The 140383-nt window shown below is 54.0% G+C and overlaps 3 protein-coding genes across 5 annotated transcripts; 1 reads left to right on the forward strand and 2 right to left on the reverse strand.

The window, feature by feature from the left end:
- Positions 1-13840: 13840 nt before the first annotated feature.
- Positions 13841-30506, reverse strand: IFT27 (intraflagellar transport 27). 2 transcript variants are annotated; one of them, XM_008144678.3, is made up of 7 exons: positions 30161-30506; positions 24392-24471; positions 24073-24132; positions 22929-22988; positions 20969-21086; positions 19858-19967; positions 13841-14051 (listed from the first exon to the last, which is right to left on the reverse strand). In XM_008144678.3, exons 1-7 carry the CDS (start codon positions 30192-30194, stop codon positions 13953-13955), a joined length of 561 nt encoding a protein of 186 aa, XP_008142900.1. In that variant the 5' UTR covers positions 30195-30506; the 3' UTR covers positions 13841-13952. The 2 variants fall into 2 exon arrangements, with proteins under 2 accessions (XP_008142900.1, XP_054575459.1); XM_054719484.1 differs by lacking the exon at positions 30161-30506 and adding an exon at positions 29611-29662.
- Positions 30507-46591: 16085 nt separating this feature from the next.
- On the reverse strand, positions 46592-64574 carry PVALB (parvalbumin). 2 transcript variants are annotated; one of them, XM_008144676.3, is made up of 5 exons: positions 64551-64574; positions 62139-62206; positions 60352-60484; positions 58996-59105; positions 46592-46802 (listed from the first exon to the last, which is right to left on the reverse strand). In XM_008144676.3, exons 2-5 carry the CDS (start codon positions 62197-62199, stop codon positions 46774-46776), a joined length of 333 nt encoding a protein of 110 aa, XP_008142898.1. In that variant the 5' UTR covers positions 62200-62206; positions 64551-64574; the 3' UTR covers positions 46592-46773. The 2 variants fall into 2 exon arrangements, with proteins under 2 accessions (XP_008142898.1, XP_028005875.1); XM_028150074.2 differs by lacking the exon at positions 64551-64574 and adding an exon at positions 62679-62728.
- A 34859-nt stretch (positions 64575-99433) lies between these two features.
- NCF4 (neutrophil cytosolic factor 4) lies at positions 99434-118327 on the forward strand. Its single transcript, XM_008144675.3, has 10 exons — positions 99434-99582; positions 105560-105644; positions 106006-106159; positions 108273-108343; positions 111205-111332; positions 111986-112043; positions 112662-112760; positions 115397-115527; positions 115797-115862; positions 117045-118327. The coding sequence occupies exons 1-10, from the start codon at positions 99551-99553 to the stop codon at positions 117238-117240; spliced, it is 1020 nt and encodes a 339-aa protein (XP_008142897.1). The 5' UTR covers positions 99434-99550; the 3' UTR covers positions 117241-118327.
- The last annotated feature ends 22056 nt before the right edge of the window (positions 118328-140383 follow it).

Consider the following 140383-nt stretch of genomic DNA (forward strand, 5'->3'; position numbering starts at 1 on the left):
TTTTGTCTTGTTTTGATGTCTGTCTCCCTCTTAGAATGTGAGCTTTGTGAGGACAAACACCTTGTCTGCTCTGCCCACCATCATGTCCCCACCGCCAGCACAGAGCCTGGCACAGAAAGGGCACTCGACACTTTTGAAGGAATGATGGTCCCTGCTGCTCCCTGGAGGCCAGAAACGGCTTGTTTCGGTCCAGGAGGAGTCTGTGGCTGCCGTTGTTAACCAGCAGTACTCGTAGAGCTGTTTTCACATCTCAGATCTCATTGAGCCCTCATGACATCTGAGCCTCAGTTTCTTCATTGGTAAGCTGGGACTACCTGGGGCTCCCCTGCAGCCCGGAAGGTTCGCTGTGATAGGTATGAAAGTGCATGGCGTAGTGAAGGTATCTAAAACATGCCGTTTCCTCCCCATGTTACTAATGTCCTTGCTTTCCCCGTGGGTAATGTCTCTCCCATGGTGGAGATAAGGATGCTGAGGACCAGAGAAGTTAAGCAGTTGGCCTGGGAACACAGCAGCAGCACTGAGCACAATGTGGGTTCTGTGCATTGTGTGAGGTCGGGCTGGCCATCGGGGAGGGGTCCCGGGATCCTTTCTGAAGACGTGCCCAGAAAGGACCCACACCTGCTCACAGGCCCCAGGGAGGAGCACAAGGAGCCACTCTTCGCAGGGTCCTCTGGTTCCCGAAGAGCAGCCCGCCCATCTCCGCCCTCCAGGTCCCCACCTCACAGCTTGCCCGAGATGGCACTGTGGCCACCTCCACAGAGCCGGCCCCGATGAGGTTCTCCTCTCACGGGGACCCCTGGGACACTGCTCAGAAACTGACCTATATTAGTCGAAAGTGCTATTCGTCGCCATGGTCCCTCCCACCCAGCTCGCAACCCCACCCTGCATAGACACCTCCCTCCATCCAAGGACGTTGTAAAAATAAAATGATCACAACCTGGCCCTCTGGGACCGCAGCTTTGCAGCGTGTCCTGCTCCGAGGAGCCTTTCACAACCCAGTTTGAGGAAGAGAAAAGGCAGGGAGGAGGTGGCGAGGGGGAGAGGGTGAGGCAGATACTCACAGATTTAAGGGGCGGGTGGATGAGATGAGGAAGGTGAGGGAGGAAGGGGCCAGGAAACAGAGACCAGAACAGGGACGAGGAGAAAAGTTAGCAGAAAGAGATTCAGGGGAGAGTACACGGTGGAAGGGACTAAATTCTCAGAGGAACAAGTGGAAGCCTCAGAGAGAACAGTAAGCGGATGGGAGTGGAGAACCAACAGGAGTCCTGGCCGAAAGCTGGTGAAAGGGGAAGGACCGGGTGAAGGGGGCAGAAGAAATGAAAAGCAGATCGTTGAAAATAGAAACAGAGAATGTGGAATAGGAAACCAAACTTGAAGGCTGGGGGGTTGGGAAGGAAGGGTTGGTTGGCAAGTCAGAAAGCAAGTTCAGGCAGGCTGGGGGTGGGGTGGTGGTGGTGGTGGTGGTGGGGTAGCTGGGGACCTTGGGCAGCGACTGGACAGCCTCTGAGAGCTGGACGGCGCTGTAGCCGCAGACCAGGCGTGTCCAACCTACCGAGCCTGGCTCCTCTGCAGGGCCTCTCCCCGTCTTCACGCCGGCCCCATCCTGCCAGCGCCCCCCTGGCAGTCCTGAAGCTGGTTGCTCAAGAGCAAACTGCCCCTGAGGCCCAGGCCAAATCCACTGAGTCGATTGCTCTCTTCTTCAACCTTCATGCAGAGGATCTGGGGCAGCCACAGGTTCTGTTGGGCATTTGCAGTCTCTCTGGGGTCCATCCTGAAGTTTGCCTTTGAATGTGCATTAAAACACGCAGTGCACTCAGAATTACCATCATTCCTTTCCCCCTTCCTTCAGTTCTCACCAGTCAACAAGTATTAATTGAGCACCTACTATTAAAATGCAGCGCCAGGCCTCTGCAGTGAACAAGACACACAAAGTCCTGCCTCGTGGCACTTGTAGTTCCTTCTCCCCCGGCCCCCTCCCATCTTTGCCTCCTCCCTTCTTTTTGTTCTCATTCTCTTATTCACCCCTAGGTGCATCGGCTGTTTTTGCTGCTTTGCAAACAGTTCCAAATTTAGGGAAGGGCCAAACAACAATAACCACTTATTATTGTTATGATGTCTCATGGTTCTGGGGGTAACTGGGCTCAGCGTGGTCGTCCCCACCCGGGGCCTCATGGGTCACAGTTAGATGGCTGCTGGCGTCCTTTTGAAGGCTTCCCTGGCATGTCTGGTGGCTGTGACCTCTTCTGGAGCTGGCAGTCAGTGTGCCTACATGTGGCCTCTCCATCTGGGTGGGCTTCCTCACAGCATGGTGACTGAGTTCGGAGAGGCTGTTTTGCCTTCTATGACCTGTCTTCAGGGGTCACTTCAAGTCACTTCCATTGTACTCCATTGGCAATCGTGTTACAGTCTAAGACTATTGGGTGCAAGTAGGGATATGTCTCCTTAGGCAGAGTTCCCTGGGTAGAACTCCTTGAGAACCACTCCTCTCAGTAGGAAGATCTGTGAGTTGAAGAAACAAGTTCCTCGTCCTCCCTCCCCACCCCTACCCAGGAAACAATGGTGGGACAGGCACAGAATAACCACCGTAGACACTCCCACTAAAGGGGGAGATGTGGAAGGCACATAGCAGTCACTGGTCCATAGCAATTCTGAAATCCACGTGGGCACATGTGGCCCATTCCTTGATTAGTAATCAGTTCTGCCCTCTGGGGTTTTGGTTCTTTCTTCTGAGTCACCCTGGTATTTCCATAATAAATGACCAGTGTTTGCAGCTGAGTAATTTTCTTAGCCTTCTTCCTGCCCACCGACATTTGAGGGTCCAAAGGGCTCTCTTTTCATTTGGTGCTCTCTCTGACACTTCATTCATAGCCAGAACAATTCCTTTAAAAGTTTTGTGGGTTTCTTATGAATCGATTTTTAATTCATTCCATTTTACAAATATAGCCCCATAAATCTTTTTTTTTTTTACCTTGGGTTCCTGGCAAGGCTGTTCTTCAATTTTTTTCAAAGAGCAATGGTTTAAAAGGATGGGTTTTCAGCACATGCTTTGAAGACCCTCATAAGGCCTTTGTCTGTCTGAGAGGGTCCATGGGGCACTTTAAATCTTTCTGAGGTCTTAACAAAAGGCTTTGTGGTAACACTCTTAGATTCATCTTTAAGCCATTTGACAGTGGCCCTGGTTCTGACCTATCTTTGCTTGAAAGTCAATTCTTCTTTTGAGAATTGTCACGTGGGTGGAGAGGAATGAGAAAAGTTTCACACCCCGCAAACCTTGGCTCCTTTATATTTAATAGTTTGGCTTCTCTCCTTGACAGAGGCAGGATTTGCACCCAAAGCCACCTGTTCTCAAGGCCTGCCCTCTTGCTGAGGGACGCTGTTGCCTCTCCGCATGGTGGAGTGATCGAGTGACCAGGGATGTCAGTAAGTCCTTCAGTAAGGGTGGGTTCACACAGGGGGGAGAAGGGAGGGTATTCCCAGCAGGGGAACCATGTGGATAAATGAACAGGAATGGAGGGACAGGCACAGTGTGTTAGAGGATAGCATGGCACCTGAGACCCTTCTGTCCCTCTCACCTTTGCCTTCTTCTTCATACATCCAGTTCCTACTGCCACTTCCCTGTGGCCACTTTTTCTGCCCCTTCGTAGCATAAGCCCTACTATGTCCTCCATTCTTCGTTTCACTCTTCAACCCACTGGCTCACAGGGGTCCCATCTTCCCTATGAATGCCCTTCCCCATCTTGCCCACCTGGAGAGTGACTGACGTACTTGTCAAGGCCCAAGATGAAATGTTCCCTGCGTCCTCAGCGAGCTTGAAGTCCAGCAGGAGGGACCCAGAATGAGCAGAGAATCACAAACAATTGTGCCAGTAAATTTGAAGTGACAATGATGATTAAATCCTCTGAAGGAAAGGGGCAGGGTAGGTGCTGTGAGCACATCTGAGAGAGAGATGATCTAACCCAGTGGTTCAGAGAAGGCTGCCTGAGGAGGTGACATTTGGGCAGAGACCTGAAGCACACCCAGATATGAGCCAGGTGGAAGAAGGATGAGCAGAGAAGAGTGTACCAGCAGGGGAACAGCCTGGGTTAAGGCCTGGGGTCGGAGAGAGCATACTGTCAATCATGTTGACAAATAATGACATTATTATTATTATCATTATTATTAAACTAGAGGCCTGGTGCATGAAATTTGTGCACGGGGGGAGGGTGTCCCTCAGCCCGGCCTGCACCCTCTCCAATCTGGGACCCCTTGGGGATGTCCGACTGCTGGTTTAGGCGCGATCCCACAGGCAGTTGGACCAGGGATCGGGCCTAAACCGGCAGTCGGACATTCCTCTCACAATCCGGGACTGCTGGCTCCTAACCGCTCGCCTGCCTGCCTGCCTGATTGCCCCTAACTGCTTCTGCCTGCCAGCCTGATCGCCCCCTAACCACTCCCCTGCTGACCTGATTGACGCCTAACTGCTCCCCTGCCGGTCCGATCGCCCCCAACTGCCCTCCCCTGCTGGCCTGATCTCGCCCCCAACTGCCCTCCCCTGAGGGCCTGTTCGCCCCCAACTGCCCTCTCCTGCCAGCCTGGTCACCCCTAACTGCCCTCCCTTGCAGGCCTGGTCACCCCCACCTGCCCTCTCCTGCTGGCCTGATCACCCACAACTGCCCTCCCCTGCCAGCCATCTTGTGGTGGCCATCTTGTGGCAGCCATCTTGTGACAACACAAGGGCAGTCATCTTGTGATAATGTCGCATGACACCACCTAGGCTTTTATTATATAGGATTATCAGCACACATTTCAGTGGCTTTCCTCCCTTGCAGTCTCACTTCCCTGTGCTTCTGGGATCACCTACAAATAACCACCAGTGCCTGCACATTTGTCTCAGGGTAACCAGTAACCAGAACTAAGATACTATTAACTATCCCATTTAATAGATGAGGAAACAGGCACAGAAGAGTTAAGTAAACACAGAATTGAAAGTCTTGGAAACCGAAGCACCAACAGTGTGTGTGTGTGTGTGTGTGTGTGTGTGTGTGTGTGTGTGATGGACAACATGAGGCTGCTGAGGTGTGTGCAGGCCAGGACAAGGATTTAGGGTATAGGAGGCCTTTGAAGGGCTTTATGCATAGGAGGTGACATTCTGACTGATGTTGGGACAGTGTCACCATGGTGACTGAGGCAAACCTGGATTAGAGGGACTCAAGCAGATGCAAGGGATGGTTGGGGGCTTTGGGTATCATTTGGGGGGGCCCTGGGGACCCATGAGGCAGGGGCACTGAGTTCACTCATGGGTCCCGGGAGCTCTGGGTGGCACCAGGAAGGCCAGGGAGTACCTGGGCATCAGAGGGGCTCCGTTCCCTGCACCGGCCCGCAGTGCTCATGTCTCAAAGGGGAGCACACATGTGATGCCTCTTCTCCTCCCCATCTCAGCCCCTTTTCCACCCTTTTTGATCACAGCGTTCTCCCTGGGACCTCTGTCAGGGAGGGTCTGTGCCTGCAGCCCTGCACCCCTGCTGCCTAGCAGCTCTGGCAGCTGCTATGGGAAGGCCAGCCAGGCCTCCTTACCATGCAGGTCCTGGGGGCCCGCACATGACTGGCCGGGTGCCGCTGTTTCTGCCCCAGTGCCCTGTGCGGCCCTCCCACCTGAGCAGATGGTCTTGGAAGCCAGTGCAGTCTGGACGAGGTCAGGAGGGTCTGCAGGCTCCACTGTCTCCTCCTCTGCCTCTGCTGAGCTTGCTGCCCTTGTCGCTGGTCTGGAGGGGCCCCGCACAGCATGGCCAGATGTGACCTGGAGTGACCCAGGCATCCAGTAGTGCTGGGTGTGCGAGATGGGGATCCCAGGAGCTCTGGTGTGTCTAAAGTGGGACTGGAGGGTGCGAGGGGGCAGGGAGGACTGTGGGCTACCCTGCAGATGCCCCTGATTGCACAGTGGCCCCTCACTGGGTGGCTTGTGGTGGTGGCTGGGCCCCCAAAGGAGGACGTTAAGGGACTCATATTTGCTGAGGGCTCACCATGGTCTGGCCCTCAGTAAATGTTACCTTGGACTATTACCTGCCACTCCTCACCCCATCACAACCCCTACCTCCACCTTTCCTGGGATTCTTTCTCCAACCCCCAAAGTTCAGTGTTTAAGACACGGGTTTTCCCTGCTCGCACTGCAGGACAGCTGTGTCCCTGCAGGTCTGTCCTTAAACATTCCCAGCCATGGGTCCTTCCTGCACACCTGCTTCTCACTTGGACCTAAAGAGCACAGGTTCTGTGTGGGTTCTACATCCTGACTAAACTTGAATAATCGGCTTCACCTCTCTGAGCCCCCGTTTTCACATCTGTAAAATGGGTAAAATCCTGGGCACTTGGGTGGCTTGCATATCTTGGCTATTATAAATAACACTCCATCAAAGATAGGAGAATCACCGGGTTACCAAGCAGTTCCATTTTTTTTTTTTTTTTTGAAGGCCCTCCATACTGTTGAAAACTTTCTTTAACAGTAGCAAGAACCCACCATGGCCTGGATCCTGTGTGCTCCCAATTTAAACACTGCCTTACAGAGGACACAGCCCCTCAAGAAGCTCTGGACTCAGCACCAGGGACTCGTCGAGGTCCTGTGTGGCCCCAGCCAATGCTTACGGCTGGCATGCCTTTGTCACCTGGAGAATGGGCAGCTTTGGTACTTGGACCAGTTCTTTGAGCTCTTGTGCTCAACATATGATGTCACGGTGCCAACTGGAGAGAGCGCGTCAAAGGCCAGCAAACCATGGTGCTGCCACCTGCGGCGTGAACCTAACCGGAGCCAGGCTGCAGCAGCCAGCACCCGCCTGTGCTCACTTCCGTGTGCAGGGCCAGGCCCCACGTGTATCTTCATCTTAAACTTATTTGATTGATTGATTGATTTTACAGAGAGGGGGGAAGGGGGAGAGAGAGAGAAGGAGAGAAACATCGATTTGTTGTTCCACTTATTTATGCATTCATTGGTTGCTTCTTATGTGTGCCCTGACTGGGGATTGAACCAGCAACCTTGACATATCGGGACGACACTCTAACCAACTGAGCTACGTGGCCAGGGTTATATCTTAATTTTATCTGCTCTTCGCAAGCCTGAAATAAATGTTAGTTTTTAAACTACAGCAATAAACAAATAGATAAAATGAAGCAGCAGCAAGGTATATGCCCACCCCGTGTCGCAGGTGGGTCTTTCCCCCGCCCCCCTCCCCCATCCTTAGTCAGTGCAAGAACGGAGGGCCCCTGGCCTTTGGTGGCGGAGATCCCCACCCAAGTCGAATTCTCTAACGTTCAGAATAGGCCCTGGGTTGTGAGCGCAGAGGATGGAGCGCTCTCCGGGGATTTCAGGAAAACAGACCAGCTCCCAGCACAGCTGGGCTGCGGCGTTTTTGCCTGCCTTCCGCCACGGCAGCCTGCGCCTCTGGAAAGGCAGCTCCTAATTGGAATGGATCGAAGCGTCTTTGCTCCAGCTTTGTTCTCGGTCTCCATTGAATCGTTGCTTTAAGACTTAATCTGGTGCAGTCACTGCTGGGCTGGGAGCCTCGGCTCTCTGAGCTCCTCCGGGCTGGTGGTGGCTGGCACCCAGGGGTGGGGAGGGGGCCACACAGGGAGTGGGTGGTGCCACACTGCACCCTCTCACTCCAGGCCTCCTTTCCTTTTCTCTTTTTCTCCCCACCTGCTTTCTCTTCCTTTAATCTCCCTTCATTAACCACCCAAGGCTGTCCAGGGTGCCTGTCCCTGCTGGTGGGAGTATAAATTGGTACAATTGCTCTGGAGGGCAATTTGTCAAATGCTATTAAAAGCCTTAAAGAGGTGCATAGGTTTTGACCGTGAAAGTTCCCTTCTAGGAATTGGTCCTGGAGACATAATTGGACAGGGGTCCACAGGGCTGTGCAGGGGAGGCGGCCCTCAGTGCTTTCGCCAGTGACAGCGTGGAAACGGGTGTCCGTCTACAGCGGGGCCATTAAAAATGATTGTGTGATAAACCAGCGGGAAAAGAGCCTTGGAGAGCTACGGGGAAATTTGAACCTTGACGCAGTGTTAGATGCTCCTAATGAATTACTGTTAATTTTGATCTGGTGTGATAACGGCCTTGCGGTTGGTTTAGACTCTAAAGCAACTTTAGAGCAAGCATGTCAAACTCGCGGCCCTCGGGCCACATGCCTCATTTATTTGGCCCGTGTTAGCCTTTGAGTTTGACATGTTTGGTTTAGAGACACTTTGGTATTGGTTTAAACTGTTAAAACAGTAACAGTAACGGAAGGGGATAGGATAAAGTAAGCGTGGCAAAATCTTGCAAGTTCTGGCTAATGGGTACATTAGTGTCTATTTTGGGGTATGTTTAAAATTCTTTATGGTTTAAAAAGAAATAAAATAATAATATAAAACTGGATTTCTTGACCTGAAATGATGTTCACAAGATAAGTGAAAATAGCATACATGGCACTACGAAAGGTACAAAATGTTATATGCAGAGGGAAAGGATGGAGGTGCATATACTAGGATGCTATTGGCTACTTCTGGGCGGTAGGATTTGAATAATTTCTATTTTCTTCTTTATACTTTTCAATAGTTCTTGACTTTTTTTTTCTTGAAATAAGCATACATTCCTTTTAGGCTCATAAAAAGCCATAGTTATTGAAGAAAATTTGGAAATCACCTACGATGCATTAGACCAGGGGTCCTCAAACTTTTTAAACAGGGGGTCAGTCCACTGTCCCTCAGACGGTTGGAGGGCCGGACTATAGTTTAAAAAAAACTATGAACAAATTCCTATGCACACTGCACATATCTTATTTTGAAGTAAAAAAACAAAACGGCAAAAACAGACGCATGTGGCCCGCGGGCCGTAGTTTGAGGACACCTGCATCAGCCTGTGCCTGGTGAAAGAGGTCTCACACCTCGGAATCCACACACAGTAACTGGTAAGGTTGAGGCTGTTATGCCCACTGGATAAATGGAGAAGCCGAGCATCAGAGACGGTGGGTGACGTGCCTGCGGACACACGGCTGTGATGCTAACTCCACTAAAACCCCAGCTGCTTCTCAGGGACTTCCGAGGAGCATCAGCTGTGGTCCCTGCCCTCTGGGAACCCACACTGTCCTTGCTCTCCTGGTCTCCTGCCCCTATGCTCAATCTGCATCATCCCTTCTGCCCCTAGAACCAGTTACATAATGGCTTTGGCAAAAAACACACTTTTTCTTCACATCACAGGTAAAAGTCGGACACCATCCGGTCGATATTTTCTCCTAATGAGCCTTCCCAGTCTTCTTGCCTTTTTAGCATGGGAACGAGCTCTCTGCTGCTGTCCCCTTCATATTTATCTGCTCTGTTTACTGGCAGAGAGGAAGGCGAACGGGCATTGTGTACATAAATATCACAGAATCCACAGAGGGCTGCAGCCGAGTTCTTAATCCTGGCTCCATCACTAACAATTTGCAACCTAAAGAAGTCACTCTCTCTGGCTCGCTTGTCTCTAAAGTACATAAAAGATAACACATTAAAAAATCAATCGGTGTTCTGCGGAAAAGGGGCAAGAAAACTCTAAGTTGGCTTAAAAGACCTTTCCTGAGATTTTGCTAATGTTGGAGATGGATGAAAACCTGTCGCCACCTCCCTCCCATAGCTCTTTGCTGAACTGGGATGTCTTACCTGGTCTCCTTGCCTCCAGGCACTTCCTCTCCCACTCCGTCCTCCAGTTCCCCCTAGGCCCAGGTTGATCTTCCTAAAGCAGAAATCCTGGTGAGTCACTTCTGTTAAAACCCTATTGGCTCCTCACTCCCTCTGGAAAGAGTCCAACTCCTCTGCTCTGTGTGATAACAGCTCCATGCTTTTGCTTTGTCCTTCCCTCCTCGCTCCTCACCCCACACTGCATGCATAGTTCCCCAAGCCGGCCCTCAGCTTCATGCCTCAGGGCCTTTGCACATGCTCTTTCCTTGGTGGGGAATGCCCTTCCCCCACTAGCATAAGGAATTTTCCTGCAAGGCCCTTGGAAACCCTCCCTGCCCACCAGACTTGAGCTCCTCGAGGGCACAGCATCAGTCATCCCTCAGATCAGCAGGGCCCTGCACAGAGACGGACACAAGAATGGGGCACACGGGTGCAAAACCAAAGGCTTCTCTCTGCACCTCCAGGATGGCCAACTCGGCCAACAGATTTGGGTCAGGGTAACACGCAGGTCCCATCTTGGGCTCAGTTGAATCTGTGCTTACTGACACCCCAGTTTGGGACAGGACATTTTTAGTTTTCAATATTCCATTTAAAAAACACAACATTTTAGCACCGAGATGAATGTATTTTATCACAGGCATGACGCAGGTTGCCTCCTGCCCCCGAGCCTCCTTGCAGAAGACGGTCTAACTGTGCACCTTCCCAGCCGTGGGAATCTCCAGGGCTGGCTCTCAGGGCAGGAAGAGTCATGGTGAACCACTGGGTCTGGGACAACATCGGGGGCTGCTCCTGCACCATCCACCTCTGAACAGGGACCCCAACAAAGGAAAGTGCCCGAGTGTCACAGAGGATTCGTGTTGGAACTGAGGAACCGGTGTACATCTCTGAACACCCTCTCCAAAAGCGCCCGCCTGCTGTGTCCCCTCCCACTCTGGGCTTCCCTGTGCTCCTGGTGGCTGAACCAGAGCAGTGTCAGCAGGCAGCCAAGGACAAGCAGAAGGGTCAGCCTCAGGAGCCAGGGAGCGGCCACTCCCCTGGAGGGAAGGAAACCCCGAGGGCAGTGAGCAGAGCTTCCCCTCAGTCCTGAAGGAGACAGTAGCTCTCGGTTGTGGCTGCGGCAGCGGGGAGACCCTGGCTGGGGTGCTCTCTGGGTTCCGCTGGGTGGTAGAGTCGTGTTGGCCCAGCTTTCTCCTCCATGGATCGTAGGAGATTCTAGGGCAGGTCCTGAGTCCCACCAAATCCGAACCCCCCGAAGTCCATACACACAGTCCATGCACATCTGAGTCCCGGTGCTGGGAGCCGCTGTCATGGCCCACCTCTGAGGGCCGATGAGCCAACCATGCCCAGCGCGTGCCAGTCACTCTGCTGTCTCAAATCTTAAATGTCACTTTCTCAGAGAGGTCTTTCCTGAGCTCTTTAGGGAAGTGCAGTTTTGGGGGGAAGTAAGGTGATTAATAACCATTTTCTGTTTCCAAAATTGTGCCGGGCACTACCAGGACATAAAAGCTACGATGTCTGGCATCCTGTAGCCTTTGAAATAGAATCCATTCCTTCCAGTATGGCCCTGCCCACCTCCCCTCCTCCTGCCCTCCCCCCACAGACGCCATCTCTGCTGAGTTGCAGTTCCTTAGCTCTCCAAGCTTGTTCACGCCTCAGGGCCTTTGCACTGGCTGTCCTTGCTGCTGGATGTCCCCCAGATGGCCACGTGGCTGTCAGACCTTCCTTCCAATGTCACTCCTCAGAGTTTTGCCTGCTCACCCAACCCACAAAGCACCCATCACAGGTCCATTTTGTTGCCTATACAGCACTTGGCACGGTCTGAAATCCTCTCCATCATTTCGTTATTATAGAACCAATTTATTGGGGAATCTGGACTCAGTAGGCCCCAAGCCTAGACCATCTTACTTTTCCTAGTTGTTTCATTCCATCACACCCAGCCGAGTCCCTCTTCTTGCTGGGCCCTCACGACAGGCTACTCTGAACCCATTTCGGGCACTTTTCTTTGTTAAAGCTCAGATCAGGCCAGCTCAGAGCTCCCAGGCGTGGCTCAAAGCTCCTCTCTAGAAGTGGGGAAGGGAGCAGGGGTGTCCTCTCTGTGGGTGCCTCCCCACTGGGCATTGCTGTTCCCCTGCTGTGGTCTCCCTGGAGATGGGGGTGCCTGGCTGCTTTGGGGCTGAGACTCCTGCGTGGCTGGCATTTCCCAGGGAGTGGACAGCTGCACCCCCAGCCCTGCCAGCAGGACAGCGCCTGACCTTCCCGGGGGAGCAGCTCCCTTTGCCCAGGGCCTGTCTGAAGAGCCCAGTGACTCCCTGTCCTGTGGCTCCCTATGAGGTGGGGAACCTGCTCTCCCTGCTGCTGGTGCAGGCTTCTCCCCACTGAGTCCCCCCAATTCCCAGGGCTGCATGCCAAGCTCCCCCAAGGACACCCTCACACCCTGTGCCTGCAGTTGGCACCAGGTTCCTGCAGCTCAGCGAGCATCCAGCTGGGGCACGAGGTGCCAGCCTCCTCCTCTTGGCAGCAGCCTCTCTCAGGCGTCTCGGGGGACCTCCTTTGCTGGGTTCTGGGGGTGGGGCAGGAGCGGGCGTGGTTCCCACTCCCCAGCACCATGTCTACCCTCGCTCCCTCTTGGCCACTCAGTATTCTTACATGAACAGGGAACTGCCAGGAGCGAGGGGTTGGGGTTCTGGGGCAGGGACAATTCTGCCCCCTCCTATTAGGCCACAGGCACGCTGCCTGGCCCCCACCTTTTGTGGTCTCTTTAGGGAGAGGGTTACTTAGCATCCCTCTCTCCACAGCTGTGGTTCCCAGTAACCAATTCTGGGGCAACTGGAAGTGGGTCCCCCCGCCCTCCCCCAGGTCTCCTTGGGTTTTGGTAGGTCTTCCCTTCTGGAACACGTGATGAGACTGGCAGCGTGGCATGGCTAGTGCCTAGAAGAACGCCCGGCATGGCTGGCCCTCAGCTTCCTTCTGAGAGAATGACTCAGTAGGAGGATTGCTGTGGCTGCAAGGACTTCACGGAGAAGTGACCAGAAGAGGAAGGCGGATGGTGGGGGCCTGACGTGGGTGACACCACGGGCTGATGTCTTTCACCCGTCCTCTCACTGACCGCAATGACCTTGAAGGGCCGCCTAATCACCACCCTTTGCAGATGAAAGACCTCCACCTTCTCCAGGCCTGGCCATCTTGGGCGGAGGCAGAAGAGGGGGAGGGGCTGAGAGCTGGGCTCTGGCGCCCGTGTCCTGGCTCTGCCACTCCTTGGCTAAGTCACTGAGTTCTCTGACTCTGGTTCATCTGGAAGGTGGGGTAAGACTCGGCTTAAAGATTAAATTAGCTAATACCTGTAATGTGCTGAGCTCATGTAGACAAGACAGGCCATCAACTAGCCGGAGCCATTTCCATCACCATCATTGGGGCAAAAACCGGGTCTGTCTACCCCCACAGCTGGCACTTCTGCACCGTGCCCCCCACTCCCACAAGGCTAGGGGCCTGGGGACTGAGGGTGAAAGGAGCCGAGACCCTCGGGGGAGGGTGACCGCCAGAGGCAGCCTTGAATGCCAAACCTCGGCCTGCAGCCTGATGTAAAGGTGACGAGGAACTGCGTGGGTCTTTAATCAGAGGAGTGAAAGCGGTGTTTTAGGGAGATTAATCTGGCAGCGGAGACGGGATGGAAAACAGTCGAGCTCAGTACAGAGAATTATGACTGCTGCCCGGCTCCGAGAGGCAGGCCATTAAAGGAAAGTGGCCTGGTTCTTGGCTCCCGGGGCCCAGGGTTCCCGGCAGCTGGGAAGAGCTGGCCCTTAAGAGGGGAGGCACCCAGGGCGGCCGGCAGAGGGCACTGTTCTGCCGGTGATAGTGGCCCCTGCGCGGGAGCCCAGGCCTCTGGACGGGGAACAGGCAGCAAAGCCCCGTGTGTCAGACTCAGGAGGGGGCCCTCAGCCCCCTGGCAAGTTCCACGCAGAGCATCTCAACTGCAGCAAATTGTAAGCAGTCCCAGCACGATGTGGGGCTGCTCTCCGGGAAAGGCCCTTGGGGAAGGTGGGACCACCCACCCCCACAGTGCCAGCCCCCATAGGAGGCCCGCCAGGCCCCCGCCTGGCTCCCAGGCTGCTCTGGAACCAGCAGCCAAAGTGCAAAATGGCACCAGGCCTGCCCTGGCCAAGAGCGGAAGGAGCTGCTGCTTGTACATTTTCTCATTTTATTTGAAGCTGTCACAACAGGTGAAGTGCCGAGGCAATGCCATCTTCTCTCGTCTTCCACGGGGCCGGGGCCACTGCACACGCCCGCAGCACCCAGCCTCACGCCAGCGCGTGGAAAACCTCCAGCTTCTCCCGGTACAGCTGGTGGAACTGCCGGGCCAGGCACTGGAAGGGGGCCTCGTAGTTTTCCATCTCCTTCTGTGGAGACAGGTTGAGGAGGGTCGTGCTGTGTGCGGCATTAGAGCCGGCATGCACTCTTACTTCGTGTCAGGGCCACGCACACTTGCCTCACTTCGCCTTCACACCACCTGGGGAGGCTGCTTTACCAGAAGGAAACCGTGCCGAGGAGAATAAGTAACTGGCCCAAAGCCACACACCTGTCAGGGGCGGAGCTGGGTTTGAACCTGGGTCTGCGTCTACAGAGCCCGGCCTTTCAGCCACTCTCACTCCATGAGCCAGGGAGTTAAAGGAGACTTCTTTGGCTTTGACCGAGGCCCCAGAGGCCACACAGAATACAGACAGCAAGGACCCCACACCCTCAAGGGAAGGCAGACACGATGGGCCCTCCCACCTCCAGATCAGGGTTGCGCTGTGGCATTTCCCTCCCCGCCCCCGGGGGGGGGGGGGGCAGGTTCCCAGAGAAAGCCTGAGGCGGGGCTTAGGCCGTGCTGGACCCGGCTGGGGAAGAATGAAGGTGTGACTGGGGCTGGCTATTGTGGTGGCCAAGCCAGGGAGGGCTCAGTGGGATGGCAGCCCTGCCTCTGTGCACCTGAGGCCACAGCCGCCCTTCCCTGGACCAGCAGCCGGTGGGCGGGCCAAGCAGGAGCGCCAGCCAGGAGCTGCCTCAGCAGGACTCTGCGGGGACCACATCCAGGAGGGTGGTCCCAACAAGAACAGCCAGCCAGGAACCGGGAGGACCAGGAACCGCCAGACCTGAGGCTGCAGGAGGGGGAGGAGGTAGCCCAGCCTGCAGGGGTATCACCTGCCAGAGCGAGGCTGCAGGTGAGAGCTCCACGGGTGGGGGCAGGGAAGGCCCATCTCTAAGTGCTCACAGGGCATCCGGCTGAGACACCTGGCAAGTCCTGAGGGGCCACAGGAGGCGGCAATAGAGACCCCAAGCCCCTCATTCCTCTCTCCCCTTTCCCTGCAGCTGCAGGCTGCGAGCTGAGCTGGGGAGAGCGCAGGCACAGAAACGCAGCAGGTGAGAGACGGCGGGGTGGGGGGGGGGGGGGGGAAGGGGGTGCTGATGTTAGATCAAATCAGGAATTCTGATAGTCACCGAGGACGTCATCCTAGTAACTGAAATGATATTTTTGTGATTAACGGTGTCCAAAGGACTTTCTCTCACTCTGTGTGCATACACATATTTAAATTTTTAAATTAAATTTATTCAAACTGAAAACAAACAACTAGTTCACCCATTTCTCCCGCCTCTACCTCTGGCAACCACCAATCTGTTCTTGGTATCTATGAGCTTGTTGGTATTTTTTTTTTTTTAATGATTTCACATATTAGACCATACGGCATTTGTCTTTCTCTGACTTATTTCACTTAGCGCAGTGGTCGGCAAACTGCGGCTCGCGAGCCACATGTGGCTCTTTGGTCCCTTGAGTGTGGCTCTTCCACAAAATACCATGGCCTGGGCGAGTCTATTTTGAAGAAGTGGCGTTAGAAGAAGTTTAAGTTTAAAAAATTTGGCTCTCAAAAGAAATTTCAATTGTTGTACTGATATTTGGCTCTTTTGACTAATGAGTTTGCCGACCACTGACTTAGCGTAATGCTCTCAAATTTCATCCATGTTGTTGCAAATGACAGGACTTCCTTCTTTTTTATGGCTGGATAATACTCCATTGCATATACACTGAGTGGCCAGATTATTAAGATCTCTGAACGAATAATAATCTGGCCACTCAGTGTATATCCTATATAATAAAAGGCTAATATGCAAACTGTCCCCTTGACCAGGAGTTTGACCAGCAGGCAGGCCGGCCAACCACCCATGTCTCCTCCTCCTGGCCAGGCTGGCCAGATCCTACCCATGCACGAATTCATGCATCGGGCCTCTAATATATATATATATACTGAGTGGCCAGATTATTATGCATTCAGAGATCATAATAATCTGGCCACTCAGTGTATATGTGCCACAATTTCTTTATCCATTCATCCATCGATGGATACTTAGGTGATTTCCACATCTTGGCTACTGTGAATAATGCTGCAATGAACATGGGGATGAAGATATCTTTTCAAGTTAGTGTTTCCTTTTTCTTTGAATAAATATCCAGAAGTGGGATTGCTGGGTCATACGGCAGTTCTAGTTTTAATTTTTGAGGAAACTCCATATTGCTCGCCATAGTGGCTATACCTTGTGTGCATCTTTTAAAATTTTTTTAAAGAAATAAGCAGGCAGCAGAAAGAACTCACGACTTTCAAGGCAGCAGCTCAGCTAAGAACACACAAGAACCAGTTTTCAAACGATCCCTGGCAGCTGGCAAAAGTGCAGCCTCCGTAAGAGGCAATGAACTATCCCCAGTGAACGGCAGAGTTTCCAAACCAAAGGATGTTACAGAGTCACCAAGCTCAGTGTCTCACAGCCGGCAGCCTGGGCCTGGGTGCAGTGGCCCGGCTGGTGTGAGCTGAGCCCCACTGGGAACTCAGGCTCCCCAGTCGGAGAAGAACAGTCTGTCTGCCCCGCCAGCTGGGTGGCCGAAACGCACAAAGGAACCAGTTCTGGTGGAGACAGTTACCTGGACTTTCTAGCAAAGGGAGTCCCAGGTGGAGGAAACAAGCTGCCCAGAGGAGACAGGCGGCAGAGAGTGCAGAGAGGGATCAGGAGGCTGGCGGTTTGTAGCGGGGGAGCATCCGCACTAAGCTCGTGACTGCTGAGGACAGAGGCCGCACCCTCCAGCTGGACAAGAGCACTAACCGTTACACCTGCTGGGCACCTTTGGTTGTGCGGAGCATAAACTCCTCGGCAATGCGAATGTCAAACAGAAAGACTGGACCCCTGTTTTACACCGTTCACAAACATTAACTCAACATGGATTCAAAACCTGAACTTAAGACCTGAAACCAGAAAACTCCCAGAAGAAAACATTGGGAAAAAGCTCCTTGACATGGATCTTGGCAATGATTTTATGGGAATGACACCAAACGCAGAAGTAAAAGCAAAAATCAACAAGTAGGACTGCATTAAAGTAAAAAGCTTCTGCAAGAGAAACCATCAACAAAAAGAAAAGGTAACCCACGGAATGGGAGAAAATATTTGCAAACCACACATCTGCGAAGGAGTTAATATCCAAAATATACAACTCAGACAACTCAATAGCAAAAACACAAATAATCTGCAAAAGACCTGAGTAGACATTTTTTCAAAGAAAATATTCAAATGGCCAACAGGCATATGAAAAGGAGCTCAACATCACTAATCATCAGGGGATGCAATCAAAACCACAGTGACTTCTCACCTCGCCTGTTAGAAGCTCACCAAAAGGACAAGAAGTAACCAGTGTTGTGGAGGATGTGGAGAAAGGGGAGCCCTTGTGGCTGTTGGTGGGACTGCAAACTGGGGCAGTCACTGTGGAAATCAGCACTGCGCTAAGTGAAATAAGCCAGAGGACGGCAAATACCATATGATCTCACGTGTGTGGAACCTACAAAAACAGACCTCACAGAAACAGCGCCGATTGGTGGTTGCCAGTAGCTGCGGGGGTAGGAGGTGGGTGATATGGGTGCAGGTGGTCAGAGGGTATCTGCTTCCAGTTTTAAGATGAGTAAGTTTTGCCCCGGCTGGTGTGGCTCAGTGGATTGAGCGTTGTCCCAAGCACCAAGAGGTCATGGGTTCTGTTCCCAGTCAGGGCACATGCCCAGGGTGTGGGCTCCATACCCAGTAGGGGGCGTGCAGGAGACAGCCAATTGATGTTTCTCTCTCATATCTATGTTTCTATCTTTCTCCCTTCCCCTTCCTTTCTCTCTAAAAAAATCAAAACATTAAAAAAAAAGATGAGTAAGTTCTGGGGATGGGATTAAAAATAACAAAGGAAAGCCAAGCAAACACGTAGGCCCGCCGTCAGGTTTGCCAGACGATTGCGCTGCATTAAGGAGAGAGGAGATGGGCTTGGCGTCAAGACTTGCCTGTGCCTCCGAGTTGTTATATTTCCTGTTTAATTACAGCTTCCTTAACCGAGCTGCCTCAGGGGGGACTAGTTAACTCGAACAGTTAATACCAAGTGCTAAACTGCAGCCTCTGCAGGCACAATTTATACCCACCGTGTCCACAGAGCGGCAACAAACACCGGGCAGAGTTTAAACCACCGCCCAGTGGCCCCTGGGGTTCATTTCTGAGTTCCATCAAGAGTTCCGGGGAGTATGGGATATTGGGGTGAGGAGGCAGTTTCACAAATGGGAATGTTGGAAGGGGAACACTCAAGTGTTGTTGGCTGTGGGCAGTACGGCTCACTGCTTTGCTCAAAGGCGCACTGTGTAAAAACCCGTCTACACAGGAAAAGCTTGCTACTTTGAGCTTCGTTAATTTAGCATTTGTGATGACTGGGCCGGAGGCAAGAGTGGCATTGATGTTTGTACCGCCTAAGAATTAAAGGATTTAGTAGGTAATATAGTATAAATAAGATGCCGAGGGAAATATTTACACGTTAGAAAAGCTCCCGTGCACGGAGGGTTTGCTGAGCACCAGACTCGGTCTAAGTGTTCTATGTTCGCCATCTGACTCCATTCTCACGCCTGCTACTCAACGTGGGGCATGGCTTATTATCCCCACCTGACAGGAGAGGAGCCCGAGGCACCGATAGGTTAAGTAACATGCCGACGACCCACGGCTAGTCCTGCACTCACCATGGGAGCTCAGAGCCAACTGCCTTTACTCGCTAAGCGCTCCTTAACACGTTAAGTGCCCAGCCTGCTTTGTCTTCCAGATGGAAAGTATAGTGTCCATCACCGGGGACTGACATGGGGCTTAACGTGTTAAGGAAGCACGCCTTTGTGGGGGCGGGGAGGGTGTGTGTTAAAGTTCCCATCCACATGCCACTGGACAGCATCGGTCTGCCAAGTTTCATAGGTGCAACAGAAGTGCCCGTGGCTTAAGTACATTTTAAGTAAAAACAACCTCCAGGCTATTTATTAATTAGCCCACTGACTTTTGGAGCCAAAGAATCTGGTACGTAGGCCACATGGCCGGGGTGAGGTCCATGTTACCACCACCATGTGCCAGGCCTACAGGTCTGCCCAGCGACCCCTGCGAGGGCGGCTGCTGGCTCTGTAGAAAAGTGCCACACAAGCACGTCTGATTGATACAACCTGGGTCACACGCCTGCACCCTAGTCACAGGGAGGTTGGGACCTCAAACTCCCAACACAGGAAGGGGGTTTGCTAGCACCAAACAGCTAAATCCTGAAGTGTGTGTACGGAGGGTGCGGTAACAAATCACTGGGACTGTCCCCCTTCTGAGGGCTCCTGCTGACCCTCCTGGGGGGCAGTCTGTGGCTTGGAGTCACCGGGGGGCTGCAGTAGGTGGGACAGGGAGCACTTATGGGAGTCAGATACTATGGATCCGAAGGCTGACTCCACCCTCTACTAGTCACGTGACCTTGGACAAGTCACTTCACCTCCTCGACATGGAAGTAGGAACTGGGGGACCAGCCCCTGGCGCACGGGGCTGAACGGGAGCTATGAAGTAATGTTCCGACACACGTAACTCACAACATCTCGTGCAAACGTCAAGCATCACTGTAACTGAACACAATCGGCTTGTCTTCTTCACTAATTGAGACAACTCTTCCGGGGCTGGCTGGCTAATCCGCTTTATTGAAATGCACGAGGGACTCTTGCTACACCGAGAAATGACCTTGGGCTCAGAATGTAAACACCAGTTCCTAATTCCGCTGTGCATATGGTGGAGTAACAACTCCATGCAGTGAGGTCACACGAAAACCCGCTTCCAGCAGAGGCCCGCTCCCCACTGGCTACTGAGCACGTGGATACTTACCACGGATGTCTCAAAACATTCCAGGCCTTGGCCCAGCGCCCACGCCTGGGCCTGCGCGGCTTCCACTGCTCGTCTGCTGGCCAGGTCCGTCTTGTTGCCCACTAACACACCTGCTCAAAAGAAACAACCACCGCATCGCATTTCACTGGCAGCCTGGGAGCAGCTGGAGGGAAAAGAGCAAGCAGACGGACTTCAGGGGCGCAAAAGATCGCCTGAGAGGTGCCTGAGCAAGACAGGGACCCCAAGATGTTGACCCTAAGGTAAGGTGACCAGATCGTCCCGCTTTTGGCGGGACAGTCCCGCTTTCTAACAATTTGTCCCGCGTCCCGGGACAAATTGAGCATTTCTACAACAATGCTGAATCTTTCTAAAAATCAGGACTTTTTTTAAAACGCCGCGGGATGTGGGACAAATTGTTAAAAATCGGGACTGTCCAGCCAAAAGCGGGACGATCTGGTCACCTTACCTAAGGCCACAGCAGGGCGGGCTCTGCTTTTCACACAGTTTCTGCTCGGCCCTTTTTCTAGACTCCTGTGGACCTGTCTGCCTTGTCCCCTTAAGGCTGCAGTGCCTGGAAGGCGAGGGCCGAATTTATGCGAGCATTTGCGATAAATTCCTAGCTCATGGAGCAAACTTTAAAAATGGTCATTAATACTAATCTAAGGACTGGGCTCAGAGTCAGGGATTCGGAGGTAATTTAGTTCTGTCCCCAGCTGCATCCGCTGCAGCTAATTTTTGAGCCTGTCTCTGGAGATCGTTTTTCCTGGTCTATAATGAGGAGGATGTGTTGATCTCACATAAGGATGAAAAATAAATTGATTTAAAGCATTCAGAAGTGACAGCAGGGCCTGCATGTTTACTCGTGCCCCACACACAGGAGACAATGAGTTCTTCCTGGGCTGGTTTTCCAGAAGTGACACCTCACCTTCCTGCCACAGCCCCTTCCCCTTTGCTGCCGGAGTCTCCCCAACCCTGCATGGTGGGTGTCATCGTGCCCGTGTGCACCCTCAGACTCAAAGCCCAGAGCACCCCTCCGCACACCCACAGCCAGGTCCGCAGTGGCCTGTGCTCTGGAGAACATTGTGAGTAAACCCGATGCCGCAGCTCCTACCGGGGAGGGAGGTGCCTGGCAGCTGTGACCGCGCCTTCTCCAGCCACTTGCTGCAGTTGAGGAAGGACTGCTCACTGGTCACGTCGTAGACGAGGCACAGGACGTTGGGACTCTCCCACTGGGCAAGAGGGACAGGACGGGACATGTCAGTAGCGGTGACAGTGACTTCTAGGCTGGCAGAGATTTGGCCCGTTTTCTGGGGAGGGACATGTGGCCGAAGGGAAATGACAAACTGTAAAGGGGATGTGAGTCAGACAACTGAGCCACAGAAGAAACCAGTTTGCTCAAAGGAATGAATGGGAGGCGGGGCCCGTGGGCGGGTGGGGAAGGTGCAGCGATGAAGTCCAGGGTGTGAGTTTGCATCAGTGCCAGGCTCTCCGCCGGGTGCTCTCAGCGTCCCTGCTGTGAGGGTGACTGCCTTGCCCAGCTCAGAGCAGGACTGCAGCTTTCCTCCACCGGGAGGCGCTTCGCCGGCCACTGGCCTCAGGGACTCATTCCCGCTCGTCCTGACGGATGGCCCACTATTGCGCCGGCTGCTCTGCAGGCCCAGCGAGCATCCCTTCTCCCACCAGCCAGTCACCAACGTGGTCTGCTTGCGTCTCCTTCCTAAGGGCTGCCTTTTCACAGTGCTTCTCCTGCAGTGCGTCAGCCCTCATCCCGCCCGACCACTGGCGGGGTCACTGAACCGGCTAAGTCTCAGGACGGTCACCTTCCGGGGCTGCTCAGATCCGGGGGCACCCTGCTGCTCGGCACAGGGCGGTAGGATTGCCCTGCTCAGGCTGTGATGCATATGACTGTGGCCACACCCTGGTCCCTGGGGACCCCTACCTTGCGCAGTGAAAGCCTGGTTTATTTCTGGGGTGTTGGGACCTCCCAGGGTGTAAGGGAGAACCCTTTTTGCCCCAGTTTTCCTTGGAAGATCAGCCCAGAGTCGCTCTGGAGGGCTCACCTCCCTACCGGCTAGGCCTCCAGGGGGGAGCACTAAACCGGTGATCCCCTCACACCTGCACTCCACAGACTAACTCAGGAACTCGCATTCAGCCCCGGCCCCCATGAGCATGCAGGGGCACCTTCTTCCTCCAGGCCTCAGCCAGGGGCCCAGGGCAGTCCCAGGATGGAGCTGGAGCAGGGAGCCTGGAGTCAGGGTGTGCGCTGCTAGTGGCCCTGACCTCCAGGCACGTCCTCCCTCTGCCGGGGAAGGGCAGCACCCAGGGCCAGGCCGTGCACACAGTAGGTCGGCATGTGGTGATCATGAACTGATGGGTGAAGCCAGTCCTGTGTGAACTCACCATCATTAGATCTGTTTTGCTAAGACAATAACCCAAAAGGGGGCAGGAAACAGTTTCCATTAAAATGGAGTCGTTCTTGGGAAGGCAGGGAGGGCTCTGGGGAGCGTAACCCTTCTAATTAGCTCGCTGGCCCAGATCAGCGGAGCTGCTGCCTGGGAAGGAACAGCAGGCTGGACCTGAGAGGACGGCTGGATGCACTTGGGAGCCCTGGGCAGCGGGGCACACCCCAGGCCGAGCCCAGGGGGCCAGGGTGTGGGCCCGGAAGGTGAGCCTCAGGATGGGGCCTCTGGTGCACACCGCACCCCCCCCCCCCCACCACCCAGGGAAGGAATGTGTGCTCCTGTTCTGGGAGGCGGAGCAGGGCTGAGGGGACACCATCAGGAGGCAGCTGCTCCAAAGGGAGGCCCCGGAGGGGCGGCTCGAGGACTGAGCCACACAGCTCGGGCGCATTTGGGGCCCAGCCACTCAGAGCTGGGGGCTAGGGGACAGCAGGTGCACGAGCCACCCCTATTTGCCAGGCCACAGGCCCAAGGCTGGGACAGAGCCCTCACAGAAGGTGACCACGACAGCTTCTCTCGGCAGCCAGAGTCAGCGACCTTTCGGGGAGAGGGGCGTAAGGGGGGACCTTGGGCGGGGGGTGGCGTTAGGAAGTGAAACCGCAGGCTACTTGCCAATTTATCCAGCATTTCCGAAAACAGCTCCTTGCCAGCGGAGTCAAAAATGAAGAGCTCCTAGAATCAGAAAGGCGCGTCCCAAGAGTGTCTACCATGGACGGGGGTGGGGCGGGGAGGGGGCAATGGCTACAAGCCAGCGGCACTGCCCTCAGCTCAGTGCCGACCTGGCTGCGGGGTGAGGTGCACGCGCAGGGGCACACACACTCACAGAGGCCGCACCCCCGCCCTGGGGCATGAGGACGGCGATGGGAAGGGGAACCAGCCCCAGGACCTGCGCGGCGGGCCGTTTCCCACACAGCCAGCACTTTCTGCGAGGCTCACCTCTGCTAACCTCGAGTGCAAAACTACCAGGAACAAGCTGACTTCCCACCTGGCAGAACAGAATGCTAAGCAGGCTGACAAGTGCTCTGCCTTCCAAAAGGTCATTCTGCACTTTGTTAACCAAATTGATTTTCAAATCTTAAAACCATTCTTTCTAAAGGAGGTCACTGAGTAGGCCTGGGAAGGCGCGGAAAGTAGGACAGTCTCATCTCTCGGATGGCTCAGGTGTGGTTCTGACGACGACACAAGAGGACCCCTCCTGGCCCCGCCCAGACCTCAGCCAGCCTATGGGAGACCCCCTCCCCAACGCTGTTGCCCAGAAAGTCCCCCTCAACTTCCCCCTTCAGCTCCCTCCGGGCACCGGGTACGCCTGGCTGGCTTCCGACCCCCGCACATGCTGTCCGAGTATCAGAGCTGCCACCTGAGTCGCACGTCGGTGACCTGAGCACTCCCCACTGTGTCGGGGGAGTTACAATGGTTTGGCTCATGGACCTCTTTAAGAATCTGGTGACTCTCAAACCCCCTCCCAGGGAAGCACATATGTACAAACAGCACCTTGCAATTACATTTTAGGTGTGGATTCCCACGGAGGGAGGCAGGTTGAGAATCTTGATAGGTCAGTTGTGAGGGCAAGGCCCATATTTCAGTCTTTCTTCCTCTCCCTCGAATGCTTTCCTGTCCCACAATGCTGTCCCCAAACGCTCAACGCGTCCAGGACAAGTCCTTGCACTCCGTCTCTCACAGGGAGGATGACGGTGACCCCGGGCCCTGGGCCCAGAACAGGGGCACTGAGCTCCCTCGGGTTGAGGGCACCACTCACCACACTGTCCCCCGTGTCAGGAACTGGCAGCGTCTTCACCACCAAATCCACCCCGGTTGTCTGCCAAGGAAAACCAAGAACACGAGTGTCAGGGGCCCCAAGGGGCGTGTTCAGGTCACGAAAGCCCCGACGCCAGGAGACATCCCCAGCGGAAGTGCTTGTGTCCCGGACTCCCTGGCGGTGCAGAAGTCACAGAGGACCAACAAGGAGGCTTGTCCCGCTCCCTGCCCAGAGCGGGCTGTGCGTGGTGACAGCGACCACTGGCTCAGGGTTATCTCCCAGTGCCCGCGGCCTCGGCTGGCCGACAGCCCCGTCTCACCAGGGTGTAGTTCTTCTGGAAGTGGGCTCCGTCGCTGCGGAAGATCTGCGCCAGGGCGGTCTTGCCCACTGCGGGGTCCCCTGTGCGGACAGAGCACACGAAAAGCCTCACTGCCATCCCGACCTGACCACGGGCTTCCCACTCCAGAACGCTGGTCCAGAAACCCCAAACTTCACCGCGTTTTCAGAGAAAATGTACTCGATTCTCCTGGGCACTCGGTCTGAGGTGGCGGGCAGGGCAATGGGTCCATGAGACCAATCTCCCAAACCCACGATGGCCAGTCACGGTTCTTCAAGGCCAACCCTCGTCTAAAAGAACGGACCCAGGCGGTAGCGGCTTCCAGAGGGCTGAGCACTGGGAACATACCCTATGGGAAAACCTGTCACTTTCAACCTGGAATTTACTTCAAGTCTTGAAGGTAAACGGTGTGACCAGGCACAGACTGATAGGCTCAGCTGACTAAACCGATCTGAGTTTAGAGCGTCCAGAGTTAGGACCCTGCACCGTTTATTTTTGTTTGTGTTTGTGGGGGTGGGAGTTGAGAGTTTCTGCATTTATTGAAAACAAAACGATGCCACCTTGAAATCCATTTCCAGGTGATACTGCCCTCCACCTGGCGTGCCCATCTGTGACCACTGGGGTCCATCTTCCCAGGGCCAAGTCCATCTGCAACAGCCACTGTCTTCTCCAAGCTCGCCGCCACCCAGTGGGTTATCTCCCCGGCCTTCCTTTGTTGGTCGGTAACCCCACAAACTGGTTCCTCAAAACTCAAGGTTTATGTCACAGTCTCAGTCTGAGATCTGGATTTCTCATAAGAATGCTGGGGCAATTCAATCTGGAGTTCCTCCTGTGCCCCCAAGGGTGCTGGCAGCAGGCCGTACCGTCCTTAATTGCCCTGTGCCCTCCCCTTTCCCACCCATGGCTCTGCCCGCCTCCTTTGATGCCACGCTGTTTCCATTTGCAACACCTCCTCCACCTGGAGTCTTACACTGATTCCCTCCTGTCAGTGACCTCCCCATCATTCACCTCATTTGACAGATGGAGAGACCGAGGCCCAGAGAAGCTGAGTAACTGCCCTAGGATCCCAACAGCGTGTTCTCTGGGCCACACACACCCCCCCCCGCCCCCCCCCGCTCCTTGAGCTCAGGGAGCCTTCTGACCATTTATGACATGGCCCCCAGCCCCCATCATGCAGCCTTTCAGGACACGGGGGCGACCGCAGGCTGGAGTCACCGGAACCCACCCTCTGCGAGCAGAGAGCACACCGTTCTCCCTGCCTTCGGACCGCATCCACCCTCCCCACTCCGTTTGGGCTTCTGAACCAGTTGGAAATGGGCTCGTCCGCTTGTGAAATTCCCCACAGATTTTTCTGGTTAATTTCATATTTCTTTCTTCCGCCTGCCAGTCAGTCACCCACACTCATGGGCTGTGTCGGCTGAGGAATCTGAGCACAGCGAGAAGAACGATAAACACGTTTGCAGAGCAACAAGATGACAAGTGCAAAGTCAAACAGCACAAGCTGAGAACCCGAGTGTCGGGCACATCGAGGAAAGAGCGAGCGGTTTGCTTAGTGGGCAGACTTCCCAGGGGCGAGGCTGCGCCGGGGTGATGGCAGGGAGGGGCACTCTTGGCGGAGAGGGTGACATCTGCAGGGGTGACCTCCGAATCGCCAAGCCCAATAGTCTCTTCTCAGTCCTCAAGCTCCTCGAGGCCTGAGGGGTGAGGCAGCCTCCTCCTTCCTGAGCCCTCTGGCCTGGTTGCCCTGGGTCAACCCTGTGGGGCTGTCCTTGGCCCTGACTGCCCCTCCTGAGGAATGATGGGCCTTCACTCAATCCAGTTCATCTACTGCGAGGGTCAGGTTGTGTCCCCGGGTCCTGAGTGTCTCACCCACCCCCATCTCACTTGTTCTGTTAGTGATGTCACCATTCACTTAATATCCCCAGACTCCACCCAGTCACCTCTGACTCCTCCTCCTCCCACGCTCAACCCCTCTCCTCTTCATCCCAGCCACATGACCTTGGCTGTCACTGCCGACTGCCCCAGTTACCCCACACTGGGCTGGTGGCAGCCCTAACCCACCTATCCAGGCTCTGCCCTGTGATGCTGGGGCCGGGACAATGCAAACTCGGCTCTGCCAATGAGAGTTCTAGAGACAGACGGGGAGGTGGGGGGAGCAGGACTCGCTCCTTGCATCTGCTTGTCGTTTCTCTTAGCAGCAGCTGGCCATGGCCTTCACCCCAGTAGCACCAGTTAGCTGCTGCCTCCAGGGTTATTACACCCCCTCAGAGACACCAGGGGCCCCTTCTCAGAGGTCGCCTCTCAGCTCCCCAGGGTCTTCCTGAGCTTCGAGGTCCTGAGGACCCCCTCTTCCCTGTTCCCCAGCCCTGGGGCGAGGCTCCTGCAGTGACTGCTGCCCTGCTGTTCCCCTTTCGTCGTCCAGGTCCTCCATGATGGATTCATGTCCCCATGAAACCCTCGCACTGGGACACCTAGAGCAGGTCTGCGCCTGCCTGGCCCCTGGCCCCAGCAGCACTGAGGTACCAGGATGGTCTCAGGACACAGACCCCAGATGGTCTGAAATCGGCTGGGTCGTGTCCCGGCTTGTGGGCAGTGGGTCCGTGATCTGTGCCAAGGATGGCCTCCCACGCTGGTGCCTGCATCCTGGAGGCACCACCGAGTGGGCAGCCTCCTCAGAGGTCTGCTCCTGCTCCGTGGGGTTCTGCTTCAAGCTTCTGGCAGCCCCGCCTCTCTCTACTAGTTCTGTGTCAACTCAGTGTTTTCCTCTTGTTTTTTTAGGTCTTCAGCACCTGCTGAACCAATTCTGTTGAAATGCCTAATGTATTTTCTGTTTTCTTAACTGGTCTTGCCTGAAAACACTTCCCAGGAGGCCCTCTCTCCTCTCTTCTCCCTGCTCCAGCCCACCCTGAGCTCGGCATCAGCAGATGGACCCTCATAACATAGCCTTTCCTCCTGCTGCTCTCACACCAAGCCCGCCGAGGACTCCCCGCCCATACCCTCCTCTCCGGTCAACCCTTGCCCCCTTCCAGTCGCCCTCCAACTATCCCTTTCACAAAACCTTGGCTCTGCACTCATTCTCTCTGTGCGTAAATGCAGTAACTAATATATATGTTCCTTTTTTTAATGCAGTAACGTTAATACCATTATGTAAGCTTCAGGTGTACATTATAATTTGGTATCTGTATACTTGTTCTCTTGATCTCTGAAAATCCCTCGAATACAACCTTCCAGGTCTCCCCAGTCCAAGTCCAAATCCTGCCCATTCTCTGCCAGGCCAAGCTCAGTGTCCTTCCTGCACAGCCTCCGAAGGTCATCTCTCCCGCCTTTGTCTGTATCTGTGTGGCTAATGTGCTCACTGCTGCTAGCATGAGACCTGATGTCAGAACAGCCGGCCAGCGAGGCACTATTATCATCCCTACTCCCTCCAGCTCCATCATTACCAGCGGTGTGTCCGTGCGTCAGTAATCTCTCTGGGCCTCAGTTGTACCATCTGCAAAATGGGGATAACAGAACCTATTTCACAGAATTGTTATGAGGATTTAATGAGTTAATATGTACAGTGCCTGATGTATGTTGAATAACAGTTAAGTGATTTTTTTTAAGTAAATAAAATGGAGATAAATGTCAAGTGCTGTTTTCCCTCCTGAGCTGAGCCAGCACAATAGCAGCTGTGCTTGAGGTATTGCTCTGGTATCTGGCACACAGAGGGCATTCCGTTCTGTGTGCTGCACTGCAAGTTATCATGTGCAGAGCAGCACTTCCTGGAGTGTAGGGGCTGGCCTGGCTCATCCTTCTATTCCCACCACACCTTGCATGGTGACTTACATGCAGTAGGTGCTCAATAAAAATCTGTTGAATGAATAAGCACTTGAAATGAGAGAGAAAAAAACGGCAGATTCACTCAATTGAAACAGTAGGCCTGTGGGGGTAAAGGAAAAGGAAAACAGAGAGGGGCATGTGTGAGGTGGGGTAGGGTGGGGTGGTGTGGAGCTGATTCGCTGTACTGAGGTTTTTTGGTCCTGGGAAACTTCCAAGAGGAGATACCCTGGAGGCTTTGGAAGGGGGCTGCAGATTGAGAGCTAGGTTAGAGTTTAGGAATCACTTGGCAGTGGTTGAAATCAGGTGAAACAGGACCTGAGGGAGGGGGTGTAGAGAAGGGTAAAGCGTCTAGAATCTAGACTTGAAGAAAGTACAGCTCGGGGCTAAGAACAAGCCCTGGAAATCAGTCACCTAGAACTAGCTCCCAGCTCGGCCACATCCAGCTGTGTGACCCACGGCAAGTGTCTTAACCTCTCTGGGCCTCGGCCGCCCCATCTGTAAATGACGATGACAACAATACTGACCCCACAGAGTTGTGTGAGGACTGAGCTGACTTCGGCGAAGTCTAGCACAATGCTGGCACCTGGAAAGTGCTCCATAAATTAGCTCCCTGGTGGACGTTGAATGAAAAAGAAAAGAAAAGAAAAAAAACAGTTGGAGAGAGAAGCCCATTTAAAAAAAAAAATTCTAACTTCAGAAAATAAAAACATTCCCACCGTATCCATGAGGAAACTGAGGCTCAGAGAGTGCTTTGTCCCAGCGGACTCAGCCAATGGAGGCACAGCCAGAATTATTTTTGTTGCTCAAGGCTGCCTCTCCTGGCGCTCTGGAAACCAGAGCCCTCTCTGGAGAACCATTCATTTCTTTAGCTTCAGTGTGATTTGAGTTACTGCTGTCCGTCATCTTTGTGTGTGACCCTTTTATTTCCAAATTAGAAAAGTCATCAAAGATATCATCTATTTCAGTCTGCAAGAGATGAATCAAAGGAGATAGAAAAGAATCTCTTTTCCTCTTTATGATTCCTCACTGCGGCTTTCCTGAGCTGCTCAAGGAACCCTGGGAAGGTCGCAGGTTTCAAGAGTAACACAGGTTGAGAGTTCGGGAGTTGGGCAGATCTCCGTTGACCCTCCTTCATTAGGGGTGACCTTGCCTCTTAGTGCCTCAGTAAGGTCAGAACAATCCAGCCCCGACCCCAGGGTGCCACCGTGAGGGTGAAATGAAACACGTGTGCCTGGCAGGCAGTAAGGACTCAGGAAAGCACACGTGTGTTCTGTGGCCCCAGGTCTAATGTTTTTCTAAACGTCCAGCCTGATACACAGAAAGCACCACAAATGGTGACGCCACATATTCCTTCGTTCCACAAACAGTCACTGAGGACCTACCAGGTTCCAGATGTTGTTCGGGGTGCTTGGAACGCATCAGTCAATAAAAGAAATATTCTTGCCTTTGGGGGATTCAACACTTATGTCCCCCTGAGCGTGGGGTGGCACAGTAACTTTAAAGACAACACAGAGTTTGCAAACTCTGGTCAACTGTACACTACCGTCTCTAATCCCTGTTATCAGAGGGGGTGAGGTCAGGAAAAGATCCCATGAGAAACGACTACCAAAGGCACTGATGCCTAACTTTGGGGTACAGCACGTGGGTTAGTTGGTGTGCTTAGCCTGATGCTTAAGGAATCTTTGCCACCTCAGTAGAGCTCAAACTGGTGACGGTGGTCTCAAGAGTATGACGGGGGCGGAAATCAGCCGGAGGTGCCCTGTGCCCTGGAAGAGAATTCTACCACGGCTCATGGGATTGACACAATCAGCAACGGCATGAACTCGCCTCTGGGGGAGAGAAAGGGAAGGAGGGTGGGCAGTTCACGTGAACAAAAGCTCTCGATAACTTATGAGGTCTCTGGACTCCGGACATTGTAAATTTCAGACTCACCTGCCAGAATGCATTTGGCTGCCAGCTTCACCATGGTAACCAACCACCTCCGCGGACCAGACAGGGGGAGAGGGGAGACTAGAGGCGTTGGGGCCTGTGGCCGCGGTGGGGACGGGAAAGTTGGGCTGCACAGGGAGGGGCGGCTATCGGCGCAGGGGATGGGGCGGGGGCGCACGGGAGCTCCAGAGGGGACCCGCTCAAGGCCTCAGTAGGCCGCCTGGAAGGAGCCAGCGAGGTGGCACGGCTCCCATTCCCGGCCCAGCCCCCGCCAGATGGGGACCATCAGGAAGAGTGAACCCGCAACCCTGGGCCCTAAGCACCGCGTCGGACGCGCTGGCCGGGCAACCGCCTGCCCCGCCTCCTCCGCTTTCTCGCTGGCCCTCGATTGGCTGCCACCAAAAACTCCCACCCGAAGGATTTCGGAGACCAGTGGGAGGAGGGGGCGGGACTAAGAGGCTTTATTGCAAGATAATTCGTAGTAGTGTCTGCTCTTCAAGCTTATACCGCTTGACTAATGGTTGTGGTAGTTGTCAATCATTTCCATCCACCTCTCCGCGCTGCCGGAAAGTTCTTGGAAAAGCAGCTCCCACGTCTCGTAGCGGGAGCTGTGATAAAAGAAGCGTTCTGATTGGCCAGACGGTGACTTGGTCCATCTTCGGGAGGAATGGGGATTCTCCGGGTCCCCTGCCCTCCTGGATGTGGACTCGCCCGCCCAGGGCTCCCCTGAGAGCGCGGGAGGCTGGAGCGGCGCCTGCGCAGTAGACGAGGCCGCGGTTGCTGATGCGGAGCTTAGGGCGAGTTTGATACCCCAGAGGTTCTTGTCGCTCCCCAAGTTCCTAGGTTTCGGGAGCGCGGCCGCGAGGTGCATCTAGAAATCCAGTCCTCGCCCTGCAGCCTACGGGGAAATCTTATTTTAAAGCCCAAGGATGATATGCGATTTAAACTCCAAAATATGAAAGTGTTTAGAGTGGTGTCAGTGCATTTGTTTAAATGTTTAAAGTGGTGTCAGAGAACAAGTGAATTTTGTTGGGGGGGAGAGAGGGTGAGTGCCTGGGGAATTTGAAGTACCTTTCTCTGAGCCCATTTCCGTTGTGTAAAATGAAGAACATCTCACACCGCATATTGAATGGAAGTGAGCCTCCAGGACACTGTAGTCACTTAGGGAGGTCCCACTTGCTCTGGGTAGGAAACCCAAAAGGAAAACGCTGCCGTCTTCCCTGAGCCTCTTTCCTCATCTTAAAAGCTGGGCTGGCGGAACCCCTTAGTGGGGTTATCCCGAGGCTTAAAAGAGAAAGCATGTGCCTGTCTGGGACATGGTAGGTGCTCAACACTCAACAGTTGAATGGATGGACAGGGAGAAATTTTTCTGGGTGGATTTGGTTTATCATGGTCACACAGGTTAGCCAGACGCACCGTGTTCTCACTCCTGCTCCCCACTCCTTCGCTCCGTGTGGCTGAGCCAAAGGGAGGAGCAGCCTCTGCGGAGATGCGGGTGTTCGGGATCTGCGGTCACATGCCTTTCAGTTACCGGACACTTTGCTCTCTCTCAGCTGCTCTGTCTCAGTGTAGCCACTAGCCTTGTGCAGGGGAATGAACACCCCCACCCCCCTATAAATGGCTGTGAAGCTTTCAGCCCTGAATCCGCAGGAAAACAATGCAAATTGCCTGAAATTTTCTCTTCTTGGGAAGCATTCCTGGTGTTCTGGTTAAAATCCGTCTCTCCTTCATCCTCCTTACCTACTTTTTTCTTTGGAGACCTCATGTACATCTGTCCCAGACACCCCAGGCCTTCCTGCCTCCCCCTCCAGGCTGTCCTGTTCACTGTGACCCCATTAGTCCCGTAAAGAACCCCTTGAGTGAGTCAGCCTTCTGAGGCAGCTCCATGGAGCTGAGACACTGAGCTACATCTGGAGCCTCAGTTTCCTCCTGTAAGGAGGGTAATAGCACCTCCCAGGGAGGGCTGCACTCCTCCGCACCACACCCACTCTTTACCTTTCGTGGCTGCTACTCTGCGACTTTAGTCAGCACCATGAGAGCATTCTGGATCATTCCAGGGAGATGGTAAACCCTGTATATTGAATTCTTCCCTCATCCCAAGGGTCTTCTGTACATTATTGATAACTAAGTGACAGCTGCATGACAAGAGTCATTGGCTTTAAGGTGGCCAGAGAGTTTGGAACCATGAAAGGCCTTGAGACATTCTAATCTAACCCTTTCTGTGCAGCTATACCAGTGAGAGCTGGCACGTGTTCAGCACCTGCTGAATGCTGGCCCCATTGTAAGTGCTTTAAAGGATTAATTCATTTAAAACTCATGTCCACACTTGATAGTTATAATAGCCCCCTGTTATCCCCAGTTGGTAGATGGGGAAATTGAGGCCCAAATGAGGTTAAGTCAAATGCCCAGGGTCACATAGCTAGTGAATGGCAGAACTGGGGATTGAACACAGGTAGTCTAGCACCCCGTGACCCCAGCAGAGACCTCCCCTGCCTCAAACTCCATCACAGTTCCTCCCCTATGGATGGAGTTCCTTGCAGTAATAGCTCATGCTGATTGAGCGTTATATGCCAGGCACGTGCTAAGCTCTTCACATCCTCTCTTGTTTGATGCAACGACCCCGGGAAGTGAAAACTATTATTACTTCGATTTAACAGGCAAGGAAACCGAGGTCCAGAGAGAGCCCAAGGCCATGCAGCAAGCCGGCGAGAACCAGAACCAGCCTGGGGTCACCTGCCCTTAGAATTGATGTGTTTCTTGAATCACCTAGAGTATTCTTTACAGTTTCATTAATAAGCTTGTCTTGAGGGCCTCCCCTGGACCAGCTGCTGTGCCGGCTGCTAGGGCCACCACAGCGAGGTGACAGAACCCCAGAGGCTCTGGCAGACCACGGCCATGGGAAAGTGCCGGCCCTGACTTCCATCGTGGAGCCCAGAATCTGGATTTTTGTGTGAAATCCCCTGACTCTCAAATTTTGGTAACGAACTTAAAATAAAGTACCAGAACCATAACAGAACACCTCTGTTGACTGGTTCAACCTGCGGGGGGAGGGGCTGAGCGGCTGTGACCTCTAGTCAAGAAGGGAAGACACTTGTAGGAACAAATCCTGTGACATGAGTGGATACAGGACCCCAGGGAGCACCCCTGACCCTGGAGAGGCGGAAGGGCGCTGGGAAGGAGATGCTGGAAGGAGAACCCTACAGCGTGGCTGGGGATTTATGAGGTGGACAGAGAGGAAAGGACATCCTGAGCAGATGGAACAGCATGTGCGAAGGCATGGAGCTGCGGGGGGTAGTGCCCTGAGCATTTGTAGAATGGCACGTGACTGACTCTCTTTGCTTGGGTAGGAGATGGGTAAGAAACAGGTCTGGCCCAAGTGTGGAGCCACAAAGAGAGTGAGGCAAGGCCTGGCATGAAACCTTCTTTGAGGAATTCATCCAACAGATATTTTATTGAGTGCTTACTAAGCACCGTGGACAGAACCACCATCTGTTCTCAGGCTCCTCCAGCCCCGGAGGGAGGCGGATAAGCAAGCAGCGATGACCTGTGTCTGCTGTGTGAGTGCTGAGCGGGAAAGGACCTGTTGCATGCAGACCAAACACCCTGTGCTGTGGTCCCCGGACCAGCGGCATCAGCATCACACAGTGACTTGTTAGGCATGCCCATTCTCAGGCCCCGCCCCAGACACTAAACACGGGGGGTGAGGACCACAATCTACGCTCTCATAAACCTTCCTGGAGATGCTGACGCATGCTCATGTGTAAGAGCCCACTGCTGTTAGGTCATGCCAGGACCCACCTTGATCCACTTGCTCTGCTGGCTTTCCTGTATCTCATTGCTCCCCAAGCCCCTCCTACCTCAGGGCCTTTGCACTTACTGTTGTCAACATGGCTGCATGACATTTTCCCTCACGACCTTCTGATCTCTGTCCAAGTGCCATGTCCTCGGAGAGGCCTCCCAGCACTCGATTTAAAGAATGCCCCCAGTCTGTCCGTCTCAATCCCCTTGTCTTACTTTACTTTCTTCATAGCGCTCACCACTACCTGATAAGTATTTGTTTATTTGTGTAGTATCTGTCTCCCTCCACCACAAGGTTAGCTTCATGAAAATGGGGACTTGGTTTCTTTTGTCCTCCCAGCATCTGGGACAGTGCCCAGCATGGTGAGACACTCGGTAAATATTTTTGAATGAATGAATGAATGACATCTCCTAGTGTTTACCTTTCTGGTCATTCATTCATTCAATGAGCACCAGCTCTTGTAGGTAAGGGGCTTAGTGGGGGAAGGGGTGCCATGGCCATGCAGGTAGGGGCAGCCTGGTGTCTGGGCCCTCCACCCGCCTCCTCCTCGGCACAGCCAGCTCCACACTCATATAACCTCCAGACCCGTAGGCTCCATCACGGAGGAGGGCTTAACAGCACTGCTCCCCAAAGCCAGGGACTGGACTGTTTGGGCTAGTTAGGAAGTGAGGGCTTTGAGTGAGAAGGAAGCGAAAGGCAGCTGCTGACAAGTTGTTCCAGGGACTGTTCAGTCATCCTGGGGTTGAACACTTCCCAACAGCCATGACAAGCAGCGTGCGTCTGCGCAGCGGCTCGGTGCCAGGGACAGCCGTAATGTTCCCCGCCCGGCCCCTGGGCTCACGGTGCCCGCTGCAGGCACAAGGCCTCCACCATTGCCCCAGGGCTTCTCCTCTGCCCGGGCCGCTCCTCAGAGCCCGTCACTGTGGAGGGTACTAGCACATTTGTTGGACGCACCACAAGCCCTCTGGGTAAATAAGAGGCTTTAGGGGAAATTAGTGGGAGAGGATCTGGGCATGAATCTTCAAGAAGATTACCTCTCACGCATTAGATCAATTTTTGCGCTAATGCCCTCATGTCAGAGGGCAATGAAAAAGAGGGGGCCAGCAGATCCATCGGAATTTTAGATATTTAGTTCGGGGTTTCCTCGCCATGGCACTACTGACACTTTGGATGAGATAATTCTCTATTGTGTGTGTGGTGGGGGAGGGGGGGGAGGGCAGAGGCTGTCCTGTGCCTTCCAGGATGTTCAGCAGCATCTCGGGCCTCTACTCACTAGATGCCAGAATCATGTCCCTCGTTGCGACAAACAAAAATGTCTCCAGGAATTGACAAATGTCCCCTGGGCCCAAACATGGTCCATGGGCGAGAACCGCTGATCTGTGAGAACGAAATGCTGACTTTTAAACTGGAATTTGCAAGGACTGGGACTCGGACGGTCTGGGTTTGAACCCTGCTTTGCCACTTAAGCTCTCTGTGTGTCTGTTTCCTCATCCCTGCCCTGTGGGTGCCTGAGGACCAACTGAGTGAGCACAGGGAAGGTTCTAGAACAGCGCCTGGCAAGCAGTAAGACCCAGTAAACACCGGCTCTTCTTAACAGCCGGTGGGCTGCTGCTGCGTCCCTGGAGGGCGGTCTTGAATGCGTGGTGGCGGCTGCTTCACACTGTTCTGTGATGCACTGTGTCGCATCTGCCTTCTGGCACCCGGCCTTCTCTTGGTAATGACTTTGCTGTTTGGTCTTTCACTGTTCACGCGGGTCTGGTTGTTTATGCCTCCGCTGATGCAGTGCTTGGCATGGCCATCACAATAAAGGGCAGAGGAAATGTGACTGACTCACCTTCCATGCGCCCAGAATGCAAAGTGGAGCCCCGAGCTGTGGGCTCGGGATTGCACGGAGGCTGTGATGTCCCAATCCCGTCAGCAGGGGGCAGCAGCCGCCAGGAAAATGCCTGCTGCAGGAGGGAGCCAAGGGTGGCGTTTTGGTTTACTTCGCAGCTGCAGGTGTTTCAAGTTGAGCAAATCATCCCTCCAGAGCCTCGGAGGGCGGGGAGGGGGGAAGGGGAGGGGACCTCCTTTAGCAGCCCGCAATAGGCCATCTGCAGGAGCCAAGAGCTGCTTTTCTAGAACATTCCACATTTATCATGGCTGTCCATTTCTGGCTGGTTCAGTCTGAACCCAGGCCAAATTCAGCTAGGGGCAACGTTAAGCTGGTTCCTGTTGCTCCAGGTTCCTTCCCCTACTGCTCACCACCCCACCCCTAAACCCCCAACCCCCTTAACAGTCCCAAGTCGCATCCTCTCATATTTCCCCTGAATCCACTTTTGCCCCTCCATTGCATTCTCCTGGTCATTTAAGAAATTTTAAATTTTGGAACAGACAGCCTCTTCCCTGGCTTTGAAATCTAGAAAGAGCAGGGAAAGAGCACTCGAGAACACGTGCTCCAGCCCTGCCCAGGCTGCAGTGCCCATCCCGGGCCACGAGCAGCTCCTGGCGCCGCCGTTCAGGGTGTGTTACCTCCATCCCAGCAAACACCACGAGCGTAAACACCACGCACGTTCCTTCTTGTCCCTTCTCTCCGCCTTCCCCACAAACAGAAGCTGCCACACCTCCCCTGCACCGTGCTTTTCCCTCTAACAACGTGCTTTGGAGAGGTTCCATGTCAGCACCCACAATGCCTCTCGCCTTTTTTATTTCTTTTTTAAATGGCTGTGTCCTATTCATTTGCAGAGTGTGGCCCTTTAAAATCCTGTTATATTTTCACTGCTACCCCCCACCCCAAGGCTTCCTACTGTCCTGGAGCCGGCGGGGGGCGAGGGAGGCGGGTTTCTCTCCTCAGAGAGATGTCAGGCCACTGCCTTCTCCATCCCACACTCTGTGCCTTGGGCGTGCGGCTTTCTCCATCCTCAAACCTGCCCGCCCCTCCTGCCCCAGGGCCTCGGCCCTGCTGTCCCTTCCGAAACCCAGTTTGTCCTTCTGAGCTTTTCTCAGCCGGGACATCACCTGCTCCATCTACTGTGCCTCCCACAACAGCGCCGGCTATCACCTGCGGGGAGAGCCGCACAGGGACGAGGTCGTGGCCTCAAAGGCCAGACTGTTGGGGTTCAAATCCCAGCTGGGCCACTTGGAAGCTGTGTGACCTTGGGCGGCTTGCTGCACCTCTCTGCCAGCTGGAATGGAAACAGTAGCAGATGCTGTGTGCGGGCGTGTTTGTGGCGAGGATGCAGAGACTGGTGAGTCAGCACCGAGCAGGCCTCCGTGCCCCTGGTGAGGGGAGACCCCGAGGACGGGTCCCTCCTTTGTAGGAGTCACATCCCAGGGCTGGTGTGGAGTGAGAATGCTGTCAAGAGGGGCAAAGCCTACTGGGCGTATTTGAAAGCCTACTGGGGCCAGTAGAAAGATCTCTGGAGGGATCATTGTCTTAACCCTGTCCTTTTAAAACCGTGCCTCCTGTTAGATTAGCTAAAATAACAGCCAACAGCGATTGACCCCGGTGCCAGGCTCATCCTGAGATTACCCCATGCCATGCTCACCACCATCTTGACGGGCAGGGAGCATCATTATCACTATTTTCCAGGAAACCGGGGCCCAGAGAGGTTTGGCAATCGCCTAGGACCAAACGCCTGACCAGGCAGGATTTGAACCACGCTCTCGGCCACTCTGCTGCTGTCTCAGTTTGCGCATCTCTGCCGAGTTGGCACTGCCCGCCTCTCCTCCCTCCTGGCCTTCTCTCCACTCGCTCAGTGACACCTGCTCCTAGTCGTCCTGCCCCCCGGCTGGTCTTTCTCCCATGAACTGGCGGCAGCTCTGCCCCTGCTGCGGGAGTGGGGGTCCCCTAGGACTCTGTGTCCACCCCCCTCCTTCCCGCTCTCCCTGGCGAGTGGACTCCGGCCATGATTGACCTCCCACAAAAGGCCACTGGGGAACAGCAATGTCCCGCCCCCTTTTTTCTCAGAGTTATCGTGAGGGTAAAAATTAACCCCACAGGCTGCCGGGTTCGCCTTGCAACCTGGAAAGGGCTGGACAAAGGTGAGGGCTGTCGGTTTCCACGACTGGCTCCATCCGAGGTTGGTTCCCTGCCTCCTGTTCACATATTCTCGGGGCGGGCCGTTAGCACCTCACGTGGCGGCCCAGAGCTGGGATCCGGCAGCCTCGAAGCAGACCGAAGCCCCTGGTAGCCGTTCGGAATGAGAAGTCGAGGGGCCTCTTCCAATGGAACCACAAGATAAACAGGCTGGCCCCGCGGCTGCCTGGCTGGCGGCCTCCTGGGCCCATCGGGGCTGGAACCCGCATGACTGCTCCTAGCCGCAGGCGTGTCGCAGATGGCGAAGAGGATGCTGGTGAGACAGGCAGCACAGAGCCTCTCGACTGGTCACTGGTGCCCAGTGGTTCAATGGGGGGACACGAGGGACAGCAGGACTGACTTGTAAGTCAACAGAGTCTGAATCTAAACGACAACAAAAGGTGGGATGACCCGTAAGCTCCCCACGAGAGTTCTGCCATCTTGCTTGCTGGGGAAGGTTTTAAAAATCTCACTAATTTAGCTGAAACCGGTTTGGCTCAGTGGATAGAGCGTCAGCCTGCAGACTCAAGGGTCCCAGGTTCGATTCCGGTCAAGGGCATGTACCTTGGTTGCAGGCACATCCCCAGTAGGGGGTGTGCAAGAGGCAGCTGATTGATGTTTCTAACTCTCTATCCCTCTCTCTTCCTCTCTGTGAAAAATCAATAAAATATATTTTTAAAAAAATCTCACTAATTTAATCTTTGTTGGGGAGAAGCCCAGTTTGGGGGAATGGAAACCGAAGAGCGGACACCAGATTGTGTGAAGTGGTCCCGCAAGGTGCTGGCATTTCACCTCTCTGCCCCTTTAAGAGTCACACGCTCATTTTCCAGAAGCGGAAACCGAGGCTCAGTGAAATGAGTTGACATGTCTGACACAACAGGGTTAGTAAGAAGGGAGAGAGGGATTTGAATTCAGATCTTCGCTCTCCAAATCTGTTCCACTACTTCCTGACGGGGTGGCCTGGGGGAGCTGATGAACTTGGCTGAGCCTGTTTCTTTGTCTGGAAGATGGGACCAATGACCTGCCTCAGAGAGCTGGAAGGATGACATGCATGTAAAACACTTAATGCAGCCACTGAGTAAACACCCCCAATGCAGGCAGCTGCTACTCTCGAAGGGGTCCTCAAACTTATTAAACGGGGGGCCAGTTCACTGTCCCTCAGACTGGTGGAGGGCCGGCTATAGTTTAAAAAAAATTATGAATAAATTCCTATGCACACTGCACATATCTTATTTTAAAGTAAAAAAAACAAAAAGGCAAAAACACCCGCACGTGGCCCGCGGGCCGTAGTTTGAGGACGCCTGCTCTAGGGCTCTGAATGAATGAATGAATGAATGATTAAATGAATTAATAACTTAAAGGGAGAGGAAGCTTTCCTTGCAAGAACCCCGAGGATGGGAGGTAATTCCCTTTAGATGGAAATAAAGTGCCCGTTGAAGCAGTGTCGTGTGGCAGAAAAACTGGCCGTCACGTCCTCTGAGTGACGCACATTCGTCGCCACCACCTCTCTGGCTAACAAGGTGGCGTTTTCTGATGACGATGCCGGAAGCCTTCCCATAGCTGGCCCTCCGCCCCGGCTGAAAGCTTTGAATTTTGCAAAACTGCAGGGGCGGAGCAATTTCTCATCCGGCGCGGGCTGGCCTAGCGAGGGTCACAGCCACGCAGACCTGTCCCCCAGGCACCTGCCGGCTGATTGCCCAGGGCTGGTTCTCCGGGGCGAACAGATGATAGCAGCAGAGGAGGGGGGACGAGTGGCCGGGCACCTGGAGAAGCTGGGGTGCTGGGAGAGGGCGGGCTTCTCGCTGGAGGTGCCTTCAGCCCACGGAGGAGGGCTGTGCTCCCCATTAAAAGCGGCTTCAGCCCGGTCCCCGCTGCTGCTTTCCTACCCGTCCTGCTCTCGGCTCCCTGTCCCTAGAGTGGGGTGCACACTGGGATGTCATGCGCATCACCCCACTGGGCAGAGGCGTTTGGTGGGTCCGAGCTTAGGCTGTGGGTGGAGTAAACCACGGATGGGCCTCGACTCCAACCCTGGGTTGGTCTGGGGGTAGCCCAGAGCAGACCCTGAGCGAGGACCGGGCACAGCGGTTTGGGGTGAGCCGGCTCCTGGAAGCGGTAGTGGGGACGTGCACCAGGGGTGGGAAAGGAACCAGGGGGGCCTACCTGGGGACTCGGGGAGACTGCGTGGAGGACGTCTGGGGGCACCCCAGCTGAGGGCCCAGGAAGCTGGCGAGGTCTTACCCACTCCGCCCCCGCCTTGCCCTGTGTGGGGCTGGACACGCACAGCCAGGAGCAAACCCCTGGGCCAGCGAGTCCCAGGGCTTGAGGGGGAGGGGCGGGGCTCGCAGCACAGTCACTGAACCTGGGCCTCAGTCTCCTGAGCGGGTCAAGGGTGAGAGTGCCCAGGGGGATGGGGGGTTGGGGGGTGGGGTGGCGGAAGGATCTGGGGAGGGGCCCAGCGGCCGGGTTTGCTATAATTATAATTAGAGTTTACCACTCCTGTTTCTGGGAGACCCTTCTTCTCTTTTGTAAGTTTATTTTTAATTTTAAAATATTTTTGCCCTAGCTGGTTTGGCTCAGTGGGTAGAGCGTCAGCCTGTTGACTGAAGGGTCCCGGGTTCGATTCCCGTTAAGGGCGCATGCCTCCGTTGCAGGCTCTGGGCCCTGGTTGGGGGCAGCGGGAGGCAACCAATCCATGTGTCTGTCTGTCTCTCCCTTTCCCTTCCACTCTCTCTAAGAATCAATGGGGAAAATATCCTCAGGTGAGAATTAAAAAATTAAAAAAATATATATATTTTCAATTACAGCTTGCATTCAACTTTATTTAGTATTAGTTTCAGGCGTACGGCATGTGGTCAATCACATATTTTACAAAGGGGTCCCCCATATTTTCGGTATCCACCTGGCCCCATGCATAGCCATTGCTCTATTATTGACCTCCCTTCCCCTCTTTCTTAACCAGAGAACGATTTATCTTTCAAACGCCCCGCTTCGGTGTCTCATCTTCCATGACATCGACGTCTCTGCACCTAGTGCCCTGGGGCTGCCCTAGCAGCTGACCACGAACCTGGTGACTTCAAATGACGGAGACGTGGTCCCCCACAGACCCGGACGCCGGGGTCTGAAATCAGGGGGTGAGCAGGGCCGCTCCTTCCGCAGCCCTGGGGCAGGGCCCTTCCTGCCTCTTCGGCTCCCCGTGCCTCCTGGCGGTTTTGGCCTGTTCCGACCTTGGCCTCCATCCTCACCCGGACTTCCTCCCTGCGTGCCTTCTCCTTCTCTCTCTCGTGGGATGACACCTGTCATCGACTTGGGGCCCACGACCTCATGTGGGGATCCTTACCTTCATCACATCTGCAAAGACCTTTGTGCCAAATAGGATCACCCTGCGAGGCTCCAAGGAGTGGCCTCTGTTCACCCCACGTTGTGTAAGTTTCTCTGACTGCCGCTGCAGCGGTTAGAATTATTTTTGCTTCGTGTGCTAACCACAGGGACTTCGACCAAATAGGGGCTATGTTCCTCCCGTCTCAGACTCTCTGCAGGTGGGCAGTTCCGGCTCCACAGGGGACCGGTGTCCTCGAGCTTCCCGAGGGCACTGTCACCGGCTGCGCTTCAGTCCCCGTGGTTGTGAGAAGGCACCCATCACTGGGCACCCAGGCCTCGTCCCAGACAAGGTGAGGGGGAAGGCCACGACCACAGCACGGAGGGGATCTGACGTGTCTAGATGCTTCCTGCAGCGCCGCCCAGGGACGTATGTTTACCTCTAGAGACCGACACTGAGTCCCTGGTCAGGTGACGGTTTGACACAGGGCACATCGTTGTCCTGCCCCACGTGGGGTTGTGACAGAAAGAAAGAGGGGGAATCAGTGCTACAAAGGCCACTAAATGAGTAGGCAAATATAATATTATAATATAGTTTGGTACAATCCTATATGATAAAACCCTAATATGCAAATCAACCGAATGGCAGAATGACTGGTCACTATGACGCACACGGACCACCAGGGGGCAGACGCTCAATGCAGAAGCTGCCCCTGGTGGTCAGTGCCCTCCTACAGGGGAAGCGCCGCTCAGCCAGAAGCCAGGCTCACGGCTGGTGATTGCAGTCCCGCCGCTGCGGCAGCGCTAAGGACCCCTCGGGAGATGTCTGACTGCTGGCTTAGGCCCACTCCCCGCTTGGCCCCATGCATAGCCCGCTATCCACCTGGCCCCATGCATAGCTATTCAAATGCCCTAGCAGGTGGATATCCCCCGAGGGGTCCCGGACTGCGAGAGGGTGCAGGCCAGGCTGAGGGACGCCCCCCCTCCTACCCCTAGTGCATGAATGTTGTGCACCGGGCCTCTGGTATAATATAATATATCTGATACAACATAATATAATATAAAAGTCACCTATAACAAGTTAAAATTCACATCGTAGATCTTTCCCATGTTATTGTAGAATATCCACAATGTCTAGTTTAAAGGACACACAGTGGTTTGTTTGTAGATGCCTCATAACTTTTTTCGATCTTGTCCCTCCCTGTGTTGCAGGAGCCATTTTTTGGGGTCACCAGTGCCCGGCCCTGAGGGAGAGTGGGGCCGGGATGTGGGAATTCAGGTGAGTCCAGCCGAGCAGCAGCTGTGGCGGGCGATGCTGCCAGAAGGTGCCAGTGCTGGGGCCGGGAGGTGGTGGGCACACCGGGGACAGCGGAATCCCCAGCGGGGACGTTCAGCGAGCCTGCTGTCAGCCCGCCAGAGCCTCCCCAAGTGGCGTTCTGCGCAGTGAGTCAGACTGGGAGGCACAGAATAGAGAGCATGACCTGATACCTCTGCCTCCTTAGGACATGGCGCCCTCTTTGGATCCTTCTGTGTGACATCTGCGCTCAATAAATACCCAGGTGATGATGGATTCAACAAGGCAGCAAGCAGCCAGCGGGAGGCTAAATGGATTTTAATGGCCTGTAAGTCGGCTCAGATCACAGCGGCTCCGGCTCCCGAGTTGGGACTCGCTGTCTAGGGGAACTCTCCTGCTGATGCATGAGTTCTTTCAACAAGTTCCCCCATCTCCACTTGAATGCTTCCCATGACAGGCTGCTCACTGCCTCACAGGACAGCCTGTCTTACTGCCCACAGCTCCGCGGGTGGACAGGGCTTTCTCAGGGTCGGCCAAGAGCGGTTGCCTGCAAACCCCCTGGTTGGTTTTGATTTTGTGTCTGCAGAACCACACAAAAGAAACCCGGCTCCTCTCCAGGCTGCACGCCCTGCCTTTAATTTTGGAAAAGTTTAATGTCCTCCATGGATGGAGGCTGTGCTTTCTTTTTCACTCGTGAATGTTTGTCGTTGGTTATGTGTTTATTTATTCCAGAAAGATGTGTTAAGCACCTCCTTTGTGCCAGGGCCTGTGTTAGGTGCTGGAGTCACAATGGTAGGTACCAGGATTCCATCTGTCACACCAGACAACCACATAGGAAAGACAGGTGATGACTGAGATGAAATTCACATAACACACAACTAACCATTTCAGTGTGCAATTCAGTGCATTTAGTGCATTCACCATCTTGTGCAAGCACCACCTCTCCCGTTTCAAACCTTTTCCATCACTCCAGAGAACACCCTGGACCCATTATGTCATTCCCCATGCCCCTTCCCATCCATCCATCCATCCATCCACCCACCCACCCATCTATCCATCCACCCATTGATTCATCCATCCATCCATCCATCCATCCATCCATCCATCCACCCACCCACCTACCCATCTATCTATCCACCCATTGATCCATCCATCCATCCACCCATTTATTTATCCATCCATCCATCCATCCATCCACCCACCCACCCATCCATCTATCTATCCACCCATTGATTCATCCATCCATCCCCTGAAACCTTTTATCTGCTTTCTATCTCTATGGGTTTACCTATTCTGGACTTTTCATATAATATGCAATATGTGACCTTTTGTGTCTGGCTTCTTTCACTGAGCATAATGTTTTCAAGGTTCATCCATGTTGTAGCATGTGTCAGAATTTCATTCCTTCTTAAGGCTGAGTAATATTCCATTATATGAATATACAACATTGTGATTACCCATTCATCCACTGATGGACAGTAGGGTCATTTTCACCTTTCATCGAGTTTTTGTGTGGATGCATGTTTTCATTTCTCTTGGATGTGTACCTAGGAGTGGGTTTCTAGGTCGATCTTTTTGAGGAACCGCTAAGCTGCTCTCCACAGTGACTGCACCATTTTACGCTCTTGCCAGCAAGACACAAAGGTACCAATTTCTCCACATCCCAGCCAAGAATCCTTCCTTCCTTCCTTCCTTCCTTCCTTCCTTCCTTCCTTCCTTCCTTCCTTCCTTCCTCCCTCCCTCCCTCCCTCCCTCCCTCCCTCCCTTCCTTTTTTTTGATTATAGCTAGCCTAGTGGATATGAGGTGATATCTCATAATGGGTTTAATTTTTCATTTCCTTAATGAGTATCTTTTCATGTGTTTGTTGGGCATTTGTATCGTCTTTGGAGAAATGTCTGTTCAAGTCCTTTGCCTATTTTTAAGTTGGGTTGTGTGATAATGAATTTTATGTGTCAACTTGACTGGGCCATGAGGTGCCCAGATATTTGGCCAAACATTATTCTGGGTGTTTCAGGAGTGGAGGGGGTGGGGTGGTATTTTTGGATGAGCGTAACGTTTACATCAGTAGACTGAGCAAAGCAGATGAGGAAGTGTTTGCTGCCTGGATGAGGAAGTGTTTCCACTTGGATTAGCTGTGTGATTTGGGAATGTTACCTAACCACTCTGAACCTTCGTTTCCTTCACCTGTGAAATAGAGACGGTTCTCTTCCTTGGAGGGCAGGTGTGAATTAAGAGGAGGTATTACTAAGCGTCTGGCACTCTGGCACAGAGTAGGTGCTTTAAGGAGGAAGAGGCAGATTGGGAAGGCAGCTCTGTCCAGCAAGCCCATGGCGTCAAGAGGAGAGACTCCCCAGCCCCAACTTTTCTCTTTCATTCTCTCCCCCCCCCCCCGCCGCCCCGATCCGTCCTTGACTGCCCTCACGCCCTCTTTCCGCACCTGTCTGCATCCTCTCCTTGCTCCAGGACATCCAATCCATCATCCAGCCCTCTGCCCACATGCAGGCTGTCCCACTCTTATCAAAAGCCACTCAGGAGCCGATTTGCGGCTCTTCCTCCTGGCCCAGCTCCCTCCCTCCCTGCTCCCAGCCTCTCCCAGACAGAAGGGGGACTGAGATAATGAATGAGGCTCCTCTGCGCATAACAACGAAGACCAGCAGACTGTTTAGCTGATGAGCAAACTAAGGGGGAGAGTGTGGAGGGTGGGGGTGAGGTGCTGGGTGGATGGCGAATGGGGGAGGCGGTGGATGCTGGAGTCTGATGACTCGGGGCCTGCAGAGCGGGTGCAGGGCAGGGAGGGCTTCCCTGGGCCCTTCCCTCCTTGCTGAGCGGGAAGGTCTCAGGATGAGGTGTGGGGTCTTAGGATGAGGTGTGGGGTCTCAGGATGAGGTGTGGGACAGGAGGGATGGGAAGCAGGGGGTTGGGGTCTAGTCCCTGCTCTGCTCTCACTTCTTTGTGGCCTTGAGGGGCCCCTGGCCATCTCGGGCCTCTGCAGCCACTAGCTTTCTCCACAGATGGCACCCCACAAAATGCCCCCCTTACCCTTCCCCCCCCCCCCCCCCCCAGTCTGTGACCGGGTTCAGGGTGGGACACGGGCTCTGGAGGTGGCTGCCGAGTTAGGGGCCTGGCTCCACCACTTACTCGTGGTGTGATCTTGGGCGAACATTTCACTTCTCTGGGCCCAAGGTTTCTCATCTGAAAAAGGAAGATAATGGTAGGGTTGCTGCACAGATGGAACCATGGGATGGCTCAGCACAGAGTAAGTGCTCAGTAAACATTGGCAGTGGCATTAACGGGACCACTGAAGGAGTGAATGGGAACGAGAAGCTTGCTGTTGATTTTTACTGGTTCTGCTGGAGCTGCTGGGGGGATCTTGCCATCATCAGCGAATCCAGCACAGAGGGCAGCCGTGCCCAGAGATGGGGCAGGAAGCCCTTAATCCCGATGATTTCACGTGAGTCCCTGGATCCAGCTGTTCCTGAAGACCTGCCCCTGGACTATTTAGGCACGTAGCCAATCAAGTCTTTGTTTTTTCTTCCTCTTTTGCTTAAGTCATTCAGAGTTGGGTTTCTGTCATTTGTAACAAAAAGAGTTTTAATGGGTATCCATTCTTCCGTCCGTCCGTCCATCCATCCATCCATCCATCCATCCATCCGTCCGTCCGTCCGTCCGTCCGTCCGTCCGTCCATCCACAAGTCCTAGCTGTGTGGACTTAGACACATCCCTTCCTCTCTAAGGATCTGTAAAATGGGAGTTTCACCACCTCCCTATGGGGTGGTTTCAAGGGTTAATGGGCAACCCGTGTGGAGTGCTGTGCTCGGCCACAAGTGCAGAGGAGGGGCTCCGTAGAGTTCTCGTTCACCCCGTCTTCTCTGCCTAAAGCCTGCCCCACCCCTGCACAGGTGTGCCTGGAAAGCCAAGGACCCACTCCCCCCCCCACCCCCTGTCCAGGATCCTTTCCAGCAACAGAATCCAATTGGTTCAGCCTTTATTGTTTCTCCAGCATTTTCCAGAAGAAAGGTGTCATTTCAGGGCCGAAGGAGGACAGGGGGGAGTAAAAAATAACATAAACAAACTGAACAGCAACAGAGGAGGGCAGCGGGGGGGTGGAGGTTGGGGGTCGGGGGTAGAGAGGCGGGGCGGCCAGAGCCTCTTAACTTTCAGCCACTAGAGTGGAGAATTCTGCAAAAGAAAACGACAAAGAGGTGAGTCAGAGGTGGGCAGTGCAGAGAGACCAGCCACGGCCGACGGCTGGGCCCCCTGCAGGCCTTTCTCGGTTCTCACATCTGCTGCAGATGGGACGAGGGGTGTGGGAAGGAAGGAAGGAAGGAAGGAAGGAAGGAAGGAAGGAAGGAAGGAGAGAAGGAAGGAAGGAAGGAAGAGAAGGAAGGAAGGAAGAAAAGGAAGGAAGGAAGGAAGGAAGGAAGGAAGGAAGGAAGGAAGGAAGGAAGGAAGGAAGGAAGGAAGGAAGGAGGGAAATGGTGAACCTACTGTGTCTTTCACTTCATGATGCCATGCAGCCGACAAATTATTAGTAAAGACAATAATAATAGCAATGGTGATTTTCTGAATACTTATCACATGCCAGTCACTATTTTAAGCACTTTATATACAACTAGAGGCTCGTTGCACGAAGATTCATGCAATAGGCCTTCCTTCCTCTGGCTGCCAGCACTGGTTTTCCTCCAGCACCCGGAACCCAGGCCTTCGCTCTGGCCGCTGCCTTCCGTCTTCACTCCAGCCAGAGCCTTCAGTCTTTGCTCCAGCTGGAGCCTTCAGTGTTCGCTCCGGCTGGAGCCTTCAATGTCTGCTCCAGCCAGAGCCTTCAGTCTTCTCCACTCTGGCCGGAGGGCCACTCCTGTAGCTCCCTCCGTCCCCCCGCCTTCCCCCTCATAGCAGGCGTCCCGCCCCACCTGGCCACTCTGTGCCTGCATATGCAAATTAAATGGCATATTTGTTGGGTTAATTTGCATACCCACTCCTGATTGGCTGGTGGGTGTCATGGAGGTATGGTCAATTTGCATGTTTCTCTTTTATTAGTGTAGATATCTCATTTGACTCTGACACTAATCCTGGGATGTGCATTGTATCATTATTCCTATTCTACAGACGAGGAAACCCAGGCTCAGAGTCCAGCCATTTTTACCAGGAAGAAGCAGAGCCAGGCTTCAGGCCCAGGTCTGTGTGCCTTCGACTCAGCCCTTTCTTGGCCACTCATCTAGTTGGTCCCACCTGCCCATCAAGGTCACAGACTCCCAGGCCCTGGCCTTGGAATTTCTGACTGAGGAGGCCTGGGGAAAAGGGCGAGTTATTTTACTTGTTAGAAGGTGATTCTGGTGAGCAGCCAGATTCAAGAACCTCTTCCTCAGGAGGGACCCTGAGCATGGGACATGGCACAGCTCAGAGGAGTGAGCACAGCAGGTGCTTAGAATAGGCTGAGCTCTGTCTCCCACAGCTCCTCACTTAACATCACAAGCCCTCAGGAGACTGGGAAGGATCACCCCATTTTACAGAAGGAAAAACTGAGGCCCAGAGAAGAGAAGTGACTTTGCAGAGCCTCCAGGTGAGGGGAGGCCCAGGGGAGATATGGTCCCTGCCCCCATGGGAACTTCTTGTCTAGTTGGGAGAAGACAACGCCTGGCAGGAAGTGCTCCAAGCTGCTGGCCTTTCTGTGAGTCTCAAACACACTGAGGGTGTTGTCACCTCAGGACCTCTGCACCTGCTGCTCGCCCACCTGGTACTCTCAGGGCTGGCTCCCTCTCACTCACCTGGTCTCCTCCCACACATCTCTCCTCAAGGGGCCTTCTCTGGTCACTCCGGTGAAAGCAGCGATGCTCTTAGCTAGCACCGCCTTTTGTTATATCCACAGCACTTACTCGCTCAAAGTACCTTTGAGCATTGCTTGCACATTCCTTCGTTGCCTGCCTCCCTGACTGGAGCATGAAGCTGCAGACCCCACCGGCCTTGCTCACGGCTCATCCCACCCCTGGCTCCGTGCCTGACACTGAGCGGCCACGTGTGGTTGTGAAAGGCTGAGAGGCGTGGGGACTTCACCGCCAGAGGGGGGACGAGGGCCATCTATCTTTGCAGCAGCAGAACCTTCAGAGGGAGAGGGCTTTGATCGAGTCCTGTAAGCAGATGCAGGGTCCCATGGGGAAAGCAGGTGGAGGGGAAGGGATCGCAGGTGGGGCTCCGAGGGAGGAAACCAGGGGGTGCATTTGGGACAACCCGGTAGCCGGCCTGGGCTGCACAGACAGACCTGGCTCTGTCGCTTATGGGCTGTGTGACCTGGTCTCTCGCCTCGTCGTCATCACCGGCTCGGAGGAGTCAGGAGAGACGGGTGGTGCTCAGGGGTCCTCGGCTCCTCCCTGAGCCCCCCTGCCCCGTGTTCCACGCCCTTGCAGGTGTGGGGTCCTCGCTGTGGTGGTCAAAGGGGGTGCTGAGACCTTTATTTGACACCAGAGGTCCAACGCACAAAATTTGTGCAAGGGGCTCAGCCCTCGCAGAACCAGCTTCGTCCTGAAGGACGTGTGGAAGGTCGTTCGGCTGTCCGGTCTAATTAGCATATTACACTCTTATTATTATAGATTAGGGGCCCAGGGAGTCTCTTCTCTGTGGTTTTTCTCTCCGGGAGACAAGAGAACCAGGAGTTGCCACCCCTCCCACACATCTATGTGGCTCTGAGATGCCATGTGCCCAGCCTGCCGGAGACTGAGGCCCCAGGTAAGTCCCGTCGCCTCTAGAAAGTGGAGTGTCCTGAGTGGGGACTGCATGGGTGGGGTGAAGAGCTAGGGGGTCCCTGAGTGCTAGGAAGCAGACTCTCTGGGCATCAGCCATTTGTCATTGTCACTAGAGGGAGGGGCAGTGACGATTCCTTGTGAGAGACACAAAAAACGGGTTCTTGAATCTGGATGCTCCCCTTTCTGGGGTCCGACCTGAGAAATGGAGCCGCCTCTCCTGTCCCAGGCTGTCCCTGAGGATGGGAAAGGCAGGTGGCCGGAGGTGGGGGCCTGAGTGTCGCCTCAAGGGGGGAGAGTGGGCGGGTCCCCCAGCCGGTCCTGACACTCCGCAGGGCCACGGGCTGGGCAGTACAGCGCGTGGCAGAGTCAGAACCCAACACCAAACCCTACAAAACCCCTCCACCGGCCAGGTGTTCCTGCATTCGCTTTCTCGGCATGAGCTCCTGTGACCCTACAGGTGGCTGGCTCTTCGGAGATGTCTTTTATCATTGGTACTTTGCTTGGAATTGTCCATTTGTATAGAATTTAAATTCTTATTTACTTAATGCCTGGGGAGTGTTTTGCATGTGTTATCTTATGATATTCTCACCCCTGCCCCATGGAGAGGCATTTTACAGATGGGGAAACTGAGGCCCAAGGGTGAAGTAGCTCGACCAAGGTCACATAGTGAACTTGATTCAGGCTGTGCTCTGAGGCTTCCCTCTTTACCCCAGAGGTTCTGACTTAGAGTGACATCTGAGCTGGCTCAGATGCGGCCACCCCCACGATTCTGTCCTATTGGCCTGTTTTTATTTACCTCTTGGTACTTAGCACTTTCTGGGATTATCTTATTTATGCACTTACTTATTTAACTGGTCTCCCCCTCCTAGAATGTACATTCCAGGAGGCAGGGAGCCCTGTCTTATTCAGCACCCTCCTAGCAACAGAACAGACCTGGCACATGGCAGGTGCCCACACACGGATGCCAAATGGATGAACTGGTGGGGGGAGGGAGGGATGGAGGGATGGAAGGAGGGATGGATGGAAGGATGGAGGGAGGGATGGATGGATGGAGGAAAGGAAGGAAGGAGGGATGGATGGAGGGATGGAAGGAGGGATGGATGGAGGGAAGAATGGAGGGAGGGACGGAGGGAAGGATGGAGGGAGGGAAGGAGGGATGGATGGAGGGAGGGAAGGATGGAGGGAGGGAAGGATGGAGGGAAGAATGGAGGGAGGGACGGAGGGAAGGATAGAAAGATGGAGGAAGGGAAGGATGGAGGGATGGAAGGAGGGATGGAGGGAGGGAAGGAGGGATGGAAGGATGGAGGGATGGATGGAAGGATGGGGGAGGGATGGAGGGATGGATGGATGGATGGAGGGATGGATGGAAGGATGGAGGGAGAGATAGAGGGAGGAATGGATGGAGGGATGGAGGGCTGGAGGGAGGGATGGATGGATGGGGGATGGATGGAAGGATGGATGGATGGAAGATGGAGGGATGGATGGAGGGAGGGATGGAGCGATGGCTCCTTAGGGGTCAACAAGTACTGACTTCATGTAATTCTCACTGAGCCCCAGGAGGTAAGTGGGATGATGCTGATTTTGCAGATGGGAAGGGAGGTCTGAAGGCAAAGTGTCTGGGTCATGAGGAAAGTAGAGGCAGGACTTGGCCTGTGATGTCAGGAACATCCCGACATGAATGTGGGGCGGCCGTTCCTGATGGAGCCGGCGTCCCTGAGGGAGGGGAAGCATGCGCTCTCTCAGGCTTCGACCTGCCACCGAACCTGGAACACGGGCGCTGGCCAGTGCCTCCTGTCCGTGGGCCCCGAGCCGCTCTGTCCTGGGACAGAGACACGAACTGTCTGCGAACACCAGCTCACAGAGAGATGGCCAAGAGGGGGGCTTGGCCCTTCCCGTTTCCGACCTGCACGGCTTCTCTGACCCTCACCGGGAAGTGCCAGGTTCGGCTGCGCATCAGTAGGGCCCGTTCATTGCCCTCGCCTGGCGGTACTCGGTGCGTCAGCGTGAAGGGGGCCAAGCAGAGCAGGCCCAGGGGCTCTCGGCGGTGGGAAGTCAGGCACTTTGGAGTCTGACTATGGGTGCCAGTTTGGACCCTTGGGGTGTTTAGGAGCCTCTGAGAACACACCGCTCCGCCCACCGGGGATCCACCCCGAAGCAGCCAGGGCATCGCCATGGCGACCGCCTGGCTCTCTGCGGCGGTGAGCACAGGACTCGAACTGTCCTCCCCGCACCGGAGAAGGCACTTTGCAGGCAAACGGAGGGCGGGGTCACCTCTTCTGTGCGGGTTGCATCTCCCTCGGGGCAGAGCGCTTAGGAACCAGCCAGTTAACGAGCAGCACGCCTATCGGAAAAGGTCTCCTCGACAGGGGCCCGTCCCTCAGAGGGAGACACACGGCAAACACACAGAGACCCCACGCGTCTCGGCCGCTGACTTGGCAGCAGGACGCTGGGATGGGGAACAGAGTGTCAGGGCACGGGGCTCCGGCCTCGGCTCGGCCATCACCCATGTCCCTGGACAAGGCCCCTCACCCTTCCAGGTCTTGGTTCTCTGATCCGTGCACTGGCGGGTCCACTCACCCGCAGTGTTTGGAGCAGGGGAACTAGGAGCCACTTCCTGTTTCCGTGACCTTGGACCAGACACTTGTCGTCACTGTGCCTCTGCTTCCCTGTCTGAGAGTGGAGCGCCTTGGGTTGCCAGAGGAACCGGCAGTGAAGCTCTCGCCGCAGGCCTGCTCCACGGCCAGCGCCCAGCGCTCGGTAGCAGGAGTTATCAAGATGCTTCTACAGTTCCCGCCACCTCAGAACCAAGCCTATGAATGCCTGGCTGGCTGCTGCCAGGCATGGACTCTGCCAATGGCCATAATCTTCGTTTCTTGGGCCTTGTTGCTGCCCCCACCATTTCTTGTCCCTGCCCGGCACCTGCACACAACCTTCCAGCAACTCTGGAGGAGGGTCTGAATCCTGTCCTATCACTTCCTGGCTAGGCGGCCTTAGATCACTACTTTCCTCTCCGAGCCTCAGTTTTCTCATCTGTAAAGTGGGTATGACAACGCCTCCTTGCACGGCTATTGGGAAAACCAGCTGAGCAAATCCAGAAAGAGCCTGGCACACAGAACACGCTCTACACGTGTTAGTCCACCTCCCTTGGATCTCTCAGCACAAGTGACACAGGTTGGAGCTTTGAAATTATAACAGCAATAAGCACACGGATCCGGAGACGACGGCAGGGAAGATGTAAACTGACGGAGGGCACGGGAAGCCTCAAGAGCAAGCAGCAGGGGGGTTTCTGACGCCATCTATCCCATCAGAGTTAGGATCCCACCTCCAGCGTGCCCATCCTTGGAAACGCAGTCTCTGACCCTCAGTTTCCGCATCTGTAAAATGGGGATGCTGAGAGGATCTCTTCATAGGGCTATGGTGAGGGCTGCATGAGATAATGGACGAGAGGTGCCTTGGACAGCGACGTCTGGCTCAGAGGGAGCACTGTGACATCAGCCTCACCGGTTAGGGAGGGTTTCCTCCCATCAGAATGCAATGCAGCCCTACCTTTGCATGGAAGCCTCACCCCAGGCCCCTGGGCCAGCTCACTGGTTTCTTCATCCTCCAATCACGGGATGGGAGGGGACTGTGGGGGAGGGGAGCAGCAGACAGGGTCAGAGGATGAGAAGACTCCGTTCTTTCCTTTCCCTTGGGAAACTGAAATTAGCCTAATTAGGTCTGTCCCCGTGCTGGGGACTGTGGGGATCGGACAAATTTAGAAGTCATTGACAGGTGAGACCAGCGCCCGCTGATCGCCCGCAGCCGGAGTGAAACTGAGATGAGCCTTGAGTCAGCGTCTGGAAGGCTCCTTGCTCCCCTCTGCTGTGATGACCAGGCGAAGGCACCGGCCTCCTGGGTTATCGCCTCGCCTGGAAATAGCTCCCGGGCCGGGTTTCTTATAAATTGCTATTGCAAACAGGGATCACTTTCCGAACCCAGGAGACCGGGGAGCAGGGTCACCTGGGGTCACACTAGACGGCCTGCAAGGAGCCTTCGTCAACAGTTCTGGGGGCCAGTCACTGGCCTGTGTGTCAGCTCACGTCGCCATGGCCTGCCCTCTTATCCCCATTTTACTTACAGGGAAACTGAGGCTGAGAGGCACTTAGCCAGGAAGGTTCTGACTTAGGCTGGCTCAGGCCAGGGTGCGTCTCCTCCCAGACGCTGGAGCCGACCGGCCCGGCGGTGGACAGGGATCATCCGCGAGGGCGGTCTTGCCTCCGCCCTCGCTCCTCCTGATGACAGGAGGGCGGTTATGTAAGCAGGCGGCTGCTCTCCCTCGGCTAAATTCTCTGGTGCCGCGTGAGGCCGGGCTTGGGGAGGTCCGCGGGAATGAAAGCCAGCATCTGGCCAAGCGCAGAAACCATTTATAACTCCCGTGTCAGCTCAGCCTGGTGGAGGGAGGGGCAGAGTCAGAAGACCCGGGGCCCCTCGACCAAGGATTTGCCCTGTGACATGGGCACTAAACGTGCACTGGGCCTCAGTTTCCACGTGTCTCAGTATAGATCGCAGGCCTTGCCGGGCCGGCCTGGGACGCCATGAGATGGGATAAAACACTGCACACCGTGGGGCTTTGCCATGGGGACTGCGGGCTGGCGCTGAGATGCCATCCTGCTGGCGTGGAAACCCAATCCCAGACGGGCCAGAGGCTGGAATTACAGGGGGGGGGGGGGCTCCTTCCATCCTTCTCACTTCCCTCCCGTCTGCGACTCAATTTCACCTCCTCCGGGGACGGCTGTTCCTCTGCTCCCGAAGGGTCCTCAGGCGGCTCACAGGACCGAGCACTCACGTAAAAGAAGAGACACGGGTCACTTCCAGGCCACTCGCTGAATTAAAGCGACAGCTTGGAGGCTCAGGTTGACCCCCACTTGGGTTGTAGTTTCTGCCTGACTTTAGGGATTTCAGCCCCAGCTTCCTCATCACTCCACCTCCCACGTTAGACAGGCTCCTTAAGGATAAAGGAGAACAGGTTTTGCCAGAAGGAAGCAGAAAAGACAAATGCCTTGAGGCCCGTGGATGAAGCGGACTGGGATGGGAAGGCGGTAATTGCGACCACATTTTTTAGCAACAGAAGCAAAAAGACAAACTCACAGTCTCTTGAGTGAAAGCTGGCCTGCAGCATAGGAGACGGGATCGTGTTTCAGGATTGCATGTGTGTGCGCGTGCGCGTGTGTGTGTGTGTGTGTGTGTGTGTGCGCGTGCGTGCGTGCGCGCACACCTTGTCTCAGCATGGAGAGGAAGAGCGAGATATTTGGAGTCGGAGTGTCAATGTTTGAATAGCTCCGCCCCGATGCTGAACAGCCGTGTGATCCTGGGCAAGTCGCCCCACTTCCCGGGGCCTCAGTTTCCCTGCCTCGTGCAGCCGCTGTGGGGACTGACAAAGCTGGGAGAGGGGAGGCCCATGTGCAGTCCCCAGTGCACAGGAAGTGCCACATAGCGGTAACCGCTGTCCCCGTCCCTGCCCAGTTCCTGTGCAGGCACCGGGTGCGGAGAGCCAGGGCTGGGGACACAGGCCCGGGTGACAGGCAGGGTGCAGAGGGTCCCGGCTGGACCTGCGAGCCCCAATCCTGGCCCCGAGACTGAGTGGCCCTGGGCATGTTTCTCTCAGTGCCTCGGTTTCCTCGTTCGTAAAGCGGGAAGAGTAAGGGCACCTGTTTTCTCGGGTATTGGGAGGCAGTGGTTCTCAAAGTGTGGTCCCGGGTTGTCAGCACCACCGGGGACTCGGTAGAGATGCACACTCGGGGGCCCCACCCCCGACCTGAGGAACCAGAAGCTCTCGTGCTGAGAAACAGCTCTGGGCGTTCAGATCGGGGCCCGCCCCTGCTCAGGACGAGGGCTGGGGAAGGAAGCTGCCACTCAGTGTCGTCTGCTGTTTGTGCCCAGAATTGGCAGCTGCTGCTGGGTTTGGGGGCAGCTTGCACCTCTGCCTCAAAACCCCCTTCCCCAGCGCTGCACTGGGGGTCCTTCCAGAATCCATCGGCCACATCTAGAAAAGGCTGAGACTCCTGGAACTAGCTGCCCAGGGACGGGGATGCAAAGGATTATGATTAGAACTTGGTCCTTCTGGTCTCTCCCTGCCGCCTGGGACCCCGAAGAACACGGTCAATACCCCTCACCTTCAGAACCCAAACGGCGCTGGAGACGGAGGCAGCCCTGTGTCTAGAAGCCCCAGCACCTGCTGCTTGCCAGCCCCGGCCCACGCGGGTCTCCAGCCCACACGCCAGACCCCGTCCTCACGGCATCTCGTCCCCAGAGCAGGACACACGTTCGTTCCCTCACTCACTCATCATTCAACTACCTTCCCTCGTGCCCGCCCTTTCCTAGCACACTGAGCAAAACAAAGCCCGCTCTCGGGGACTGATAGGCCAGTGGGGGAGAGAGAAGCAAGTGATGAGTCAATGAGTAAGTCACCTTATGGGAGAAGCTCATTAAACTTTGAATGAATGAATGAATGAATGAATGAATGAATGAAGCAGGCAGCCCGGGCATGGGCTTGGGGTCCAGACAGACCTGAACTCAGATCTTGACCTTGTCATTTCCCAGGCACAGACGTTTAGGCAAACCCGGCCTCTGGGAGCCTCGGGGTCTCCCTGTATAAATGGGGTAGGAACAGTGTCCACCTCCAAGACGGCTGGGAAGCTCCAAGGAGGAAATTGCCAGCCCTGTGCCCGGCACACGGTCAGCGCTCCGTGACGGTGAAGGTGATTGTGATCGCTGTTCAAGGTGGCACAGCCGAGCCTAAGGGCCGAGCTGGGCCTCCTCGAGCGGTTTATTCCCGGGGACACCCGTGGGTCCCCAGAGCTGGAAGGGACCCCAGTGATTGGCGAGTGACTTGACTCCTGAGCTTAGTCAACAGCCATGTGAAGGTCGGAGGGATTCTGTGACGCCCCCACTCCCACCAGGAGGTGAAAGCATCCTCCGGGCCCTTCCGCCTTCAGAGCGAGCGGGCGGGCAGCCAAGCCGAGGGCCTGGAATAGAACCTCCGGGGGCCGCCATGGCTCTGCTTCTGTCTTGCTGCCTGCTGGGCACCAGCGCGCCTACCTCTCAGCACCTCCCGAAGAAGTACTGTGTTTGGGGTGCCGTGGGGATGGAGGCAGCTACATCTTTTCACCATAAAAGCGGGGCCCCACCGTCACCGTGGGCACTGGAGCTGGTCTTTCTATGTCTACACTCATGTCCTCTGTCATCTCAAGGTCAAATGAGGTGACATTTGTGCAGACCCCAGCACGGGGCTGGGCACGCATTACACACCCTGGTAACACTTCTCTGGGCAAATCCCACCCTGGGCAAATCCATCCAATTGCCTCTTTCTAACAGGCCCTAGCCTCCCTCCCTTAGTGCCTTTGCTGGGACCAGCGCCTTGCCTGGGCCTCCCTCCCCGTCCTCCCAGCCGGCGGCATTCCTGCCCACAGCCTCCAGACCTGCCCTCGTCTCCCCCTCTCCACAGAGCCGGTCTGCACCCCCCGGCCTCTGCCTGGCGTTCCCATTCGTTTGTGTGCGCACACACAGAGCTGTGAGCAACGTGGGGACAGAATAGAAAGAGCACCTCGGAGGTGTTTGTTGAGCACTTACTGTGCGCTGGGCCCTGCACTCAGCACTCCACACGTCCTGGCCTGGGCGCCTCACAGAATCCCAGTGGGGGCTGTATCATCGTCTCCCGTTTAGAGGTGAGGAAACTGGGGCTCAGGGTGGCTGAGCTGCTGCCCAGAGGCACCCAGCCAGGAAATGGTGCCTCTGGGAGTTGGGCCTGGTTCCACTTTACCTCCCCCACGTCCGGCACAGGGGTGCCCCAGGTTAAGGGCTGTTGGAAGAGTTTAGTAAGCTCTTTAAGATCCGAGGGAGGCGGGGAGGGAGGGAATCCAGGAAGCAGGCCAGGACCTGGCCTGGTTTTTCTTCATCATCTAGGTTGCTGGTGAGCAGCCAGCCATGAAGACCCTGCCTAGGGCTCTGAGCCGTGGCGCGTTGGCTGCAAGTAAAAATGGGAGCAGGTCTGGAGGCCTGGGGTGGGTCATGGCGGGAATCCAGGCTCGGGGGGAGCTATCTGGTCAGTGGTTTGGTGAGGACGGGGGAGTGGGGGAGATGGGCCACGTACTGGAGTCACCGGTTTCCCTCCAGCACCCTTCACTCGCCTCCTTTCAAACCCCTCCGTCCTTCCCAGCCACAAAGAAGGGCAGCTGTCAGCACCAGGCCGGGCAGTCGCTGCGCCTGACCTTGCTAGAGGTTCTCTCTTCTCGTTTGCTGACATAAAACTTTCATGAACTATACCCACGACCCGCATCCCCGTACCTTTCCCAGAGCCATTTCTGTCTACAGCCACTTAATCTCACCACGCGCCCCGGCAGGTCTTCGGCTACAACTGTGCAAATGGAACCTACGTGTGGCCAAGGTCACGGCTGGTGGAGGGCAGAGAGGAAGCATGGGGCGGGGTGGCCTTCACACTCAGGCGACAGATGTGTAGTAAGTGCCTGCTTGGGTCAGGGACGGGCTAGACACCGAGGATGAAAGGGTGAACACAAACGCACTAGAGCACTTTCTGCGCCAGGCACCATTCTAAACGCTCCACACACGGACAGCTAACCCTCACGACAGACCTCGGAGAGGAGGACTGCCATCAGGCTCAGCTTAGAGGAGGGAAAACCGAGGCCCAGAGTGGTTCCTTGAATTGCCCAAAGGCACGCAGCTTGGACCCCAGACAGCCCGCGCCCGGAGGCCAAGCACCCACACACCGTGTTCGCCCAGACTGGCAGGAAGACGGTCGTAGGAGCAGGGGTCGCACAGCGTGTCGGACAGAGCCCTGCCCCACCCCTTCGGTCCTGGCTCCCCGAACAGGCTCAGGCCCCTCCGGCTCAGTGTGCCCCCTGCACAATGACGACAACTCCCGAGGATGCTGTGACGCTAAGAGAGTGAGGCGGGACGTGCTCCGGGCAGGGGGGCTAGATCTGAATGGAGATGCTGGACCGCCAGCCCCTCGCCTGTCCTGAAAGCAAAGCGTGAACAGCAAGATAGCCGTCTCCTCACTCCCAGCCAGTCCCCGGCGGCCGTTTTTCCTGGCCTGCCTACAATGCTGGAATGGTCCGCTTGGGTGAAGCCCAGACGGGCTTGAGACCTGAAGTTACAGGACACCCGACAAGATGGGGAGGAGGATAGGAGAGAAGGAATTTCCATCCCGGGAATCTGAGAACGTGAGAGCCGGCAGGGTCCTTGGGGATCAGTTGGCCTCATCTCCTCGAGTTACCGATCGGAGACGGAGGCCCAGAGAAGAAGAGAGCATACCCAAGGTCACACAGCCCGTCTGGACAGAGCCGGGATCCAAACCCCGGGACAGGTGCAGGCCAGGTTCAGGGAAAATCCCCAGTGCTCCTGCATGCCCTTCCCACAAGGTTCCCTTAGGACTGTTCGAATCTGGAAGAAATACACCAGCTTTCCTTTGCCTGCCTACGTGACGGCGCCTCAGACCTAACAGACTGCCTTTGCCCTTCTGATCTGGGCAGTCGTGTGACCCCTCCTCTCCCGGCACGTGACAGACATAGCCCCGAGCTTTTAGCATCCAAGCATCCCAAGAGCACCCTGTGCCCGGGCCCCAGGCCGTGGCTACTCACCGTCGACCCCGATCTTGCCGTCCCCATCCTTGTCGCCCGCGGCCAGCAGCGTCTTGGTTTCGGTCGCAGACAGGTCTCTGGCATCTGCAGAGAAGCCCTTCAGGATGGCTCTGGGAAGAAACGCCGGGGAGGGAGTCAGGTCAAGGTCACCTTGCAGGAACCCTGTGCGGATGGTGGGCTGGCATCTGCGCAGGGGAAGGGGCAGCTGGGACAGGCAGCAAGCAGCGGGCATGCGTGCGGCCGTGCGGGGGCCGGGCTGTGGCTGTGCCCTCCCGGGTGGGTGTGCGGGAAGGACAGGCTGTCCTCAGTGACGGCTCCACCTCACTCCTGGCAGAGCACCTGCCCGTGGCTACTTATTCAGCCGCTGCAACCGGCACAGAAGTATCTTCTCTGTGTCCGGGCCGTGCTGGACACTGGGCACAGGAAGCCCTGGGAAACCGCCTGAAGGGGTGAGGAGGGGTCAAACGCCCTGAGAGAGGCGGCCCCGCGTGATGGGTGCGGTGGTGGGAAGCAGACAGGTGCTCGACGGAGGCACCCATCACACTGGGACGAAGGGAAGAGTCTGGAGAAGGTGATGCCTGGAGGCAGGTGGAAGTCAGTGTGTGTGTGTGTGTGTGTGTGTGTGTGTGTGTGTGTGTGTAGGCACACGTGTGCACACACATAGGGCCCGGGTGGACAGAAGAAGGCTCTAGACAGAGGGTACCCTTGTGGATGGTTCGGGGTAAGACCGGATGGATGAGAAAGTCCTCACTCGAAAGGCTCCTCTCCGCCCCCCCCCCCCCCCCCCGCCCTCCTTCTCTTTCTGACAAAACCCAAGGCAGCCTTGGCCAGAGGGACATCGGCACAGCGGGGTCGGCAGACCCGGGCCGGGTGGCCGAGGGGGCTATGGTGGGAGGTTCCGGTGCCATTTGGCATTTTCATCTCCTCCTCCTCCTTTGCTTTGCTCCCTGGTGTCCTGCACCCCCAAGCTGGTCCCGCCTCCCCGGTTTACCCAGGAACTGCTCTGGCCGCCCTGGGCCGGAAGGCTGGGGTGTGCGGATGGTGGAGGGGCCTTTAGACCAAGGGAAATCGATGAAACACTCTGGCTGGCGCTCTGTCTTGCCTATGGTGTTGGGGGAGAAAAGAGGCCTCCTGGATGGTGTTAAATTATTCAGTGGCGGCGCCCCATTAGCGATATTAAGCAGCTGTCATTCAGGCTGGTTAGTCGCACTTTTTGCTGCGGAGGTTGTACCTCCGGAAAGGCAGCAGTGGCCGGACGTGGTTATTTCAGTGAAGGGGCAGACGGGAGGGCCAGAGTCCCAACCCCGCTCCCTCTCCCCGAGCCCGGCCGGGCGGCCCCTGCAGGCCTCAGTTTACCCCAGCTCTTCCTCCTCGATGAAGCCACTCTTGTCTTTGTCCAGGATCTGGAACACCTTCTTCACGTCGTCCGCGCTCTTCTTCTTCAGCCCCACCATCTGGAAGAACTTTCTGTGGTCGAAGGAGTCGGCAGCTGCAGGGGTGGAGAGAGGCGGTTAGAATGCCCACCGGCCGGGGCAGTAGGGAAGGGGGGGGTGGGGAGTGTCCCAGAATTGATCCACTGACTCCCTGTGCCCCTCCTGGAGAATAAAGGGGATCCACCCCCATGGGAGAGGCGTGGGGGGGGGGGCAGGCCGGACCGGAGAGGGCGCTTTGCCCAAGGTCACAGAGGCAGAGGTGGGAGAGGTGAGCCTGCACCCAGACCGCCCTGGCTCCCAAGCCTCCCCCCCGCCCCCCCCTCCCCCGGCACCACTGGCCCCTCGGCTGATGGTGGGGCAGCCCCCGAAGGCAGAGGGGATACAGGAAGCCTTGTGGGTGGTGGCTGAGTGGAGGAACTGCAGGGATGTGAACCTGGTGTGTGTATTTTGGGGCAGGGGAGCGGGCCAGTGGGGGAAGAGGCAACCTTTTTCTTGGCCACGGATTGTGTTACCAGGAAACCAACATAGAACGAAGTTTCTCTCAAGGTCATACCCTGGGAGGACCCAGACGTTCTGGTTTTGCTGCAGAAATCCATTCTGGGGGGAGTTGGGGGGATGTTAGAAGGCTCCCCAGGAATTCCCAGTTAAGTTTCTATTCAGAGGGAGCAAGGCGGCTCCAGGAGAAGTGGGGGGCTGTCTCTGCACCCTGGAGGTGGCTTCCCGAGCTTCTTCATGCCCCGGGGAGGGGGCACCAAGCAGAAAGGAAATGGGGTCCCCCTTCCCAATGCTCTCCCTCCAGAGCTCCTTTTGAAGAACCCCTGGGAAAGGGCCCAATGTTAAGTGTGGCAACTTATGTGTGTATGGGGGTGTGGGTGCTGCTAGGAGTCATGTTCTCCCTTCACCCAGGGCTGACACTAGGGTGGGGGACCAAGACCCAGTCCTAACCCCACTGGTGCCTGCCGGGTGACCTTGGGGTTAGAACTGGTCTTGGTTTCTGACCCTCTCCCAGCCTGAGTTTCCCCCATCTGGGTGATGGGAGGGAGGCGGCTCAGCGCTGGAGCCCTGGGCCTCTCCAACGCTTCCCTCCCTGGGCAGCCCGAGCAGCTGAAGTTGCAGCGCTGAGGATGCTTGGCTGGCCCGGCAGGGCAGAGCAGGGCAGAGCAGGGCAGAGCAGGGTGCCAGCTCTGGGAAGGTCACCTCACTCTGGGCCCCTTGGATAGGGCTCTGAGCCCTGGGGGCGGGGAGGGGGGGGGTTGGACAGTAGTGGGGCCAGCCCTGCCCCCCGCTGGGCGGGAAGCCCTGTCCACAATGGGGGTCGGGGTAAGGGGTGGGAGAGAAGGCACGCCTGCCTGCAGCCCCTCCTGCACGCCTAAAGGGGGCGTCCCGAGCGCCCTCCAGGACCCTGGTCGCGACCTTGGTCCGGACTCCAGCCCTCTCAGCACGGCCACCCAGCCTTTGGCCGCCCCAACTTTTCGGTGGCCGGGGCAGGGCGCACGGCTTCCCCACCGACCCAAGTCCCGCCCGCCCGGAGAGTTTGGGAAACGCAGAGGACTCCCATTCTCCGCCCGCCCCCCACCCCCACCCCCACCCCCGTGCCCCCGACGGGATGCGTGGACAGAGGGTGCAGGGGCCAGGGTGGTGGATGAGGGATGAGGGTAGAGAGCTGGGGGGGGGGGGGCGGGGGGTAGAGGGCTGGGGGGCACTGCTCACCGGCAAAGGCCCCCAGGGCCTTCTTGATGTCCTCCACGCTGAGCAAGTCTGTCATCGACATCCTGCAACTGTTTGAGCGGGCAGAGCAAGTGCGAAAAGATTAAAAAGTGCTTTTCTCATCATTTCTGCTCATATGACCGGCGCTGCAGTGCTGCGCGCCGGGCGCACGCGGGCCGGCCTGGCGCGGAGCCAGGGGGCGCGGGGCTGGGCGCGCAGCCAGAGCCGCTCGGTTCCGCCGCCCCGCGCGAGTCCGGCAGCCGCAGCCGCCCCGTCCCGCCCCGCCAGGGTCCTCGCCGCCCCAGGGGCTGCGGCCAGGGCGCCGGGGAAGGGGGGACCTCTGGACTTGACGGGTGGCCCGTGTCACCAGCCGGGTCTGGAGGGTTCGCCTGCCATCAAGGGCACGCTGGAGGCGCCCGCCTGGCGCAGCGCGGGGTGCACCTCGGAGGATGCCCCGCGGCTTCGGGGAGGACCCGGACAGGCAGGGGCCGGACCTCCTCCCTCCAGGGGCCCGCGCTGCTGCCACGCTCCCTCCGCTCCTACCTCACTCAGCTCCGCTCTGGTCTGTCCTGGATGCAAATTTTATGCCGCACAATCTGAGCGCCGAGGGCCGGAAACCCGACCCACAGGACTGGGCGGGGTGGCACAGGTAGGCGGGCACTCCTGGGCTCTCTGCGGGTGCCCCGTCCCACATCTGGTCAGGGATGCGCATCCTGAAACCTCATTTTCCCCCTCTAGTCTCACTTTTCAAAGAACCCTGCTCAGATCTCCATAACGACTTGCGTCTCTGGCCCCCTGAGCCCCGGAATAGGGCATAGGGCGGCCGGACTCCCCCTGCCCCCACCAGACTGTTGGAGGAGGCAGGGCAGGAGAGGACTTGGAATTTCGATGTACTGTCCCCCTCCCCGCCCCCTCCGTCTTGGGGACCGAAAGGCCCAGGTTTGGGGAGAGGGGGGCACCTTCAGACCACACTTTCCAGACAGCAAAACGCAGCAGGTAGCTGGCCTGAACCTCATCTCGGGAAACGTGACACCTCCTATCTCCAGGCAGCAGAAACCAGTTGCATTCTTTCCCATGGCCACGGCCACGGCCACGGCCTCCATGCCGAGGAGTCAGGCTGCACCCTCGCCTCTGGAGTATGTGGGGCACCAAGCAGGGAGCCAGGAGGCCTGAGTTCTAGATCTGGGGCTGCGCTAAGTCCCGGGGTGACCTTGGGTTGTGACCGTCCCCGTCTCTGGGCTGCTGTCTCCCTCGGGGGATGGGGCGGGTGGTCCCTTGGGGAGGGATCTTGAAGCCCCACCTTGAGGTGTGTGGGCAGGTGGGCAGGGGCTGAGCGGGGTGGCCCTTGGTGGTGGTGGTGGGTGGGGAGCGGGGAGAACCAGCCAGCTGCCCGGAGCTCAGGTTCCATGGCGCTCACTGTCAACACTGTCTCCCTCCGTTGGCCCTGGACGGCTGCCCTCCTTGGAAACCTTAGGATGCTGCTGGCTCCGGCTGCCCCCCTCCTGTGAGTCAGCTCCTTCAGGAACAGCCTGCCATCTGGCCTCCCCGGCACCCAGGCTGCAGCTCCCGGCCTGGTCTCTCCCGTGGGAGGCCTTCTCCGGACCCTCAGCTGCCCCTGCGGCCCCCGCCCCAGCCGGGCCGTCAGCCTGGACCGGCTGGGCCTCGGTGCTCTCATGTCAACCCCCAGGCTCAGCTCGCTGCCGGGGCCTCAGCCGGAGAGACGGTTTCCCCAGCTGAAGGGTCCTTACGCTATCCTGGTAGGGAAACCGAGGCCACGGAGTCAGCGAATGGCCTACGGACGTGCCGAGAGGCAGCGGCAGAGAGGGGCCCACTCGCAGGGCTGCTGACGTGGCGTTCATGACGCCTCCATGGGGCTCCCTCCCAGAGCTCAGGACCCAGCACTATGAAGTCCCACATGGCTGAGTCCCCGGACGCTGACCCCTGGGGCACAGGGGGCACAGGCTCCACAGAGGCCCGTCCCTCTCCTCCTTCCTCCGTCTCTCCTGCTGCAAAGCCTCCATCAACGTGACGCGCTCCCTGGGCTGAAGTCCGCCCTCCCCAGCATCAGATGCAGTCACCCCAGCCCAGCTCCCTCCCGTGCCCCTTCCTCCTGCCTCTCTGCCCTCTGAAGGCATCTCTGAGTCCGCAGATGTCTGGCTCCACCCCTCTCGTTTTACCAGTGGAAAACCTGAGGCCCAGCCAGGCAGAGGAGTCTGCCCCCGGTCACCCCAGGAGTGAGGCTGGAGAGCCCAGGAATTCATGTTCTCGGGCCTGGGCTCCACCCTGCCCACCGCTCCGCACCCCTCAGCCCAGCCCGGCGTCGCTGGGGGAAGGGGAGGCAGGGCTGTCCCTTCCAGCTGGCCTCCTCCCCACAGCATCCTCCATCCTCCTCCGACCTCAGGAGCTGCCACTCACCTCGGTTGGGGGCGGAGGGCTGAACCTGCGCTGAAAGGCCGGGCTGGTGGGAGGTCCTGTCGGGAAGTGAGCCTGGTGGTGGGATAGCCACCTATATAGGCTTCTGCTCTGGCTATTTTGGGAGGTGCTGCTCCCCCCAGCCCTCGGCCCCCTCCCCTTCTGGTGTCAGATACTTCTCAACTGCGGTGCTGGGTGTCTGTATCACATTCAGCCTCCCTGGGCCCATCAAGCTAGGCCTATTAATAACCTTGGCCCCTGCCTCCCTTCAGCACCCAAAGCTCAGGCCAGGCGCTCCTCTTCCATGAAGCCTTCCATGACTACTTTAGATGGCAGCAATGTTTCTGTCCTCCAAAATCCTGCAAGGGAAGGAAGAGGAAGGCGAGCGAAGGGATGGAACCGGAATTGTCTTCCATGCACGGGCTGGGCTGGGCTCCTATACACGTACCACCCCACTACGGCCTCGCCGTTCAGGCCTGGTCCCTCTTGCAGGGATGAGGACACAGCGCAAAGATGTCAGGAGTTACAGGGTTCACACGCAAAGCCGTGGGCCTGGCGCAGGAGTGGCCCGGCACTTTCATGAGATGGGCTGGTGCCCTGATCTCCATGTGCTCTGACAGGTCCCTTCCTCTCTGCATCTCAGCCTCCCGTCTGTAAAATGAGCTCAACCAGGGGCGAACTGTGCTCTATCGATGGGCTCTGGGGGCTGTGAACCCCCTGAAATGCCCAAAAAGCCGTGCGCAAATGCGCTTTTCTGAAGCAAAGGCCCACAGCGTTCATGAGATCCACAAGGGCAGGTCTCTGGTGTGATCTGCCTTGGATGGGAGATGACCATCCAAGGGCTGTGTTTTCAAAAGCATGAATGAATGAATGAATGAATGAATGAGAGAAACATTTATTATCTAATGTGAACAGCACGGAAGGCTCCTCTCCTCATCCCCGGCCTTAAAAAGAATCTCCAGGGCGCCAGCATTGTCAACAGTGAAGTCCAGTTCCTGACGGCGACATGAGGAGGCCCAGCCTTTACGCAAAGGCTGTTGAGGAGGGAAGCTCCACCATCCTTCACCGACCTTCGGCTCCCCGGGTGGGAAGAGCGGAGGGTGGGCTCAATGGGGAGGCCCGTGCTGGAGCCTGGATGTCCTGGGGGTGTGGCCGAGGATGACGGCGACGGGGAGGAGTGTAGAGAGAGGGTTGCATTTCTGAGAAGACTCTCCCGGACTTGGGGCTGTCATGAACGAGATGGACAAATCCATGTTGACTCTGAGTTTGTAAGCTGGGGTCCATTGGACAATGGAGGGGCTGCTTTGGAAGGCGGTAAGTCTGGGGAGGAGGTGGGGCCGAGTTCGGATGATGACATGTTGGAGTTGAGAATCCTGCGATGTTAGGGCCGGGAGAGCCTCTGTAGTGATCACGTGATGGTGCAAAAACCAAGGCCAAGGTCATGGACCCAATTCATACCGAGAGGAGTAGACAAGCCAGGATGCTGTGCTGGGTGTGGGGTGCCTGGAAGACATTCTGGTGGAGACGCCCCGGGGGTCTGAACTCCGGCGAGCGATTGGGCCGGGACACACAGCTTTGGTGGTCATCAGGGAGGTCAAGCAATCGAAGTCAAAGGCATGGCTGGGGCCTGGGAAAATAGTCACACTTGTTTGTTGAGCAATGTGGCAGGTATGGTGGATGCTGCAATATACACTTGTCCTTGAACCTCCTTACAAGGTAGGCATCGTCTTCCGCACTTTACCAAGGAGGGAACAAGGCTCAGAGAGGTTAGGCAACTTGCCTAAGGTCACAGAGCATAGGTAAGACTTAAACCCAGGCCTCTCTGACCCCAAAGCCCTGGCTTTTTTTCTACTCTACAGTCTTGCTTCTTGATAAGACCAACAGAAGAAACACGCTGGGCAGTGCCCACCAGAGTGAATTCTCTGGAACCAGGATACCTTCCTCTCTGTCCCCAGGTGTCTCCTTACGCAGATCGAGATGGGATGATCCATACTGTGGGGGTGCATCTATTGAGGACCTACTGTGCACTTAGTGCTATACTGAATTATTTCATTTTACCCCCGTGATAGCCCTCAGAGGCTTGAGGAAATAGAGTCTCAGAGAGGTTTAGTGACTTGTCCAAGGTCACACAGCTAGTAAGTAAGTGAGACAGTTGAGATTTAAGCTCAAGGCTTCCAATTCTGAAGCGTCTTCCCCCCTCTCCCCCTCCAGTGACACTTGAAGAGGGTAGGGACACCATAAAGCCTGAGTTGAATACCTTGAAGAATTATTCAGTTCCTCTTCTCTGAATCTATGCCAATTCAAGCATCCATCACTTTATTAATTTGGTTTTACAAGAGACCTTTATGCCAGAGGATAGATTTATCAGGCAGGACTTTTTTGACTGCAAGTGACAGAAAGCCTGCCTTAGGCTGGTTTAATTCTGCGACTGTGTATGGTGACAGATGTTAAATAGATTTACTGTGGTGGTCATTTCACAATATATACAAATATAGAACCATTATGTCGTAGGCCTGAAACGAATATAATGCTGTATGTCAATTATACCTCCGTAAAAAAAAGAAACGTTCCATGCTGCCCCCTCCACCCCAAAAAGGACAAAAGGGGCATTTGTTGCCTCCTGTAACTGAGAAGTCCATGAGGTTCAGGTATGGCGTTTCATTGGCTGCAATCAGCTCGGTTTGGTCATACACGGTCACTGTCAATTGCAAGGGTCGTGGGGGCCTGGGCCACAAGGCCACCTTCAAGCTTGGATGGGGCTGAATGGCAACATCATTGGAGCTGCTTGGGGTGAGGCCCGTCCCTGGACCCTCTCGAGAGGTGAAGGCGTCTAGGTGGTCAAGGCCGTGAACTGCTCGTTGAGCAAGTCTTCGGGGCACCCAAGTGTGCAGGGCACCGGGAGGGGTAGGCCTTGGTGAGTGCAATGGCAGCTCACATTGACCTTCTCAAGAAGGATTCACTCTGGGGCGAGAGTGGCCTCTCTGGACTTGAGATTCCCACCCCCAACCTATCCTTGTGAGGCCTAGCAAGCAGCTACGCCCGGCCCCCGAGCCTCGGCTTAAAAAGGCAGCCGAAGGGCCAGTGGGATTTCCCCCCAGCTTCAGGGTTTCTCACTCGGGACATCAACAAGGCTGCTGGGTAGGCAGACGGATGGCACAGCGTGGGGACATGGACCTCTTCTATCTCCTCCGTCCAAAAACTGTGTTTGGCCTTGAGCTGGACACCTCCCTATCTATGTTGAGGGAGTGACTCCATTAACATCGTTTTACAGAAATAAAAACCAAGGTTCAGAGAAGTCCAGTCACTTACCCCAGGTCACACAGCACACAGAGACCAGAGCCTGGGCTGTCGGCCTCCACCTCGTTCAGTGCTCTCCCCACGTGGGCCTCCCAGCTGGTGTGTGGGTCAGCAGTCTCGTAGCTGCCAGGAGACGGCACTCAGCTGTTAGCGGTGCTGGTGGTATTTCCTTAGTTCACACTATTCCCACCTGCTGTGGCCGGAACAAGATAGACTTCCTGCTGGGGGCCGAGCGGCTGGGTGGATGCTGCAGGACCTAATGCTGTTCATGAGCTCATCCCGGTGAGATGATGGGTATTCACTCAAAGGACTCTCGCCCCATTCCTGAGTCAGATCTCCAGACTGCGGTCTTGCTTCCCCTCCCGCCCCTCACCTCCAGCAGAGAGCCCTAAGGGTGGTAAGGCACATAAGTAGACAGCCCTGGATCCCTACCCTGGCTCTGCCTCTTACCTGCTGTGTGGCCTTGAGCAGTTGCTTCACCTCTCTGAGCCTCAGTTTCTCCATCTTACAGGCGTCCTCAAACTACGGCCCGCGGGCCACATGTGGGTGTTTTTGCCGTTTTGTTTTTTTACTTCAAAATAAGATATGTGCAGTGTGCATAGGAATTTGTTCATAGTTTTTTTTAAACTATAGTCCGGCCCTCCAACGGTCTGAGGGACAGTGAACTGGCCCCCTGTTTAAAAAGTTTGAGGACCGCTGATAGAAAATGGAGCTGAAGAGAAAGCTGTGGTGAATGCTCAATGACATCTTGTCTGAGCAAGAGGTTTGGAGGACACAATATCCTACACAAATGATAATGAGGGTGGTCATTCATCATTGTGTGGAGTTTACCCTTGACCCTGTACTGCCACTGAAGGAGAGGACCCCGGAGTTTCTTTATGGATAGAAACCTGATTGACCTTGATCATGACCTCAATAATGGCCCCATTACTCCACTGTTCTCCAGCTGTCTTTTCAGCTGGGAGTTGGAGGCACCAACACTGGTGTCCAGCTTCTCTCCAGGAGGGCCTCTAAGGAGAATAAATGAAACTGATGCTTTTATTGATAGAATATTATTAAGAATATTTTTATTGATTTCAGAGAGGAAGGGAGAAGGGAGAGAGAGATGGAAACATCAATGATGAGAGAATCATTGATCGGCTGCCTCCTGCACACCCCCTACTGGGGATCGAGTCTGCAACCCAGGCATGTGCCCGTGACCAAAATTGAACCCGGGACCCTTCTGTCTGCAGGCCAACGCTCTATCCACTGAGCCAAACCGGATAGGGCCAAACGGCTGTTTTTATTTTTGGTTGTGTGTGGCCAGTGGTGTTGTTCTCAAAAACATTGCAGGAACACTGCTTACAATGCTGCCGAAATCCATTTCTTCACGGCACTTCAGGGGCAGCTGCTGGTGTGGAGTTAGTTTTTCAGGAACTGGGACCTTCCCTTGGGGTTCAAGCCTCATATCTACTGGGCTCGCTCCTCCTGACCCAAAATTGCGGCTTATATTCTGATAAGAGAGGAGACTTTGGGGAACAGGAAACTGGATATTGAAACCAGGCTGAGCAAATCTGGGACGTGTCTTAGTAGCCCTTCAGCCGGAGTGGGGGGGTAGGGGAGGGAAGGGGGGAGGCTTGCTGTGGGCGCCGAGTGTGAAAGCCCTAGGGATGCGACCAACAAGTTCCGAGGACATGACTGAATCATTGTTTTTTCTTATCAAATACGCATTGCTTTCATCCTGATTCTGGGTCAAATTCTACTGAAAAAAAAATAAAATCTTAAACCACAGCAGCTGAATCTGTTTGAAAACCCACTGGTTCCCATCTTGCTCCGGTACTGTATGCAGATTAGGACGGAGGCGTGAAGGATGGCAACGACTGAGAATGGGGAATAAACACTTTCCTCTCAATCATGAGTCCTTGGTCGTACAGATTTGGGGGACCCTTCGCAACCCACTAAGCAATTCAGCCATCTCATTAAAGTCTTTCTTTGTGCTGCCTTTTTTTTTATTGTGATAAAAAATGCGTAACAAAATCTAGCTGCAGGCACACAGAGCGGCCACCACAGGCCACAGTGGCCGCCCAGCTTGTGTAATATGCATGCTGTGCTGCAGAATCATGGCGTGCAGCAGAGATACAGACATAACTCCGCTCTGCTGGATTCTGAACAGGTTCTCTTACAAGTGAGCTTTCAAGGACTCCCAGTGCCCACCCAAACTCTTCGAGTGATTTGCAGATGAGCAAGAAAGGAGAGCTCCAGTCCTATTGGTGTGGTTTGTGCCGGGTCAAGGTTATGTCACTTGCAACAGAAAGATTCCTGACTATGATAATCTATCATATTGGTGGAGCCTACTGAGCCATGTCTTTTATTTTACTTATTTATTTTTGTTGTTAATCCACACCTGAGGACATCTCGCCATTGATTTTTAGAGAGTGGAAGGGAGAGAGAGAAACATGGATGTGAGAGAGACACATCAATTGGTTGCCTTCACATATGCCCCGACCAGGGCCAGGGATCTAGCCTGCAACCGAGGTACGTGCCCTTGACTGGAATCAAACCCAGGACCCTTTAATCCCCAGGCCGACACTCTTTCCACTGAGCCAAACTGGCTAGGGCCTGATGAGCCACGTATTTTAGTATTCATGCCCGATGTTGTCACCTCCCCTTGACTGTGGCTGGGGTTGCAGTTTGCGTTGATCAATGGTATGGGATGGAAGTGATGCTGTGCCCTGCTGGAGGGAACATGAAAAGATGCCACCTGAAGAAAGAGAGGTGCAGACACCACACAGAGAGATAGCAGCCCAGCCTCCTCGATGAGCCCAGCCCTCGGGGCAAACTGCCAGTGCATGCAGCCACATGTGTGATCACTGGCAAGAGCAGAAGAACCACCCAGCTGAGCCCCGTTCATTCACAAAATTTGGAAAGATGTTAAAATGATTGTTGTTTTAAGTCCTGTGCTTTGGTGTAGCTTGTTACACAGCCATAGATAACTGAAGCGCTGACTAAGACACTGTTTCATAGGGTTGTGGGACCCAAGTAAGATAGTGCATACCAATTGCTTAACACAGTGCCTGCTACTTGGAAAATGCTCTTTAACCGCCAACTACTTTTTTCCTATTGTTGTTATTATTATGTGTTTGTTGCCCCAAATTAGATCATGAGCTCATCAAGGGCAACAAGTATGTCATATATATGCTTTGCTGCATCCCTGGGACCCAGCCCAGGACCTGGCATAGAGTTCTGTCAATGTTGCTTTCAATGAATGAATGAATGAATGAACGAACGAACAGCTAAGGGTGCGAAACCCAGAAACTTATGCACAGCTTATGTTCAGTATGCATTTTTTTGTTTAAATCTGAACATACTTCAGATGGAACTCACTCCACAGGACATCTGGGCCACTGAGCACCCACTTTCTCAGGCAACTGACCGCCCTGTAGCAGCTCAGTGACCCACACTCGGCACACCTGCACCGCGCTCTCAGGGGTCAGTGCACAGGGGATGCAGAGGGTGTGGGGAATACCACATTGGCTCTTAAATTCTGTCCCATCGAAGGGACACACCTTATTTCGGTTCCGTTTCATTGGCCAAAGCCAGTCCCACAGCCCCACCTAACTTCCAGAGGCAGGAAGTGCAGTCCTCGGGGCGCCTGAGGAGAGGAGAATCAGAAATCCCAGCAGGCAGCGAGGGTATTCTCTCTCCATCGCTGGGCCCACGTCCCAGGGGCAAGGCCACACGGCCCCCATGCGGGCCCTGGGACTCACTCACCCGGGCCAGGGCTGTTCCCAAGGACAGGGAACTGTTTTAAACCAGGAACCCACCCGAAGACCTATGGGCAAGACAGCCAACAGCTGTACCCCTCAGATAAGCTGTGGGTACAGGGAATTGCTGTAATAGCCCCGGCTTCTCATTTCTCAGAGAGAAAAATCGAGACTCTAATAAGTAAAGTGACTTGCTGAGTCCTCGGGGGAGCAACTCATTTTTATTAAAAATGTAATATATGTGAGATAAAGCTAATATAGCAAGACGGTCATTCTCAGCAGCGGGTACATGGTGTTCAGTGAAATCCAACATTTTTGTACTGTTAAAAATTTTCATAATAAAATGTTGAAAAACTAATAACCTTTGACATAGTTATTACAGTTATATGCTTCAAAATTCAGAAAGTACAAAAAGTTAAATAGTATAAAGTCTCTGTTCTTCTTTAATCCTCATCCTAGGATATGTTTTACTGATTTGGGAAGAGAGAGAGAGAGAAAGAGAGGGCGGGGGGGGGGGGGGGGGGAGAGAGAGAGAACACTGATGTATGAGAGAAACATCCATCGGTTGTGTCCCGTGCTCACTCCCAGTGCCCCCAACAGGGATCAAGTCCGAAACCTAGGTATGTGCCCTGACGGGAATCGAACCGGCAACCTTTCTGTGCATGGGACGACCCTCCAACCAACTGAGCGACCCTGACCAGGGCTAAGTCTCTGTTCGTCCCTGTCCCAGGCACCCAGTTCCCTCCTCAAAGGCAGCCGATGTTCCCAGCTTCTTTGTTTCCTCTGAGAGGTATTCTGTGTCTATTCAACAACAACTCCGGACAGATTCAGCCTTCCTCTTTTTTTTATAACCGAGGGGTCGCCCGCTGCACACGTGAACACGCATCGAGTTCCTCTGCGCCAGCTCCATGCTCGTGCCCATGACCTCTTTAATCCTCAGACCAACCTTGGGAGGGAGGCACAATAGTATCCCCGTTTCATGGATGAGAAAAACCAAAACACAGAGAACGTAAGTGAATTCTTCTAGAGCCCGTGATTCAGACGTGGCAGCCTTAGGATTTGAACCTGGGTTTCGCTGGCCCCAAATTCCATGCTTTGAGCGACCACATTGCAGTGCAGGCGAGTGGGGTTGATGAGATGCTCCGGTCTCTGGTCCACTGGGATGAAGCGGGAGGGAAGCGTCTACAGGAAGCCAGAAAGGAGAGCCCGCACAGCACCGCGGGAACGGGCCCCGCTGGCGGTAAGGAGGCTCCAGCACGTCCTGCTAATTTTTTTTTTTTAATTTCTTTATTGATTAAGGTGTCACATATTTGTCCTCATCCCCCCATTCCCATCCCACACCCCTCCCCACGGATGCCCCAACCCCCTGTTGAACTTAACCGTTGGATAGGCTCATATGCATGCACACAAGTCCTTTGGTTGATCTCTCCCCCCTCCTCCCAACCTCCCCTATCCTCCCTCTGAGGCCCGATAGTCCGATCGATGCCTCCTTGTTTCTGGTTCTGTTCTTGTTCCTCAGTCTATGTTGTTCATCATTTCCCCTAGATGAGCGAGATCATGTGTCACTAGAGATACACTTATAAGAACTGAATGTGAGACGAGCAATAATAGTTATGCTGACAGGCAAATGAATCAGTCTGTAGTGAGTTTCTTTCTGGACCAACAGTTCTTTTGAGACCCAATTTCAATGTCCACCAGTTCCTTATGTGTACATGTCAGCACTGACCCCTCAGCTCTGGATGGTGGACAAATGGTGGTAACGGAGGTCCGACTCCCTCTGGTTTGGTCTCGGCTGGACCCAGGGGCACGGCTTCACCAGGACTAAGGGGCATGTGGCCTCACCCAGACCCAAGGGGCGTGTGGCCTCACCCGGGCCCGGGACCCAGCCTCACCCGGATGGATCCAGGGGCGCACGGCCTCACCCGGACCCAGGATCCGGCTTCACCCGTACCCAGGGGCGCAAGGCCTCACCCGGACCCAGGGGCACATGGCCTCACCCGGGCCCAGGGACCCAGCCTCATCCGGGTCCAGTGGCGCGTGGTCTCACCCGGACCCAGGGGCGCGTGGCCTCACCCGGGCCCAGGGACCTAGCCTCACCCGGGTCCCGGGGCGCAAGGCCTCACCTGGACCCAGGGGCGCGTGGCCTCACCTGGGCCACGTCCTGCTAATTTTCACTCCGAGTCTTTCCCAAGCAGTGTCTCCTGGGACGAAGATAGACGTATACCTGTCATACCGACTCCGCAGGTGTAATCCGCAAGCCATTTTCTCTACCCGCCCCGCCCGATGCTGTGGGCTCATTCCTGCCCTGGTGGGAGTATCAGAGGCTCTCTCAGCTGGTAGCCGCCCATGTTCGTCAGCTCAGCAACTAGCATGTCTAATTGTAGTTAATAACCGAAACTGCAAACGTTGTTCAGAGATAAAGCTTCGCCCCTCCTCTCGCTGGAGCCTCCGCAGGAGGGGATGGGCCCACCTTTTCCCGGGCCCCTGTCTTTTTCTTTCCTCACTCGCCCGCTGGCTGAGGGCGATGGGCAGCGGCAGGAAGGTCTCACTCCCTGACCCTCTTGGGCACTGGGCTCGGCTCTTTCTGGGTTTGGCAGACATTTAGAGCTCAGTCCTTCAGGAGGCCACGTGGGTTCTTTGGAGACCCTCGCTGCTAGGCAGTCGCCCCCATTTCATGGGTGACACGGCTTAGGAAGGACACGGAAACTCCTCGCCTGACCCCCCAGGGCACCCAGTTCTTCCCCTTCAACAGTTTCCTGCTGCGGTGTCCTCCCCCTCCAGGCAGCTGTCGAGGGCGGGTCTGAGACGGCCTCGTGCTGACCTGCTCTGGTGTGGCCTCGCCTGTAGAAGGTAAACTCCCCGGACGGTACTGGACTTCCTGCACTTGGGGGATCGTTACCTCCCATCAGAGCCCTGCGCTCTGCTGCCCTTCATCCGGCAGCAGTCCGGGGGGCCATACGCATCCAGGATGCTTGGGTCAGCCCTTCCCATTGGCCCGCTCGGAGCACCCCCCGCACTCCATGTGGGTTCATCTGCCCAGATGGCCACCGGTCATCGCTGCCGGCTGTGTGGGCACCGCCGACTCAGCAAGAGGCGGGGCTTCCACGCCCTCGATGGCTGGAGACAACCTGGTGACTCACTTTGACCAGCTGAACAGGTGAGGGTGCCCCGTGCAGGATGGAGCTGGACCCCAAGACATCACGCAGCCTCCGCCTTTGCTCTTTGGGGACCCAGCCGCCAGGTCCAGAAGCTTAGACTAGGCTGGTCAGGGATCAGAAAGCAAGTGACGAGGGAGTGGGTTGACCAGCCCCCCACCATTCCTACACTCCAACTTCCCGTTGAATTCAGCCACGTGGGAGACCACGTGAGCCACCAGAGATGACACACACCCTGTGGAGCGGAAGAGCTGCTCGGCGGAGCCCCGTGGCCACAGAACCACGGGACAGTGCAGGGCTGTTTCGAGCCACGAGTCACCAGAGTAGAAAACAAACAGGCATCCGTGCCAGGAAGTGAGTTGGAACAAAACCCCGAGGACGTGGCATCGGCGCGGGGACGTGGTGGCCGGTGGGGCTAGGAGGGCGGGAGGAGGTGCTAGCGGGGGCTGCGCGAGCACTGAGAACGGAAGAGGGGATCCCGTTATGTAGTGGCCGAACGTGTAGCAACACTGTGCGCCCCAGTGATACAGATGCTAGAAAATGCTATTTGTGCATCTTCTAAGGAGGTGCAGGCAGGCTTGAAAGGGACAGTTGGCCTCTTGTAGTGAGATAGAATCAGGTATTTCAAGAGAGCCGTGACTTCGAGAAGGAACTGTTCAATTTTCAAGGAGGATTTTGAGGAAACGGAGGACACAAGGATAGTCTTTCCGTTAGCAGATGTTCTCAGAGTAACTCAGAAACCATAACACTGGGGGGTGGAGTGAGGGGGGGGCTGTTATTGTAAATATGGCCTTAAAATAAATATAATTTCAAGGGTGTAAGACCTCTATTTACGACGTTTAAAAGACTTAAGCTCGCTCTTCATAGACTCTCTCAGCCAGACAAAAGGGTTTAAAAATCTTAAAAGCATTTTCCCACACAGGCTGCCACGCTCAGAGTAGAAAAAAGTCTGCCTTGGAAAGAATTCCGGATGGCTCTTTGGCGTGCATCGTAATTCCCAATAGGATTCATGGGAAACCTACTAATTTTTTAAGGAAGGTGGCTGGTCAGAGAACCCTCAGCCTGGGTGTAAAGAAACAGAGGCAGTTCAGATTGCAAAGAGGGCGTCGGGACCTCCACTCCCTACAGACAGGAAGCAAACTGAGAAAGCCACTCCCCTGCAAAGGTTGGCAATTCCTTCTGGAAAAGCCAAGAACCCAGGGGCAGACCGTGAGCCCAGGGGGACGATGGGTTAGGGAGCCACTCCGCAACGAATAGCGTTTCCTGTGGGGAGGGGTGACAGGGGCGGCGCCCAGCCAGTTGGACTTCAGCTCTGCTATGGACTAGGGGCTGCTACATACGTCCCCTTCCTCTCCTTTTCGAATGGGCGTGTCGTGTCTGTTGTGATCATGTCATTCCTTTCTCACCACTGTATCCAGGGGGAGAGGGGCCGGGAAACTGGTACTTTAGTCCACAAATCTCTGAATCAAGAGGAAACCTGCCGTGAGGAGCTGCTTCATTTCACCGGGGCCGAGATGATAAGACCCTGGGCCTCGAGCCTGAGGTCCAGCGTGAGACTTTGGGGGTCTTGGGAGGGAGGAGGGAGTGTATCTTCCACGCAGAGTATTCGTGGCCAAAGGGCGGACGAGGGTGATGTGAGGATAGTCACGAAGTCTCTATCTTCTCTCTCTGAGAAGGCGGTCTCTTTCCCCGCTCTGGATCCAGGCTGCCCTGTGGTGTGCTGGGACCGACACAGTGCTGCAGAAAGCCAGTCACCACATAAAGAAATATGATCAGAAAGAAAAGAGATATGATCGCCGGCGGGGAGAGAGACCCCAGAGGACGAGAGACCACAAGGGGTGAGAGAGAACCCAGCCAGCCCCAAGCCATTCCCGTCACGTCACTCCATGTGGTGCCAGACATGTTAGCAAAACCGTCTCGGATCCTCTCGCCCAGCGGCAGCGACTTAGCCGACACCCCGCGGAGGAGAGACAGGCTGTTCTCACCAAGCCTTGACTAGTTGCAGAATCCTGAGCAAGTAAACAGCTGCTGTTGTTTTAACACACGGAACGCTAGGCTTAACCTCTATTCAGCAATGGGAAAGGGACCCAGAGCTCTGGGCCAGAAGTGAAATTTGAACCCATGCAAATACTGCATCTGTGGGCGACGTGTGCCTAGCTGGATTTCAAATCGCCATGACCCACTGAGGGCAATGCACCTCCTGTTTTCTCTTTTCTTGTCTCTTAATGAGTGTCCATTGCGTCATCTTGTCCCCGTCTCACCATTGTATGGTGTGTGTGTGTGTGTGTGTGTGTGTGTGTGTGTGTGTGTGTAGAAGTGGTCTTACAAATAAATGATCCTTTTAGTTCTTCAGTCACCAGACCTGGGCCTGATGCCGATGGAGAGATGCTGGCCTCTGCGTGGATGCTTGCCGGGGTTCTTGTCCCAGCATTACAAAGGGTTCAGCAATCTGGAGAAAGGCTGTGCGTAGATTAACCTTTTGCACTTGGATGTCGAGTGTGACTCGAGACGGTTAGCATTAGAATAAAGGAATCGAGAAAAAAGCAAGCGAGTGCAAAGGGTTAAATAAGAGTCCAGAGACAAAAGATAATTTTGAAAGGCATTGGAGGTCAGAGGAGCTTCAGCTAAAGGAGCTAAAGTTCCAAGTTCTTCCTCTTCCTTGTCTCAGGACCCCTGCTTTTTATTAACACAATTTGTCCTAAGGCAAGGTGGAGATAATACACTTCCAAGGGTAGGGTTTACAGAAGCATTCTCAGATTGGGGAATAGCCTATAGCTGTTCAGGTGTTTGGCAAACAGGAGGCAATAACATGTAGATTAAAATGCCATGAGCTGTCTGGCAGTAAGCAATCATCCTATTCAGGTTTGGGGGAAGTGCCTTCCAGCCGTTCCAACAGGTGATTACATATGTGACTCAGCACTTGTTGAGTCCCCAAGTTTCATCAACCTTCTGATAAAACTCTTGTATTGTGACATGCTGGAATTGGCTTCCGGCAGATGCTCTGACCGGATGGCACGTTAGGGGGTGTGGGCAGGGAGTGGGGGTATTTTGCCTGTTGGAGAATTGTAAGCTTTGATGGGCAGAGGGAAGACTGTGTAGATTATCTCCAAAGATGGCCACCAGCGCTTCCGTCCCTGCCTGTGCATGCCACTCTCCCCAGCAAAGGGCGGACTCGATTTCTCCATCCCCTGTGACTGGCTTTGACCAACAACATGGCACTGAGTGAGCTTCAGAGCCTAGGCCTCAAGATGCCTTGCAGACTCCACTGTGGCCTTGTTGGAGGCCAGCCACCATGAACCAGAGCTCTCATCCCCGGATGTCAGAGCTCCATGGAGACGGGGGCCCAGCCGGCCTCCAGCCCAGCCCGGCCCACGTGCCAGACTGTGTGAAGCCCCCCGTGGGCTCCCAGTTGCAGCTAAATCCCAGCTGTAACCCCAAAGGACACCACCTGGAGCGAAGGAGCTACCCACGGACCCACCCCAAAGTATCATCAGATACAGTATATCCCTGGAGATTACGTTTTGAGATTTTTTTCCCCACAGTTCATCTGTGAAACCCACCCCAACAGTTACCCTTTGGGATGGGGACACACGGCCCTCCAACAACTCCTTCGAAGGAAAAAGGCAGTTTTCACCGCTCTGCCTCTAGGACTTTAACCCCTTTATAGCTTCCAGGGCACGAGAGGCCAGAGTCACAAAACTGTTTGAAACCCTCTTATTTCTGCGAGACCAGCACTGGAGGGGTCTAGCACAGGGCTCGGCCAAATCCGGCCAACTACCTTTACTTTCTCTTTTCTTCTTCGAATGGCTCATGAGCTATGGCCCACGGAGCCTAAAGCAGTTCCTATCTGGCCCTTTAAGATAAAACGTCCAGTCTAGAATGTGGCTTTGGTATGTGGGCACAGCTGGCAGCTCTTGCCGTGGCCGCTCACCTAAAAATGAGGTGGAATTACTTCCATTTTTATACGGTGTTTCAGGTGTTGGGCAAACAGAGCCTTCCAGGTCAGGGCAGCTTGAGAAATACACCGCGGGGGAAACAGGAAGGTGACTGAGACTCTTCCACCGCAGCCTTCTCTCCCGGGGGCAAGAGGAGGCCTGTCACGGGCGCCTCCCTGAGTGTCCTGGACCCTTTTCCGCTGGAGCATCTCATGCGGTTCGTGTTCCACGGGACACAAGTTTGGGAACGCCCGTTGCCCGAGGCGGAAGATTGCAGACATTCAGAAGGGTGCCATGGAGCCAGGCAGAATTCTTGATCCTATATCTGCACCTTCACCTTCCCGCCCTCTTTCCTCCCCCGGGGTCATCTGGCTGACTGCCTATCTGCTCATGAACAGTCTAATTCCTACTAGGCTGTGAGAGACTTAGAGTTCTCTAGTGGAGGTAAGGTGGGTTGGGGGGCGGGGGAGGTTGGGATTTAGTTTTTGAAAGATGACAGCAAAGGACAAAGTTGAATTCCGAGTCTTTCACGTTCTCCCCCACCCCTCTCTCTTCTCTTTGTCACCACCGAAGCTGTGCTTTGTCACTCAGCAGTCATCCCGTCACAGTTCTGTGGTTTGCTGGAGTTACTTCTGAGCAGATTTCTTTACGATCAGAAGGAATATTGGATGCCGGGAGGAAATTAATCTGTTCAGACCGGCTGCATATCCCCTGACACGCTGGCTCCTCTGTCAAGGGCGTTCGCGCTCCCAGCTGCTCCCTTTGATTACATTTGAAAGGCGCTGGCAGGGCTGAGCCGTCGCTCCAGGTCCTGAGAGGTTTTGCTCCTGTTTGCCATCGTCCCAGGAGCTAAAAAAGAGCGAATGCACTGTGGCGATGGCAGCGGGTGCTCCCGTCTCTTTGCAACGCTAAGCTTTGTTTGGAGGAAGGTTTGTGCGGGAAGATTAGAGACCATCTTAAAAGCAGCTGTGGTGGTGCTTACCTTGGGACGGAACGTCAAGCTGCATTGGCCCCAATGACGTGTCCAGAGGCTCCAGTCGTCGGACCCAGACACACAAAGCTTCGGTGGTTTTCCCCACAAAGGCCATATTTTCTCTGACCGGCATGAAAGGTCTACCTCCAATGGATCGGGGGCATTTTTAGGGACATACCCTGCTCTGGAGCTTCAGTGAAAGTCCAGTGGAGTGAGACTTGGTCATGGCCACATAGATGCAGTTTGGTGGTCCAGGGGGAGTTTAATGGTGAACTTGACAATGATGGGGGTGATACTTGGGCCTGGGGCCTGCCCTCTGCAGAAATGGAGCAGACTGTGTGTGTGTGTGTGTGTGTGTGTGTGTGTGTGTGTGTGTGTGGGTGTGTGTGTGTGGTTGATGTCAAATCAGCAAACTGTGGTCAGACCGTGGTCAGGCTCTTCCTGGGCTGGTCCTGACACTCCTGTCTCAGCTGCCCCCTCCCAGGGGGTCCGCTGGTCTCCCTGGCCCTGTGATTGGAGAGGGAGCCAGGCGGGAGCTGCCCACCAGGTGTGCCAGGTGCTGTGTAATTGCTCCTCCTGCAGCCTCACAAGCTGGCACTGGGCTGCACATTTGGCTCAGCTCTGGGTGCGCTGGCCAGTCCAACTCTGGAGCCTGAAGCCTGCGGGCCAGACCCAGTCTGTGTGTCTGCCCAGGACGGTCACCCCTGGCCACTCCCGAGGGGTCCCGGATTGTGAGAGCGCACAGGCTAGGCCGAGGGACCCCACTGGTGCACGAATCTGTGCACCAGGCCTCTGGTGTAATATAAAATGATGGAAAAGCCTGCAGTGGGAGTCAGCAGGCCGAGTCCCACATGCAGTCCAGAGATAGCATCCGAGCAGCTCTGCGATTTGTTAAACGGGGGCTGACTTCGGGTAAGTCTGACATCTCCCGAGGGGTCCTGGATTGTGAGAGCGCACAGGCTAGGCCGAGGGACCCCACTGGTGCACGAATCTGTGCACCAGGCCTCTGGTGTAATATAAAATGATGGAAAAGCCTGCAGTGGGAGTCAGCAGGCCGAATCCCACATGCAGTCCAGAGATGGCATCCGAGCAGCTCTGCGATTTGTTAAACGGGGGCTGACTTCGGGTAAGTCTGACATCTCCCGAGGGGTCCCGGATTGTGAGAGCGCACAGGCTAGGCCGAGGGACCCCACTGGTGCACGAATCTGTGCACCAGGCCTCTGGTGTAATATAAAACGATGGAAAAGCCTGCAGTGGGAGTCAGCAGGCCGAGTCCCACATGCAGTCCAGAGATGGCATCCGAGCAGCTCTGCGATTTGTTAAACGGGGGCCGACTTCGGGTAAGTCATTCCACTGCGTTGGACCCCGAGGTTTTCATTTGTACAAATGGGAGGGATGTTTCCTATTTTGTAGTGACTTTGGACAAGTGATTTTACTTCTCTGAGACGTGGGCTCTTTATCCATAAAATATGGATAACAATATTACTTTATAGCAGGGGTCCTCAAACTACGGCCCGCGGACCACATGCGGCCCGCCGAGGACATGTATCCGGCCCGCCGGGTGTTTTTGCTGCCGCTGCCTGTCCTGCTTAGCAGCTGACTCGTCCCGGGCCCGCAGTGCGCATGTGTGGAATGTGCGCCCCACTCTCCGACTCCCCTCCAATGGTCTGAGGAACAGTGAACTGGCCCCCTGTTTAAAAAGTTTGAGGACCCCTGCTTTACAGGATTGTGAAGAGTAAATAAAATAGAGCATGTAAAGCATTTAAGACAGCAGCTAAGTAGGAGGGGACCAATAAATGGTGGTGGTGGTGGTGGTGGTGGTGGTGGTGGTGACAGAGCAAGAGGAAGGAAAGGAAGATCGGGAGCAGAGGAGGGACCAGGACGAGTCCAATGAGAAAGAGGGAGAAAAGGAAGAACCACCAGGAGGGTGCTGTGTGCCAGGCACTTGCCATTCCTTAGCTCACGCCATTGTTCTCCTTATGCCATGAGGTCTGCACAAAGGTGACCCCCCATCGGCACTTTATGATGAGGCAATAGGGGTAAAAGCTGTGACTTGTCTGAGGTTGCCCAACTTTTGCCTCCCCTCCCCGCAGCGTCCCCAGGCCTTCCTTGTTTGTTGCCCTGCCAACCACCTCCGGCCCATTACTACTTGGAGGCTTTTATTTTGAAGCCTGCACAAGGTTCCCATGACCCATTTTTTTGTGTTTTTTTTTCCAGAGTTTGTCCACAGGGCTTGGAAAGGCTTCCTCCCCACATGGCCCTGTGGACACCCATCTGGCCTGGTTCTCTAGCTGAAAGGTTGAGTCCTCCTCACCCCCTACACTCAGGACGGGGTCAGAGAGCTCCCAGCCTGCTCTCCTCATCTCTCCCAGCACACACTAAACAGCATGCCAAATCACGACTCACCACCCACAACCTTCATCCAAACAGGTCTGCAGATTGGATGAGCCTCTGAGACAGGAGGTTAGTAACCAGGTTAACAAATAACCATTGTCCAGGTGGTGACGATTGGCAGCTCTTGGGCTGATGGGAGCCTGGCACCTTGCCCAGGGTATCGGGCCTCTGCAGGTCTCGGGGTCCCCACCGGCCACAGAGGATGATGGCTCCAAAGGGCAAACCCTCTCCTGTGTGTCCAGTGCCTCGTGTTCTCCATGGCGTCCCATGAGTTCACATGTGGGGTCCATTGGGAAACCATCTTTGAATTTGTAACCAAGTTAGAAATGTCTGCAAGGGAAGCAGGAAATGGTTGAGGTCAGTGTATGTGACTGGACGGCCCTGTGAGGACATGTGCTGTGTCACTTTGGCCGTTCTGAGTCTCGGCTGCCTTGTGCTGAGTGAGCCAGGTGAAGCACCTGGTCAGCACACGGCCCTGCACCTGTGTTCTCCACCAGGTGGCGCTCCGGGCACCAGGCCATGTGGCGTGGGGGAAGCAGCCACACTCTGAAATGAGAAGCATGGAACTCAAGTCCCAGCTCTGTGATCTGGGGCAAATCATTCCTCTCTCCGAGCTGGTTTCCTCATCTATGAAATGAGAGGAATAACACAAAGAAAAGAAAAAAGAATATACATTGTCAATTTTTAAAAAATGCCTGTTATACTTCATTCCTGCAGGATGACTTCTTGGCTCAGAAAAATACCTAGATTAATTTTTGTGAGCCTCCTGAGCACATCTGGATGGAAGACACTTGCATACACCACACACACACACACACACACACACACACACACACACACGTGCACACACACAGAGCAATAAACCACTTTGTAGAAAAAAGTGATTTCTCCTTCCTCCTGAGAAGTCACTGACATTACAGAGAAAAGATATTAAAGGTATAATCCCACAGGGACAAGGGGAAGAGAAAGGGCAGCAACAGATGAGCGTTGAACACACTTTGGAGGAGGGATTTGTGTGGAATGCGGGAAACATACTTAGAAAGGCAGAAGAAACCAGAACATGTGAGGAGGTAACAAACAGTGAGAAGAAAATGAGGCTTCAGAACCCTGACAAGGTCCAGGGCTTCAGGGAAGCAGGCGGGAAGGACGATGGGGTGAGCTGAGAGCCACGGTCTTGCCCTTGAGCCTCCTGCAGGAGGTTTATTCTCTGGAGACGGGTAGAGGGTACATCTCGGACACCAAGGCCGCCGGCATGGCCGTGGACAGGGACAGAGCACGGGCATGCGTTAGAAGTGTGCATTCTGATTGGTCTAAAGAGCCCCCTGGTCAGGAAGAACAGTGCAAAAGTCCCAGAAGCTTCCAATGGCACAAAAAAAAAAAGCATGGAGTCCGTATTTTTGTTTTTCTCAAGATCTGCACAGGATCCTAGAAAGCCATGGAACCTGCCTTTGATATTCTGAGGTCACATGATTTTCAACAAGTAAATCTACATATAGCTAAACTCATTCAGGTGGGAGGGTGGAATAAAGACATTTCTCAGGCATGCAAGAACGCAGGACGTTAACTTCTGAAGCATCCATTCTTAGAGCGGTATCGGAGGCTGTGCTCCAGAAACAGGAAGGCGGACCACAAGAAGGACATGGCACCCAGAACCATGGAGAAAAGCTGCAGGAAGCAATGTGGAGGTCGCACCAACAGCTAGTTAGGACAGTTAGGGTTAATCTTTTTTTAAAAAAAAAAAATATATATATATATACTAGCGTTCCCATTGCAGGAAAAATCCTGCAATAGGGTTTCCTGCTGCACTCTACCCCGCCCCGCCTGCTCTCCTTCCTTCTCCCCCAGCCCCGCCTCCGCTCCTCCCTTGTCTCCCGGCCCGCCTTCTCCGCCATCCCGCCCCCCCCCCCCCCCCCCCGCTCTCCTTTCTTCGCCCCCGGCCCCGCCTCCGCTCCTCCCTTCTCCTCCCCTCCGGCTTGCTTGCTTCTCCGAAGCTTTGCTCCCTTCTGCAGCTCTTGGCTTCTTTCTAGCTGTCTTGATATGCAAATTAGCCGCCATCTTTGTTGGGGGTAATTTGCATATTCATCCTGATTGGTTGGTGGGCGTGGCTTGGGCGTAGCGAAGGTGCGGTCATTTTGCATATTTGTCTATTATTAGGTAGGATTATTGATTTTTTACAGAGAGGAAGGGAGAGGGATCGAGAGTTAGAAACATTGATGAGAGAGAAATATCGATCAGCTGCCTCCTGCATACTCCTTACTGGGTATGTGCCCGCAACCAAGGTACATACCCTTGACTGGAATCAAACCTGGGACCCTTGAGTCCGCAGGCCAATGCTCTATCCACTGAGCCAAACCGGTTAGGGCAGGTCTAATCTTTTCTAAACCACTGCAGAGAGCTTTGAGGAAAAAGTAGGTTTGGTAAGTAGATGATACATTTAGTAACATGATGGAGCTGCAAAGAATTAAAAATATTTTTTTGGAACATTCCGGCAAGTAAAAATTCAAAGCAATTATTTACTCACAGAAAAACAGAAGTTGCCCCAGAGAAAAAAATTAATCATGAAACACATATATAAATAAATAACAGATAGAGGGTCATGAACTTGTATCCAAGGATTATTGTTTTAAATAAAAGTTGTGATATAAATATTTTGGGAGGATGGGAAGAGGGAGGGGTATTGTGTGTGTGTGTGTATGAACACCCACGCAAGGATGATGAATTCTCATTTACCATAAGAGGGAACCGATACATAATATCTAAAAATCAATCAATTAAAAATAGAAATATAAGCTTCTTTGTTAGAAATACAGAGGCATTTAGAGGAAATAATGGACCGGGTTTAAGTGGTTCCTTTGCGGGTAGGGAAGGGAGGGCAGGGCTTTTTAATATTCTTCTTTCTTGTTGTGAACCAAGTACTTGCACCTTTTATTCAAACATTGACAAATCGATGGAAAACAGTGACAGGTGCAGTCAGAGCCACTGGGCGGGGAGAAGAGCTGGACCGGAAGGCCGTGCATCGGGACAAAAAGCCGGGGAGGACCCCTCCGGTCATGCCCGTACCTTTCACCTTCCATGTAAGTCTGCACATGTGGTTTGGGGGGACCGTGCCCCACGTGGGACACGCAGGGCCCACATGTGGCTGCAGAGGAGCAGGGGATCACGCCCTTCCCCCTCATCTCACCTCTGTAATAGCGCTGCCCTGCGAACCTTCCTGTGGGTGTAGCTCTCAGGAGAGACAGGAGTTGGTCAGGCAGCGAAGGTGTGGGCGTGATTGGGGTTGGGTTGGGAGAGGAGAGGAATGAGCTGGAGTCAGGTGCAGCCCGGCTTAAATGAGAACCAACCGGACTGGTTTCCAAGGAGCCAGAGGCTTGGAAGCCTGAGAGGGTGTTACGCTTAGGAAAGGCCCCCCCGGGAGCCAGTGTGGATGAGAGGCTACAGGGCGCAGGTGGGACAGGAAGGCCAGTTAGGCAGCTGCTGAAACAGCTCAGGCAAGAGAAGAGGGGAGTCTGAATGCAGACCAGGCTGTAGGGATGGAGAGAGGGGGCAGTTGGGGGGCCTCGGAGGTCAAATCCATTCCTGATGGACCGCACATAGCAGGTAACAGAGGACAGGAAGGCCAGGGTGACCCGTAGGATTCCGGCTTCGGTGACTGGTGGAGACAGAATGAATGAGGAAGAGCCTCTGTGGAGAGGGTGGGGCTGCCAGCTGCTAGGAGCTGGGGGCATTCGGTGGGGTGTCCCGGGGGCAGCTGGGCATGGGCCTGGCACTCCAGGGAGAGATGGGTGACCTTCCGTGTGCAATGGTAATGGAGGCGCGGGAGCCGATGAAGCCACAGGAAGAGAGCCCGTGGGGATGGGAGGGGGCTGAGGACACAGATGAATGGGAGCCCGACACGTAAGAGATGGTGAAGCCAGTGGTGTGTGCGAGGGGCTGGACTGAGTGAACGCCGTGGGCAGATGGCAGAGACCGGGGCTGGAAAAGGGGCCACCAGCTGAGGGCCCGGGCAGGGTAGCATCCTAAAGGCCACTGGCAACCCTGCAGGAGGTCTCAGGGCCTCGGGGGAGGGAGCAGATTGCCAAAGGTACGGGGTGGAAGGGCAGTTACAGAATTTCCAGGAACTCCTGTTGCAAAGCTGCCCAGTTCCTGGGTGTGCAGTTCCGGGCGGTGGGGCACGGCGGGCAGTTATTGCACTCTGTGGGCTGGGAGAGAAAGCCCTTCCCTTAAGTAGAGGCAGAGGCCACGGGGAGGAGGGCATGCACCAGTGACAGGGGCAGACATAGAATATTGTAAGATATAATTGTAAGAAATATTAATTGATAGATCCTCCCTTCCCCCAACTGATGGACGGAGTTTGACGTAACCTGCACCTGTGGCCTGGACATTCCTGAGCACCTAACCAGGCACCTTATATGGACTGTACATTGAACCACCAATCAGCACCTGCCAAATACCCTAAGCTCTTGATTCCTAAGTACCTAAGTGCCTAATCTTGTGCCTTATATGAAACCACCCATCAGCGCGTGCCGAGTACCCTAAGCCCCATCCCTTCCCATTCCTCCCCTCAAAAGGCGTGTTCACCTCTGCACGTGTGCTCTCTTTCTTTGCACGACAGCCCGGCAGGGTCCTTCTCCTCTAATAAAGCCTGTAGTCCTGGTTTTCGGCCCTCTGTCTCATTCTTTCATTAATCATGCTCTGTTACCCATGATTGTTTTGTTCTGATTAAAGGAGGCACATTCTAACCTGGCTGGGAGTTGCACGTGGGACCTGAGAGCTCACCTGGAAATGCAGGCCATCCTCCTCATCTGGGAGCTGCCTATTATCATGGAGAGGTTAACAGCCTTGTGCAGAAACCAGAGCCTCCAGCCCTTTGAAGACCCCCAGCCTTTGCATACACACAGGCCTTTGCAAACCTCAGCCTGCTTTAGCTGTTAACTGCCCGTTTGGCTTACCCTTTTGCCTACTTCTCCATGTAATCTTTGTCCTTCTGCACATTTTTGTGGGTGACCTGCTGCTCCCCCATACTGCTGGCAGTACTGGAACAAACGCTCATATGATTCAACCCTGTCTCTGCTGAATTGGCTCACGTAGTGCCAGGCAGTGTGGACCCCTTGGTTGTCCGGTTACACTATGTCAGTCCCCAGGGCCCAGCCTGGCCCAGGAAGCCCACCTGCTGTGCCCCTTCATGTCCTCCCTCCTTCCCCCGCTCCCCCGCCCCCGGCCTCAGAAACTCTTGTTGGTCCTGCTTTGGACACTGGAGGTTCATAGATGAATATGACCCAGTCCCTGTTTGACCTAAATGTGCTCACGGCACGTGACCCTTAGCAGGAGGAAGTGGAAAGTCTGGAAGATGCTCTGAGAGAGGTTGGGAGACACGGAGTGACACCCACCCCAGCCTTTGAGGAAAGTCTTTGATCCGCTTGGAATCTTAGACGATGCAGAACCAAAGGATGAAGAAGAGCCATCAAATCACGGAGGTGGAATGCCAGTGGAGAGAATGCATGCAGAGAGGCCAGGTCGATCTACAGGAGAAGAGACAGGCGTGGGGGTGGGGCAAGAGCTTGGGCCAGGGGCTTCGGAGCAGCTCGGAGTGTGCAGAGGGAGGGGCTCACGAGAAGGGAAGGTTGGCGTCCCTTTTCAGTAACTATTTGCGGGTGGCCCTGATTTTCTAATAGAACCGCGTGCCGACACTGCTCAGCCTGCAGCCACAGCTCTTCTGCTGGTCCTTCTCCCTCCCCACCCCCCTTGCGTGCCTTGGAGAGAGTCAAGCTCTAACAGGTCCCGCTGTGCCCGTGCAGCCAGAGGAGCCCTCCTCTCCATCGTAGAAGCACCAAGAAATGGAGGTCGGTCCCTAGGGAGGAGGCGACCCTTGGGTGAGGGTAGAGTCAAGCTCTCAGGCGGGCGGCTGCTCTGCCTCATCGGCCAGGTTCACCTTCCTGAGCTCTTCCCACCCCACATCTCTGAACTGTGACCAGGAGATTCTTGGTTCTTCACTTTGCTGCAGCGCCAAGGGCCACAACTGCCGCCTGTTTTCGTAAATAAAGTTTTATTGGGACACAGCGCACCCAATCAGTGATTTAGTATTTACAGCTGCGTTCAGGCTGAGCCGAAGCATCAGTAGTTATGACCCAGATTACAGTGGTCGGCAAACTCATTAGTCAACAGAGCCAAATATCAACAGTACAATGACTGAAATTTCTTTTGAGAGCCAATTTTTTTAAACTTAAACTTCTTCTAACGCCACTTCTTCAAAATAGACTCGCCCAGGCCATGGTATTTTGTGGAAGAGCCACACCCCAGGGGCCAAAGAGCCGCATGTGGCTCGAGAGCCGCGGTTTGCCGACCACGGACCCGGAACAATACCCTGAAAAGCTTAACGCGTTTACCACCTGGCTCTTGACAGAATGTTTCCAGCCCCGGCTCGAGTGCAAGAAATAGGACTCAGGGCAGCTGCTGTAACAAAGGTCACAATGTCAGCGGCTTGAGCATAAAAGAAATTTCTTTCTTTCTATGAACAGTCTGAGCATCAGCTGTCCGGGTTTGAGTCACAGACCCAAGCTCCCTCTACATTGTTGCTCCACTGTCCTCCATCCTCAGCGAATCCAGCCAGTAGGAAGGGGAGAAGGGACAGGGAGGGTACACCCTCTCCCTTTGGGGGCACAGCCAGGAAGTGATGCCTACAGTTTCCTCTTCCATCCCGTTGGCCTGCACTTGGCCACATGGTCACGTGTAGCTACGTTGAGCTGGGTGGCCGTAAGTCCAGCTACGACTCAAGGACTTGATCCCCAAAGGAAGAAGGGGAGTGTGGATTCTTGGGGATTTTAGCAGTCCCTAGTCAAGAAGAACAAAAGCACAGAGTGAGGAAGGGGGGGAATTTGCATTCCCTGTAAGGTATCTGAGTGCAATTTGAGCAGGTGCCACGAACTAATACAAAACACCTCCTTTCCCCGCTTCCTGCCTCAAGTATTTATTGAGCCCTCGGTTGATCGGGCTTCATCTGGGGCCCTTTACAAACGAAGAAGCTGATGGTCAGAGTAGTTGGGCGAGTGTCTGAGGGCCCATCCTTCCACGGGACGCCCTAGCTAGAAGCTAGACTCGGGGCCTGCTGGGCTGGCTGGGTGTTGGGAAATGAAAGCACCCACGTTACTTTAGCAGTGAGAATTGAATATAGGGGGTTGGTTGAACAGATCTCGAAAGACTGAAAGCGCGAAACGGGGACGCTGACGTAGCCAGGGATGGTAACGGCTTCCTACGGCCGTGGGGACAGAAGAAAAAGTGGGGAGAGTATCAGAACCTAGAAGCTTGGAGGAGGGAGCTGGTGGGATGGTGATGCTGCCCAGCTGGTACGGGTGCCCTAGAGCTTGGAGAGGGCCCTCAGGGAGCCAGGACTCAGAACCTGAGACTTCTGAGGGGGGCCAGGAATGTGGGAAAAACTAGAAACCAGAATCCATTGTTACTGGGACCAACTGTGGCTTCCAGGGCGGTGCTGTTGGGCACAATGAGCCAATATAAAGGGGCCCATGCCTTCCTCCTCTCAGTCCTCCGGTTTCCTTCTATGGCCCTATTGGCAGAGACTAACTGAGTAGCCGGCAAAGCAGAAATGTGGTTTGAGACCCAAACCCAGTGCTGGAAAGCCGAGCATGGGGGTAGATTTGGAGCTGAGAGGAGAGAGTTTAAATGACCAGCCCAGAGGCTATGACTGCATTTAGACCACCCCCCCCCCGCCCCCATGTCTTTGCAAATCTGGAGTCACTCACTGTCTCTGAGCCAGTGCAGACCCGGAATCTTCAAACACCTGCCTCCCGGTGCCCTGGCTGGTGGGGAGGCAAAATGGTACAGCCACTTCGGAAAACAGGTTTCTTATGACGTGAAATAGGCATCTACCTTATGAGCCGGCATCCCACCGTTCGATATCTACCCACAATAAATGAATACGCATGCCCCCCCACAAGCTGTGTGCTTGGATGTTTGTAGCAGCTTTGTTTTAGTGAACCCCACACCGGAAACAGCCCCAGTGCCCATCAGTTTGTGCCTGGATAAACAAAGTGTGATATAGCCATGCCACAGAGTCCCACTTGGCAATAAGAAGAATAAGTTACTGACGTTCACATCGGCCCTGATGAACTTCACCAGTCTTAGACGAAGGGGAAAAGCCACACACAAAAGACCACACGCTCTGTGAGCCCATTGGTATAAATTTCAGAAATGACAGGACAGAGCGATAGAAAGCAGATCGGCGGTTGCCAGGCCTGGGGTGGGGGAGGGAGGGGATTGGCTGGAAAGGGCACGAGAGGTCTTCTCAGGATAATGGCTCTGTCCTATACTGCGATGGGGTGGTTACATCATGTCAAGTCCCACCAAGCTGCCACTTTAGGTGGGTGCGGGTTCTGGCAGGTAATTGTTCTCCGATACGTTGTGCTTTGAAACACCGGGTGAGAATGCAGCTGGGAGGGGCCCCTCAGTGACTTCCTTCCAGTGCCACAGGCTAAACAGCAAGGGGATCTTTTCAATCGTTAATCAGATTACATGGCTCTTTATTTTAACACTCTAACGAGTCTCTTTCCTCTTTGAATGAGATCCAGAGGATTACAGAGGTTTACCAGTCCCCCCGCCCTGCTCCTTGATCCCAGCTCTGCAGGAACTGGAGCAATGACACAAATGGGGGCCCATGTACGTGGGTAAGTGCATAAGCTGTAGAGAGAGCCAACACGCTGCTGACAGGACAAGGTCTATCCTCCTGCCTTGACAGTGTGCTTCATGACGACCTGGAAGGCCAGGTTCAAATGCACAATTCTTGGAGTCCTTAGAGTTCTGTGCCGGAAGGAGATGGTGTGGAGAGGCAGACCCTAAGCACAGCCTCCCCACCCCCCCACCTTGCCATTCCACCCCAGCTCCACCTGAAACAGAGAGGATACCTGCTAGGCCCCTGGGGGCTGAGACAGTACTGAGCATGGAATCATGGAAACTGGGTTCTTAACATGTATCTCCTGGTTTTCCCCAAAATTGTTATTTGTTCTGTGTACATGTGTGTTTATGAGTGCACACAGGTGCATGTGCATGCACGTATGCATGCATGTGCACGTATGCATATGCACATGTATGTGCTATTTGTGTACATGTGTGTATGTGTGCACACATGCATACCTGTTTATATGTGTACTTCAACGAGAGCGTGAGCTCATTGAGAGGAGCAATTATGCTATACACATCTCTGTATCCTTTATACTGTGCAGAGTGCATACTAAATGAATGCTTGTGGAATGAATGAATGAGTGAGGGCCAGTATAGCACAGTTATTAACTGTGTGAGTTTTGGAGTCAGCCAGATTTGAGGTCAAAATCTAACTTTGCCACTCCTTCACTAAGCCATTTGGGTCCAGTCTCCTAACCCCACAGAGCCCGAGTTTCCTTATCTCCAGGGATAAAATAAGACCGGGGATAAAAAATATGACCTATATTATGGGGCTGGCGTGTGGATGAAGTGGCAGTAGTAAGAGCCAACACGTACAGGCAGGACTTTGGGCCAGGCATGGTTCTGAGGGCTTTGCCAATGCTGGCTCATATACTTCTGCAGTTTTACAGTGGAAGGGAGGTTCGACAGTAAACTCAGTGCATCCTGGTCATTATCATATTTCTAATCAATGAAGAGGTGATTCCAGATCTTGTTCAGATTCTGTCTGATCAGATCTGACTGATGGGGTCGTCTGGAGACGGCAGTGTGATCCAGCAGGCAGCGCTCTGCCAGGCTAGCTCACAATTTGACCCTTGGACTAATCCTTCTATTGCGGCTCTGACATTCTTCCTCTAGGTGGCGCCGCAGAGTGGAAACGGGGCTGCTGAGTTGTTGCGCCTCCTGGTGGTCGTTTCCCGTCAACATTTTGATTTTGTGCAGAGTTGTTTCCACAAGTCAAGTGCATTTAGAGTGGATGGCAAATATAGGGGGAAAATTAGAATTTAAGGTGGTAAGTTTTAAGACAAAGAGGAACAAATTGTGCAGGAGGAGATAGACCAATACAAGACCTAGCCATACCAAGGAAATTATCACCAATAATAATAACAACATGAACATCTATAACTTACTTACCGCCTTCTATGTGTCAGGCATTGTACTAAGCACTTGACATTCATGGTCTTATTCCACACACCTCAGAAGGTATGCATCACAAGAACAGTGACTTTCATTTGGAGCCAGGCACACAGTAGGTGTCTGGCACATAGTGGGTGCTCAATATATTTTTAACACATGAATAATGCAGTAATCCTATGAAGCAAGCAAGGAAACTGATGGTCAGAGAAGATACAGGAGCCAGGGCACCTGAGTCCCCCACCAGCTCTGCCCTGTGCTGGGACCTCGCAGAGAAGGGCAGGGCCCTGTGCCTTCAGCGAGCTTGCTGTCTAGCAGGCCCCCGCCACACCCTGCCTGTTTGCAAATGCTGCTCCAGGAGAAGGGGTGCTGCCAGAGCGGGCTATTTATGGCTCAGGGAGGCTGTCCAGCGAAGCTCCCTCATAAATTATGAAGGGAGACACATGTGGGTCAGGATTGGGGCATTCGGTGTGCCAGGGATCTTCCGGAATCTTGCTAGTAGTCTAATTTGGGATTTTCCTTCTCTTGCCCCCCTCCTGCCCTCCCCTCCCCTCCCCGCCCAGCCCCGGAGAGCTGCTGACTCAGCAGCCGCATCTGCTGAGTCCCCATAAAGAGCTCCCTGGGGCTACTCCAGCTCCTGCAGAAAACGCTCCCCTCCCCCTGTTGCAGAAAACCAAAGGAAAACCAAGCAACGCTTTTATTTTATTTTATTTATTTTAAAAATATATTTTATTGATTTTTTTACAGAGAGGAAAGGAGAGGGATAGAGAGTTAGAAACATCGATGAGAGAGAAACATACATCAGCTGCCTCCTGCACACCCCCTACTGGGGATGTACCTGCAACCAAGGTACATGCCCTTGACCGGAATCGAACCTGGGACCCTTGAGTCCACAGGCTGATGCCCTATCCACTGAGCCAAACCGGTTAGGGCCAAGCAACGCTTTTAGAGAAAAGGAGTGACACTGTTTATTTATATTTACGCCAGTGGACTCAGGGAATAACTTTCCAAATCTGAGTAAAGTAACATGCATGGGGCTTCTCTTTTATATCTCCCTGTGGTCTTTGTCCCACAAATATGGATTATTCTTCAAGTCCTTTTCTCGGGCCTTGCAAGAAGGCCCCCAGGTGTTGGGGGTCTCCAGGCCATATCTGATGGTCTGGCCTGGCGTCAGTGTTAATAACCCTCCCCTCCCTCCGGGGCAGTGCACTGTTCACAGTTTTATGGCCTCTGTAACAGGTTCTGCAAGACCAGTTTCTGGGAAGGAGGCAGTGACTTAATTATAGGTTATCAAGAATGTACACTGAGCTTGCTGGCATGGATTCAGATTGCTAGCCCCCCCAAATATCAGGGTTACATTGGAATTAGCCTTTTAGCCTCCTCACCCCCAAGCCCCGACTGTCCTCGGTCACGGGTCACCGGGCTCCATTTCTCGCAGCTGGGGCTCTTGGCCTGACCACTGGCTACTGGAGGAGGGTTTCTCTAAACTGCACGCTGTGCTTCCTCTTGCGTCCCAGCACCGAGCGCCCGCGTGCTGTGACTTTTACATCCAGCCCTCATTCAGGCTCTGGGGATCTCCCAGGTCTGGGCTGAGCGTATTGAACCTTATCCCGGGGTCATGGTTAGGAATGGACCTTGGTAAACTTTCATAAAGTGGCCGCGTTCCTTCTCTGAAAGGCCCCTGGGGTTTGTTTTTGAGTTCTTGAGCCTTTTCTTCAGCACTCCGTCCCCTTTGTCGTTGTCAGAATGTCACTTGACTGTCATTGGCTTCCCACAGCCCTGGTAGTTTTCTTCTTCCTAACTTGCTGCTTAAAATCTCTGAGTTGTTAGCTTTGGCGAGCTCTCAAAGCCACGAGCAGGAGACTGGGCCCGAGATCCTTCTTCTAAGACAAAAGGTGTATGTACACCAGCTTCAGGGCCTGGGCTGGGGCTGCCCATTCAGTGACTGTGTTTGTTTACTCACAGGCTGGGAGGCTGGAGGTGATGTCCTGATATGGAGAGGTCGCTTCAGGCATTTCCTACTGCTTAAGGGAAGGTGTGAAGAGTCTGCTCCTCCTGCCGGGTGGGGGTGGGGGTGGGGGTGGGGGAGACACGGACTGCAGCAGCAGCAGCTGTAGCAGCAGGATGGGAGCCCACTGCTGACTGAGTGTCTGGCCTCAGATTACACCGTCTCAGAGCCCAGGCGTAAAATTAGCAGTGGTGTTCCGTGTGTGAGGAGCCAGAGAAATACCAATTCAGCAGAACCACGGAGGGGACAGAGGAGGGGGAAGGAAGGGGTGGGGTGGGTGGGGAGAGGCCCTGGGCCTCCCCCTGGACAGCCTCCTCCCCACACTTTGGAGGGAACCCCAGTGTGGCTGAGTCAGGGCCATGGGAGGCTTCCTGGGGTCATGGGGAAGGCAAGACTTAGAGAAGCCTGGGAAGATGAACTTGAGGGCGTGCCCTACCCAGCACACACACACACACACACACACACACACACACACGTGTGCGCGTGCACACACACACAGTGAGACTGTAAACAAGAATAAGAAATTCCACGTGTCCGTGCACTTTGCATGCATTTTCCTCGTGAGTTGTCACTGCAGCCCCATTTGGTAAGCCTGTTTCACAGATGAGTAAACATGGGATCAGAAGGACTTAGGAGCTTGTCCAAGTGATAAGGGCAGAAATGGAATACTGGGGACCAGCCGTAATTGTACGAAATATCAGTCATGCGCTGTTAACTCTGATTGTTTTGTTCTGATGAAAGGAGGCACGTTCTAACCTGGCTGGGAGTTGCACGTGGGACCTGGGAACTCACCTAGCCATGCAGCCCATCCTCTCCATCCGGGAGCTGCCTATTATCACGGAGAGGTTAACAGCCTTGTTGCAGAAACCAGAGCCTCCAGCCCTTTGAGGACCCCCAGCCTTTGCATACACCAGTGATGGCGAACCTCTGACACGCGTGTCAGCACTGACTCACGTAGCCATTTCTGATGACACGCGGCCGCTGAGGCGGCCGCATGCCGAGGATGAAACATTTGCGAAATAATGTTTTTTCCTCAAAGTGACACACTACCCGAGTTATGCTCAGTTTTTTGGCGAAGTTTGACACACCAAGCTCAAAAGGTTGCCCATCCCTGGCATACACACAGGCCTTTGCAAACCTCAGCCTGCTTTAGCTGTTAACTGCCCGTTTGGCTTACCCTTTTGCCTACTTCCCCATGTAATCTTGGTCCTTCTGCCCAATACAAGCAGCCGGCTCCTGGGGAGAGGCAGAGCACATTTTTGTGGGTGACCTGCTGCTCCCCCATACTGCTGGCAGTACTGGAACAAACGCTCATATGATTCAACCCTGTCTCTGCTGAATTGGCTCATGTAGTGCCAGGCAGTGTGGACCCCTTGGTTGTCTGGTTACACAAGGTCACGTGGCATACACGTACTCGTGTTTATGAGTACACTGTGCACCCACTTAGACTTGAGCATCTAAATGTCCTCTCACACTCACAGTCACCACTGCACACACCCCCACACTTGCCCACACAGTTGTATGTCTTCATTTGTATGTTACTGTGGACAAAAAGGGACCCCATACTGAACCCAACAAGCTCAGGGCAGGCCTACATGGTGGGCCCTGCACACCCGGAGCGTGGACGTAACCACACAGCATGGTCTGAACAAACCAATTCCTAACTAAAAGGGGGCCCAGGCCGGTAGTCCCGTCCTAGGCCGATAGTAGCTTCCCTGACAAAGGTCCGTCTTTACCGTAAGTGAGCCTCCCTGTTCTCTTTTTGCATCTAAGATAACATCACTTTGTTTTTTTATATATTTGTTATTGATTTCAGAGGGGAAGGGAGAGGGAAAGAGAGAGAAACATCCATGATGAGAGGAAATTATTGACCAGCTGCCTCCTGCACGCCCCCTACTGGGGATCAAGCCTGCAACCCAGGCACGTGCCCTTGACTGGATTTGAACCCGGGACCCTTCAGTCCTCAGGCTGACACTCTATCCACTGAGCCAAACCGGCCAGGGCGAGATAACATACCTTTGAAATGTCAGAGTAATCTCCTTTCCACCCCTCAGAGCACAGGCCACAGAAACCCTCATTGCTATTTTGTTCCCCAAATACCATCTCTATGTGCTGTTAATGTTAGTTATTAGCTCTCTTGTACCCACCGCTGTCAAAGAGGTATGTGTCTCTCCGTTTCACTTTTTATCCAATGCCAGCGATTTCCCCCTTTGCTTTCTCCCACCTCCCTAATCTATCACCCATGGATTTCACGTAATCCCCTTGCGCCTTCCCCTTTTATCCTGATGTCTAAAATGAGCTGCAAAACTGCCACGAGCATTTCTCAGTCTTCTGAGATTTCGCTTCCTAGAAGTTGTCAGCAGTTGGCTCAAATAAACTATACACATTCTCTACAGGCTTGGATGTTTCTTACGTCGACATTTATGTACAACAACATATGTTCACAACTATACACGTAGGATGATACACACAATCACACGCCAGGCTGGATCACACTTTCTTGCAAAATGCGGTGTCACTTCCTGTCATCCTGACCAGCTTTAAACTAGCGCCTCCGTGTGCCTGGCCCTGGGGAGGTGCTCGCACCTCTTGGGACTTACCTGCTGCATCTGCCACACGCAACCCTGCCTGTTACTGCTCGTTGGGTTGCTTCGTCCTCCAGACTGGCAGCCCCGAGACAGCAGTGACTGAGCTGGAGTCCTTGTCTGTATGATTTCTAGCTCTTCAGGTGTGAACTCTTCTGTTTAGCACATTGAGTCTACGAGCTGGGCTCCCCGCGCAGGTGTTCTTCGCGTGGTGGGTAACTCGGGGTTGCGTGCCCGCGCAGGCTCGTGGGCTGCAGACCATGTTGATGTCTCAGCTTTGGAGTTCTACACTGAGTGGAGAGCTTCGATCCGGGGCTCACACGAGCGCATGTTTCAGGCTCGATACTCTGATGTGGTGTCCCTAATGCTCAATCCACCCATGGCTGGGAGAGACCTGCAGCGACCCAGGCTGATGGTGGAGAGATCTGGTTCCTCTAATCCAGTGGTCGGCAAACTCATTAGTCAACAGAGCCAAATATCAACAGGACAACGATTGAAATTTCTTTTGAGAGCCAAATTTTTTAAACTTAAACTTCTTCTAACGCCACTTCTTCCAAATAGACTCTCCCAGGCCGTGGTATTTTGTGGAAGAGCCACACTCAAAGGGCCAAAGAGCCGCATGTGGCTCGCGAGCCGCGGTTTGCCGACCACGGCTCTAATCAGTTCTGACACCCGGCTTCCTACTGGGAGCTCAGCTGAGCTTCCTACCAGTGCCAGGCCCAAAGCCTGGACCCAGACCCAGATTAGCATTGAAATCTCGACCCCAAGAACCTTGGTTTTCCCATGGGGTGTGGGCAGCCTCTCACTGGTATAGTTTCTTCCTCTCTTAGAGCCTGAATTTTATATGTACTTTTTTTTTTTTGCTTTTGAGTTGGATACTATATGTTTAAAATACTTAAGGATATATTATTCGGCGTATTTCATGTGGCTGGAGGAGGATGGGAAATTTCACCTTGTGTTTACCCTGCCATCTTGACTTATCTCTGTATTCCAAGTGCCCTGCTCAGTCAATAGTTGGTTGAGCATCTCTCTCCCTTCTTCTCCTTCCTGGTCCTCTCCTCTGTCTCTGCCCAGCTCTGCCCTTACCGCCCAAGGAGTCCCTAAGGATCTGGTTCAGAGCCCTGGGCCCTGGCCGGCCTGGGAGAGGAGAGGGACGGCTCTTCGGTCCGGGCTGCAGGGCTGGGCCCAGAGCACACTTCCTCCCGGGCACTCTGCTCTGCCCTGACTCTATTTGGGGCAGCAGGTCCCTTGGGGTGCCTGGGTGGAGCAGAGACGAGGTTCAGACGAAGGCCTTGAGGCTGCCAGCTGCTCTCCATTCTTGGAGCCAGACGGTCCTCGGGATCCCGAGGGTGGCGCCTGTTCTCGGTCCCTTTGTCTGGGGAATGACAAAGGGCTTGCAGTGGGAGACCCTGGCTCCAGACTCCACCCCGCTGGCTTTGACCCCGAACACCCCTGCCCCAGTCCTGGGGGTCCGAAGGCAGCATGAGTCAGGAGGGCCCCTTCTGTGACCCACGGGCGCCCAGGCAGGTCTGCATCCTCGCCCGCGTCCTCTCTGCGGTCCTGCTGTGCAGCTGCCGTGCAGGCGTGCGTGTGAGCGGGTGTGACAGGCTGGGGCTGCTGGTGTGGCCGGGGACGTCTCGGCGAGCTCCCTTCAGAATGTCGGTGGAGCGCATGCCCTGTGCGGACACTGGGCGAGCCGGCGGGCAGTCATTAAACATAGAAATGTGCAGACAAATGTGAAACGACAACCCTTCCAGCTGCTCTGAAGTGGAAGGACCGGGATCCGGGAGAGAACGTCGCAGGGAGGGCCTTCATTCAGGGTGAGGGGCAGGGAAGGCCTCGCTAAAGAGGTGACTTCCAAATCGAGCCTTAAAGGAGCAGGGAAGGGCGTTCCAGCAGCGGAACAGCATGCACGATGGCCCTGAGGGGCAGACATCTTGGAGCCTTCTAGAAAGGGAATGGAGGCCAGTGTGGGAAGGAGACGGCCTGGGGAGGGGCCAGGGAAGCCAGCGGGACCTTCAGAGTTGCAGAGGCAGCGGGGCTGGGAGTTTGGACTCCTAGTGCAGGGCGAGCAGCTGAAGGGTCTCAGCAGGGGAGGTGTGATCGGGTGTGCGTCAGGGGCTCGCTCTGGGTGGCAGCCCTGCAGAGGATGGGCTGTGCCAGTCCTGCGTAGGCCCAAGGATCTAGGGATGAGGGGAAGGGGAAGACAGAAACATAAACCAACCTCCACAGTCTAGTATGACAGAGGGGCCTGTGAGCACTAACTCTGTCGGGAAAACCAGGAGGGCTTCCTGAAGGAGGTGGCATTTGAGCTGGGCTTGAGGGATGGCAGGCATGGTAGAGGTCAGCACTCCAGGCCTAGGGAATCACTTGGGTGCATGGATTTGGTTTGAGGAGCCCGAGGAGGAGGAGTGACTCCCCAAGGTCACCAGGGCCCTTGGTGGCTAAGCCAGCACTGAGACCCTGTCTCTGATGAAGCGGGGCTCTCTGATGCCCACCTGGGGCCTGGCAGCCAGAACTGGCCTCGAGGGAGTTCCCAAAGGCCCCAAATCAGGGGTCTCCTGGAAACCTGGGGGTGTGCATTTCCCCAAATCAGCGCAGCTGGGAGGGGGAAAGAGGAAGCATGGGCCACTGGCCAGACCCAGAGCCTGAAGGAGGGGCCTGCGCTAGAGCCGAGAGAAGCGGGGGTGGGGCCTCCCCAAAGGCGGCTCCCTGGGACTCCTGGGACCACAGCCCAGATGCAGGGTGTCTGGAGGGAAGTGAGAGGCCAACTCAGTCTGGGCCTGGCTGGGTGCGACCCTCTGTCTCCCACTCGCCTGGACCACTGACGGCCATGGCCGGGGCCCAGCAGCTGCGGGCTGAGAGGTGAGTGCAGGGCGCTGCCCTAGCTGGGCCTCCTCACTGTTCCCAGCAGGCCTGGGGACAGAGGTCGGCCTCCTGCAGCCCCTTAATAATATCAAAAGTGGAGAGGCGGAGTTGAGTCAGAACCTAAATACTCAGAAATGCAGAGTCTTGGAACTATTTTAAGGAAATGAGGCTGCGGTTTCACCTCCCTCAAGCGCAGATGAAGACGTGAGGCTCAGAGATGGGCAGTGACTTTCCCAGGGCCACACGGGAGTGGGTGGCAGAGTCCGGATGGGAACTCAGGTGATCTGTCTCCCAGGCTGGGCTCACTGCTCCGCACTGTGGTCAGGGATGGCTTTTCATCTTTGATTCAAACAGAATACGGAATCTGGCTTGTTCTCCCTCTTTAGCCAGGGCTTGGCTCAAGTGTCACCTCCTCCAAGAAGCCTTCCCTGACTGCCCCATCACTGTTCTTTGACCCCTTGCCCTGCTTTCTTTTTCTGTACAGTCTTCGTATTACTGCAATACTATTCTAACTCATTTGTTTTCTTTATCACTGGCTCCCCCTTTAGAAGCCAGTTTGATGAGGGTACAGTATTTGTCTCTTTTGATCACTGCTGTATCCCTAGAAAGTAGAACAGCGCTGGTACGAACTATGCTGAATGAATGAATGCGTGGATCTTTGAGTAGGAAAATGTTCTCAGGTGCCCCTGGTCCAATCCTGTCATTGTACAGATGGGAAAACGGAGGCTCCAGGAGGATAGAGAACTTCCTTGGGGCACAGGGAGCCAGTGGCAAGGCCTGGGCTTGGAGCACAGCCTCGCCAGCGCTTGGGTCCACCTGCAGCAGCATTTTCTGGATGTTTCCTCGGTAGCCAGCCTGTGATCCAAACTGTGGGGGCTCTGAGGACCCTGGACTTGGCTCTTGCCCTCCGGGACTGCAACAGCAGGTGACCTCAAAAAAAGAGCGTGCAAACTCCGAGGAGGTGACTCTGAGGGTCGCCGGAGATGCGTCAGGATGGCTGGGGCTGCAGTGGGCAGCAAGGGGCCGTGGTGGCACCGGGCCGGAAATGGAACCTGGGTGGGGTCTCCGGGTTTGGATGGCGGAAGGAAGGCTTGCCTGGGTGTGAGCTGAGGGAGGGGCAGGAGAAGCCAGTGTTGACAGCACGGACCAAGAACGGCCTTGGTGAGCCACGGAGCTGGTCTGGGCGCGGGGTGAGGTCATCCCCCCAGATCCAGCCCCCCTTCCCCACAAGTTCTCCTCGGAGACCGGGCCTGACACGGAACGCGAGCCTTCAGGAAACAGCTGCTGTGGGAGGCGGCGGTGCTTCCCATTCCTCAGGGCACGTGGGTGAGGGAGATGGCGCCCTGCCCCTGTTCAGCTGCCCGTGGCTCTCAGAGGGAGGGCCGCCTCCCCAGCCCTTCGGGGGCCCCGGAGCCAGGTCCTGGGCACTGGCTTCCCTGCCCCGGGGCCTTGTTTGAAAGTGGGACCCGCGTGCGTTCTGCTTGAGGGCAAGGCAGAGGGTCCAATGGGCGGGCGACAGAGTCCCCCCGCGGGACTCTCTAAGACCCGAGCTGTCCGAAGATGGAAAGGGCTAAGCAAGGGCAGTGAGTTTAGTTCCAACAAACATGTTCTGAGCACCTACTGTGTGCAGGAACCACAAAACTTAAACTAGCTGCCACCCAAGGGTCTTTCCAACCTTCGGCCTCGCCTGTCCAGGCTCCCGAGTGGACTTTGCATGCGTGTGTCTGAGCCCTGAGCATCCTGGGCCGAGAGGGCTCTGACTTGACTTCAGCTCTGAGGGGTCCTGGCTGAGGTCTCCAGGGGAATGGTTATTTTAGGGGGACATCCAGTTGGGGTTGCCGCACCCCCACCCGACCCTGGCAGCTTCCTGGCTCTGCTCAGCAGGCAGCCAGACCATCCCCACACCGCCCACCAGAGGACTTGCTCAAGCACAGATACAGATAGTGGCCCTTGTTGAGCACCTACTGTGTGCCCACTTGCAGTTCTGAGCGCTGGGGATGCAGAGTGGGCAAGGCCCCTGCTCTCATGGGGGTTCTCCAGTGGGGCCTCCTGACCCTCCTGTGATGTATGTGCACGTATGATCCCCGTTTTATAGAGGGGGGAGAAGCCAGAGCACAGAGAGGAGTCCTAGGGTACTGGGGGTTCAGGTCTCCCTCTCCCACCTGTGCCCTCCTGCCCTGGGTATGCACAGATGGGCTGATGCCCTCCCGTCATGACGTCTCCTTCACCCCACCACTGAGGTCAAGACTCATGGGCCCTCGGGAGTGGGCCCTGCCGGCCGCACTGGCTTCCTCTCATTGCTTTCTCCCGCCAGCTCTGTGCTCAGATGCACTCAGACGACCCCCCTCCCCCACTGCAGATCCTGGAACTTGCCAGGGCTCGGGCCTTTGACACTCAGTGTTTCCCCTGCCCGCCATCCTGTGGTCAGTTTCTCTTTTCTTTTCCTGCTGGTCAAGGAGGCTTCCGGGAAGAATTCCTCTTAGCCACCCTCAGGCCCACGGGCCCTCGTCCTTGCACAGCGCCCTGCTTTTCTCCTGATGGGTGTGCCCGCCCCCCCTCCTAGAAGTGTCTGTTGCCAAGCTCTCTGCCCCTCCGCACACAGACTCTCTGAGGGACGGAGTAACAGCCGGGCTCCCCCTGCAGCTCAAAACGCCCCGTGCTTTTCCTTTCTGGCATCTCTGCCCATCGGATTCTGCCATTTGTTAGTGAGGCCCAGGCAGGCAGAGGCCGGGTCCCCATGTGCTCAGAACCGTCCGAGCTGCGGTGGGTGCTTCCAGGGGTGCGCTCCTATTATCGCTTCAGATGGGGAGCCTGAGGCTGGGGAGGGCTGGGATTTATCTGCGTTCATCTTCAAACCAGGGGCAGCCCAGCCTCTTGGGCAAGCTTGTTAGCCCCTCTGTGCCTCAGTTTCCTTGTCTGCAGCAAGGGGACCCTGTCTTAGAAGAGCGCCTGGTGGGGGCTCAGGAAACAGTTAGCCGTGGTTACTCTTGCCCAACCTGCCCAGTTCTCTGCTCGCAGCCTCAGTTCCTTCCTGCCCCACCCCCAGCCGCTGCAGATGAAATGGCCATGAGACGCACAGCCTCAGGGGAGCGTGCGGAGGAGGAAGTTTCTCCAAGGGTGTCACCACAGGGCATGTGTGGAAAGTGAGTGGGGAGGTTGCCAGTGGCCACAAGTTACTCTGGGAGTGGTGGGGATTTCCTCTGCCCCCTCTACTTCCCCCCTGAGACACCCCCCACTCCGCCCCATGGCAGCCTCCTGCGTCCCCCGTCCTGAGGTGGCCTGAGATCCCAAACAGCCCAATCACATGGGAACCAGCAGCGCTGGGCCTGGGTGTGCAGACTTGGGAATCATTTCTCCTGAAGACCTGGTCAGTTCTGAGGCGTTGGAGGCGCAGCCCCTGCCCCAGGCTCCTCCCCTGTTTCCTAATTGCTACCATAGCAGAGTCACAATTGCTTCTAGTTTCCTCATCTGTCCGCACCTCGCACCTCGGCTGGCTGGCTGCTCTCCCTCCACCTGTTCCTCTCAGCCCCTCCCCCAGCTCACTGCTCTTCGCTAAGGGTCTTCACCACAGTCACCGAGGTCCTTACCTCTCCCTCTGCAGCCAAGATGCCCCCAACCCAGCTCCAGAGCCACACACCAGCTCTTGCTGGACCCTGACCTGAGTGCCCAAGAGGCCTCTCAAATGAGCATGCCCGAAACGGAGTCCATCAACTCTGCTCCCCTCCCACCATCCTGGTCAGAATATGGGTGACATGTGGGTGTCACTGTTGACGCTGCTGTTTCTTTCATCTCCACGTCCAAACAGTCCCCACGCCCTGCTGGTCATAACTCAGGAATGACGGGCAAACTGGCAGTATGACCTTTGGAAATGCATAAGGCTGCAGGGAACAGAGGAACTGATAGCAGCTGCAACAAACAGGGGTTTGCTTATTTATCCTATATAATAAAAACCCAATATGCTAAGTGTCTGGTCATCTGGTTAGCCATTCAACCAATCAAAGCGTAATATGCTAATGATATGCTAAGGCCGCTCAACTGCTTACTATGACATGCACTGACCACCAGGGGGCAGATGCTCCGACCAGCAGGTTAGCTTGCTGCTGGGGTCCAATGGATCGGGACTGAGCGAGATGGGCCGGACACACCCTGCAGCCCTCCCACGGTCCCTCCCCAGCTGGCCAATCTCCCACATCCCTCCCCGGCCCTGATTGTGCACCAGTGGGGTCTGTTGGCCTGGCCTGCACCCTCTCTCAATCTGGAACTCCTCGGGGGAGGTTAGAGAGCCGGTTTTGGCGTGACAGCGGAACGACCGGTCACTATGACACGCACTGACCACCAGGGGGCAGATGCTCAACACAAGAGCTGCCCTTGGTGGTCAATGCCCTCCCACAGGGGGAGCGCTGTTCAGCCAGAAGCTGGGCTCACAGCTGACAAGTGCAGTGGCAGTAGTGGGAGCCTCTCGTGCCCCAAAGCAACGCTAAGGATGTCCGACTGATGCCTTTGGCCCGCTCCCTGTTGGGCGGGGGGAGTGGGCCTAAGCCATCAGTCGGACATCCCCCGAGGGCTCCCAGACTGCTAGAGGGTGCAGGCCGGGCTGAGGGACGCCCCCCCCCCCCCCCAAGTGCACAAATTTCATGCACCGGGCCTCTAGTTTTTTAATAACAAGAAGTCCAGAGGTTCGCAGCTGGTTCTGTAGCTCAGTGACTCCAGGACAAGCATCTCAGAGACCCCGTTGGTATTCCACATGTTTTTGCCTCGTGGATGCAATGTAGCTGCTGCAGGTCCCGATGTCACACCTGCCTTCAATGCAGGCAGAAGGGAGAAAAGGAGGAGGCCATGCTGGCCTTGCCCATCTCTCTGGATCAGGAAAGCAAACACTCTCCAACAGGCCCCTGCTACAGATTCCCTCTTAGGTCTCATTGGCCAAAACTTGTCACATGGCTACTCCTAGCTGCAAGAGAGTCTGGGAGACAGGAATGGGATCTATATGTTTGGCTCAGCCCAATCATGATCTGTCAACTTGGAGCTGGGCACATTGCCACCTGAACAAAACTGGAACCTGACCAGCAGTGAGGAACAAAGGGTACAACAAATGAAACCATGTCTGTCTGCCAAGAGTGGTGTCTCCCGTTTCTGTCCTTTCCTCCTATCCCCGCTGTCACGTCACCTCCCAGTTGGAGCACCTCAGAGCCTCCCCGAGGTGCTCTGTCCCACAAGTCTCTGATCTCCTGTCTTCTCCACACAGCTGCCTGAGTTGGCCTCCTAAAGCCAGACCATACTGTTTTCACTCTCTTCCGAAGCCGGGCATGGCTCCCTATCGCCTATAGAACTCCCTCAGCTCGGCCCTGGAGACCCTCCTCGGTCTGGCCTCAGCTGCCTGCTCAGCTCTGATGACATTGGACTCCAGCCACAGTTGACCTGGGCCCAATCCTCAGGCCTCAGAACCTTAGCATATGCTGTTCCCTCTGCCTGCAAGGCCCTCCCCTCGTGTCCTACCTGGTGTATTCCAGGTCTTTCTAGACCTAGCTCAAATGTCACCTCCTCTGTGACATTTCCCCAACCTGGGCATAAGAGGCCATTCTCTCTCTGGGGCACGTGCTACTCTGCTCACCGCTGTGACCCGGGGCCGAGAACAGGGTCGGACGCGGGGAGGTGCTTGATGGGCTGGTCCTGGGTGGATCAGGCAGCCGCAAAGTGATTCGCTAGATTTTAGCTCTGCCGTTGATACATGTCTCATCTGCAGATGCCCTCACCCCGAGGTCTGGTCTGCGTGGTGGCTCTGCCAGGAAGGGTGTCGTGGGGCCTGGCCTAGGAGGGGGTGTCGTGGGGCCTGGCCTGGGAGGGGGTGTCATGGGGCTCAGCCGGGAACACCTGTTGAGCGAGGAGTGCGGACTCACCGGGCTTGCTCTGCCGCTGCCTCAGCCCAGAGGCCCCTGACAGATGGGCCGCTGACAGTCTCCTTGTCCTCCCTCAGCGACTTCGAGCAGCTTCCCGACGACGTGGCCGTCTCAGCCAACATCGCTGACATCGAGGAGAAGCGGGGCTTTACCAGCCACTTTGTAAGAGAGACCCCTGGACCCTCACCCTCTGACCTCTGACCCTTAACTCTCTCGTCTCTTACCTTCCACCCAGCAGTCCTGGGCAGGCGGTCTGCCCTCCAGGGGGCATGTGGCAGTCGATACCCTCAGGCATTTTTGTTGTTACCACGTGGGGTGGGGTGGGGGGGCTACTGGCGCCCAGTGGGTGGAGGCCGGGATGCTGCCCAACACGCCGCCGTGCACAGGACGGCCCACGACCAAGAATCGTTTGACCCAAATGTCCTCCTGAGGTCGAGAAACCCTGCTCCAACCCTAGAAGCCCAGAGCCGCCCCCTCCCCTGCCCCTGGCCTCCGAGGTCCTACCCCCTGGCCTCTGTCCTAGGTCTTCGTCATCGAGGTGAAGACGAAGGGGGGATCCAAGTACCTCATCTACCGCCGCTACCGCCAGTTCCACGCCTTGCAGAGCAAGCTGGAGGAGCGGTACGGGCCCGAGAGCAAGACCAGCCCCCTCACCTGCAACCTGCCCGCCCTCCCAGGTAGGCGCCGGTCCCAGGCCTGCTGCGGGCAGAGCTGGCCCCTGGCCGAGGACAAAGCCATGTCCACCTGCCCCCTTCCAGCTCCGTGGACACGGCTCGGGGGTCCTGTGCTGGCCCACGTGGGAGCAGGCGCTGACCCACGCCCTCCCCGGCAGGCAGCTGCCCTCGGGCCCCAGCTGCAGAGCCCTTGACTCTATGCACTGAGGACCTTCAAGCTTCAGTCCCCCGCCAGTGGCCGTGCCCGGGTGCGGCACGCATGAGTCAGGCATCGTGTGTCTCCCTCGCTAAACACACAGGCCCATCTTGCAGCCCTCGCTCCGGCCCCTCCATGAGAACTACCTCCCGCCTGCGCAGTCCTGGTTCTCCCCAGTGCCCACGGCGCCCCCTCCCTCACTGCTCTGCTGAGAGGCTGTGGGCACGGCTCTGCTTCTGGACAGCCCCTCACCCCTCGCCCCCTGGCCTTCCTCCCCACCTCGAGCATAACTTGCACCTTGGACGGGCCCAAACCTCCGGCTTCTCAGCTCCTGCCCTGTTGAGCCCTGCAAGAGGAATCCCCACGCACACAGTCCTGGGGTACCCTCCACACCTGCAGGCCACACACGAGCATCTCTCCCCCAAAGACAGAGCCCTTCGGCCCTTTCCTTCCTCAAGCGCAAACCCACCCCTACTAGCTCTCTGTCTGCAAATGCCCCAGGTTCCTCCCCGCCAGCTCCGGGAGGGGCTGAGGCCAACCCCAGGGACTCCGGCTTCTCCTTCCTCCTTTGGGGTTAGAATTGCTTGCTCCTGCCTCTTCCCCTCTCTGGGCTGCAGAGGAAGGCGGGGTCCCTCCTGCTCTCGGAGGGTTTCCCTGGGGCAGCCTGTCCCCATGTTCCCTGTACCCTCACCTTCTTCACGTCTCGACTCCACCCAGCTCCCACACAGGCTCGGCCTCTTCCATCTCTGCACACACAGGAGCCCTGAGTGAGCGTTCCTGCAACAGCCTCCTCGATCCCAAGAGCCCTCCAGGGGCTCCTCTTCTTCCTTTCACAATAAGTCCTCGCCTCCGCCTCCCCTTCCCATCGCCCACCCGCTCTCAGCCCGCGCCTTGGCCTCAGCGCTTCCTGCTCCACTGAGCTCCCCTCGGATGGTGGGGACGGTGGCCTGCGGCCTGTTCACTCTGACGCCGGTGGACACAGACGCCTCTCAGGCCTCGTCGTTAGGGACTTGCCTACTCTTCCAGGAAGCTCTCTCCAAACTTCCGTGGCCCCGCGTCTTCCAGTTCCCTTCCTACCTCCCCGCTGCTCCTCCAAGGTCTCCTTTAGACCCAGGGCTCCCTTCTGGGCCGGGGCCCCCGGGGAGGCGGCCCTACGGCCCTGCCTGCGTCTGTGTCCCTCTCCCCCCAAACACTCGGCCTTGCCTTTGAAGAAGGATTCATTCATCCGCTCAGCAAGTATGTGTTGATTTGGGCAACATTCTAGACGGGTGGTCCTTGACCTTGGCGGCACTGGAAGTCACTTGAGATTTAAAATATTCTGTCTGCCCTAACCGGTTTGGCTCAGTGGATAGAGTGTCGGCCTGCAGACACAAGGGTCCCAGGTTCGATTCCGGTCAAGGGCATGTACCTTGGTTGCGGGCACATCCCCAGTAGGAGGTGTGCAGGAGGCATCTGATCGATGTTTCTCTCTCATCGATGTTTCTAACTCTCTATCCCTCTCCCTTCCTCTCTGTAAAAAAATCAATAAAATATATTTTAAAAATATCCTAATGCCCAGGCCCCTGCCCCGGGGATTCTGACTCAATGGCTCTGGGGTGAGTCCAGCACAATGAGGTTTCTGTCGGGTGGCTTGGATGTGCAGCAGGGATGAGGGCCACTCTCCTAGGTGATGGGGACACAGCCGTGAGCGTGTGTGTATGTGTGTGTGTGTGGAGGGGGGGCGGGCAGCTAGGTGACACATGAACAATTAACACAAGCAAAGCACCAGCTGGTGATACTGCGACTCGGAGAATGCGAGTTGGACGGTGGGGTGGCACAGAGCGGCTGCTTCAGCGCCTGGAAAGAACCTCGACCGGTGGGGCGGAGCCCAGAGACCAGGTTCGTGGCTGGGCCCCAGGACAGCCCTGTGTCTCTCCTCAGCCAAAGTCTACATGGGTGTGAAGCAGGAGATCGCCGAGATGCGGATACCTGCCCTCAACGCTTACATGAAGGTAACGGCGGCCACGCACCCGGCACTGGGAGGGAGGGGGGAGCCAGGCACCCTCTCTGAGCGCGGCTTTGGGAACTGGGGCTGGCTCTCTGGCTCTGATGAGCCACATCTTCAACCCTTAACGGCCTGGCCCTCTGGGCTCCAGGGGGTGGGGACGGCGCAGGAGCAATGGAGAAGGTACCAGGAGCCGCACTTCGAACGGACAAATACAGTGTCTGTTCTGATACCGAGGTGACGGGGCCGCTGCCCGCCTCCGAGGTGCTCACTGCCCAGGGGCATGTGGGCAGGTGGGTCATGAAATCACAAAGAGGCTTGGGGAGACAGAGGAAGGGGTATCTTAAAGGCAGAGGCCAGGCTGGTGTGGAAAGGCCTTTCATGGAACAGAGCTGGGCAGGAAAGGGACCATGTTCCTCGTGTGGTAGTGAGCACGCTGCCACTGGAGGCATACAAGCCATGCTGGATGGCAGCTGCGGGACACGGGAGAAGGAAGCGTCCTCACGGGCCAGAGGCATGCTCGCCCTCCTCCTCCACTCTCACGGCTGAAGAGCACTGAGCTAGGAGTCGCTTCAGTCTTTGCTCGGACGTTGACTGTCTCGGTGATTTGGGGTGAGTTGCCCATCCTCGCTGGGCATGGTTTTCCCGCTTAGGAAATGCGGCAGCGCCTCCAGTTCTCGGGTCTCATAGGAGTGGCGTTGGGATCCATTGGGCAAAGGACATGAAGGTGCTTTGGAAACTGAACCTGCTTCCCCCACGTGAGAGATCGTGACTCCCAGCGGAGTGAGGGGTGGGAGGGCTGTGGAGGTGGGAGGAGGGGGTAGATGGCCCACCTGCCCTCTCTGGTGGCTGCGGGAACCAGCAGGGGAGGCATCTCCCCTCCAGGGGGCGCTGTGGCAGCTGCTCCTGCCGGTGGCTGGAAGGCCCACCCTCCTGTCAGAGCTGGGAGAGGAGCGTGCTCTGAGGGAGGGAGAAGAGGCTGCAGAGCTGGGAGTCTGCATCCCACACCTGGTCTCAGCAGCCAGCAGCCTGGAGCATCCCATCCCTGCCTCGCTGTGTCCATTGTGACGCCTCAAAGCCCAGAGCTCCGTCAGCGCAGGAGTCTCTGCGAGGGGGACCCCATCCTGTGCTTGCACCCTTACGGAGGTGGGAAGCTCACCACCACTCCCCCCTGACCCGGGCGGCTCGTCCCATTGTTGGATAGCTCGTAGGAGAGCCTGGTTCCCTCCCCTCCCTGGTCTCCTGATGGAGAATATGGGTCATGTGATGATGACAATGGCCTAGAACCGTGGTCGGCAAAATGCGGCTCGCGAGCCACATGCGGCTCTTTGGCCCCTTGAGTGTGGCTCTTCCACAAGATACCACGTGCGGGCGCGCACGTACAGGGTGATTGAAACTTCGTGGCCCATGCGCAGAAGTCGGTTGTCGGCTCTCAAAAGAAATGTCAATCGTTGTACTGTTGATACTTGGCTCTGTTGACTAATGAGTTTGCCGACCACTGGCCTAGAACTATTGACTAGCAGTTGCGGGGAGCGGGCGGGGGGGCTCTTGGTATGCATTCGGCCGAAAGATGAGTGGGCTTATTTACTTCCCTCAGTGAGCTGTGCGTTAGATACCGTTACCCCATTTTAGAATGCGGGAGGCAGGCACAGAGAGGTAGCCACTCCCGCAGGGAGGCAGGAGGGACGGGATTTGAACTCCCCTCTCTGAGATTCTAGCCTCGGTGCTGAAAACAACAGCAGCACTGGCGAGCTCTCACTAGGACGGGTCCCTCACCTGGTGCCGGCGCGGGGGGGGGGGGTGGGGGGGTCTGTGGGGTGATCATTTTATTTGATCCTTACACAATCCCAGGAGGGAGCGACTGGAATCACCCCATTTTATTAATGAGCACATGGAGGCCCAGAGTCACCCCGCTGGTGGGCGGCAGAGCCGGGATTAGATCCCGGGTGCAGCCTGGCTCAGGGTCTGTGTGCTCAGGCCCAACTCGGGGCTGCCTCCCAGCCAACCCTCCTGTGGGACAGCTGTGTCCTTCCAGGCTCTGTGCTCCCAGTTCCTCAGGGATGGGGTTCCTGCCCGGCCCCCCTGCACCCCACCGCCGCCTCCATGAGATTCTCTGAGGAGGGCTGGGTTCTGGGCATCCGTGGGGGTTCAGCACCCAGAGCTAAGCACAGAGCTCCCGGGGCCTGTGCGTGTGCGGCTGAGGGGGACCCTGCCAGGTCCTGGGTCCGCACGCCTCAGGGTCTGCATCGGGGTGGTGCTCCCAGCCTCAGACGGAGTGAGAGTCCTGACCCACCGTTCCTAGTTCTGCCAACTGGGCCAGGCACTGTCCCTCTCCCGCCTCAGTTTCCCCAACTGTGATAGCGATAAAGTATAGGAAGTGTTTTTTAGGCCGTAATGTCACCAACTGTTATTTTGGATCATTTGGGGGATCCCCCCCCTCCATTATCTCATTTTGAGCTAAGGGATGGGCGTTGGTGGCAGATGGCCCTGAGTACCCCCGCCTGGGCACTCGGTGGGCTGTGTGGCCTCAGGCAGGCCCCCCCGCCTTTCTGGCCCTGACCCCCGGGTGACGGTAAGACGGCGTGAGGTCGCACGGTGGGGCACTCCGTGCAGAGCCTGGACAGGCTCCACCCAGTCATGTGACCTGGCACCACCTCCACTGTCCCGCCTGGAGGTCTTTTCCAAACGAGCTCTTCTTTGTGAAATATTACCTGAGCCCATTGAAAGGGTTAACATCTGCCTCTTTTCTGTTACCAGGCAGAGAAGAGGGGGTGCAGTGCGGGTGGGGGAGGGAGCCGAGGGGCCGGGGTGTGCACACCTTGCTGATGACCGCCCTCCCGTCTGGCCCAACCTCTTGCCCAAACACAGAGCCTCCTCAGCCTGCCCATCTGGGTGCTGATGGACGAGGACGTCCGCATCTTCTTCTATCAGTCGCCCTACGACTCCGAGCAGGTGCCCCAGGCGCTCCGCAGGCTCCGCCCACGCACCCGGAAGGTGTAAGTGACGCCAGACACTCCCAGGCCCAGAGCCCAGGCCACTTCCTCCTAACCCTGTGCTCTGCCCCCCTCTTTCCCCTGAGGCAGGGGAGAAACAGAGACCAGTTCTTCCCTGCAGAAAATCATCATTGAAAATCAGCCACTGAGACGGGCTGGGCTTCCCAAGGGGAGGCTGGTGCTGCTGAGGATTCCAGGGGAGGCACTTCTGAGCCCACCCCCCCCCCCCCACACACACACACACTCCAGCCAGTACCTGGGAGTGTCCTCAGTGCCCAGCTATCTCAGGCGCAGGCTGAATCCCAGCCCAGCCCTGGAGCAGGGCGTGTCCCCTCCCCACGCCCGCCCTGTCCTTGGTGAAGCATTGGAAGGATAACATGACCGTAGAGGTTGGGTGTGGGGAGTAGAAGAAAGACAAATGTGAGATGGCCGGCAAGTTAGGGCTCTAAGTGGCTGTGTTCCGACTCTCACCCCACAGCCTTTCTCAGCCTCTGCTTCCTGGTCTACAAAGGGGTCCAATCTCTCCTCCAGGGGCAGCAAGGAGGGAGGGGGGTGAGTGATGGCCACAGGAGCCATTGCACCTGCCTCTGGCACAGAAGCAGAGAGCTGGGCCCAGAGAACCCGGAGGGCTGACAGCCCCTCTTCTCTCTCCACAGCAAGAGCGACTCCCCACAAGGCGCCGGCTTAGACCGCTTGGCAGCTCCGAGAGCAGAGGTACCTGCGGGCCAGCCCTCCCAGTTACCTCTGGGCAGCTCCACCCCCAGCCAGGGAGCCCTCCTGCTGGGTGCTGGCTGTGTCTAGGGTGGGGCTGGGTACTGCCGGGAGGAAAGGCCCCAGCCTCCGCCGTGGTCACTGGTCACTGAGGCCCCCAGCTCAGCTGTGAGGAGGGGACATGATGAGCACGCAGAGGCCCAATAGAGAGTGTCCAGTCACTCCTTCAGCAAGCTTCCGGCCCCCGCTGGGCCAGCCCTGCTGGGGACTAACGCCTCAGAGATGACGAGGCCCTGTCCTCAAGGAGCACATGAGGACACACATAAACACGTGTGTTCAGTGCCTGCGGGTTACGGGGGCGCTGGAGCCCACACAGGCCTGGGGGCCAGGGAAGGTGCTGCATCCAGGGAGACTGGCTCCTTCCTTTCCGTGCTCACCACACCTCTGGAATCAGTTCTCATCCCTGCTGCTCTGATAACCAGTGGAGTGGCCTCAAACAAGTCACCCCTGCTCCCTGAGCCTCAGCTTCCTCGCCTGTTAAATGGGACACCAAAGCAAGCCCTTTAGTAGGGACACCGTGACTGTTTCCTTCCTCCCATCTTCCTCCCCTCTCCTCCCCAGGCCCTGTTTGACTTCACGGGGAACAGCAAGCTGGAGCTGAATTTCAAAGCTGGAGATGTGATCTTCCTTCTCAGTCGGATCAACAAAGACTGGCTGGAGGTGAGGATGGAGGTGAAGGTGGAGGTGAGAGTGGAGGTGAGAGTGGAGGTGAGGGTGGAGGTGAGAGTGGAGGTGAGGGTGGAGGTGAGAGTGGAGGTGAGAGTGCAGGTGAGGGTGGAGGTGAGGGTGGAGGTGAGGGGGTGAGAGTGGAGGTGTGGATGGAGGTGAGGTTAGAAGTGAGGATGGAGGGAAGGGTGGAGGTGAGGGTGGAGGTGAGAGTGGAGGTGTGGATGGAGGTGAGGTTAGAAGTGAGGATGGAGGTGAGGGTGGAGGTGAGAGTGGAAGTGAGGGTGGAGGTGAGGGGGTGAGAGTGGAGGTGTGGATGGAGGTGAGGTTAGAAGTGAGGATGGAGGTGAGGGGGTGAGAGTGGAGGTGTGGATGGAGGTGAGGTTAGAAGTGAGGATGGAGGGAAGGGTGGAGGTGAGGGTGGAGGTGAGAGTGGAGGTAAGGTTGCCTTGGGTCTAGTGAGAGGATCAGAGAATGAGGGGAGGTTAAGGAAGACCCCAGGGAAGATGCAGTTTGAGGATGGGTCTGGGCAGGTGGGAATATACTAGTAGCCCCTGGGGAGACAGATGATTGTGGAGCCTACACTTGCCTTTAGCTCTGCCTGCCCCCAAGAAATGGTTGCTTGAGGCCACTCCGTTATCCTACTGGGTTTAATGTCTTGGTCTGCCACGGGTTTCCCAGCCACGGCGGTGTTGACATTGGGCCGGTTAGTTCGGTGGTGTTGACATTGGGCCGGTTAGTTCGGCGGTGTTGACATTGGGCCGGTTAGTTCTTTGTTGCGGAGCTGGCCTGTGCATTGTAGGATCTTTAGCAACAAACATCCTTGGTTTCTATCCACTGGATGCCGGTCGCAAGGCTCCAGTTGCAACAACCAAATATGTCTCCAGACATTTGCCCCCGGTGGGCAACACCTCCCCTCCCCCCCATTGAGGCGCACTGGTCTGTAACCTGGGGTAACATGAAAAGACAGCAGTGGAGGCCTCGCGCTCTGGAGCCGGCCTGTCTGGTGTCACGTCCTCGCCCTGCTTTTAAGGGGCTGAGTGACCTTGGGAACTTGCTCAACGCTGTGGTTTCCCTTTCTGTGAACTGGAGCCAGGCTGGCAGTTTCTTCACGGGTTCCTGGAAGCGTCAACCAGGCGTCGCTCAGGGCTTGGTCCACAGAGAGCCCGCGTGTGCGGCGTCCGCCGGGGCCAGGGCTGCTGAGAGGGTTCACCACACTCCGGAGCCAGGGCCCGCCCTGTCACAGCTTTGTCCCCGCACGCAGCACACGCACGTGTGGCCCATGCAACGGCTCGCAGCGACTCGGTCGATGGAGGCGGGAGATCACCGGGTGGGAGGCGCTGGCCCAGCGGCAGCCTTTTATGTCAGGTCCTGTCCTTTTTTTCTCTTTTTTTTCCTGTTTCTTTAACATGTTTTTATTGATTTCAGAGAGAAGGGGAGAGAGATAGAAACATCAATGATGAGAGAGGATCATTGATTGGCTGCCTCTTGCACACTTCCTGCTGGGGATCAAGCCCGCAACCTGGGCATGTGCCTTGACCGGGAATCGAATCCTGACCTCCTGGTTCCTAGGTCGATGCTCAACCACTGAGCCACGCCAGCCGGGCGGGCCCTGTTATTCTTAAATAAGATTTCTTCCTCTCGGGGCTCCTGGGCGGTGATGTCTGAAGGCTGATGTGGGGCAGGCCCCGAGGGGAGCATTGAGGGCAGGGGAGGGGCCCCGGCTTTCCGGGCTGCAGAGGAACAGGAACCATCATCAGTCTTGGCGGTTTTGATTTTACCCCATCCTGGAATTCTGTGTTACATGTTCCTCAGCTCTGACGGCTGCCCGTGGGGTATCACTGGGCTGTGCTCCGGAAACAGGGAATGTTTGTGGCCTTCCTGTTTTCTGGAAAGTGTGCTGCCTAACTTCTGGCCTCGGGCTGAGGGGAGACTCGGGGAGAAGTGAGGAGATTACTTGGAGCTTCAGCTTAACCGTCTGTAAAACGGACATAGACAGTGTCTCCCACGGGGCTGTGAGGGCAAAGAGAACACGTGTGCAAAGCAGTGGCTGGGTCTTGGGGAAGCTGAGGCGGGAGCCTGGGCCGGAGAGGGAGGCTGCTGGCTGTTTCGTCTAAGGCAGGTGTTCGGTGGGATCTGTGGGATGAATGAATGAATGAATGAATGAATGAGTGGAGCCACCCCTCCTTCTCCCTCCCTGTTCTGTCTTCCACTTTAACACCCACTGTCACCGGACTCTCCAGGAAGTTCACTATTTACCTGCATTTGTCACTTTCTATTATAGTGGAAGCTCCGTGAGGGAAGGCAAGGACTTTCATCCATTCTGAGTGCCGGAGTCAGCCACGTGGCTGGTGCTCCAGGAATCTGTGAATGAATGAGTGCGTGAATGAATGAATGGATGGATGAAAGATGATAGCAGACTTTCAGATAAATTCAGATCTCGACCTATTCTGTAAGGAGACTCTTTTTAGAGGTATAGCTCGTGACCTTGCTCACTTCTCCTCCCTCTACATAAGGGAACCCAGACTCCGTCTGCCTTCCCTGGTCATGAGGAAGGACCTGGGGGCCCCGAGGCGTGGCCTGCTGCCTTCCTTCACGCAGACCAGGCGGCCTTGTTTTTTCCTCCTCAGGGCACTGTCCGGGGAGCCACGGGCATCTTCCCACGGTCCTTCGTGAAGATCCTCAAGGACTTCCCCGAGGAAGACGACCCCACCAACTGGCTGCGCTGCTACTACTATGAGGACACCATCAGCACCATCAAGTGGGTGGCCTGGGGGAGGGCCCTGTCCACACGCCTTGCCCGTCCCCCCTCCCACCGCCCTATCACATTCTGGATCCTGAGACCCAAATCAGATACTATGTGGCCCCCAACCCCATGCACACACATAAAGCCCGCAGTGGCCCTGACTGTCCTCCAGATGAGCCATCAGGCCGTAACATGATGTCAGGGTCCATCGTGGCCTGGCCAGCCTCATCCCCAGGTCCCCGTTCAGGCCCAAGGCCTCTCACCGATGCCTGTTGTCCCCTCAGGGACATCGCGGTGGAGGAAGACCTCAGTAGCACTCCGCTCTTCAAGGACCTGCTGAAGCTCATGAGGTGAGGGTCGGGGAGAGGGCGGGGCGGAGGGAGGGGTCACAAACCCTGGAGGAGAGATCAGAAGGGGAAACAATGCATCCGGTGCTGTCTGCACCTATTTTGCCTTCTTGTTTTACGCGCAGCCCAGCCCTGCAGGTTGGGCATCAGCTCCCCGTGTTAGAGACGAGTGCGGGGCTGCAGAAAGGTGAAGGGGCTTGGATGAGGTCACACAGTTTGTGAGTGTGGATTGGCAGCTGGAGCTAAAGTCTCTTTAGGTAAACACCTTGAACTTGGATCCTGCACTATCTCCCCAAGATCCAGGTCCGTTAGGACAGTTACTTTGCAGAATGGAAACTGCATTGCTACCTTCCTGACTATAAACGTAATACCTGTGCATTCTTTTTAAAAAACGTCAAAAATCACAGAAAGGTATAAACTGGTGACATCACCTCATATTTTCACTCCTCTCATTATTGGATGTGCACTCAGATTTCTTCAGTACACACCCCACCCCACCCCACCCCACCCCACGTGAATAATTGGCTACACCGTATCATTCTATGGATGCACCTTAATTACTGGGGCCATCCCCTTCTTTTAAGGCCTCTTAAGTTACCCTCCACCTTTTCACTACCAGACATCACGCTGTGATCCCACCTTTGGTGACTTGCCCGATTATTTCCTTAGGATGATTTTCTAGGGGTGGAATTTGGGGATCAAGGTGTTTGCAAGTCAATTAGGCTTTTGACCCAACGTGTCACATTACCCATAGAAGGTCAGGTCGCTTTTCACTTGGGCCAGTCCGTAAGAGCGCCCACCCACCTGTACCCCACATCAGATGGTCCCAGTCCTCAACAGCTTCACACAGGTGCCTCTTGGGGCTTTATTCTGCTCTACTATGTACCTGCCAACCCCACTCCTCTTCCGCACGACAGATCTTGGGTGTTGAACACATTTATACCCAAGACACTTCAGGCTGTGCCACTAATTTAATGTGGAAGTCTCCTCCCTTCCCCGTGGGCCTCAGTGTCTCTATCTGTACAGTGGGAGGTTGGACCACTCAGGTGATAAGGCCCGTGTCAAGCTCTGACTTCCTCTCATTTTTAGGACCAGGCCCTAAAATTCCCTCGGCTTCACGCTCAGCCCCCAGGCTTAGGCCTAAGGCTGCTGGCCCTTTCACTCACCCTAATCTTTCCCACCCAGGCAGGAGTTCCAGAGGGAGGACATCAGCTTAAATTACCGGGACGCCGACGGGGACCTGGTTCGGCTGCTCTCCGATGAGGACGTGAGGCTCATGGTGAAGCAGGCCCAAGCGCTCCCCTCCCAGAAGCGCCTCTTCCCCTGGAAGCTGCACATCACCCAGGAGGGCGACTACAAGGTCTACAACACAGCCCCCTGAGCTGCGATGTCCCTGGGCACTGAGGGGGCTCCTGACAAAACTCCCCTTTAAGAAAAATTAAACAGACCTTGCCACGTCTGTTCGCACAAATCCAGTTGTTTGGCTTCTAACGTGTTGCTTGACCAGATTCATGGACAGCTCCAACTGCTGCGGAACAGCGAGACCCTAGATAAGACACACTCTTCAAAGAGCCTTGCAAGAAGGGGTGGGGCTCTCCAATGACCTCCCTCTCTTCCCCCCTGCCCACCCCAAATCAGAGCTGGGGCCAGAATCCACTCGGCCCCCATTTTGTGATTGTCCTCAAATGCACAGGCAATGCCGCTGGTAGAATAACTGAGTCCTGGGGAGGCCCATGAGGTGGGGAGGCTGGACCAGGGCCTCTTGTGGGAGGTCCAGGCCTTGGGGATGAGGGATGAGGTGATCCTGAGAGAGTGGCATCACCGAGTCCAAGCAGAAGCAGAAAAGAGTCCCTCCTGGAGAAAAGTGCCCCCAGTTTGGGATGACAGGAGTCACTCAAATTGAGATGAAGCAAAAGACTCACTGTCAAAGATCAACAAATCTCTATGAATGAAAATAGGCAGTAAGGACTCAAGGGTCCTGGGTTCGATTCCGGTCAAGGGCACATGCCCGGGTTGCGGGCTCTATCCCCAGTGGGGGACATGCAGGAGGCAGCCGACCAATGATTCTCTCTCATCATTGATGTTTCTATCTCTCTCTCCCTCTCCCTTCCTCTCTCTATATAAAATAGGTAGTGACAAAAAACAATAGCTTTAGGGCCCCAGGGATTATGGATTATGGATTATGGATTATGGAACTACATGACTAAAATGTTTAAAGAAATAAAGAATAAAATCATAACAATGAATAAGCTAAAGAGAATGACCAGGCACATTTATGAAAGAAAGATAGAATATGTATACGTATATATATGTATATGTGTATATATACACTGAGTGGCCAGATTATTATGCGTTCAGTGATCATAATAATCTGGCCACTCAGTGTATGTCAATAATTTTGATACTGTAAACACATGTGGACTCAATGCACCAAATAAAAGATTGTCAGAACGAATTTAAAAAACACAAGACCATGTGAGTGTCATACGCATGAGAGACACATAAACTCTAAAGACATGGAAACACTGAAAGTAAAGGCATAGAAAAAGGTATTTCTGCCAACTACTAAGAAAAGACAACTTGGAGTGTGTGTGTGTGTGGGGGGGGGGGGGCTATGAGACTCACAGTCTATTTTTGTGTAAACTTGGCACCAAAACTCATTTAGAGGCAGTTCTTGACCCTGAGCTGAATAGTTATGCTTGCCAGCCACACTAGCCACTGTGGTTCTTTTTGTTGTTGCTGCTTTGGGAGAATAATTTTTTACTCTATGTATAACTGAAATAAGACAATGTCAACATCGGAGATGAAAAAGATGTTGCTGATAATGAGGCTGCTGAAAATTGCATGTGGGTTTGCTATGATACTATCTGATGAAAACGTTGACATGACCCATCAGCTGTGGGAATAATCCTGCTCTGCAGATGGCTGATGAGACCCACCAATCGGTTCCACCCCGTTGACTGTTTTTGGTGTGCCAGGTGCTGCAGGTACACACAGGATAGAGGTGGAACTACCTGGAACAAGCCAACATTGGCCATCTTTGAAGGGTGCTTGCAATTTACTGTCCATGGTTTGCAAACAAGACAGCCTGAGTAACCAGAGAAATGCGTTCTGACCAGTTAATAGCCATTTTGTATCACTGGTGCAGACTCATTGCAGGCATTCCACACTGAAAAAAAACAACCAGTTATAAGACGTTATCATTCCTGGAAAATTGCTATGTAAACCTCCTTCCTGAACTTCATGTGAAAAGCAGGATTTCAGCTTCTATTTCTCCCCAGTGGGATGTGTGTATTATAGCCTGAGTACACATAACTGTCGAGCAAGGATAACTACTTTCTTCAGACTGTGTGCTTGCTACAATCACAGGGCATAGGATTCCATGACTCCCAAAAGAGTTCAGTCTTAAGAATGTCATTTCCACAGTTGTCCATGTTTGGAATGATGCTAACTAATCAACCTGCTCAAGGGGCTGGCACAGACTCTGTCTACAATGATGTTTGAAAAATGAACCTGCCCATATGGGCTTTGGAGATTTTTTTTGGCAACTAATGAAGAGATGATGATATCAAACTTTATTCTTGCACAAAATGTTTATCAGCCAAAAGGGTAAATAAGTTAGAGGAGCTGATATCAGAAAAACGTTGAACTCTGTGATCCATCGATCATTCATTCTTTGCGTGATGGGGAAGTTGTTGAAGCCGTGTGAGTAAGTGCAGATAAGAGCTGACTGGCAATCCTGATAACAGTGGTGTCATGAACACAGATGAAAATATTCTCATTGATAATAGGGTGACTATTTGTGATCAGTTAACTAATGGCCTTGAACAATTTCCAATTACTAGTGAGTAGAAGGTAATGGCAAATTACCTTTAGAAATAGACTTCTTACGTAGAAATCTAAGCTAACAGGGAGAAATCATTAAAAAAAAAAAAAGAGTCAATTGCAACACTACTTCTTCATTTATTTGAGAACCCTGTTCCTGACTCATAATCAAATTCCACTAGGAAAACTGTGGCATCCTCAAATTAGTATAATTCAAGGATGGTTTAATAAGGGCGCCACTTACAAACATAGGCTTTGTATAGGAAAACAACAAAATATAGTTAAATATTCCAGAGATAGGACTGTGGACCTGTTACGTTCCTGGGCACACAGGAATAAAGAGAAGAAGTGTTTACAAAACCTGAAAGCAGAGAGTTGTGTAGAGAGGGCCAACTGGAGAGGACCAGTGACGTTTGCTTGGTAGACATAGCTGACCCAAAGTAACCCTGCAAGAGGAGAACCAGAGAAATAAATATCCCATCCACCTCCTCCTTCCTCCCTCCGATATCTGGAGGAGGGTTTCCCCATTGCCAGACCTAACTGGGAGTCCGAGGACTAGGCTATTATAATCCACGCAGGTCGGCTGCCTAGGGCAGAGCAGGGTGGAGTAGAGTGTAGACTAGGTAGGAATGGGCAAATGGAGACATCTGGCTCAGTCCACTCATTCTATCCCTCACCATCCTCTCTTGTCCTTCATCCAAATGAAAATCCTATGTTCCCTGGGCAGGGAACATGGGAAGTCTCATTAGCTACAATAACATACAGGACAATATCAATCCATACTCCAAATGGAAACCTAAATGTTAGCTGTCTCGGGTATTTTTTATGTAAAATAGTGGGAGGGTGATGGTTTAAATAATATGCACATGGCTGTCACAGTCCCTGCATCCCCTGCTGGTCACAAATCTGAAGTTTATAGCTCAAGCTCCTTCCTCTCGCCACTCAAGACATGTTCCCTTACTCTCTGCCAGTGCAGTGGGCAAATAGGGCTCTTCATTTGGTGGGATGACCAAAAGCTTCATTCTTACTGGGCTCTGACTTACTAGAATTCTTGTCTTCATTGGGTTGCCTCAGTGTTCCATGGACCAGGTCTCGGGGATCAGAAAATCCTGAGGCACCCCACACAACTCACTGTAGCTCCAGACATTGCCTCTTTTGTGTAGCAACGACTTATTCTCCCCCTGACGGCCCCCCCACCCCAGTCAGTCAGAGGCTCCTTTCTCTGCCTGATGGTTCAGTGGCCCAAGGAGCCCCACATGGCTCTAATTTCTAAAAATGGGACTTGGCCACATCCCACAAGTTTTTATATGTCCCCTTGTCATTCTATCATAAGTGTTTTCTTTAAATTCATTTATAATCACCTTCATTGAGCTATCAGTTACTTAGAAGTGTTTTTAAATTTCTAAGTTGGTGAGGATTAAAAAACATTTTAAGTTGTAAAATATAACAATACACAAAGTGCAGAAAAATAGCTGGAAATTAACAGGTTAAGCTTCCAATAGCAGAAGTTACTAGTAAAAAAAAAAAAAAAGAAATAATAGATTACCTCAAGGAGAGTAAGAAGATAAGCACAGAACTCAATGTCAACAACAAATGCAAGAGAAAAAGATGACTAAGGCCAAAAATGGGGTCTTTGGAAAGACTCTGACAAGACAAATAATAAAAAAGAAAGGGGAAAAACAGTATTAGAAATGAAAAGAAGCATGATTACAGATAAAATAGAGATTTAAAATAAATTAAGAGAAGTCTATCAAAAGCTGTATATTTTAAATTTTAGACAAAGCATATACTTAGAACAGTATAACTTGGTAAAAAAAAAATCAAGAGAGCTAGAGCCTAAATTTTCCTTTAACAGTTAAATAAATTGAAGCCGAATTATTGGGCCTCATCAGGCATATAGAGGTTTTGTCAAATTCTACCAAACGTTCAATGAACAGAGCATGCTAATATGACCAATACAAAACAAAACAAAAACAAACAAAAACCTTCCAGAATATAAAAGACAAAATACTTCCCTTTCTAACTCTTCTGTGCAACTGGAATAATCTTGGTGCTCAAGCAAAGATAGTACAAATAGTACTATATATGAGCCAATCACATAGATGAATATAGACCAACATTTTAGCCAATTAAATCCAGCAGGGTAAAAAACAACAACAAAAAACATCAACAAAATCCAAATGCCTACATTGGGTTTAAACCTGGCATACAAGGGAGGTTCAGCATTTAAACATCTACAAATATTCACCACCACATTAGACATTAAAGGAGAAAAACTATATGGTCATCCCAACAGATGTGGGAAAAGGAAATTGAAACAAAAATATAGTCATGCCATAACTGGTTTGGCTCAGTGGATAGAGAGTCGGCCTGTGGACTGAAGGGTCCCAGGTTCGATTCCGGTCAAGGGCATGTACCTTGGTTGCAGGCACATCCCCAGTAGGAGGTGTGCAGGAGGCAGCTGATGGATGTTTCTCTCTCATCGATGTTTCTAACTCTCGATCCCTCTCCCTTCCTCTCTGTAAAAAATCAATAAAATATATTTTTAAAAAAATATATAGTCATACTTAAATCACACATACATGCCTATACATACACACACACACACACACACACAACACAAACACACATACACAACTCTTACTCTTAGTATACTGGGAATAAAGAGACTTCCTCAAACTGATGAAGACTGTCTTCAAGAAAACCTACAGCAAACATCATTCTTAATAGGAAAATATTAGAATACTAATAGCAGTTCCTTTAAAAAGCAAGAAGGCAAGAATGCCCATTATTGCCCAGCTCTTCAACACTGGAGTTGGTCAATGGGGCGATAGAAGGAAATTAAAGCATAAGGATTGGAAGGTGACAGTACATCTGTCAGTGTTCATATCTGATATAATTATCTACATAGACAACCCAATAGAATGTATGGGAAATTGTTAGATGTGATGATAGAGATTAGCCAGTTGACCGAGTTTAACTATGAGACATCAATACTAGAGGCTGATTGCCTTTCCAGCAGTAAACAATTTGAAAAGAATTTTACAACATGAATAAATCTACCTAAAGGTGTACAAGACCTGGATACATACGTATAGAATTATAAATTCAACCAAAAGATCAAAGAAGACCAAAACAAATGGAAAGACACCCCATGTTCATGGATAGGAAGCTAATATATAAGGATATTTGTTTTCCCATTGAACCACAGCTATCTATGGGTTTAATGCAATTAGAAAAACACTCCAATATTGTTTTGGTTTTGTTGGTTTGTTTAGAGTTTCATAAAGTAACTATAAAATTTACTAGAGGCCTGATGCACGAAATTTGTGCAAGGGCCTTGGCCCCTGCCACTGTGGCGGCCACCTCTGACTCAGCCCCTGCCTGCTGCGGCTTTGTCTGGAAAGAAAGATGTCTGGTCTAATTAGCATATTTGGCTTTTATTATTATAGATATAGAAGAGAAAGGGATTTGGAAGAGTCAACATACCCTTGAAGAAGAAAAAAGTGATGGGGCATACCCTCAGTATAGTAAGACATTACAGAGCAATGGAAGTAGGGTGAAGGGGGTCCAATATATGGTGACAGAAACATTTGACTTTGGGCGGTGGGCACACAATGCAATATACAGATGATGTGTCATAGAATTGTACACTTGAAACCTACATAATCTTATTAACCAATGTCACCCCAATACATTTAATTGAAAATAAAACTATTATAAAGTTATTCAAATTAAAATATGACTCTAAAAAGTACAAAAAAGTACAGCAATGGGAGTGAAAGCTGTTATTGGCACAGGGACTGACAATTTTGCAATAGAGCAGAGAGAGAACCCAGAAGTACAGTGCATATTTGATATTCGTGGTATTTGACACGTGATAGACGTAGGTTTACAGATCCATTGGGAAAAAGAAGAAGAAGATTACAAAATGGTGCTTGGGCAAATTGCTCCACTGTAGAGAATACAAAACAAATGAGACTAGATCGCCAATTCAAACTATTCCAAAAGGCCATTTTAGATGTCTTAAGCTGGAAGAAGGATACTTATCTACCTAATCTCGAGGTAGGGATGGGTTTCATAAACAAAACAAAATAAACAAATATTAATAAATGTGACTATATTAAACTTAGGAAGTTCTGTTCATGAAAAGAAACAAGGGAAAGATAAGCCAAGAACTGGTAGATATTTGAAAGACGTATCACTGACAAGAGACTAGTATCCAGAATATATGAAGAATTTCCACATATCAATAAGAAAAACAAAATGATATTAAAAATGAGCAAAAGACAGGAGTATTTCATTGAAAAGGAAAATAATAAATGGCCAATAAACATATGAAAAGATGTTCAGTAACAATAAGAGGAATGTAAATTAATTCAATCTCTTTGGAAAACCATTTGCCATCATTTTGTGAAGTTGAACATTCATGCATTTATGACCCAACGATGAACTCCTGAGACATAAGCACGAATATTCATGGCAGCTCTCTTTCCCATGAGTCCTCCACAATGTCAGCAACCAAAACACTTGTCCAGAGAACAGTAGGTTCACTCATTGACTGTAACACAATGGTGACACGCACATGAAGCCACCCATGATGTTTAGAAACAGCTGTTTATTATATTACACATCTGTACACACTCTCTTTCCTGGGTCTCCACTATGAAATTAAAGATATACTAGAGATTAAGCTTAAAAGTTGGCTCCCACGGGGGATTCATATTCTCCAGTTTCAGAACTTTGTCTTCATTGTTTGGGGAATGACTTGTTTTTTTTTTGTTTGTTTGTTTTTTGTTTTTATTTTATTTTTTTTATTGAGGTATTATATGTGTACATATCTTACCATTACCCCCCCACACCCCACGCCCACACATGCCCTCCCCCCCAGAGTTTTGCGTCCATTGTTTATGCTTATATGCATGCATACAAGTCCTTCGTTTGATTTCATAACTCCCCCACCTCTCCCTAACTTTCCCCCTGTAATTTGAAAGACTGTTTGATGCTTTACTGTCTCTGTATCTATCTTTTTGTTCATCACTTTATAATGATCTTTACTATCCCTAAATGAGTGAGATCATGTGGTATTTTTCTTTCATTGACTGGCTTACTTCACTTAGCATAATGTTCTCCAATTCCATGAATGACTTGTTTTGATCTGTTAGAGCATTCGCCCCCTCCCTGCGTTCAGCGACCGCACACACTTTTGGACAGTGACACTGATCAAGTCTTTCTCTCCTGGCTCCAAAAGGGGCACAGCAGGAGTGAGGGGTGACCGGTCCCTCCTCTGCAGAGAATGGATGATGCCCGTGGTTCTGAGAGGGAGTGACTCCTACTCTTGGTTGTGCCAAGAATGCACCAGGCAATCAGGGAGTGTGACCTCAGTGTGTTTTCTCCACTCTTGGCAGCTGAGTGTGATGGAAGTGGGGCTTTCCCGAGAACAGGGCAGGACGAGGTTGTGGATTGGTGAGCCGGGCCTTGGAAAAGGAGGCAGGGGATGGAATCTAGACTGTTGTGAGGGAGGTGTTTGGAGCTGTCTTCCCGGGCTGAAAACTTGGGGACTTTCCACCTATGAAATTCTGGTTAATGTTCTATTTCCCCACAAGTAAGTACAACAAACCCTTAAATAGCTCTGGTTTGGAAGGTCATCTGCCTTTGGGACCAAGGAGGAATGGGACTAAGGGACGGAAGGGCGGGTATAAATAGGCATGGGGCGGGGGAGGGAGAGGACAGGGAGGCAGCTGCCCACCTGGAGGCTGCTGTGAAGAGGGGAAGCTGGGGCGGCTGTCTGGCCCCTGCGTGAAAGCGTGGGTTCTCCAGCACTTCCTAGCGGGGTAACTTGCCTAAGAGACCCAGTCTCCTCGGGCTAATAATAACATTACCTTCCTTTGTCATAGGGTTTTGTGAAAATAAAGGTATCTGTCTTGCCCACTGCCTGACACACAACGCTCACCCAGTAAATGCAGACGCACATCTCTGAGCTTCACAAGGAACTGTGAGCATTGGAGCTAGAGACCCTGGGGCGGCAGGGAAGGGGGCGGAGGAGGCTGCTGGAGCCTGGAGGGACCCAGACACCTGGGCCATGCTCTCCCCCCGCCCCCCCTCCCCGCCCCACCTGATCCTTCCAATAGCAGTTCCTTCAAGGAGAAGTTGCCTCCCCGCTCCCCCCCCCCCCCCACCCACACACACACAAAGTCATCCAGGAACTGCTGACAGTTCTTACTGTCAGTGGACACTTACAAACGGTCTTTTCCTCCCAGGCCTTACGGGAATTCAGTAGGTTTCCTGTAAGGCTGATGGACATGTTCGCCCATTTGGCATTTCAACCATGCACACTCAAACCCAAATAATGCCAGGCGGGATGCTTGGTGATTTGGGTCCAGGGTTTGTGTCTTTTCTGCTTAGAAAGTGAGGCATTTGAATAGCAACATTAGCTTCGGAGACCCTAAAGTCTCTTAACCTCAGAAACCTGGGCAACTGGATCCCTAGAACCCCCATCTATACTAATAAAAGGGTAATATATTGCTAATTAGACTGGGTCGACCAGACATCTTCTGGTTGTCCAGTCCTCCTTCCGGACAAAGCCACGGTGGTAGGGGCTGAGGCAGAGGCGGTTAGGGGCGATCAGGCTGGCAGGAGAGGGCAGTTAGGGGCGATCAGGCTGGCAGGCAGAGGGATTAGGGGTGATCAGGCAGAGGTGGTTAGGGGCAATCAGGCAGGTAGGCAGAGGTGGTTAGTGGTGATCAGGAAGGCAGGCAGGCAGGCAGGCAGGCAGAGGGGTTAGGGGCGAACAGGCAGGCAGGCAGGTGAGCGGTTAGGAGCCAGTAGTCCAGGATTGGAGAGGGTGCAAGCCAGGCTGAGGGACCCACCCCAACCCCCTGTGCACGAATTTCATGCACCAGGCCTCTAGTGAGTTAATAAAAGTCATCAGGGAACTCAATGACTCAGGAAACAGTTAACACGGGAAATCAGTATCCATGCACTTCACCTGTTGGCTGTGGTGCTGTGGACAGAAATAGGCTCTGAACTCAGCTCTGCCACCAGCTACATTGGATTAAGGGCCCATTTTGGCCTCTTTGAACCCTGATGACATCATTTGAACTTCACTACCTCTGTCAAGACTTTAAATGAGAGGTCGCATTCTGGAGTACTGGGGGGATTGGGTTAGGACTTCAACATAGGCATTTGGGGGCAGGGGGGCAGTTCCACCTTAACAAGAATGAAAGGAACAGTCAGAGCAGAGGCTAAGAGAGCAAGCTTTCCGTGAGTCCCACGAGTCCCCACGAGCATGGGGAGGGGTTTGGGAAGGTGAGAGATCGGACCAGGGCCCTGACTGTGAAGTTCTGGGTCACGGGGGAGCCTGGGGAGCATGGACTCTGGCAGTGACCGGGTGAAGCAGGGAGTTGATCTGCTGGCCCCGCCCTCGTGGTCTCTTGGGGAAGATGGTAGCCAGTTCTGTCTGGCCTGGGGCTACTGCACAGCTGCCCTCTCTCCCACTCAGTGCCTGTGGGGCGTGAAGGCCTCCTCAGGGCCACTCTCTCAGGCAGCATTGAGGGCGGCGGGGGCTCCTCCTCCTCCAAATAAAAGGCAGACGGGCTCCCTGGAGGCCTCCGAACCAGGTTAGCATCTCTGAGCACCTCGACCACTTTGTGTGGAGTAAGGTCCACGGAAATTCCAGAACTTTCTGACTTCCCTCAATTAACCACATTGCTTATCCCGTCAGGTTTTGCTTTGTAATAAGTAGGAAAACAACAGCCATGAGGATGTGGGATGGGCTTATGGCAGCTCCCAGGCTTCCCGCCTTGAGGAGCAGGAATCCCTGAGGCTACAGGGGGAGCGGCCCCTTGAAGAGAAGCAGGGGATGAGGAGAGCCTACAAGAGAATCCATGGCATCAAAGGCCACCCCACCGGCCAGTCTTAAGGGAAGAAACAGTGGTGGGGGGTCAGGTCCCTGGGCCAGCACCCAGATGGGAGAGGCCCTGATGGCCTTGGACCCCAGAGCTGATGACCCCATGCACTCAGAATCTACTCGTTGTCCTCAACTGCCTCCTCACCAAAGCCCAATCTCCCCCTGCCCATCACCTGAGGCGGTGCGGGGTGAGAGACCACAGGCGTCTAGCCATCTCCCCACTCCCATACTAATCTCCCCAGGACACATGCTTACCACTTCCTCTGCTGTACTCAAGAAACGACCAATTCAAAAGGAACAAATTATGCAACACGCAGAGAGATAACAGTCTAGAGATAGCGATCTGACTGAAAGGACCATCTAGAGCAGTGGTCAGCAAACTGCGGCTCGCGAACCACATGCGGCTCTTTGGCCCCTTGAGTGTGGCTCTTCCATAAAATACCACAGCCTGGGCAAGTCTATTTTGAAGAAGTGACGTTTGGAGAAGTTTAAGTTTAAAAATGTGGCTCTCAAAAGAAATTTCAATCGTTGTACTGTTGATATTTGGCTCTGTTGACTAACGAGTTTGCTGACCACTGATCTAGAGAGAAGCAGGATCTGAGGCAGGCCTCGGGGAAGGTATGCTTGAAACTAGGAACAGAGTCCTGGACAGGTCCTGTCAAGGGGGGGTGGGGGTGGGGGTGGGGGTTTCCAGAATGGGGAGAGGGGCCATGTGGTCCTTAAGCTCCCTCCCATCTCTCTGTCAGTTTCTCCAACCAGGGCCAGTGCCCCAGGCTCCCTGTGACTGTGCAGGGCCCCAACCCAGCCTGCCCTCTCTGCGCACAGCACTCCACAGCCAGGTCTCCTGGCTGGCTGCTCCATCGGGACACCTTTGGTCAGAGGCACCTCTGTGCCTTGAGTCATACTCACAGAATCCGTCCAGACCTCTCCCCAAATGCTTCCCATCAGTGATGTCTTCATGTTCTCCTTTCCCATGGCTGAGCCCCTGCCCCCTCACTCCCCAGCCGGAGACTCGGATTCATCCTCAACACTAGTACTAGCCCTGACCCAAGACAGGAGGGATGCACAGAATCACAGCTGCTCCTCAGCTCTCCTTGAGACTCTCCAAGGTGATCCTCAACTTGATAAAGATTATCTACAAAAACCTATACCAATCTCTATTATATCAATGACAAGGAACGTGAAGCTCTCACACTAAGATTAGGTACAAGGTAAGATCGCCACTGCTTTTCAGCATTGTACTGGGCATTTTCGCTGATGTGATAAGGTAAGAAAATAAAATAAAAGGTATGCTTATTGGGAAGGAATAAATAAAATTGTTTTTGTTTGTAGATGACATGTAGAAAATCTGAAAGAATGGACTAAAAAAAATCTCCTGGAAATAATAAGTGATTACAGCAAGGTTGCAAAATACAAGGTTAATATACAAAAGTCAATTCTTTCCTCTATACCAGCAATGAACAAGTAGAATTTTAAATTAAAAAACTCAATAACATTTACATTACCCCCCAAATGAAATGCTTACATATAAATCTCACAAAATATGTATAGGATTTTTATGAGAAAAATTATGAAACTCTGAAGAATAAAATCAAAGAAGGACAAACTAAATGGAGAGATATTCTATATTCATGGACAGGAAGACTCAGTATTATCATGTTGTCAGTTCTTCCCAATTTCATCTAGAGATCCTACACAACCCCAATAAAAATCCTAGGAAGTGGATATCAACAAACTGATACAAAGTTAATACGGAGAAGCAAAGTTAAGATGGAGAACAGAATATTGAAGGAAAGTAAGTAAGTTGGAGGGCTGATGCTACCTGACTTGGACTTACTGTAGAGCTACAGCAATTGTTAAAGACGGTGTGATATTGGTGAAAGAATAGATGACGAGGCCAGTGGAACGGAATCCCAGAAATAGATCTCCATAAATATAGTCAACTGACCTTTGACCAGAGAACAAAGGCGACACAATGGAGCAAAGCCAGTCTTTGCAACAAATGGGGTTGGAACGACTGGACATCCACATTAAAAAAACACACATGAATTTAGACACTTCACAAAAATTAACTCAATGTGGACCATCGATCTAAATATAAAATGAAGAACTATGAAGTTCCTAGAAGGTAACATAGGAGAAAACCTAGATCACTTTAGGAATAGTGATAATTGTTCACATACAACACCAGAGGCACGTTCCAGGAAAGAAAAAATGGATAAGCTGGACTTCACTGACGTTAAAAACTTCTGCTCTACAAAACACAGTGTCATGAAAGTAAGAAGACAAGCCACGGAGTGTGAGGAAATATTTGCAAAAGACACATCTGATAAAGCACTATTATCCAAAATGTTCAAAGAACTCTTAAAACTCAACAATAAGAAAACAAACAACCTGCGCTTGCTTCAGCAGTACACATACTAAAATGGGAACAATACAGAGAAGACTGAAAAAGAAAAAGAAAAGAGAAAAGGAACAACCCGATTAAAAGATTAGCCAAAGACCTTGACATATCACCAAAGAAGATCGACACAGATGGCAAATAAACATGTGAAAAGATTCTCCACAGCATATGTTATCAGGGCAATGCAGATTAAAACAACAACGAGATACCACTACACGTGCCCATGAGAATGGCCAAAATCCAGAACACTGATAACACCAGGTGCTGGTGAGGATGTGGAGCAACAGGAATGCTCCTTCCCTGCTGGTGGGGATGCAGAGTGGTGCGGCCACGCTGGAAGACAGTTTGGTGGTTTCTTGCAAAGGAGCTGAAAACGTACATCCACACAAAACCCTGCCCACAGATGGTCCCAGCAGCTCCATTTATAAACGCCAATATTGGAAGCAACCAAGATGCCCTTCCGTGGGTGAGTGGACAAACTGTAGGACATTCAGACAATGGAACGTTATTCGGTGCTAGAAAGAAATGAGCTATCGAGCCATGAAAAGAAACGGAGAAGCCTTACATGCATGTGACTAAGTGAACAAAGCCAGTCTGAAAAGGCTACACGCTGTATGATTCCCTCTGCATGACATTCTGGAGAAGACAAAACTAGGGAGACGGTAAAAGATCAGTGGTTACCAGGGTTTGGGGGAGGGATGAAGAGGAGCACAGAGGACTTTTAGGGCAGTGATACTGTTCTGTGTGGTGCTCTCATGATGGATACATGCCACCACACATGTGTCCAAACTATAGAACATACACCACCTGCAGTGAACCCTAATGGAACCTGTGGGCTCTGGGTGATGATGTGTCAGTGTAGGTTCCTCAGCTGTAACAAATGTTCCCTCTGGTTGGGGATGTTGGTAGTGGGGGAGGCTGAGCACGTGATAGGGGTGTATGATAATTCTTTGTACCTTCCTCTCAGTTTTGCTGTGAACCTAAAACTGCTCTAAAAATATAAAGTCCTAAAAAGACATGTAAAGCTGCAGATGAAGGCCTGTCTTGTTCTGCACCCCCCTCCCCCAGCTGGCTTCCCAGCCTGGCCCCTGGTGCTCCAGGGTCCCAGCCCTCAGGTGTGTTGACAGCCTGCCTCTCAGAACAAACCTGCTTTCCCCATCACTCCAATCAGCCTGGGGTGGGGACACCCCTCTCCTTGGGGGACTGCCTCCTGCCACTAGTAATCACCTGAGGTCTCTTAGCTCTGAACTCTCTTATGGAGACCCTGGGACTCAGCCCCACCTCTCAGGCAGAGCGGTGTGTGGGGCAGGGGTTTTCCTGCAACTCCTCACACCAGAGCACTTGTTTATCTGTCTCTGCATGGATGGAACACGGAACGGCTCTTCTCTTCCTCATGACTCCAAACCACAGTTCAGTTCTGGTGTCTCCTTCACCACCTTGGCACACCCATGAGAACCTCCTGTATGGTTCTCCATTTTCGGGTCAGGACACCCCTGCCGGTAGGACACGTGTTTGGGGCACTCTTCTGGCCTTGGAAGAGCTAGTAGTCCAAGGTGAAGCCATGAGATGGTCCGATGATGGGGGTGGAATCCTGAAGGCTCAAACCACAAATTCTCCAACTCCAGGATGTCAGAGCACTCCCCCACCTGGGAAACCCATTCCTTCTGCAAACCCTGAAAGATATTCTCCACGCGCAGGGCTCGGCAGCTGGCCCATAGCAACTGCTCTTGGAGGCGTCCGCTCCCCCTCCCAGACCTTCCCCTGTCCTTCCTGCTCCCTGCCAGCTGCACAAAGAAACACCTGGTGGCTACCCCTCCAGGCTCTGTAGGGTTACATGATAATGTCATCACCGGATCCTGTGATTATATCCTTTAAACATGTCTACTCACTCTTCTCTCTTCCTACTTGTAGGGAGCGGCTATAGAGTCAAGCCTCGGAATGACCTGTGGCAGGGCCACAAACAGGTCCCAGTTTGGAGGGCAGAGCACTCCTAGCATAATTAAGCTTGACCTTATAGCCCTCCCTAGTTCCTTCCTAGGTAGCTAATGGGCTGTGGGAGGTGCAGCAAGTGCTGCCAAAACAAGGTGAAACTCACAAGAACATTGTAAACATGTTGACCACTTTCCTTGTTTTGCTTTGTGTGCTCTGACTATAAACTAAAGCTTCAGCTTACAAGCTGGGTCTCTCTGTCCTCATCCAGGCACGGGAGATCCACCCAACCCCAGTTGTATTCTCTTGTCTGTCTTCTTTAACACTTTACCGCCCTTCCTCAGGCTCACTGAACCTGGCCGTGCTGGTGTGGCACACTACTGTCACCACTAAAATCCCACCCAGCATCCTCTTCATTCTGGTGACTGTCCCCTATCCTTTGGACATGTCCCCACCATCCCTGAAGGCCTCCCTGATGATCAGATATCATAAAACACTCCTGTCTTATCCTGGACTTCTCCTGCCCCAGCCTTGGACTTGGGCATTTCTCCAAGGAGCTCTCTTCCTTTCAGCGGAGAATGGCGTTTAGGGCTCACTGCTGCTGGGGTGTCACTACGCTCAGACCTTCTCCATGGACAGAGCCAGGACATGGATAAATGAATGAATGAACACACGTAGGTACATTTACTGAAAGTCATAACACTCCCAATTCCAATCCAACACCCCAGGAAGCATTCCCGCTTCCTCCACATGTCTCAGCAACTCTCCTCTTGGCTGTGAGAAGCCAGACTCTCGATCCCAGTGTTGACTTAGTTGCTCACCCACCTGCTCTGACACCCATATTATAAGGTTGAGTTGTACCCGCCTCCCAAGTATGTCGAAGTTCTAACCCCCAGAACATCATATGTGACCTCACCTGGAAACAGGGTCATTAAGGAGAAACTCAAGTACAAATGAGGTTATTAGGGTAGGCCCTCACCCAATACGACTGGGGTCTTTATAAAAGGAAAAGTAGGACACAGAGAAGTGCACAGAGGGTGGAAGATGTGATGACTCACAGAGAAAACGGCCCTGTGATGGAGTGATGCATCTATAAGCCACGGAACAGCAAGGATCGCCTGCAAGCACCGGAGCCCGAAGAGGCAGGAAGGATTCTCCCCTCCAGCCCTCAGAGAGTGCGGCTGGCTGACAGCTTGATCCCGGACTTCTAGTCTCCAGAACTGTGAGACAGTAAGCCTCTGTTGCCTGGAGCCACCCTGGTTTTGGTACTGTTTTATCAGACTCTCCTGCTTCTGCCCTCCCTCCATGACCTGCAGAACCTCCCTTTTAGCATCTTCCCTGTTCTGCTGTAGTTGCTTGCATTTCTGCTCCCAGTCAGGAGCAGGGACCATACCATTTATTTCTTATCTCTGATGCTGAGGAGTTGTAGATGCTCAATGAACATCTGTGGGCTGGACTAGAGTGTCGTTGCATTGAGTGGAGTGGACAGGTGGGATTGGATCAAATAGGAATGTGAAGGCACCAAGGATGATCTCAGGAGGACACAGGAGGCCTCCCTACACCTTCTCCAAAGCCACAGACTCTTCCAGTCGTCTCCTTTGGATGAGGAATGACTCCCTTTGATGGATCATGTCTGGGAATTTATCTACAACACGCGTGTCAAACTCGCAGCCGGTGTGCCGCATGCCTCATTTACGCAGCCTGCCGGCTGCGAGTTTGACATGCGTGATCTACAATCAGATATTTTTTTAATGTTATGGTATCTAAGTGAACTTCCTCTTCTTTCTTGAGCAAGTGCAACTACCCAAACCTCAGTTCATTATCTCCTCAACACAGCCAGCCCTGTTCCGAAGGTCTTTCCAGAAACAGTTTACAATCAGTACCTCTGCCCACCTGACCTTCCCACCTGCTATTAGATCTGAATTTGTGTTAACTCTCCTCTGGCAATGACTCAGGCTCCTGAAGCTTTCTGTCTGTCCCTTCTGCCAGCCCCTAGCCAGGCCTTATTATGTCTCCCAGAGCTTCTCATCGGACTGTCCTGCCCTGCACCCCTCTCAGCACCAGCCCTTCCTCACAGGCACCCTTGTTGCGACCATGCCAGGGGCACCATTCACACGGTGCTTGATGGGATTCTAAATGGTGCCCCCTGAGCTGTGCAACACAGTGACCCTGAGTGATCACCAGAGTGCTACCTGTCACTACCTTGCTCCAAAAGACCATCAGTCGACCCTGGCCGGGTCGCTCAGTGGGTTGGAGCGTCATCTCAAGCACCAAAAGTGGGGGGGGGGGGTTGATTCCCAGTCAGGGCACATACCGAGGTTTTGGGTACCTAGCGGAGTCAAAATCATGGAGACAAAATAGAATGATGGGTGCCCAGGATGGGGGTGGTGTCGGGGGCGGGGAGGGTAGGGAATGGAGAATTACTGCTTCATGGGCAGAGAGTTTCTGTTGGAGATGATGAAAAAGTTCTGGAGATGGATGGTGGTGATGGTTGTGCAATAGCATGCATGTGCTTAATGCCACTGAACTGTGGACGTTAAAATGGTAAAAGTGGCCCTGGCCATTTGGTTGGGCGTTGTCCATGCACAGAAAGGTTGCCAGTTCGATTCCCAGTGTCGATCAGTGTTTTCCTCTTTCTCCCTCTCCCTTCCTCTCTCTTTAAAAAATCCATTTTAAAAGTCATTTTTAAAAATGGTAAAAATTACATATTTTATATTATCTATATTTTACAACAATTAAAAAATAGGCACAACTAATTTATAGTGAGAAAAATCAGAATGGTGATGAACTTTGGGAGATAGTGACAGTGATGGGGAGCAAAGGAGGCCACGGGAGTCTGGAATGTTCCGCCTTTGACCTGGTGGAGGTTGCATGGGCGTATAGATTTATAAATACTCACTGCCCTGTGCCCTGAAGATGGTATACATGTACTTTTTTTGAGTAGGGAAATTTAAAACATTTAAAAGCAGATACAGTAGAGCAGCCGAGGGTATTGTTTCCATTGATTTTTAAGAGAGAGTGGACGGGAGGGGAAGAGACACAGAGAGAGAAACATCTGTGTGAGAGGAAAACATTGATTGGTTGCCTCCTATGAGCCTGCAACCCGGGTCCCTTCAATCTGTAGGCTGAGGTTCTATCCACTGAGCCAAGTAGAGAACTTTTTTAAAAATTCCATGAGCCGAACTTCCTAAGTCCCGGGCAGAGAGGAGCTGGGCTCCATGACTGTCAAGGCAGTTGGCCAGGAATCACAGAGCTGAGAAAAGCAAGGGTTCGTTCCCCTCCCCTCTCGTCAGAACCACATCAGTAACCACAGCCCCGGATCCCCTGTGGGATTGCACACCCACATCAAAGCCACCCTCGTGAGCATGATTCAGCTTGTATTGTTTTATTTTTTTCTGGCTTCTTCTTGCTGTTGCTGGCTGGCTTGTTTTTGTATCATTGGCAATTTTATATTTCAAAGTTGAACATTGTTAAATTCTGATAGTGTATTTTCAGGCCACCTCACTGCTGAGTCCCCGTCACGTGGGGCGCCCGGAAGCTGAGGTGAGGCTTAGCCACCTGGGAAAGGGATCTGACTACCTGTCAGGAGCTCACCTGGGCTGGGAGCGGGATGACTGCCAGGGGCAGGAGTAGCCAGGTACAGCGACAAGCCCCAAACGGAAAGAGTTAAGCCTTCATCACTTACTGTGATGGTAGAAGCAAGAGTGTAAAACCCAAGAAAGCACCAAATATCCCCCTTTCCACTCTTCTCCATGGAGTGAAGTGCCAGTGGAGGGTCAGATGGATCCTCTCACTGTTGAGGAAACCAGAACAAAAGGCTCCCTGGGGCCCAGAAGGGTGAGGGTGAGAGGGAGGAGGTAAGGGGAGGGGTGAGAGGAGAGGAGAGGAATAGGAGTGGAAAAGTGCTGGCTGCTGAGTCAGCGGGGAGCACAGGTGTTTTTCCCCAATAAGGAGGCCTTCTTAGAGGCACCTGAAGAAGACAGAGGTCTTGGCATGAAAACATGGGACCACAAGGCCCTCAGAGCCTGCCCGGAGCCCGGAGCGCGTGCAGGAGTCTGGTGCGGAGGGCCGCTTTTCCGCCAGGCCGATGGGAGCCTGACTCCTCCCAGTTGGGGTCTCTTGCCCTCTCTTGGAGGCAGTGGGGTTAGACCTTTCTTTGGGGCAACGAGATGGACCTCCCCAAACTCCCTGGCAGCAGAAATCCCCGGCGCCCTGGAGAGCCCAGCGACCCTGGCCAGTGATCTCTGTTCCCAGGTGAGACCGACAGGCAAGGACCTTGCCTATGTTCCCCGGACTCACTGCGCATGGGCCCGCCTTCCCCTTGTCCAGTGCCTTCCCCGTGATCTGCAGGGAAGGAGCCGGTGGCTCCCTGGGGCGGGCAAAGTTCCTGGTGAAGCTGCCTGAAATGGCCCTGCTCATAGTGCCGGCTGTCTCCCTCTGCTCCTTTCCTATGGTTAATAACTAGCTAATTACCACAGCATCACCTTGACCTCCAGAAGGGCCTCTTTCCCCAAACTGGGCTCTCACTGACCAGGCCTGGGTGTGGCCCCTGCTGGGGTCCCCAGCCCTCAGCCTGCCCAGCACACAGAGGTGCACAGGGAGGGTGGGCTGGGTGGGAGAGCCCAGGAGAGCAGGCAGGCCCTGACGTCACTTTAACTCCCGCCTCTCAGTCCTGGACACACCCCTGCGTGCCTCTCCACACCAAGGAATTCCACTCCAGCCAAAGTCCCGAGAGAGAACTCGGCCCTGCTGCCAGCACTCTGCCTCCAGCCTGGGCTTCATCCCTGCTCCCGGCCAGGCTTTTGCCCTTCCTGGCAGGAAAAGGCCAGAGTCCAAGGGCTTTGTTACAGGTTCCCGGACCTTCTTGCCCTGTGGCCCCGTCACTGCCCCCATGCCCTCCTCCTCTCCACTCTGCCTCTGCTTTTCCTTCGGCCTCAGACTCCACTACGGCGTCTGTTATTGAGGGGGCACTGGTATTGGGCTGGACTTGATTTAAAATGTCGTATTTGGTTTATTGTTAGTTTCTTGAATGAATTTTGGCTTTTCAACAATACTGCATTAAAACGTGATGTATCTTGATGACTGACTGTTTGGGTGCCCCCTTAAATTTTGTACCCAAGGGGGTGCCTCCCTCAGTTTGCCTTAACCCCAGCCCTGCCATGCTCAGGAGTCTTTCACTCGTTCCACCTGCAGTCACTAAGGGCCCCTCTGTGCCAGGGCGTGTGCTGGGTGCTGGGGAGAGAGGGGCGAGCCGCACGTAAGGCAGCGTTGGGGAAAGACAGCCATGGATACTGAGGAGTGTGGGACCGTGTGGGCAGGTGCAAGGCAAAAGGACATGGGGGGATCCAAGTCATGCCGACCAACCCTCGGGGGTCACTGTGGCCAGGTCTGAGCTCCCGTCTCGCCATCAGCATCTCCTTGGTTGCCTCAATGGCCCTTTGACCTTTTAGATGCTTGTCAGTAGCAGACGGGGGTCCTGAGACCTGGCACCGTTACCCTCAGGGAATGGGAGCAGGCGTGGAGGTGGGAGTCCAGCGGAGTCCACAGTCCATGCGCTCTGGGCGCTCCCCTGCTCTGGGGATTGCAGCCACCTCCCCCCACCACCCTCTGCGGCATCAGGGGAGTCTCCGTAGAGAAACTTGGCATTGAGCTGACAACCAGAGGATGTGCAGGAGACCGTGTGGGGCAGAGGGCACAGTCGGTAAGGCTCGGGATGGAAGTTCTAAGAAGCCCATCAATCCTGTGAGAGGCCACTTGCGCAGAAACGGCCCGGGCATCGCTTCCTCTTTCTGCTTCTCGGTTTCCTAACAACGACGTCAGCATAAATAGGAAGCGTGAGAGGCTCACTGCCGCCTGGAGCCTCCAGCAGAAGGCTGGTGTGTCCCCCCACAAGGAGGTATGACCTGGCTTTAGGGGGCAGGCTGACGGGTGGGGTGGGGAGCAGGGGAGTGTGGGAAAACTGGGACGGAAGGGACAGGGAGAGCTGGGGGTGCTGATGGGCAGGTGTGCTCTGGGGACTTGGGGAGGTTAAGGCTTGGCCTCTTGGAAAGACCTGAGCCCAGACTCTTCGGGCAGCTGGTGGGCTGTGTGGGGGGATGGGGGGGCCTCACTGGTGGGGTCCAGCTGTCCTGGAAACGGGGAGTTATCTCTGGGGTGATGGAGAGCTCAGGCCTGGGAGTCAGACACTGTGTTCTGTCATCTTTGCTTTGTTTACTAAGGTGTCGAGGAGGCGGTGGGAACATCCATTCCCTGCTCCCTGCTTCTGTGTCCTCACCTCTGGAATTGGGGGGGGGGGGGGGAGGGGGAGAGAGAGAGAGAGAGAGAGAGAGAGAGAGAGAGAGAGAGGATTCAGAGAGACTGGGAGGCTGAAGAGGAAACCTAGAGCCTTGCCAGGCTCAGGCCCAGGGCTTGGGAGGAAGCTACTTTACATTACACTTGCTAAGCTTAATCCTATATAATAAAGAGCTAATATGTTAATTAGACTGGACGGTGGAATGACCTTCCGGAATGACCTTCCAGAATGACCAGTGGGCAGGGCCGCAGGGCCACGAGGCAGCCCTGGCCGCGAGGACTGAGGCAGCCAGGGCTGCGAGGGCCAAGCCCCTTGCACGAATTTTGTGCGTCGGGCCTCTAGTGTAAGCATATAGTTTTTCTTTGTAAATGAGAAGGCCCAGTCCCATTCCCCACAGACATATGTTTCTCCCTCAGAGAGTGCTTTGGCTGCCACACCCGCCCTGAGCTGCTGTCACTTAGCTGGGTTTGGACTCAGGTGTGTGTGTTCTGGCCCCAAGTGTGTTGTCTGGGTGGGTGTCTGGGGGTGCCGGCACGTATGCGCAGGTGTATGACGGTAGGTGCAGGTGTATGCAATCGCCCTGTGGATGGGAGGGCAGGTGAGTCTAGGGGTCCGAATTAGGGTCCAAGCCTGTGGGGCCGCCCCAGACAGCCTTGAGTGACAGCTGCCCATGTGCGATTTCTCCTCTTCCAAGCCCTGTTACATTCTGTGTAGCCAGGTGCCAATTTCCTCTGCCTGCCACCCTTCCTACTGTCTTACCAGTTAATGATGAGTAAGACCTTTCCTGGTAGCTCTCGGTCACTCTTCTTATTCACCAGTTTCACTGATGTTGCGCTGTATTCACCAATACTCCAGGACAGTTCATGACTTAATCAGCATATTTAATATTAATCAAGTAAACGCATGGATATCTGCTCTATGAAAAATTAGACTAGCCCTAGCTGGTTTGGCTCAGTGGATAGAGCGTCGGCCTGGGGACTGAAGGGTCCCAGGTTTGATTCCAGTTAAGGGCACATGCTCGGGTTGTGGGCTCGATCCCCAGTATGGGGTGTGCAGGAGGCAGCTGATCAGTGATTCTCTTTCATCATTCATGTTTCTCTCTTTCTCTCTCTCCCTCTCCTTCCTCTCTGAAATCAATAAAAATATATTTTTAAAAATTAGAATAGCCCAGAATTATGCAGCATAGAAGACAGTGTCGACACCTCTATCCCCTAGTCCCATACTCCGCCCTCTTCACCACATGTACCCTCCCAAACACTTTCAAGCTTAATGTAAGTATATCGTTTTTCTTTGTACATAAATGGGATTTTTACGTACATATTGTTCTGAATTATTTTCTCGCCTATTAAGTTTTAGCAACTTTCTACAATATACATGTAGATTTAACTCGTGTATTAATCCTAAGAAGTACGTGGCCTTTATTAGAATGGCCACGTGACAGTTGGCCCTACGGAGGGACACGTAGGTCGTTTCCGGTTTATCCACACCTGTGAGCGTGTTCCTGCAGCCCAGATTCCTGGAAGCCGACTTGCTCGGCAAGAGAGTGCGTGTTTAAAATTTATGCAAATATTTTCAAATCATCCTCCAAGCAGCGAAATTGACATATGCCCACACGGTCATGCATGAACGGGCCGATTTCTCTTCAGAAAAAGAATATTTTAATCGGGTCCAATGGAATAGATGAAAATTGCCTGGTTCTGTGTGGGCGTTTTCCTCTGATTAGGGGTGAAGCTGTGCGTCTTCACCAATGACGTCCTTCGGAGACGGACGTGGAAATGTCTTTTGTCCGTTTTCTGATGAGTTCTCTGCCTGTACCTCTCGCTCTAGGAGTGAGTCACTCGTTATGGGTATTAACAGTGTACTCCTATATGTTGAAAATATATCCTTCCAGATTATCGCTTGTGTTTTCTTCACCACGTTTAAGGTATCTTGTTTCATATAAAAGTGTATTAACTGCTTCTAACTCAAATCTGTCATTATTTTTCACTTAATGCTTCCTGGATTGGATGCCTTGTTCAACCCCCAAGATTAAAGACATATTTGTGATGCTTTTATCACTTTAGCTTTGATTTGTAGATCGTTGACCCACCTAGACTTTAGAGGGGTGGGTAATATGGAAAGTAATAATCTAACTTGAAGAACCATCGGCTAATTGTGGCGATATC

The sequence above is a fragment of the Eptesicus fuscus genome, chromosome 7 (assembly GCF_027574615.1).
Source record: "Eptesicus fuscus isolate TK198812 chromosome 7, DD_ASM_mEF_20220401, whole genome shotgun sequence".
In the NCBI taxonomy this organism is placed as follows: domain Eukaryota; kingdom Metazoa; phylum Chordata; class Mammalia; order Chiroptera; family Vespertilionidae; genus Eptesicus; species Eptesicus fuscus.

What these genes read in the sequence shown, in the direction of transcription:
- NCF4 (XM_008144675.3), top strand. Translation starts at nt 99,551, where the DNA reads ATGGCCGGGGCCCAGCAGCTGCGGGCTGAGAG. An exon ending in CGCCCACGCACCCGGAAGGT is followed by an intron (nt 111,333 to 111,985) that starts GTAAGTGACGCC and finishes CTCTCTCCACAG; the next exon opens with CAAGAGCGACTCCCCACAAG. An exon ending in TGGCAGCTCCGAGAGCAGAG is followed by an intron (nt 112,044 to 112,661) that starts GTACCTGCGGGC and finishes TCTCCTCCCCAG; the next exon opens with GCCCTGTTTGACTTCACGGG.
- IFT27 (XM_054719484.1), bottom strand. Translation starts at nt 29,647, where the DNA reads ATGCGTTCCAAGCACCCCGAACAACATCTGGAACCTG. An exon ending in CGAACAACATCTGGAACCTG is followed by an intron (nt 24,472 to 29,610) that starts GTAGGTCCTCAG and finishes CTGTCCGCACAG; the next exon opens with GGGACCCCGCAGTGGGCAAG. An exon ending in TCCAGAAGAACTACACCCTG is followed by an intron (nt 24,133 to 24,391) that starts GTGAGACGGGGC and finishes TTTCCTTGGCAG; the next exon opens with ACAACCGGGGTGGATTTGGT.
- PVALB (XM_008144676.3), bottom strand. Translation starts at nt 62,199, where the DNA reads ATGTCGATGACAGACTTGCTCAGCGTGGAGGACATCAAGAAGGCCCTG. An exon ending in GGCCCTGGGGGCCTTTGCCG is followed by an intron (nt 60,485 to 62,138) that starts GTGAGCAGTGCC and finishes CCACCCCTGCAG; the next exon opens with CTGCCGACTCCTTCGACCAC. An exon ending in CGGCAAGATCGGGGTCGACG is followed by an intron (nt 46,803 to 58,995) that starts GTGAGTAGCCAC and finishes TTTCTTTTGCAG; the next exon opens with AATTCTCCACTCTAGTGGCT.